The following is a 144,179-nucleotide window of genomic DNA, read 5'->3' as shown; positions in this document are numbered from 1 at the left end:
AGCTGAGCACACTCTTTGGCCAGCAACCAACAAGACACTGTGGAACTCAGCCTTACAACTGCAAGGGACGGTGTTCTGCCAACAACCGCAACGTGTCTGGTAGAAAAACATGAACTTCAGATGAGATTGCAGCCTTGGCCTGCACCTTCGATTGTGGCCTTCTGAAACACTAAACACAGGACCCAGTGAACTTGTGTTCAGATTTCTGAAACATGAAGAAAACTGTGAGATAATGAGCATATGCTGTTTTAAGTCATCTAAGTTAGTAGTGACTGTTACATGCAAAAGAAAACCAAAGCAGTTCTCTTTTTTGTTATCAAACTTATTTTTTAAGTCCATACATGGTGTACAATCAATGGCTCACGAGATCATCATATATCATTTTTAGAACATTTTTCTCCTAGAAAAAAGAAATAAAAAGAAAAAAAAAACTTACACATCACATATCCCTTAAACCGCCCTCTTTTTGACTACTAGGATTTCAATCTAGCCATTTTACTTTAACCTTTATAACACCTATTATTTCTTTATCCATATTTTTTTACTCATCTGTCCATACCCTGGATAAAAGGAGCATCAGACACATGGTTTGCACAATCACATAGTCACATTGAAAAAGCTATATGGTTATTCAATCATCTTCACCAGTCAAGGCTACTGGTATACAGTTCAGCAATTTCAGGTACTTCACTTCAGTCACTCCAATGTACCACAAACTAAAAATAGATATCTATAATGCATAAGAATAACCTCCAATATAACCTCTTGACTGAGTTTGAAATTTCTCAGCCATTGAAACCTTGTTTTGTCTCAGTTCTCTCTTGCCCTTTTTGGTCAAGAAGTCTTTCTCAATCCCATGATACTGGGTAATGGCTCATCCCCAGGAGTCATGTGCTCATGATGCCAGGGTTATTTACACCCCTGGGAATCATGCCCCATGTAGGAGGAAGGGCAGTGGGTTCACCTGATGAATTGGCTTAGAGAAAGAGGCCACGTCTCAACAAAACAGATTATCTGAGGGTGGGCCAGGCATAGTTATAAGTAGGCTTAGCCTATCCTTTGCAGAAATGTTTCATTGGGGTAAGCAACAAGATTCAGGTCTCAGCCTAATGAAGTCTTAATGATTTCAGCCTAACGATTGTGAGAATATCAGGATCTAATCGTTTTTTTTTTTTTTAATAAAATAAGAGACTCTCTTTTCTTATTGCCGCGTAGATGTGCATCAGATTTGTGTTTGTGGTTGTGTAGAGAGCACTGAGTCCATTTCATGGAAGATCCGTAGGGGAAAATACCTATGAAACACTATAGAGAAGGCCAAGCGCAGCCCTCATCATCTGTCTTTTGGAGAGAAAAACTCTGGTATTCACCTTAAACCAGGCTACACACCATTAGTGTATAGATTTTTTTTTTAACAGAACCAGCTCACTCTTTATTCCCAATAAGACTTTGCTAATGACAACATGCTGAGAGAGATAGAAAGTAATCAGATGAAGTTGCTGCACCTCAAGAAGTATTAAAAATGGGACACCTATATTTATCCCTCTCTTCCCACAAAATACCTTGAAGTAATGCTATGGAGAGCTCATTTTAGACTAACTGTAGAGTGACAGTTCTCCCCTTCTGCAGGAGTAGGATAATCAGGTTCATTAATCCGTTCAGACCGCCAGGGTATCATTTATTAAATTGCTCCCAATGTGCCTTATTCACTCCCAGGAAATAATTTACATACTAGGGAAATTTGATTCACTATCAAGCATATTCCATTTTAAACAATTCTAATTTTCATTCCTTGGTAGAAGGTAATAACTTATGCAAAATATGTGCAGGCATAGATTATGTCATGCTGGGGAAATTATTTAAATATTACTTTTGGGATGCCAATATTCCATGAAGAGATCTGTAATATACAATTCAATGAATTTAAAGATGATTTTTTTTCTGTGTTTCTCTTGCCTATCTCCTCTCCCAAACAATTAAAAGCAATCTTACATAAAATGCTAAAACCTCAAAGCACAAGTTCATTGAATATCATGAATGGAAGACAAAGAAGGAAGTGATTCTCTATTCCATTTGTCTGCATCAACCTTTGAAATGAATCATACCTGAAGTTGTTTTGTGTTTTTAAGCCACATTCTAAACAGTTAATGTTCCTTTGGCATGCTAGGCTTTCAAGCTGAAACAATACTGAGTGTCTTATTCAATTGGTTTTGTGTTTCAATAATAATCATTTTTCAAGTGTTTGTAATGAAATTTAAACTCTTTTCTGGAAACAGGAGGTTTTAATGGTTGCAAATACCTACCTGAAGCACTTAGTATGTGCCCATATTCTGATTTAAGTGCGTTACACATGTTCGTTCAAGTGTTCCTTAAAACAACCCTGTGAAGTCAACACTATTATCAAAATTGAATGATGAAAAAAATGAGTCAGAGTAACTAAATAAAACAAAACTGCTTATAAATTTTTAATGAGGAATAGCCTCTATTAGAGTGCTTGATTTTTAAAAAATGTAAATATTTCACACTTGCCGGGATAGCTACTAAACTTCAAGCTGTGTTAATGGTAAAATATTGAATAAAACAGCCCATAAAATGTTCTTTGGTTCTCTACTATTACCTGCTACGTACAATTGCTAATGAATGACTGCAAGGAAGAAAAATCGGATTTTGGTCCCAGCGCTTCCACTGACGAGCTACTAGTGATTCCCCATACTTGGTAACTACCAAATGAGTTGACAATTTTTATATAAACACTTTAAGCTATAACATTCTATTATTTTTTGCCAAGATGTATTTGTAAATGATGCATGGCTTAAGTAAAAACTGGAAAATAAAGTTATAACTACAAATATGCTAATAAGCAAATATACCACACTCCTCCCACCCTGTCCAAGCACACACACAACTGACCCTTAAAAAACATTACAAAAATATAGTAGGGGTAAATATTTTGTAAAGGACAAGGATGGAGTAAATTGTCTAATATATTGAATTTGATTCTCAACAAACCTGCCAAATACCCTGGTCTTACTGTGATTCCAAAATACTTCTTTATCCATATAGCAAATCATAACTCATGCGATCAATATGCCTGCTGACCAGTGATAAATTCAGTGTCTTGTGTCCTAAACACATTTTTCACTGGCATAGCAAAATTTTATAATCAAATGAATAGCGAATGAAAATTCTACCCCTTTCTAGTCTCAAAACAGCAGTTTGCAAAATGGTGTGAAGTTCACATCACTTTCCCTGCTGTGATCGGTCATGTATTTTAATCTTAAAAGATATAAATTGTGGGCTTATGAAAGTGAGAACACCGTGTCCATGCTGGCAGAAAATATTTTAAATTATTTTCTGACAGTGCAAAAATATAACTACTGAGATTTTAGCTGATGGACAGTTGGGAATTTGGAGTGCAAATTAGAAAGATAGCCAAAAAACCAGGGTTTTCCTTGCCATTGTGGTTACAATTTTTGCTATTATTTTTCCAACTAAGTATCATGTTTCTAATTTTTGCAATTGCAAGACATTATCAGGGAAGCCTATTTCACAAATTTAGAGCCTAGAGAGTTTCCAATGAAAGAACAAACAAATGGAATGGAAGTTACTGAAACTTATTCTTCCAAATGTAAATAAATTGCTGTTTGGTGTTTAACCATATTCATCAATTCATGCTGTTGGGAATTGATTTTGCCTTAGATCCTATTGAGCATAGATAAAATATCTTATTGCAGACACTTCAGATGGTGAGTATGAGCATCCGGGAAGCAGTAGTGGAATGCTGAGGAATATACAGAAGGCACCAGAGCTCATAAAAACGTCAGTTCAGAAAGTAATTGAACTGAGACTGATTCCAGGAGGGACACATGAAAAGAAGACCTTGATAATGCAGGAACTTGTTTTTCAATCAGAAAACCTATTTTTGGGAGTTTAAAAGCTGTTTGTAGCTGTTGGTTTTTGAGAATGTCAAGGGATGGAGGAAAGGAACAGAATAGCACACTTTTTAAGAATATAGGTTCTGAAATCAGGCAGAAATGGACTAAATTTTGGATTTTTCACTACCTTACTGTAGGACAACTAACAAGTAGCCTAATATTTCTGTCTCTGATCATCTTTATTTAAATCGGGAATTTATCTTGATTTTTTCTTACAGAGAAAGCAAAACAATTTGTAATAAGCTATTAACATAGTTCTTGAAATAGAGCAGTCAAAGAAAATGTTACTATTGCTGTGAACTTTTGATGAGAAGTCAAATAAGGGCTTTATAATGACCTTCAAAAGAGCAAAAACCATTAGGTTCTATCAGTTTGGGATCAAATATAGACAAGGGACCCTTCTTTCAAACACTCAGTAGAAGGCAAGGAAGGAAAAGCCTCCACCTAAAAAGGAATTGGACAGACTAAGAATTTGACCTTATTTCTCTTTATCTGGGAGAGAAGTTTAAAATATATATATTGTAGAACTAAATTTAGTTTTGGCTTACAAAAAATAACCAAGGACGCAAGCTTCAAAATGTTTGTTGATAAAAAACTGATTAAGCTCAGTCAGGTAATTACCAGCCATCCTCTCTGTGAAGTGTTATGTTTTTGAGCTGCATAATGGAATGGTAGCTTTTCTGGGAAGAAGACATAATTCCATATTTCTTCTGTGTTTTATCATACTGAACACATCGAAAACATCCTATAAAAATTTGTAGAATTTAAATGAAAATAATTGAATCAGAGCAAGCAAGGATTTTGAATATCCTACTTTAAGGAGTGGCATATTTATTGTTAGGCAATAAAGACAGTTTAGATACGATTCCAAATATCCAGAGGAAAGCACAAATATTTGTTCAATCATTTGAATAATCTCTAGCCTCAGTTAAGACTGTCTGAATATTTGCTAAGAAAAAAAAAAAAAGGTTTTAAAACATTACTGTTGGACAATAGGAATAGTAGCCGAGAGTTACTCTTTGTGAATTCTACTTTTTCTGATTATTACCAAGGCAAATAAAATATTGTTCTCATGAAAATAATTCTGAAGGTAAAGATTTAAAAAGGAAAATGGACTTAGTCACCCTTTAAAGGTGCAATAACGCTGTGAAGCATTAAACACTTTCAAGATTTTTTACTGCTGCTTTGGAAACTGTGGTTCATTCTTACATGTTTCAAAATTTAGTTATGGTCATCATTAGTTACTGCCTCCAATTGTCCTCCATTGCACTATCCTTTGCTGACTGAGAAGGCTCCAACACTCTAAGATGATTTCTGTTTTGGTTTGCTGATGCTGCTAGACTGTAATATACCAGAAATGGGTTGGCTTTTACAAAGAGGGTTCATTAAGGCCACAAAAATGTCCAAACTAAGGCATCCAGATCCTTGACTCTGAAGCAAGGCTGATGTCTGTCACATAGGAAGGCACACGGCTGGCATTTCCCGGTCCTTTGCTCCGAGGTTGCCTTGCTTCCAGTTAATAATTTCAGTGGCTTTCTGTGTCACCTCCCCAGGCATCTCCAAATGTCTCTGTCTGAGTTTCCTCTAAAATGTTTTCCTTTTTGGCTCTTTTAAGGACTCTGGTAAACTAATTAAGACACACCTTGAATGTGCCAACCCATGCTGCCATGGAGATAATCTAACCAAAAGTTCCACCCGCAGTTGGGAGTGTCACATTTCATGGAAACAACCTATTAAAGATTCCACCCTGAACGATAGGTTTACCCCCACAAAACCAGATTAAGATGAAATAATATGGCTTTTCCAGGGTATATAACAGTTTCAAACCATTATACCCTCTCATTCTGATTCTGAGCAGCCATATAGCTCTCTTTCAGCTGCACAAAACACTGCCAGGTTTTACTGGAACTTCAAACTAACAGACCACGGCTCTGAGTTCCCTTTTGTGTCACAAGCAAGTTATTCACAGTTCCTAAACCCAGTAAAATTTTCTTATGTTCCTGGAAGACTTCCACATAACAAAGGAAAGGCTGAACTCTTTGTGTTCAATAGTCAATTTGCAAAAGAGGAAATAATTGACAATCACACGAAAATCCTTTCATACGGCAGTATTATCCCCTTTTTGAAAAGAAAACACGCCCAAACCATGGAGTTTTAAATTTTAAATAACAGCTGTAGCATACACTAGACATTAGCAGTGTACACAAAATCTAAAATTAGGGAAACAATATCCAATTCTTTAAGTATACCTCTAAAAAAAAAGCCCAATGAACATTATTTGAGAAAACACTTATCTCAATTTGAAACCGTCACATTTAAATAGAGATTGACTTTATTTCCAAGAAAAATGAGAAGACATACACTTTTCTTCTATAAAACTTACAGGTCTAGTCCTGGCTATCCTAGGAAGTGGCATTTACCACTTAAAAAATTGTAAAAGAAAGGGAGGAGTAAGGGATATGGTGTGTATGGTTTTTTACAGTTTTCATTTTTTTGTTGTTGTTTTTTTATTTCTTTTTCTGAATTAATGCAAATGTTCTAAGAAATGATCATGATGATGAATATGGAACTATGTGATGATATTGTGAATTACTGATTATATATGTAGAATGGAATGATCACATATTAAGAATGTGCTTCCTGTAATTTTTTTTAATTAATAAAAAAAATTTTTAAAATTGTAAAATAACCACAAGTTTCAAATATTCAACTTATGGAAATTAAAATGAATGAATAAATAGATATTAAAATGTTTTTCAAATCATTCAAATCGGCAACCCATTATACTACAATCATAGCATAATTGATTACTCAGCAAATCCCAGAATGAAAATTATACGTATAGTAAAATGAACATGCCATACATTCACATATATAGCTATAAATACATAAGAAAGGAGTTAATAAGCAACATATTTCTAACATTTATTTTATTGGCACAAAATTAAGTGATTTTTATTAATTACCTATTCTATACTTTTTATTTTTTCCAGATCTTTTGTAAGCATACCTTGAATTTACTAATTAGAAAAGCAGCTGCTGAGGAAGAAAAAATGGAATACAGCCATTACTCACAATAATGATAATAGGATTTAGATTTTTTTTATTTATCAGAATTGATAGTACAAAAGGTATAATTTTGTCTAAGAGAGTTTTTCAAATATGATTAACTTCTCCTTCATCCATGATACAAAATGAAGTGAACTGTTTCTCAAGGAGATCATGGAACCTACTTTCTCTACAAGAATGAAATACAGCCTGTCTAATCTAGATGGTTCTGGAAGCAGAAGTGAATGTTATCAGAGTCTCTTTAGAAATTATGGTATTTTTACAGAACCTATAACCTTTTTATAGTCTAGAGATTACCTCTATTCTCAGTTTTCCTATATGCCCATTGTAAAGCCTATAGGAATTTTCTTTTTTTTTTTTTCTACATGGGCAGGCACCGGGAATCGAACCTGGGTCCTCAGGCATGGCGGGCCTATAGGAATTTTTATTGGATATATGCAATCCATCTTAGTAATGGTTTTGATGGTATTTTTTTTTTTAAAAAGAGTTATGAAAACAAAAGGGAAAACTTTATGTCTTCTCTTCAGAGATTATTTGCTGAATACAGAATTGATGTCTTGAACTAGACAGCTGTCACAGTTACTTAGGAAAATATACTCTCCTTGTAGATTCAATTGTTAGCAAAATTAACAAGACAAATACATTTTGTGCTTCACAAGTCTTTCTAAATGATCTGTTCAAATTAACAATGAGAATTCAATGAAAGAATGAATGATTACAAGCTAAAAATAAAATTAAAACAGCTAAAAAGCATGGAGTTCTTTAGCAAGAAGTTACACATTATACACTATTAGATAATTTTACATATATATTAATTTTTTAAATGAATGAAGGTTATTTTCTTTAAATAGTTTGCCATTAACTGTGGTAAATTTTATCTGTGTTTTTTTTTTAACCTGAATGTATGTGGATACCTACCAAATGGAACAAATTTTTGAGTATGGAAATTTTAGTTTTGCTAATACATTCAAAAGCAATCTACATTTTATTCATTAATAACATTTGTTTTAATGCCTCTTGGTAGTAATATGTAGCAACTTCATTATTTAAGAAATTAAATTAAAGCAGACTCTCAAGGAATTTAAAGCTGAAGTTATGTTAAAGATGAAATAAATCAATGGTTGATAAAATTGAGGACCAAAATGTCGTATATTATACCGAGTTTTATATATATATATATATATATATATATATATAGAGAGAGAGAGAGAGAGAGAGAGAGAGAGAGAGAGATAGAGAGAGAGAGAGAGAGAGAGAGAGTAGTGAGAGAGAGAGAGTTTCCAGACATAAGAAAAAAATGCACCAGGTTAAATTTTAATTACAGATAAACAGCAAATATTTCTATGATCAAATGGTTTACACTTACGCTAAAAAGTACTCATTGGTTATCTCAAATTCAAATTTACCTTGACTTCCTATATGTTATCAGGCCAAATCCAATGCTCTGTATCTTGGGCCATATTTAAGGTTTTGTTAACAAATTTATTATAGTTGTAATTTAGAGCAATTATAGTGGGTCCATCAACATACATATAAAGTAAACCATCCCTTATATACTTTTACTAAGCTTATTTTAATTTAAATGAAAAAAGTTGCTTTATACATTAAATTTCTCTTAAAAATGTTATTATTACAATCACAAAATAAAATGCTTAATCTGTATAGAGTAGATTTTATTCAGTAGAGTGTTAATACCACAAGGGATCAAATGCATTGCTAACAACTTTTTCTTTTAATGAAATAATGTATCTATCATTGTTCTATGCATAGAAAAATTAAAACATATTCAGATATGTGTTATATTAAAAACTCAAATATCTTTAAATTATTATGTATTCATTTGCCTATATGTGCCTAAACATCTGACAGAATCCATGAGTTCTTTATTTTCTATTCTGATGTTCTGTTATTAAGCAGATATTGCTTTCCCCTTGATTTTTACAGATGCAATTTGATACCATAGGTTTTATGCCTCTGGACATTTGCAAACTTCACCAAACTTTTTTTTGTTTTACTTTATATTATTTTCAAGGTGTAACTCTGTAACTATTCTACTGAAAAATGAAGAACAATTCACTTTGTTTTATTCACTTAAATTCAAATTTTTGAGAATTGATATTTCATATAAAGTAAATCAAGAAATTCAAGTGGAAAGATATCATGGTAATTTTATTATCTTGTGAGGCAGGAGAGTGATTTTGTTAGGAATATGGGTTCTAAAGCATGATTGCCTGGGTCCAGATCCTGTTGTGAAATTCAGGAGATAAGTGGTTTTAGGCAAATATGCAAATTTTCTATGCCTCAGTTTCTTAGTCTATAAAGTGGGAATAATATTAATATTTTCATGTAATAGGGATAAGTTGAGATTTAAAGGAATTTATTCATGAAAAACACTTAATATAGATAGCAAATCATCATAAGTTAACTGGCTATTAATTTCATATCTTAGTTCAATTACCATTTTCTAGGTTATTACAATATGTATAGTTATTCTAAATCTAATTGCAACTATCTAAATCTATTTCATATCAAATAATTAGCTACTGGAAACATTTTAATTGTTTGACTTAAAAATATCAGTCACGCTTATATCAGTCATAAAGCTACCATACTTGTCTGTGATTTTTGAATAGTAAACTCAACAGTATTCAAAATCTACATACTTATATAGAATATCTTAGAGTTGTCAAAGTGTCTGAGTTCAAAGATATGTTAAAATCGACATAGAATGCAAATACTGGTGCAATATAGCCAATTCTTGCTTAAGAGCATCTACTATTTTTCCTTGAATCTAAAAATTAAGTAGAAATGATGTTAAGACCATGGATTCAATGATATTAATTGTCTGGGTTAAATTCAAATTTTGTTAGTGAAACACATCTTGGATGTTTTTGGGTAATGGTCTCTCAGTAAAACTTCACATCATAATATAAAAAAAGATGTTAAATAGTTAACTTTTATGGGTTCATAAAAGTACCATATTTCCTAATCCACATCAAAAATATTATCAGCACGGGTTTCAAATTCTATGACATCCAATCATTTTAAAAGTTTTGATGTCTTTGTATCTGAGTGTGTTTGTGTATGTATGTGTTTGCGTTTGAAATAAAGGAGGGAACACAAGTAAAAAATGAGATTTGTTGATTTCAAGATTAATAAATTAATGTCTGTATTAAAATTTTACTTTATGTAGCATTGAATTACTGTTGTTCCTGTCATTATTATTCTAAACCCCTATAAGCAGATTTTAGGGGGGATATTTTAGATACCTGGCAAAGCCCTCCAGACCATAAAAGTGTCAAGAACATTATCTGTATCTGATATTTCCACAAATGACTGCAAAAAAAATAAGAGGATTCATTACCCAATTGACAGTTTTACAGTTTACAGGCCTTGCCTCAAATTACCTCATATTTCATCCGGACTTCAGAAAAAATCACTAGGTAGTATAAAGCCACTCCCCTATGAAAGCATAAACAAGCCTGAACCCTCTAAAAGATTCTAAGATTTATTCTGTCTTTTCTCACATCTGTCTTTCTGACCAGTTATCATAAATTCAGATCTTTAAAATCATCTTGCTCTACCCATGGTTTCTATATTTCCTAGTTTTATTAAATCCTCCCATACCACATTCCCTAGACCTCATAAAGGCATTTTATTTTACCTGATAACATTCTAAATCTCTGATAAGCAAAGTTTTCTATATGCTGAACACCTTCTTTAAGTGTTTCCTCCTCCTCTTGACAATAATTAAATGCTAGTAATCTCCTGAGGACATCACCTCCCTCTGGTCTGCTAAAATGGAGTAATTGTTATTGTTATTATTCTCCTTACATTTTTCTCCTCCAATTTGTAAAGGTCTATTGCATTCCTCCTTCAAAAGTTCCAACTCCATAGGAATAGCACCACCTACCCAGTTTCATTGCTCTCATTTACAGATCTTCTGCTGAGTTCCCAGCAGTCAATTGTTGAGCCCTACCTTCCTCTTCCCCTCCTACCTTGTAACTCTTATAAGTATGTCATCCATATACATGACCTTTCTAATAGCTAGTTAACTCAACACCTTGACATCTTGCCTCCAATTTCCCTTCAATCCATTTTCAAAGTCAAAATCTGGAACTTTGTTATGCTCCATAACTTTACTTCCAATTAAAGTTTGATTTTACAATTTCAAAATCGACTATCTCTTCTATTCTACCAGCTAACTTATTCTAGGTACCATATGGTAATAACTCATTTACTTCATTAAAACCTTCAAAATTCAAACAGTATCAGTTTTTCATAATCATCATTATTCTTTAATTTCACTTCAATACTTGCACAGGTTAGAGGACACACTTAAAATTGTATCTTTTTCTCATTACATTGCACTCCACACATCCCAACTTATGGTTGAACCCAAAATTCCCACCTTCCTAAAGTCGTTATAGAAAATTATACCTTTAACTCATTTGATTTGATCTTAAATTCAAGAACACAAATTTCAAATCAGCACCACTACCAGGCAACTCAATAGTGTTTCCATTAACTGTGTTTGCTCTTGCTCTCAGAAGATTATTTCATATCTTCAATTTTCTACACAAACTACCCATATCTTCTCCATCCTTTACTGATAGCTGGTGATCTTACCTCAAAATTCATTTATGAAATGGATCTCATTAGATAGGACCTCATCATCATTCCATCACCAACCTAGGCATATTTTCTACCTGAGACAGATATTCTTTGTTTTATTATTATTATTATTATTATTATTATTATTATTATTATACAGTTGTGAATTCACAGAACAATCATGCATGACATACGGGATTAGCTTATACAACCCTACTATTAACACCCTGCTTTGATGTGGTACATTTGTTACCGTCAATGGAAGCACAATTTTATAATTGTACATTGACAATAGTCCATGATTTAACTTAGAGCTCACTGCTTGTGTAGGGCAGATTCATGGATTTTTAGAAATGTTTATTCTATTAGTATATGTACAACTTAAAATTGCCCCTTTTAACCACATTCAGTGGTTATATATATTATATATATTTCAGTGCTGTCAGTTATGTTCACAGTGTTGTGCTGCCATCACCACTATTCATTACCAAAACATTTCCATCATTCCAAATAGGACCAGTCCTAAGTTTCTGAATCATTATTCAGGAACTTGGGTTAGGCAATGTTTTTTTTAGACTTAATATAGGTCTAGAATTACAGAAAAAAAAATAGATGAATGGGACCTCATCAGTATTAAGAATGTTTGTGCCTCAAAGGACTTCATCTTGAATGCCTGATGACAATAACAAAATGGGAGAAAATATTTGGAAATCACATAGCTGATAAATATTTAATATACAGACTCTAAATCCTTCGATTTAACAACAAAAAGATAACCCAATTTAAAAATGGAGAAAAGACATGAAGAAATATCTATCAAAAGAAGATACACAAATACATAGTCAAAAAAAAAGAACATGAAAATATGCTTAACATCATTAACTATCAGGGAAATGTATATAAAAACCACAATGAACAGCTATTTCACACCCATTAGAATGTCTACTATTAAAAAAATAGAAAATTACAAATATTAGAGAAAATGTAGAGAAATAAGAACTTTCATTCATTGCTGGTGGCAATGTAAAATGGTGCAGCTGCTGTGTAAAAGAATTGTGTTGTCTCTCAGAATGAGAAGCTTAGAATTACCCTATGACCTAGCAAGCCCACTACTAGGTAAATACCACAAAGAATTAAAAACAAGGACTGAAACAGATACTTGCACACTGATATACGTAGGGATATTATTCACAATTGCCAAATGGTGCAAGCAACCCAAGCAACCATCAATCAATGGATGGATAAATAAAATGTGGTATAGATGTAAAATGGAGTATTACTTAGCTGTTAAAAGGAATGAAGTTCTGAAACATCCTACAACATGGACGAACATCAAAAAAATGACGTTGAATTAAATAAGTCAGACACAAAAGGTCAAATATTGTATGATCTCATTGATAGAAAAGATTAATAAGCAAATTCATAGAATCAGAATCTAGAATGTAGATTCTAGGGCATGCAGGGAATGGAAAGTTAAGGCTTAAAATGCACAGAGTTCCTATGACATTTTTAATATTAAATTTTTCTTTATCAGTTATCAAAGGCCATTTCTTTCATATTTCTTTCATATCTCTTGCAATCTCAAAAACATTACTCCAGCAGTTCCTAGACTTTTTTCAGACAACTATATATGCTTAATCACACACCTCTCTTGATTCTATGTCCTATTTCTCTTCTTCTATTTACTAAAAAACACATTACAAATAACAAAGCACTAAGATTTCCTCACCTGAAAATGACATTTTAACTTACCTAATTCAATTTCCAACCTTCATTTAAGGGTTCTTTGCAAGGTCACAGAGAACATTTTTATTGCCAAAATCAATAGAAATTTTTTTGTCTTCATTTTAAGCAATTGCTCAACTGCACTTAATACAATTGATCTCCTTGAAACAATTCCGGTATTCCTCACTGGATGATACTTCATTGTATTCTTTAAGTTTCTATATCTGAATAGACTTTAAATTCTGGGCTTTGTCAGAAAACAGCACTGAATCTCTCTTCATATTTGTTTCATTCTTCTTTATATACATTTTTCCATAGGTCATCTTATCTATACATAAGGTCCTCATATATCTCTAGCTCTAATGTCTCCTCATGATCCAGCTATATATAAAAAACTTACTCTGCAATCATTACACTTGGATACCTAAGAATCATCACAAATCTTGGTTTCATCTGTCAATCTTATTCCTCCACTAATTTTTATTATTTTATGTAGATGTCCAAGTTAAATATTAGGATTTCTCCTTTTACTTCACTCTAACAAAGCAACCCTAATGCAAAGGACCTTGTTTGTCTTGTGGATGATTACATGTAGTGTCTGAAGTAATGTATGCCATGTGATAGTGATCAAGTACATCTTTTCAAATAAAGAAAGAAGTTCCACAGGTTTCTTTATCTGTGTTCTTTTCTTAAAACAAGAGGAATTGAGAAATAGAGACATTTCAATCCTCCAGTGATTAATTTTTAGAGAAGTATATAGTTGCAAGAAACCAACAAGAATAAAACTTTAAGAATATTTTTTTGTCGACACAGCATCAAGAGGTACAAAATTCCAGGTTTAGAATGTCAACCTAATTTACCATCAGGAATCTAGGTTTTTTCTATCACTTCTGTGATTTTCAGTGTGCTGGTTCCATCATTGTTACACGATGATGATCACAGATTATCATATTGCATCCTTATGTAACAATGACACGCATTGGAAGCAAAAAGAGCATGCAGTATGTTTTTACTTTGCACTACTGTGAAGAGAAGTATTAACCAGTTTCTGATATCTGAGTAACAATCACTTGACATAAGTACTCTGACCCCAGGGTGTTTTATCAAGGCCCTTGTGCTTGTTTCTCTTCAGTTTTCTCCTTGGTAAGTGGCCCTTATGATGTACTATGATAAATTTAATTAAACATTCTTTGTTGGCTTGCATTTGTTCTGTTTTGGGCAGCATCTGCAAGGCCAGTTAGATTCCAAATATAACCGATCACAAAAACTCCTAGGAAATGTAGGCCACTCCCTAATTGACATATGAATTCCCTTGCTTCTATAACCTGAAGCTTCTCCAATTACCTTGTCTCCACTAACCTTTGCCTGAGGAAGCCTCTCACCCCAACTGATGTGATTCCCAGTTGATGTGAGCAATAATAAACTTTGATTTCTCATTCTTGGTATTGCTCATGCATTAGCAAAGCCATCCAGTAAAGTCCTGAGTTGAAGTCTAGGTGGAGGCGGCAGTTGGAGAAGATTCATCGAGAGTCCACAGAAGCAACTATTTTCACTCATTCCTTCTATTCCCATTTACTCAAGAAGAAAATTTCTCATTGTGTTGTGTTGTGTTGGCTGGAGAGAGAGGCCACATCTGAGTAACAAAAAAGCAGTCTCACCACCCTACCCCTGTCTACCTGGGACATGACTCCCAGGGGTGTGGACCTTCCTGGCAATGTGGGACAGAGATCTTCGAATGAGCTGAGACTCAGCATCAAGAGATTGAGAAAAACCCTAGAATGAGCTGAGACTTAGAATCAACGGATTAAGAAAACCTTCTCCACCAAAAGGGGGAAGAGGGAAATGAGACAAAGTATCAATTTGCTGAGAGATTCCAAACAGAGTCAAGAGGTTTATCCTGGAGGTTATTCTTATGCATCAAGTAGATATCATCTTGTTATTCAAAACGTAATGGAGAGGCTGGAGGGAACTGCCTGAAAATGTAGAGCAGTGTTCCAGTAGCCATGTTTCTTGAGGATGATTGAATAATGATACAGCTGTCACAATGTGACTGTGTGATTGTGAAAACCTTGTGTCTGATGTTCCTTTTATCTCCCTTGTCAACAAAGGAGTAGAACATATGGAATAAAAATTAATTAAAAAAAAAAAAAGGAAGGACATTTTTACTCAGCATGTCCTTATTTACCTTTGGCTGGGTCATACAATCTACCTATGACAATAACCAGAGGCAGAAACAAGATTACTATGACATATTCCAAACAAAATAAATTTTTAGGAATAATCAAACAGCTGAAAGTAAAAAGGGAGCAGTGCTAGGAGTCAGAAAACCAACAACATCTGATAAAACTGCCATCTGACTAGGGCTGCCATACACAACAAATAAAATACAAGATGTCCACATGAGTTTTAATTTCAGTCAAACAACAAATAGTTTCATCTAAGTATGTAAGTGTAATTACTTAGTATGAATATATATGTATATAATTATGCTAAAATGTATTTTTTATTTATCTGAAATTCAAATATAACTGTACTTCCTGTCTTTTATTTGACAATCCTACATATAAAAAAACTGAAGAAGCAATTATCTGTTGTTCTTGAATCCCAAATAGTCTTTCAAGGATCTCTCATGGCATGAAGTATTTGAACTCAGGTAAACAGTGTCTGTAGACTGACTCAGAAGCCACTTCCTCAAGCATTCCCTATACTTTTATCATTTTTCATAAAACTATATTCTTTCTATGAAAAGAAGTATGGTATTGAGGTAAGAGCTTACGAGTAGAAGATCTTGAATTGATTTTAAACTCAGTTCAGTTGTTTTCCCTGTGACCAAGCTGTATTAGTTAGGATTCACTAGAGAAACAGAATCAACAGAAAACACTCATAAACATAAAATTTATAAAAGTGTCTCCTGCAACCCTGGGAACTAGGGTCCAAAATCTGTAGGGTAGGCTGTGAAGCTGATGATTCCAATGGAGGGTCTGGATGAACTACACAGGCTGAAGCACGAAGAGAGCCTGTCTCCTCTGAATTCACCTTAAAAGGCTTCCAGTGATTAGATTAAGCATCACTCATTAAAGAAGACACTCTCCTTGGCTGGTTATAAATGGAATCAGCTGTGGATATAGCCAGCATGATCATGATTTAATTCTATGAAATGTCCTCATAGCAAAAGACAGGCCAGCACTTGCCCAACAAGACAAACTGGTACTACCACCTGGCCAAGTTGACACATGAACCTGACCATGACAGTCCATCCCTTGTCACTTGGCAGCTATACTCATCACCTTAAATGATATCAAATTTCTAAATAGAAAACAATAAAAGATGTATTTTTCCCTCACCTAACAATACTCAACTGTCCTGTATATAACTGGAAACACATTGAATCTCTCCAGAATAGGGTGCAAGTCCTTGGGTAATATTCATTCTTAAACTTGACATCTTGAACTTAAATAGTATAACATGAACAAAATGGCATTACAGTCCTCATTTCTGTGACTGATCATGTGGCCATAGTTCATAATTATCATTACCTTCTTCAACTACATATTTCATGTTCCCTTTACCCTCAGCAAGCACTTCAGCTGGCCATGGTTTTTTGCCTGGGGGGTGACCCAAATCTTCATTCTTGAAGTTTCAGAGCCATTGGTAGCACTGCCTGGATTGGATTGTTGCAGTTTCCAATTGATTTTAATCACAGGGCATGGTAGTACTAAAAGACACCCTAGGGGATCTCCTATATTCCAGGAAAACTCTTCTTTTCCTCCATTGTGTAGTTGCAGTCCTCTTTACCCCTGATAGTCAGGGTCTATCGCCTCAGCCAGTAATGTAATCCCCTTCTTGGCTTGTTGATCCAGGGGCATGAGTAGCCCAAAGTAACCAGGTGGTAGTTTTAGATTCCAGTTCAATGGAATCATTGTTGTTTCTCCTGGTGGAAGCACTCACCCTTTGGAACTAAACTCTGTAAACCATCAGAGCCCAGGGTCACAGGGACAAGAAGCAGAAATTTTCCTAGTGGATCACTCGGGGTAATAGTGAGTAGTGCCACTCCCACTTCCACCCCTTGGTTCCTGGACCCATGGATCCTGGCTACTGGAGAAACAGTGCCATACAGTAGGTGCTGATTCATAGCACACACAGCTTCCTGGAGAACATCACCCCAGCCCTTCAAGGTATTGCCACCTGGTTGGCACCATAATTGAGTTTTCAAAAGGCCACCCCACCATTCTATCAATCCAGCTGCTTCTTGATGATGGAGAACATGGTAAGACCAGAGAATCACATGAGCATGTGCCCATTCCCACACTTCATTTGCTGTGAAGTGTATTCCCTGATCAGCAGCAATGCTGTGTGGAATACCATGACAATAGATAAGGCATTCTGTAAGCCCACGGATGGTAATTTTGACAGAAGCATTGCGTGCAGGTAAAGCAAACCCATACCCAGACTGTGTTTTCCAGTTAGAACAAATCTCTGACCCTTCCATGAAGGGAGTGCTCCAATGTAACCAACCTGCCAGCATGTAGCTGGCTGGTTACCTCGGGGAATGGTGCCATATTGGGGGTTGAGTGTGGGTCTCTGCTGCTGGCAGATTGGGCACTCAGCATTGGTTGTTGCCAAGTCAGCCTTAGTGAGTGGAAGTCCATGTTGCTGAGCCCATGCATAACCTCCATCCCTACCACCATGACCACTTTGTTCATGAGCCCATTGGGCAATGACAAGAGTTGCTGTGGAAAGAGGTTGACTGTTATCTACAGAACAGGTCATCTTATCCACTTGAGTATTTAAACTTTCCTCTGCTGAAGTCACCCTCTGGGGTGCATTCACATGGGACACAAATATGTTCATGTTTTTAGCCCACTCATAAAAGTCTATCCACATACTTCTTCCCCAGACCTCTTTGTCACCAATTGTCCAATTATGGTCTTTCCAAGTCCATGACCTTCCAGTCAAAGCATTGGCAACAGCCCGTAAGTCAGTATATAAAAACATCTCTGGTAAGTTTTCCTTCCAAGCAAAATGAGCAACCAGGTGCACTGCTCAAAGTTCTGCCCACTGGGAGGATTTTCCCTCATCACTGTCCTTCAAGGATACCCCAGAAAGGGGTTGTAGTGATGCAGCTGTCCACTTTCTGATAGTACCTGCATATCATCCTGAACCATCTGTAAACCAGGCCAAAGTTTTCTCTTTCTCAGTCAATTAACTGTAAGGAACATCCCAGGGGGCCATAGCTCTGGTCTGGGAAAGAGAAGGTAATATGGCAGGAGTGGAGACTACAGGCATTTGGTCCACTTCCTCATGTAACTTACATGTGCCTTCAGCACCTGCTCTGGCCCTATCTCGTAAATATCATTTCCATTTTATGATAGAGTGTTGCGGCACATGCCCAACTTTATGGTTTGGTGGGCCAGACAACACCCAGCTCATGATAGGCAATTCAGGTCTCATGGTAACTTGGTGGCCCATGTTTAAACGTTCAGTCTCTACTAAGGCCCAGTAGCAGGCCAAAAGCTGTTTCTCAAAAGGAGAGTAGTTATCTGCAGCAGGTGGTAAGGCTTTGCTCCAAAATCCTAAGGGTCTGTGTTGTCAGATTCTCTTATAGGAGCCTGCCAAAGGCTTCAAACAGCATCTCTATTTGACACTGACACTTCCAGCACCATTGGATCTTCTGGATCATATGGTCCAAGTGGGAGAGCAGCTTGTGCAGCAGACTGGACCTGTTGTAGAGTCTCCTCTTGTTCAGGTCCCCATTCAAAATTAGCAGCTTTTCTGGTCGCTTGATAAATGGACTGGAGTAGCACACCCAAACGGAGAATATGTTGTCGCCAAAATCCAAAGAGATCAAATAGGCATTGTGCCCCTTTTTTGGTCATAAGAAGGGCCAGATGCAGCAACTTATCCTTCACCTTAGAAGGGATATTTCAACATGCCCCACACCACTGGACACCTAGAAATTTTGCTGAGGTGGAAGACCCCACGTTTTTGTTGGATTCATCTCCCATTCACCGACACACAAATGCCTTACTGGTAAGTCTAAAGCAGTTGCTACTTTTTGCTTACTAGGTCCAATCAACATGATATCATCAATATAATGGAACAGTGTAATGTCTTGTGGGAGGGAGAAATGATCAAGGTCCCTGCGGACAAGATTATGACATAAGGCTGGAGAGTTGATATACCCCTGAGTTAGGACAGTGAAAGTATATTGCTGACCTTACCAGTTGAAGGCAAATTGTTTCTGGTGGTCCTTACTAATAGCTATTGAGAAAAAAGGATTTGCTAGATCAATAGCTGCATACCAGGTACCAGGAGATGTATTGATTTGCTCATGCAATGATACCACATCTGGCAGAGCAGCTGCAATTGGAGTCACCACCTGGTTGAGCTTATGATAATCCGCTGTCATCCTACAAGACCCATTTGCTTTCTGCACAGGCCAAATATGAGAGTTGAATGGGAATGTGGTGGGAATCACCACCCATGCATCCTTAAAATCCTTTTTATTGGCAGTAATCTCTGCAATCTCTCCAGGAATCCAGTATTGTTTCTGAAAGGGGAAGTTCTAGTGGCTTTCACTTGGCTTTTTCCATCATAATAGCCCTCACTGCATAAGTTAGAGAGCCAATGTGGGGATTCTGCCAGTTGCTCAGTATGTCTATTCCAATTATGCATTCTGGAACTGGGGAAATCACTACAGAATGGGCCAGGGTCCCACTGGACCCACTGTGAGATGGATCTGAGATCAAACTCCATCAATCATCTGACCACCAAAAGCCCCCACTCTGACTGGTGGACCAGAGTGACATTTTGGGTCCCCTGGAATTAATGTCACTTCTGAACCAGGGTCTAATAATCCCTGAAATATCTGATCATTTCCATTTCCCCAATGCATAGTTACCTTTGTAAAAGGCTGTCTGTCTCCCTGGGGAAAGCTTGCAGGAAATTAACAGTATAGATTTGTGGCAGTGTAACAGGTTCTCCCCCAAGGGGACCTGGTCTACCCTTCATTCAAGACCAGGTCTACCCTGGAGCTGTAAACTGTCTCAAGTCTGGAAATTGATTAAGGAGCTGTGACTCTTTCTTTTTGTAATTCAAGTTAGACTTCTGTTCACTCGACCTAGAAGTCTTGTTTGTACAGCTCAAACAAGAATTTAGTAGACTGCCCATTTATTGTATATTTAGGTACCCCATTATTTAATAGCCAGTGCTACAAATCTCTGTGAGTCAGAATATTTTGACTCCTGCTTTGAGTTTGCTGTCTATTATAATAGCCACATCCACCCTGTCTTTGGCTATTAAGTGCTGCCACCTGGCTTCTGCCAACTTGGGATCCAGTCATTCCCATTGTGCTTAAGGATTCCAGCTCAGTGACAGGAGTCCCTACAGTAATATCTGACCTAGAGAGAAGTGTAACTACAGAGCTCTTCAGGGATGATGGCGCTAGTCTCACAAATTTATTTCTCACTGTTCTGGTAACAGGTGCATCCTTCAGACATTCCTGGGTTGTAAGAGCAGGCTTTGCATGATGAATCCACTCTAATGTTCCAATCTCTCTAAGCTTCTGGATCTCCTCATCTACATTGTACCAGGGCAGTTCTGACATTTCAACCTCAGGTAATGTTGGCCGCCTTTTGATCCATGCTTCAGCCCACCATCCAAACAAACTGTTAATGCCTTTTCTAACTCTTTGAGCTTTAGCATTAAATGCAGAATCTCTGCTTATTGGACCCCTATCAATATATTCAGCCTGACCCAGCTTTATATTCCTCCCACCATTATCCCACACCCTTAAAATTCATTGCAATACATATTCCCCTGATTTCTGTCTATATAAATTGGAAAACTCACACAGTTCTTTTGGAGTATAACACACCTCCTCATGTGTGAACCTTTGTACCTCACCTTTAGGGGTCTATTGGGATTTAGTCTAATTATAGGTCTGGAAGAAATTAGGGGTGGTGGTGGGTGGGTTATGAAAAGAATTAGAAATATCTTCCAAGCCATTTTCCTCAGGGTATTCATTTTCAGTTTCATCTGATGAAACAGGATTAATCACTCTAGGGCTAGTCCCTTCAGGTGGAGGTTGAGTGACAACCTCCACAAGTCAGACTGCAGGTAGAGCAGCTACGTTCTCAGGGAAGACTATTACAGGGTTATCTAGAGAAGACTCAGCGTGACCTAGGGTTTCAATCTCTCCCCTGACATCATCAACAATCCATATGTTGCCATTCCATTTTTCAGGGTCCCACTCCTTTCCAATCAATGACCTCACTTTAACAGTAGACACCATGTAAGATTGAGATTTCAGTTTATGTTTTAAAATTGCTACTCTAACAATAAGATTCTGGGTCTTATTTTCAGAGATCTCAAGTCTATGGCAACAGGAAATAAGATTTTCCTTCAGCACACTCGCAGAAATGTCTACATCTGTCAGACAGTGCTTAGTTTCTTGTTTGAAGCCTTCAGCCTATCCCTTTCACTCATTATTGTATATAGTTTATCTAACAACAACCAGCCAACGTTTCTATACTTCCTATTAACACAAAACTCTGTAAAGGTGTCAAAAACACTTTCCCTAGAGCCTTGCTTCGTACAAGTGAAGCATAAGAAGAATCGAATAGTGATATTTTGACTATCTCACTCCATGGATTGGCAGTGTTATTCTGATTATGGGAGTCAGAGTCCTTAGTGCCTTTGAGTACAGTCAGAGTAGAAAATCATTCATAAAAACCCATTTTTAAGAATCTATTTCTTAAGAACCAATCCCGGTACCAAGTTGTATTAGTTAGGGTTCTCTGGTGAAACAGAATCAACAGGGAATATTCATAAATATAAAATTTATAAAAGTGTCTCCCATAACCCTGGGAACATAGAGTTGAAAATCTGTAGGGTAGGCTGTGAAGCTGTTGATTCTGACGGAGGGTCTGGAAGAACTCCACAGGAGAGGCTCACCAGCCGAAGCTGGAAGAGAGCTCGTCTCTTCTGAATCCTCCATAAAAGGCTTCCAGTAATTATATTAAGCATCACTCATTAAAGAAGACATTCCTTTCGGCTGGTTACAAATGGAATCAGCTGTGAATGTAGCCAACATGATTTAATTCTATGAAACATTTCATGTTTTAAACATTTCATGCTTTAATTCTATGAAATGTCCTCATAGCAAAATACAGGCCAGCACTTGCCCAACCAGACAAACAGGTACCACCACCTAGCCAAGTTGACACATGAACCTGACCATGACACATGCCTATGCCATAATTTAAAATGAATTTGAGTTGATATGAGATCGAAGCATTTTAAGATTTTTGTAGAAGATATTATATTACCATTATGCAATAAGCAAGTGCCAAGGAGTCCTTCATTCTGAAATTTGTCAATCAGAGAAGCTCATTTTGTTAAGGTGTTGTATTCCCCTCCACTCATTAGATTTATGTAGGATCAACTTGGAAAGCATTACTCTTACTATTGTCATAGAATAAGTTGCAGACAGCTGCTAGGATGAGAATGTTGTCAGCCAATTAAACAACAGTTAAAACACAGATTGCAGACAGTTGCCTGCATGCTTTTCCAAAAATATTCCACCACCTGCTTTCCAAGGAATAGTATAAGCATTTGATTGCTGCAAGGGATATCATCTGACCGAATCAAACTTACTGAGCAATTTCCAATGAAGGCACAAGAAAGAGTGACCCCAAAGTGTGCAGATGGTTCTCACTTCATCCTGGTAGAATTTTGGAACAGGGAAAGCATTTCAGGGCTGATTGTCTCTTCAACTAACATTAGCAAACTTATCTTCTTTGAAAATGTTATTATCCAAATTTATCTCTGACACAGGTGTGAATGAGTATTCTCATATTACAAGGCGCTTTCACAGATGGCTTGTCATAGACAGAGTATTTAGATGAGTTTCTATAACCACAGCAATGCAGTGGGAGAGAATGACAACCATCCAATTTCACCCTGTTTAGCAGCAGTGCTGCTCTAAGGTCTGCAATTTTGAAAGAAAAAAAGTGAGTATGTGTGTGTGTGAGAGAGAGAGAGTTCATTTCTCTTCTGAACAATGAAGACATTTGATATGAGTCAGAGGCTTTTAGGTGCAAAAATGAAAATTTGGAAAAACTGGGCATTTTACAGAGAAATATTTCTTAGATTGAATCTAGTCATTTGGAAAATACAACTTTACATTTTTAGCACTATATAACTTGAGATTCTCTGATTTCCTGATTTTTTAAAAATTTTTCTGTTTGAAATTCACATGAAGTGAGTTTACTTATAGTTTAATAAGATATCAAAACATAAATCAATGCTGCAACTTGGAAACGAACAGATCTTTTAAAAATAAATTAATGTTGAGCAGTGCAACATTAAATCTTCATAGAATATACACTATAAAATAAAATGAATTCATTTTTAGGAAATATTAAAAAAGTGGCAATTACAGATTGCTTCTGAAATATTATTTCCAAGGATATCTTTGAAAATTAAAATTTGTAATTCAGATAAATATCACAAGACCTATTTTTCATAAATGTAAGCAGCATTTAAATTTGTACCAATCTGTCATTACTTTTTCACTCAGACCCAATACAACAAATTGGAGTTATTCCCTCTCAAAAGTGTGAAAATACAAAGCATTAATTTTGTATCTTATTTTTCTTCTGATTCAAGATTGCTAAAACTGACCCTATGCCTTTATTAAAATTGGCTTTTTAAATAAGCATTACAATTAAATTCTAAACACTGAATGTCAATTACTTGCAGATTAGGGATGAATTTATTTAAAGCACTAGGGAAATCAATCGTGTATGTCTTCTCAAACACAGTAAGGTTTCAATATTTATCTCATTTGAAGCAGTTGATGGTCTGGCCAATCACATTCTCTTTACTGATTTCTTTCTTAGCCCTGAAAATCAGGTTATATTGTGTAGGCCAGATGCTTTATACAGTTTCATATGTATGTACTGCTTTAATAATCTAAGCATAAATTAAAACATAGTAACATTTCTTGATACTTCTTAATAACTCTCTGATGATTCTTTTCCTTAGAAAATGCAATGATAATAAAGAGTTGGTTCATGTGTGGTGTAATAGACTTATTTAGAAAATAGCTTTAAAATTTTCTTAAATGAGTTCATACATTCATGAGGCAGTAACAAATAGAATATTTCTTTAATGAAAAATTTAAAAGGATCAAAACATGGTTTCTTAAAGCTAATTATTCACAGAAAATACCTTAGTATATTTTATGAAAGGTGTATTAAATAGTGAACAAAATGGAATTTCTTTTCTGCTGTTAAAACTGCATGTTTTATAAAGGATTAATATTCAAAGAGTTCTACAGAATAAAAAAAAATCACAGCAGAAAATAACAAAAGGTGGGATGGAAAATTATATTAAAGAAAATAGAGAGACCAGACTATTTCACTTAAGGGGTGGTATTTCAGATTAGAAACTATTTTCTGAAAGTAGCCAGTGCTAATTTGTTATTATTTTTTTTAACTCTATAGACCAGTATCTACTAAATAAATGTTTAAATTGTCTTCATAGATATGATCTATATTATCTAAGGTGGTTTTCAGGCAACCAACTAAAAAACTCAAAGTCAAAATGGTTAAATAATAAAATGGTTCATTATCTCATATAATAAAAGTTCTGCTGGTGAATTCACATTACAATAATGCACCCAGGAACCCATGTGCTTTCCGCCTTTATATCCTGTCAGCCTTGGTAGGTTTGTTAATATATCTCTAGGCCCTTTGATTGCTGCAGCAGCTCCAAGATCACAGCTGTGTGTGCTAATGTCCAGAGGCAAAAAAGGAATACCCTTTCTTTATGTCATCGTTTTAATAACTAAAATATATTTACTAAAATCTCAGAAAAAATATCCAATCTCTTGGTGGCCAGGATTCTGCTACATTAGCTTCCTAATATAATCATTTTCAAGGGGAAATTTACATTATCATCATTGGCTTAGATTAATTAAGATTCATTTACTCTGGCTGGGGCTGGGAACAACCTGAGGCATTTGAAGAAGCAAAGATTCAAAAACAAATCAGTGGGTGGTACACAGGTGGTTCAGTGGTCGAATTCTTATCCACCATTTGGGAGACCCAGTTCAATTCCCCACACATGCATTTCCCCACCCAACCCCACCCCCCAAAATTCAACAAATGGTGCTGCAATAACAGAATTATTCACACAGAAAGGAATGAAATTTGACCCCCACCACACAGTTTAAAAAAAAATAACAAAAATACAACAACATCAACAAATCAGGGGTGATTCAGTTTGCTAAAGCTACCAGAATGTAATATACCAGAAATGGTTTGGCTTTTACAATCAGGGTTTATTAATTTACAGTTTAAAGTTCTCAGGCCATGAAAATATCCAACTCAAGGCATCACCAGGATGAAACCTGGACTGTGAAGACAGGCTGCTGCATCTAGTACCTCTGTCACAGGGGAAGGAACATGTCCCCTCTTAGCTTCTCTGGGGGTTTTCTCTACATATTTATCTTAAATTCATCTCTTTCATGAAGGACTCCAGTAAAAAATTAAAACCCATCTTAAGATACCGGGTCACATCTCAATTGAAATAACCTAACGATAAAGTCCCATTCATAATTGGTCTGCACCTACGAGAATGAATTTTTTTTTAATGTGGCTTTTTCTGGGGTACATAACAGCTGCAAACCACCACAGGTGGCTATTAGCAAAGAAGACAGGGGAAATTAGCCTTGAATATGTAACACCAGAGTCTAATGACATGCCTTTGTAATCATGCCATTGATCCAATACAAACAATAAAAAATAATTCAAATTCCAAAGCATAAATGAAGAAAATATGTTATATAATGTAATAATTTCTAATATCCCATACTCTGATGGTCAAATTACACTTTCAACTTTAGTTCATGTCATATGTTTGAAACATGATCATGTAAACTTCTATGTTCAAATAAAAACACTTTTTTTTCTAATCAGAGACTAATAAAATTAATTGTTTCATATGTTGGGCCCAAACTGCCTTTATTCTTAAGAGCAGTTAAATCTAAAGTATAACTAGATAAAAAGAAGCTACAAAATTTCTTTTTTGGGGGGCAAAGAACTTCTTACTTCCTTAGCCTATATTATATGTTGCATCATGTGGTGGTTTGAAGTTGCATGTACCCCTGAAAAGTACGTTCTTAAAGTTAATACATTCATGTGGATGTGAACCCATTGTAAGTAGGACCTTTTGATGACATTCCTCCAGGTAAGATGTAAACCACCTCAATAAGGATGAGTCTTAAATCCTATTACTGGGATCTTTTATGAAAAAATGAAATTTAGACAAAGAGAGAAAGCCACAGAAACAAGAAGCTGAAATTGACATGTCCAGAAGAGAAGGGAGAGACCAGCAGACCCCACCATATGCCTTGCCATGTGGCAGAGGAGTCAAGGGTCACAAGCAGCCAGTCTTCAGGAAGAAAGTGTCGACTTGATGATGCCTTCATCTGAACATTTTTTCAGCAATAAGCAAAGAAATCCCCATTGTTTAAACTGACCTATTTCATGGTATTTGCTTTGAGCACCATAGGAAACTAAAACACATGATGATTCCAAACACGTGATAACTCCAATTGTAAACTCTTCATTTATTTCCTTTACCTTTTATTCCATTCCACTCCTTCTGCTTTCATGCTTTCATTTACTCCCCTATTCTCTCTTCCCTTCTCTCCTTTCCAAATGTGTTTCTTTCCCATGACATGTACAAAGTGCTGTGCTAGATCTGTTAATTTGGCAAAGGAATGCTGCAGGGATATATTTCTCAGAGAATATGGTAGACTTCTGTCCCCAAGAATCAAATTTACTCTGGACAGAGATAAACGTGCATTTAACCACATAAAATGCATGGCAGAGATTAATGGAAGAGAGAAGAGAGAGCCTTTTCCTAGTAAAAGAAGATGGGTAAAGTGTATATTAATAAATACATTTTGTTTTGGACAATTATCTCAATATACTTTTATCTATAATGTGGGCAAAACACCTAACTGATAAAAATAATAATTATGGAAACATGAAGTAGAGATAATTATTTCAATTTTTGTGCCAATCATTGTACACACAATATGTCATTTAATCCCACAATCATTAGGAAAAAAACAGTATTTTCCATCTTTTGCATCAGAAGAAAGTTATACCCAAGGAAATATGAAATCTTGTCAAGAATTACAGGACTAACACATTGAGGAGGTTTTCCAAAGGTGATATTCTTCTTGTCTAATACACTTTTCTCACTCCCAGGGTAATTGTTCTATTAATAATTTGCTGTTTAAATTAACTTTGAAAATTTTGATAGAAAGAACTGATGGGATGGGAGAAAAACTGGAATAGGAATAGTTTACTTACTTCTGCTTCAATATAGGAACTACTTCGAAGTTATATGTAATGGAATCAATTATATAATTGGCATAAATAAATCTTGCTTCAAGTATTTGATGACTGTTTATTTTTTCAGCCCTCAGGAATGGAGTATTTCTCCTCCATAATTTGTTACAGCTTTAAGAATCACATTAATACAAGGTCATTGCCATAGAGAAAGCATGGATTTTATTTAAAAGAAGTCTAAAGCTATCTAAAGCCTACCAGCAGCTAAATGCAAAATGCTGTTTTTAGAATTATTTATAACAGTATAAGTGAACATCTTTTAAACTTGAAAGCATGGTTAACATGTTTTAACAAATTAATTTACTCCATAAGGTTTAAAATTACATATGGCCTGTTCACATTTGAGAGAGCTTGTGGCTATAGTACAAAATTCAAATGGAAACTAAAATGAACTAATATAGAAGGTAAGAGCAATAAAGCAGTTTTAATTAGTGACTGTCAAAAAACAAGACCCAATCTATCATTAAAGGTCAAAGTTTAAAGGAAAGGTTTTCTAGTGTGTTCTGAAAGTAAGTTTGTTGATTTCAGACCATAGACCTTTTGCAAGGTCAAGATTCTGTATGGAAATTATTCATGGGGAATAACAATCATTATAATAATTAATTGATTACTTAATATGTGCACCATGCCTGGTTAGGTATCATGCATAATTTTTTTCATTTACTTCTCATAATAATCCTTTAAGATAAGTAGGAATAGTATCCTTAATTTAGAGATTAAAATGAGTAAGATTCAAAAAGGAGAAATTTGTGCAAAATCATAGAAATTATAAATTGTGGAGTAGGAGTCAAAGTCCAAGACTGAAGGACCATATTACCTAATCTCTTATCCTTATTTAGTTTCTTGCTTTATAAAGTGGATTTCTCAAATTCTCATCAGATTTACCTAGGAGTTCTTGGTTTTGATGAGTGAAAGAAAGGGGGATATTGATACCATCAGCAAACTTAGTTTTGACTCTGTTAATCTACATGCTGAATGTAATTTCAATCTGAAAAGAAAGTCTCTTCTCTTGTCTCCAACAAATGTGGTTGATGGCAGTTTATTGCCACCTAACATCCTTTCAGCAAGAGTATTTATTTTCATATGTGGGAATAATAGTTCAAATGTAAACACAAATAACTCAATTTACTGAGTGCCAGCCTTTTAACAACCATTCTACATGTGCCAATTATAATTTCATTTTTAGAACAAGTATTAATATCACTTTTTTGATATAAGAAATAAAATAAGTCTTGTGTTGATCATTTTGCTTAAGGTTACATGGCCTAATTCAATATTAACTTAAAAATGTCTTTGGGTGTTTAACATAAGTTGAATTCTCAGCTACTTTAGTGATTTAATTAATGAGTAAAGACTCATGGTCCTTGCCATCTTGGAAAGTACAGGCTATCTGTCTAAAATGTTATCCTATCACTTTCTACTGTGTTACCTAGCTTCTCCTTAACTGACAGTCCTCAAAATGTTCACACACAGGCATAAAAATGATGCATATGAAATAGTTTTATTCATATATAACCTGGTTCAGAAAGAAAAGCAGTTGGCAAATTTGAGTATTACTCGACCAAATACAGGTGCATTTCTTCTTGGAAAGCAGCAGGAGAGTAGTTTTGTTTTGTTTTAATTTCAAAGGAACTGAGTCTTGGAAACAATAAATTTTAATGCATATGATAACAAGCAAGATCCTTTCATATCATTGAATTTTTCTAATTTTCTAATTGTTTCTTTTTTTATATACTTTTTTATTGTATAGTATAGCATATGTACAAAACAAAGAAAGAAAAAAGTAATAGTTTTCTAAGTACTCTTCAACATGTAGTTACAGGATAGAGCCCAGAGTTTGTCATGGGCTACCATACTATCAACTCAGATTTTTTCTTCTAGCTGCTCCAGAACATTGGAGGACAGAAGGAATATATATATATATATATATATATATATATATATATATATATATATAATCATTACAATTCACTTTTTTCTTTTTTGTGAAAAATGGCATATATACAAAAAAGTCATAAATTTCAAAGCACAGCACAGCAATCAGTTGTAGAACAGATTTCAGAGCATGGTATGGTTACAATTCCACAATTTTAGGTTTTTATTTCTAGCTGCTCTAAGATACTGGAGATTAAAAAAGAAATATCAATATTATGATTCAGCAATCGTACATGTTTGTGAAACCCTACCTTCTCTGTATAACCTCACTATTATCTTTGATCTTTCTCCCTTTCTTTAGGGGTATATGGGCTATTCCCATTATAACTTTGACATGTTGGAAGGGCTGTCACTAATATGGGGTAGGGAGATGGAACTATGTGATGTTCTGGAGAGACTGGCCCCTCTAGGTTTCAAGACTTATCTGGTCCAGGGACACAACTGAAGGTTGTGGGTTTCTGGAAAATTAACTTAATACATGGAACCTTTGTAGAATCTTATATGTTGCCCTAGGTGTTCTTTAGGATTGGCTGGAATGGGTGTGGCAAGTTACATACCATGGAATTTTATTGGTATTAAAATAAGTTTTGGCAAATATATAAGGATATATTGCCAAAATATAAGACAAAATATAAGGATAATTTTGACATAAAGGTACATTGATAATATGTTATCTATCAGTGAAGCCTATAATTTTTCTTTAATATATATGGTCACTTTAGAAAAATGAAGGTTGTTGATCAAATAAAATGTTCCCTAAAAGTATCTTTCTCTAACATTTCAAGTGCCAAGTTCATATTTCATATGCATAAATGATCCTGTAATTCCCAAGAGGAAGAATAAAAAATGCACATCATTTATTTGGATATTTGCTTTATATAATATTTATGCATTAGGCAATTGAATCTTACTTATCACTTGCAGTCTGAATAAGATTTCCAAAGTGTCATTTTTCTTTAAATGATGACCTCACCTATTCAATGTTTTTTGTTTGTTTGTTTTTTGTTTTTTTTGTTTTTTGCATCGGCAGATACCAGGAATCAAACCCGGGTCTCCAGCACGGCAGGCGAGAACTCTGCCTGCTGAGCCACCACGGCCTGCCCTATTTAATTTATCATTGTTTTCATTTTTGCATCTGGAAACTCTTCTACTGTCTAAGTTCTGTTCTATTAAATGAAATGTAAACATGGACTTTTTTTTTGGTCATTCTTTCTTTACATTATGTTTAAACACAAAAAGTGGTTTAAACAAACTTGTATTATTTGTTATTTGAAAGTCCTTTCTCTCCATCTTCATGGATGTGATGTGTTTTATAAATTGCAATGAATATAATAGTTTATAGTTCTATGATTTTCAACATAGTTGCCACTAGTTGCATGTGGCTTTCACCACTTGAAATGTGACTAGTGTTATTGATGAACCGCATTTTAAAAATTTTATTTTAATTAATTCAAATTTAAAATTAGTCATACGTGGCTATTAGTTACTCTCACACAGTACAGAAATAGATTATAATAAATATACCTTTCATACACATATCTACTTCCCTTAAGCCTGAATTGTGTTTAAGTATGTACGTATGTAATTTTTTTACCTGCCTCCTTTCTCTGCAGAAATTATGGTATGCCAATTTTGAGATTATGTTATGAAAGTCTATGGCTTCCTTCCTGAGGTATCTTTCTTTCACTCTCTTTTTCCTTCTCTATCTCTCTCCAGTAGCTCATGAGGAGCTGAAGCTTGTAAGTATTCACATTTGTGCATCACAAAGCAGATCCTTCCCACCCTAGTATGAATTGGCTGCAGAACAGGTTGACAGCTTGACTGCAACCTCCTGAGAGAACAAAAGCCAGAATCGTGTAAGTAAGCAGCTCCCATACTGTAGACACACAGAAACTAAGGCAATGAAGGTATATATTTATTTGTTTTAAACCAGTAAATTTGGAGTAGTCTATTAGGTAGCAATCAATAACAAATATGGTAGGCTGTCTATTAATCTATGGATATTTATTTTGTAATTGTGCTTAACGAATTACTTTATTAATCGTAACACTTCCATAGATTATTGTGTGTATTCTAGGTAGGAAAATTTGTGATCTGTTCTAAATAATATATTTCCTCCTCTAATGCTATTAACTTTATTTAATTTTCCTGTCATGTTACACAAATTAAAAGCAAGGAATAAAGGGCGTGCCACCGTGGTTCAGCAGGCAGCGTTTTTGCCTGCTGTGCTAGAGACCCAGGTTCAATTCCCAGTGCCTGCCCATGTAAAAAAAACAAAAACAATAACAAAAACAAAAAAAAACAGGGAATATAAAGAAATAATAATATTGATTCTTCTAATTTTTTACCTCGTCCTAATTTTATTTTGAATCGCTCTAATGTACCATTGCTATATGTAGCATTAACTATTGTTCTGATAAAATTACAGTCAATTATACTAAATTTTATACCTACTTTAATAAGATATATCAAGAATGAATTTAAATCTTAAATATTTTTTGGCATGAATTGAGATAATGGTTTTGGCTTTTATCCTTTCACTTCTTATAGTAAAGATCTTTAAGCTATTTTATTGTTAATTTTTGTTTTTTGTTTGGGTGCACGGTCCTGTAATGGAATGGGTCTGCAGCATGAAAAGTGAACATTCTACCACTGAACTACCCGCGCACCCCTCTAAGCTATTTTATACTCTGAGAAAAAGCATGTTAAGCATGTTTTTTGTTTGTTTGTGTTTTTTTTTCACATGGGCAGGTACCGGAAATCGAACCCGGGTCCTCGGACATGGCAGGCAAGCATTCTTGCCTGCTGAGCCACCGTGGCCCGCCCAAGCATGTTTCTTGAATAGAGAAATATGTGAGAGTTTTCAGTTTAAGTCAGCAAAATATTATTTTAATTTGGGAATTATAATCATTGGCATCAGATAATATTTTTATGGGAAAATTAAGAGTTTTTTAAAAATTCCAGCAACTTTTTTCATACTGTTTATAGCACAAAGTTTCTATTAGGCTGTATTTTTTCCTCATATACCACCCTTTTATAAATACCTTGCATTAGTTTGGTATATTTGTCATAATTCATGAAAAAACATTTTTATAATTGTACTATTTACTATAGTCCATCATTTACAATAGGATTCACTGTGCTGTGCAGTCTTAGATTTCATCTTTTACTTTATTCTGGTAATATATATATGACCTAAACTTTCCACTTTTAACTACATTCACATATCTAATTCAGTATTGTTAATCACACTCATTATGCATGCTACCATCACCACTATCCATTTCCAATACTTTACAATGAACCCAAATAAAAATTCTGTACTAATTAAGCATTGACTCCACATTCCTTAGTCATACCCAGCCCTTAATAAACTATATTCTACATTCTAACTCTATGAATTTATTTATTCTAAGTATTTCCTCGGTGATATTATACAATATTTGTCCTTTTGCGGTTGGCTTATTTCACTCAACATAAGGTCTTCAAGGTCCGTCCATTTTTTGCATGAACCAGAGCTTCATTCATTTTTCATGTGGAATAATATTTCATGGTATGCATTTATTCATAGCCATTGTGTCTAGTCATTCATCAGTTGATGGATACCTGGGTTGCTTCTATATTTTGACAATTGTGAATAATGCTTCTGTGATCATCAGGGTACAAATATCTGTTCAAGTCCCTGCTTTCAATTATTTTGGGTATATAGCTAGTGGAGGGATTGGTGGGTCATATGGCAATTCTATAGTTGGTTTTGTAAAGAAGTGTCAAATAATTGTCCATACAGGTTGCACCAATTTACCGTGCTATGAGTGTTTCTATTTCCCCTCGCCTTCTCCAACATTTGTAATTTTTTGGTTTTATACTAATAACAATTCTAGGAGCTGAAAAATGGTATTTCATTGTGGTTTTATTTGCATTTACCTTAGATCATGATGTGAGCATTGTTTCATGTGCTTTTTTAGCCATTTGTATATATTCTTTGGAGAAATATCTATTCAAGTCTTCCGTCTTCTCAAATAGAATTTTTTGCCTTTCTATTGTGAGTTGTAGGATTTCTTTATATATTCTGAATATTAAACCCATGTGGTTTCCAAATATTTTCTCCCATTGTGTGGGTTTTTTTTTCTTTTCTTTTTTTTTTATTAATTAAAGAAAAAAAATAAATTAACACAACATTTAGAAATCATTCCATTCTACATATGCAATCAGTAATTCTTAACAACATCACATAGATGCATGATCATCATTTCTTAGTACATTTGCATCGATTTAGGAAAAGAACTAGCAAAACAACAGAAAAAGATACAGAATGTTAATATAGAGAAAAAAATAAAAAAATAATAATAGTAAAAAAAAAGACACAAACAAACAAACAGACAAACAACAACAAAAGACCTATAGCTCAGATGCAGCTTCATTCAGTGTTTTAACGTGATTATTTTATAATTAGGTATTATTGTGCTGTCCATTTTTGAGTTTTTATATCTAGTCCTGTTGCACAGTCTGTAGCCCTTCAGCTCCAATTACCCATTATCTTACCCTGTTTCTAAGTCCTGTTGGTCTCTGTTACCAATGACATATTTCAAGTTATTCTCGAATGTCGGTTCACATCAGTGGGACCATACAGTATTTATCCTTTAGTTTTTGGCTAGACTCACACAGCATAATGTTCTCTAGGTCCATCCATGTTATTACATGCTTCATAAGTTTATTCTGTCTTAAAGTTGCATAATATTCCATCGTATGTATATACCACAGTTTGTTTAGCCACTCGTCTGTTGATGGACATCTTGGCTGTTTCCATCTCTTTGCAATTGTAAATAACGCTGCTATAAACATTGGTGTGCAAATGTCCGTTTGTGTCTTTGCCCTTAAGTCCTTTGAGTAGATACCTAGCAATGGGATTGCTGGGTCATATGGCAATTCTATATTCAGCTTTTTGAGGAACCGCCAAACTGCCTTCCACAGTGGTTGCACTATTTGACATTCCCACCAACAGTGCATAAGTGTGCCTCTTTCTCCGCATCCTCTCCAGCACTTGTCATTTTCCGTTTTGTTGATAATGGCCATTCTGGTGGGTGTGAGATGATATCTCATTGTGGTTTTGATTTGCATTTCTCTAATGGCCAGGGACATTGAGCATCTCTTCATGTGCCTTTTGGCCATTTGTATTTCCTCTTCTGAGAGGTGTCTGTTCAAGTCTTTTTCCCATTTTGTAATTGTGTTGGCTGTCTTTTTGTTGTTGAGTTGGACAATTTCTTTATAAATTCTGGATACTAGACCTTTATCTGATATGTCATTTCCAAATATTGTCTCCATTGTGTAGGCTGTCTTTCTACTTTCTTGATGAAGTTCTTTGATGCACACTGTTTAATTTTGAGGACTCCCATTTATTTATTTCTTTCTTCAGTGCTCTTGCTTTAGGTTTAAGGTCCATAAAACCACCTCCAAATCTAAGTTTCATAAGATATCTCCCTACATTTTCCTCTAACTGTTTTATGGTCATAGACCTAATGTTTAGATCTTTGATCCATTTTGAGTTAACTTTTGTATAGGGTGTGCGATGCGGGTCTTCTTTCATTCTTTTGCATATAGATATCCAGTTCTCTAGGTACCATTTATTGAAGAGACTGTTCTGTCCCAGGTGAGTTGGCTTGACTGCCTTATCAAAGATCAAATGTCCATAGATGAGAGGGTCTCTATCTGAGCACTGTATTCGATTCCATTGGTCGATATATCTATCTTTATGCCAATACCGTGCTGTTTTGACCACTGTGGCTTCATAATATGCCTTAAAGTCAGGCAGCGCGAGACCTTCAGCTTCGTTATTTTTCCTCAAGATACTTTTAGCAATTCGGGGCACCCTGCCCTTCCAGATAAATTTGCTTATTGTTTTTTTCAATTTTTGAAAAATAAGTTGTTGGGATTTTGATTGGTATTGCATTGAATCTGTAAATCAATTTAGGTAGGATTGACATCTTAACTATATTTAGTCTTCCAATCCATGAACACGGTATGCCTTTCCATCTATTTAGGTCTTCTGTGATTTCTTTTAACATTTTTTGTAGTTTTCTTTGTATAGGTTTTTTGTCTCTTTAGTTAAATTTATTCCTAGGTATTTTATTCTTTTAGTTGCAATTGTAAATGGGATTCGTTTCTTGATTTCCCCCTCAGCTTGTTCATTGCTAGTGTATAGAAATGCTACAGTTTTGAATGTTGATATTGTAACCTGCTACTTTGCTGTACTCATTTATTAGCTCTAGTAGTTTTGTTGTGGATTTTTCCGGGTTGTCGACGTATAGTATCATATCATCTGCAAACAGTGATAGTTTTACTTCTTCCTTTCCAATTTTGATGCCTTGTATTTCTTTTTCTTGTCTAATTGCTCTGGCTAGAACCTCCAACACGATGTTGAATAATAGTGGTGATAATGGACATCCTTATCTTGTTCCTGATCTTAGGGGGAAAGATTTCAATTTTTCCCCATTGAGGATGATATTAGCGGTGGGTTTTTCAAATATTCCCTCTATCATTTTAAGGAGATTCCCTTGTATTCCTATCTTTTGAAGTGTTTTCAACAGGAAAGGATGTTGAATCTTGTCAAATGCCTTCTCTGCATCAATTGAGATGATCATGTGATTTTTCTGCTTTGATTTGTTGATATGGTGTATTACATTAATTGATTTTCTTATGTTGAACCATCCTTGCATACCTGGGATGAATTGTACTTGGTCATGATGCATAAATCTTTTAATGTGTTGTTGGATTCGATTTGCTAGAATTTTGTTGAGGATTTTTGCATCTATATTCATTAGAGAGATTGGTCTGTAGTTTTCTCTTTTTTTTTGTAAAATCTTTGCTTGGTTCTGGTATGAGGGTGATGTTGGCTTCATAGAATGAATTTGGTAGTTTTCCCTCCACTTTGATTTTTTTGAAGAGTTTGAGGAGAGTTGGTACTAATTCTTTCTGGAATGTTTGATAAAATTCATATGTGAAGCCATCTGTTCCTGGACTTTTCTTTTTAGTAAGCTTTTGAATGACTGATTCAATTTCTTTACTTGTCATTGGTTTGTTGAGGTCATCTATTTCTTCTTGAGTCGAAGTTGGTTGTTCATGTCTTTCCAGGAACCCGTCCATTTCATCTAAATTGTTGTATTTATTAGCGTAAAGTTGTTCATAGTATCCTGTTATTACCTCCTTTATTTTTCTGAGGCCAGTGGTTATGTCTCCTCTTCCACTTCTGATCTTATTTATTTGCATCCTCTCTCTTCTTCTTTTTGTCAGTCTTGCTAAGGGCCCATCAATCTTATTGATTTTCTCATAGAACCAACTTCTGGTCTTATTGATTTTCTCTATTGTTTTCAATTTCATTTATTTCTGCTCTAATCTTTGTTATTTCTTTCCTTTTGCTTGCTTTGGGGTTATTTTGCTGTTCTTTCTCCAGTTCTTCCAAGTGGACAGTTAAGTCCTGCATTTTTGCCTTTTCTTCTTTTCTGATATAGGCATTTAGGGCAATAAATTTCCCTCTTAGCACTGCCTTTGCTGCGTCCCATAGGTTTTGATATGTTGTGTTTTCGTTTTCATTCACCTCAAGGTATTTACTAATTTCTCTTACAATTTCTTCTTTGACGACTCGTTGTTTAAGAGTGTGTTGTTGAGCCTCCACATATTTGTGAATTTTCTGGCACTCCGTCTATTATTGATTTCCAACTTCATTCTTTTATGATCTGAGAAAGTGTTGTGTATGATTTCAATCTTTTTAAATTTAAGACTTGCTTTGTGACCCAGCATATGGTCTATCTTTGAGAATGATCCATGAGCACTTGAGAAAAAGGTGTATCCTGCTGTTGTGGGATTAATTTCCTATAAATGTCTGTTAAGTCTAGCTCATTTATAGTAATATTCAGATTCTCTATTTCTTTATTGATCCTCTGTCTAGATGTTCTGTCCATTGATGAGAGTGGGGAATTGAAGTCTCCAACTATTATGGTATATGTATCTATTTCCCTTTTCAGTGTTTACAGTGTATTCCTCACATATTTTGGGGCATTCTGGTTCTGTGCATAAATATTTATGGTTATTATTTCTTCTTGTTTAATTGTTCCTTTTATTAGAAGATAGTGTCCTTCTTTGTCTCTTTTAACTGTTTTACATTTGAAGTCTGATTTGTTGGATATTAGTATAGCTACTCCTGCTCTTTTCTGGTTGTTATTTGCATGAAATATCTTTTCCCAACCTTTCACTTTTAACCTATGTTTATCTTTGGTTCTAAGATCTGTTTCCTGTAGACAGCATATAGAAGGATCCTGTTTTTTAATCCATTCTGCCAGTCTATGTCTTTTGATTGGGGAATTCAGTCCATTAACATTTAGTGTTATTACTGTTTGGAAAATATTTTCCTCTACCATTTTGCCTTTTGTATTATATATATCATATCTAATTTTCCTTCTTTCTACACTCTTCTCCATACCTCTCTCTTCTGTCTTTTCGTATCTGACTCTAGTGCTCCCTTTAGTATTTCTTGCAGAGCTGGTCTCTTGGTCACAAATTCTCTCAGTGACTTTTTGTCTGAGAATGTTTTAATTTCTCCCTGATTTTTCAAGGACATTTGGTTGGCAGTTTTTCTGTTTTAGCAATTTAAATATATCATCCCACTGTCTTCTTGCCTCCATGGTTTCTGCTGAGAAATCTACACATAGTCTTATTGGGTTTCCCTTGTATGTGATGGATTGTTTTTCTCTTGCTGCTTTCAAGATCCTCTCTTTCTCTTTGACCTCTGACATTCTAACTAGTAAGTGTCGTGGAGAACGCGTATTTGGGTCTATTCTTTGGGATGTGCTGCACTTCTTGGATCTGTAATTTTAGGTCTTTCATAAGAGTTGGGAAATTTTCAGTGATAATTTCTTCCATTAGTTTTTCTCCTCCTTTTACTTCTCTTCCCCTTGGGACACCCACAACACATATATTTGTGTGCTTCATATTGTCATTCAGTTCCCTGATCCCCTGTTCAAATTTTTCCATTCTTTTCCCTATAGTTTCTGTTTCTTTTTGGAATTCACAAGTTCCATCCTCCAATTCACGAATTCTAGCTTCTGTCTCTTTAAATCTACCATTGTTGGTATCCGTTGTTTTTTACAGCTTTTCTACTTTGTCCTTCACTCCCATAAGTTCTGTGATTTGTTTTTTCAGTTTTTCTATTTCTTCTTTTTGTTCAGCCCATGTCTTCTTCATGTCCTCCCTCAATTTATCGATTTGATTTTTGAAGAGGTTTTCCATTTCTGTTCATATATTCAGCATTAGTTGTCTCAGCTCCTGTATCTCATTTGAAGTATTGGTTTGTTCCTTTGACTGGGCCATATTTTCAATTTTCTGGGCATGATCTGTTATCTTCTGCTGGCATCTGGGCATTTAATCAGATTTTCCTGGGTGTAAGACCCTGCAGGTTGAAAGATTTTTCTGTGAAATCTCTGGGCTCTCTTTTTCTTATCCTGCCCAGTAGGTGGTGCTCGTGGTGCTCATCTGTCTGTGGGTCCCACCAGTAAAAGATGCTGTTGCTCCTTTAACTTTGGAAAACTCTCACTGTGGGGGGGGTCGCCAGCTGAAGCAGCTTGGGGAAGTGCCTATCCACCGTTCCCAGCCAGACCGGGAAGCCACATGTTTGGAACGGACCCCATCACCATTCTCTGCGGCTTGGGTATCTCCGATCCAATTCTCCCAGCTGGTCCAGGGGGCCGCGCATGGGGGGGTGCCAGCCGCTGCAGCTTGAGGGGACCGCCTGTCCAATTCTCTCAACCAGCCCGGAAAGGAGGGAGGGAGGGACTCCAGCCGCCTGCCTCCCCAGCCTGGGGAAGCCCGCGCCCCTCAACAATCTCACCGGAGCAGGTTATCCCAGCCAGTCAGCCATTCCAGAATGGGGTACGCTGTCTTCTTTGTCTCTGTTGTGGCTCCAGGAGCTGTTCTGTATCGTTTCTACTTCTCTAGTAGCTGTTCTGGAGGAGAAACTAAGACCTGCGTGTCTTACTAAGCCGCCATCTTCTCCGGAAGTCCATGGGTTGTCTTTTGACTTTCTTGATAAAGTCCCTTTATACTTGTAGCTTGTGCTTTGGCTCTAAATGCTAAGAAAACTCTTTACTCTAAAAATTTTCAGTAATCAATTTTTGCATTATTGCAAATAGGCTGTTGGGATTTCAATTGGATTGCATTAAGTCTGTAAATCATTTTGGGTAGAATTGACCACTTAATGATATTTAGTCATCCAATAAATAAGCATGGAATTTCCTTTCATTTATTGAGCTCTTCTTTGATTTATTTTAGCAATGATTTTTAGCTTTCTGTGTATAAGTCTTTGCATCCTTGACAAAATTTATTCCTAGATTTCATTCTATTAGTTGTTTTTGTAAATTAATTTTTCCTTGATTTCCTCCTCAAATTGCTCATTGTTAGTGTTTAAGAATACTACTAACTTTTGCATGTTGATTTTGCATCCCACCACTTTGCTGAATTCACTTATTAGTGCTAGAAGTTTTTTTTTTTTTTTTTTTGTCAATGGCATGGGGTGGGATGGGGTGTTTTCATTTCCAAACTGCTACAATGCAGTATACCAGAAACAGAATGGTTTTTTAAAAGTAGGATTTATTAAGTTGCAAGATTACAGTTCCAAGCCTGTGAAAATGTCCAAATTAAAGCAAGGCTATGAAAATATCCACATTAAGCGCCAACAAGAGGATACCTTCACTCAAGAAAAGGCTGATGAAGTTTGGGGTTTCCCTCTCAGCTGGTAGGGCACATGGTAAAGTCTGCTAGCTTTCTCCCCTGGCTTCCTGTTTCATGAAGCTCCCCTGGGGGTGTTTTCCTTCTTCATCTCCAAAGGTCTTTGGCTGAATGGGCTCTAAAGCTTTTTCCCAAAATGGTTCCCTTTAAAAGGGCTCCAGTAAGCTAACCCCACCTTGAAAGGGTGGAGACATATCTCCATAGAAATCATCTAATCAAAAGTTATCACCCACAACTGGGTGGGTCACATCATCATGAATAATCAAAAAGCCCCCACCCAGCAATACTGAATGAGGATTAAAGAACTTGGATTTTCTGGGGTACACAACAGATTCAAACTGGCACAAGGGTTTCTGTAAACAGATCATATAATCCACAAATAGTGAATATTTTATTTCTTCCTGTCGAATATGGATGCCTTTTATTTCTTTTTATTGCTTAACTTATCTGGGTAGAACTTCTGCCACAGTGTTTAATAGCATTTAATGCTTAATAATCTCTAATAACATTACTGAATGTCTCCATTTCTTCATATTATCAGAAATCCTTCATCACTCCTTTCTATTCTTTTGAACCTGCAAACTGTATAATTTGATTGTCCTATACTCTAGTTGATTGAGTCTTTCTTCTGCCTGTTCAAACCTGTTGTTGCATACTTCTAAGATATTTTTATCCCCATTATTTTCCCTTTCATCCATATAAATTTTGTTACATTTTTTTAAACTTTAAAATTCTTCTTTATGCTCATGCATTGTTTTCTTAAGAGCCTTTAGCTCTATGTCCATGTTTCCTTCATTTCCTTAAAATGATCTTACAGACTTGTTTGAATTTCTTTACTTAGTCATACAAATTCTGTGCCTCCTTTTGAAGCTTTTTTTTTTTTACTTTTACTGAGTCCTATCTTTCTATTTCTTAGTATGACTTGTAATTTTTTGCTGATTAATGGTTTTCGTATTATTCATCCTCTTTTGTAGAGTTTTATTGTCAATCGGCTCCTATTAAGACTCTTTGATGCTTGGTCCAATTTATCTGGATCTTTAGTGTAGCCTGGTTTACCTGTTTAGATTTTCTCAGCTCTTCTTCTTGATAATACCCTGGATATCCAGTACAATTTTTAGGATTGCACTTTTTGTACAATTGTTTCACCTCAAGGAAAAAGCTTCCTTTCCATAATTCCTCTCTGAATCATGATCTGTTCTGTTTGTTTTTTATACAGACTTTTCTCCTCAGATCCTATGATTTGCTTAAATTCTCTTCTTTACTGAGTGCCTCCTTTTCCTTACACTTTTCAGTTTTGGAACCCATTCTGTCTTACAGCACTTTAGTTTGCCCCCCTTTTTCTTTGTGAGGCTTTTCTGCCACTGTTTTTTTTTTTTTTTCCTCATTAGCATGCTCCACCAAGGAATCCAGATGTGGTTAGTCCAAAATAATGGGTCAATCCAGAAAGGTGTGTTTTGTGTTTTGGTGCTGTTCTAGTTTGCTAGCGGCTGGAATGCAATTTACCAAAAACAGAATGGCTTTTAAAAGGGAGAATTTAATGAGTTGCAAGTTTACAGTTCTAAGGCCTAGAAAACGTCCCAATTACAACAAGTCTATAGAAATGTCCAGCCACAGGCATCCAGGGAAAGATACCTTGATTCAAGAAGGCCGATGAAGTTCAGGGTCTCTCTCTGAAGTGAGAAGCATGTGGCGAAACAGTCAGGGCTTCTCTCTCAGCCGGAAGGGCACATGGTGAACATGGCATTGTCATCTGCTAGTTTTCTCTCCTGGCTTCTGGTTTCATGAAGCTCCCCGGGAGGCATTTTCCTTCTCCATCTCCAAAGATCGCTGGCTCGTGGACTCTCTGCATCTCATGGCTACATCCCTCTGCTCTCTCTGAATCTCTTTCTCCAAAGTGTTTCCTCTTTTATAGTACTCCGATAAACCAATCAAAACCCACCCAAATGGGTGGAGACATGTCGTCCCTTAATCCAGTTTAACAACCATTCTTGACTAAATCACATCTCATTACAGTTTCAAACATACAGCATTGAATAGGGATTATTCTACCTTTATGAAATGGGATTTATATTAAAACATGGCTTTTCTTAGAGGGCATACTTCCTTTCAAACCAGCACAGGTGCCCCCACACACAGAGATTAAATTGAATTTATGCACCTATTGCTAGCAATTCTGCAGTGGTCTTTCTTTTTCTTTTTACTTATCCCGGAGGAATATTTTGTATGTGGCAGTCATCAGTGGCTTGTGTGGCATCCTGAGTCTCTGTGAACTTGGTTCCCTGTGCTGGATATGTGTGAGGTTCTAACTTGCTGCTGAAACTGGCTTTATAATCTGCATCCATGGCAGGAGGGACCCCAGCCATGCTGCCTCAGTGAAACTCCTAGATTGTGTAAGAAAGAGAGAGGGAGAGCAGTATAGACTCAGATACTGAGTCTATACAGTATCTGTATCAGGTAGGAAAATACAGAAATTTCCTACCTGATCATGGAGACAATTTTTATTTTTCTTCAATTCAGCATTTGTGGAGTCCTTCTTCAGTCTCTCTCATCCTTGAAAATTGCAAGCAGGTGGGATTTGCTCTTTTATTAATGCTTCTAAGGGGACACTTTTCCAGGGGATGTTTTATATCACTATGTTGATGGCATCATTTTCCTATAAACATTTGTGTTTCAAAATGTCCTGGAAAAATCTAATTTTTATAAGGCCCTATGTGTTTATTGTCTACACAAATCAGTTACATGCTCTTAGAAATTAAAGGCAATGGTTTCTAATTATTTCACCCATGCTCTTCTATTAAAGCACCAAATAGAATATAATTTCTACAAAAGCTTTCAATAAGTGCTTTGGCAAGGGAGAACTTTGAGGAGATAGCTGATTAGAGGAGCTTATTTTTTGCTCTTTCAGTACCACTACAGATTGGAAAGTACTTTTCAAAATGAAAATTCAGCTACTATTGAAAATTTTACACTACATTGACATGTCCTTAACTTAAGACCTAGAAAATCCTAATTTATGCATCTAAGAAAATATTGTTATTCATAGATCACAGATTAAGAAAATGACTCAACATTTCAAAATGTTCTTAAATTCTGAAAACCAAGTTTAAAATGTAATGTCACATAAACTATAATATATATTAAACATGTCTATGCAGTTTCACAAGGAAGTTTAATATTGAGACCAATACAAGGAGTAAAATGACCATTTTATTGTAACAAAAGAGAAAAATAAAGTTCTTATAAACTATTAAATAAATGATTCTGTCTTTATCCACAGTACAACTTATTGAATTAATAATAATAATAGGGGTCGGTTTACAGAATAGGGAAAGAATTAAATCAGCTCATCAATTCATGCATTTTAAGGAAAAGGGTTTTCCATTTTCTCTGTTCATTAATTTTCTCATTAGATATTCTTTTTATACTTCCACTGGTGATTCACTTGTTCTCATCCTTTTGGCAGTGACTAGAATGCTTGTTTTTATTGTTCATGTATCACATTTATGCATTTCTGCTCTGGTATTTGACTTCATACGACAAATGTTCAGACATTATACATCAGATAACATTTTTTTTCCAAAATTCTGCCTATCCTCACTAGTCAGAATGCATTATGTAAGTGGTCAGCTCCCACAGAAACAGCCAGATAATAAAACTTATCCCCATCAACCAATTTGGTATTAGCAGACTTAGTCATTCTGACTGAATTTTTTCCTCAGGAGTATAACCATGAAAGATAAGTCATGACAGATATAATTTAGGTTGCAAAAGAAATAGAGTTTCCCCCAAATAAAAGCAGAACTATGGGAGGTATGAACCTCAGCAATTAATTTCTTAAGAATAAATTTTTAATGCAACATTTCAATATTCTATTTTATTCAAGAGAGGTATCCTTCTTAAGTAAAAGAGCTATTATTAAACTGTCAGGCATGGCATGAGCTCCAAATATGGCCACTGTTTCCTGGTGAGTTGTAAACTAACATTTTTGGTGCTACAATCTGTTCAAAATCTCGCATTCTGGACTGTGTGAAGATGAGAGAGTAGGGAGCACTATGTTTCTGTCCTTCCACCAGAACAACTACTAAATAGACTAGAGCTGTCTGAAACAAATATATGAGACTCTGGAGGCCAGAAACATACTGTACAGAATCCATAAAGAGTATGAGTAAGAGGCTGCTAAATTATGATAATGGACAGTAAATTGCCCTCTCCATGAAAAGGCTTCCAGTGCCCCTCACTGCAGTTAGCCACAGGGTTCTGTCCCTGGCAAACTCACTGGTGACAGAAAGGAATATAAAAATCCTCTTTACCTGGACCAGGGGTGGGCATGGCTGATCAATCATCACAGCTTTTGATAAGTAAATTCCTATCACTTGGGGCCTGGCTCTGAAGGCTGCCCTGGTTTCAACCTACCTGAAGAAAGAAAGCAGCCATTGTTTCAAACTACCTTGGACATAGGCAAGAGCACTGGGGACTTAAGGACACTGTACTTCTCCAAGCCTGGAAGGAGTGAAATTGTCTGATGGGCTGTAAGAGCTTGGCAGGCCAGGAAAACTCAACTTTGGGGGGTGGTCAGAGAAGTCTTAGCACACTCCATGATCCTTTTCCCAGGCGCTATGGAACCACTCTACATCCATCTGTGGGTGCCTGGCCTTATTTTGGCTGGGAAAAACTGAATTGGGATAGTCCTCTCCAGTGCACCACTCCACGTAGAATTTTCCCTCCAGGCAAAAGCAACTTGAGACAATGAAAGGAGTATAAGAAACTATAGAGTCAGACAGTTTGGAGCAAAGGCCTGCCTGCTTCAAACACATGAGTGAGGGAGGTCTGTCTCCTGGAAAAGAGAGAGGATGACCAAACCCTTGTAAACAGAGCAGCTACAAAACAACTAACCAGCCAAAGCCCAAGACAAGACAGAGGCTCCCAGAGAAAGAGAGAACCAATTGCATTACATTTGCCTTGAGCAGACCTTCCTGATAGGAGGACTGACACTCAAGAAAATCTCTGTCTCATCAGCAACTGGTACAAAATTAAGAAAGAGACATCTTAGGAAGTATATCCAAGAATTAACATCCTAAATATGAAAATATACCATGTGCAAGAAAAGAGTACAAGATGAACAGAGAAAGAGGAAATGATAGCTTATCGAAAGGAAGAAGATAAAAAGCCATAAAACGGTGGCGCCCAAGCCCCGCAGCAGCCGAGCCGCCCGCCCTCCCTCTCCCCCCTCTTTCTCCGCCGGCCCGCCGCGCGGCGCCCAAGCCTCGCAGCAGCCGAGCCGCCCGCCCTCCCTCTCCCCCCTCTTTCTCCGCCGGCCCGCCGCGCGGCGCCCAAGCCCCGCAGCAGCCGAGCCGCCCGCCCTCCCTCTCCCCCCTCTTTCTCCGCCGGCCCGCCGCGCGGCGCCCAAGCCCCGCAGCAGCCGAGCCGCCCGCCCTCCCTCTCCCCCCTCTTTCTCCGCCGGCCCACCGCGCGGCGCCCAAGCCCCGCAGCAGCCGAGCCGCCCACCCTCCCTCTCCCCCCTCTTTCTCCGCCGGCCCGCCGCGCGGCGCCCAAGCCCCGCAGTAGCCGAGCCGCCCGCCCTCCCTCTCCCCCCTCTTTCTCCGCCGGCCCGCCGCGCGGCGCCCAAGCCCCGCAGCAGCCGAGCCGCCCGCCCTCCCTCTCCCCTCTCCTCCCCCTCCTGCTCCGGCTGCTCTCCAACCACCACGGTGCCCTCTTCCCCCGCCTTCACCGTGCTCCTCCGCTACCAGCCTCGACAGCCTTGCCACCCTCACCTTTCCTCCTCCAGAACAGCTACTGGGGGAGTGGAGATAATACAGAGCAGCTCCCGGAACCACGAGGGAGATCAAAGGGACAGCGTACCCCATCCTGGAACGGCTGACTATCTGGGAGAACCAGCTCCGGTGAGATCACCAAGGGGCACGGGCTTTCCTGGGTGGGACGGCAAGCGACCGGAGTCCCTCCCTTCCACCTTCCTGGGCCAGCTGGTAGAATTGGACAGGCAGTCCCCTTAGGCCGCGGCGGCTGGTGCCCCCACCACACGAGGCCCCCCGGAACAACTGAGATAGTTGGGTCGGAAATCCCCAGACTGCAGAGAACAGTGACCGGGGGATCCCTTCCAAACACGTGACTCCCCCGTCGGCTGGGAACAGTGTACTCTCCCGGGCTGCGACAGCTGGCGCCCTCCCGCCACGCTTGGTGCCCCGGGCCGACTGGCTAATTTGGCCGGATGCTCTCCTGTGCTGCGACGGCCGGCGACCCTCCCCGCGTTTGGAACCCCGGGCCAGCTGGCATTCCTCCAAGACGCTTCGGTTGCCGAACCTCCCCTACGGCGAGAGTTTTCCAGAGTTGAGGGACCCACAGCAACTTTCGCTGGTGGAACCCACAGACAGGCGTGTGCCACGAGCGCCACCTACTGGGCAGGATAGGAAGAACAGAACCCAGAGATTGCACAGAAAAATCTTTCAACCTGTGGGGTCGAACACCCAGGGAAATCTGACTAAATGCCCAGACGCCAGCAGAAGATAACGGCTCACACTCAGAAAATTGAACATATGGCCCAGTCAAACGAAGAAACCAATAGTTCAAATGAGATACAGGAGCTGAAACAACTAATGCTGAATATACGAACAGAAATGGAAAACCTCTTCAAAAACGAAATCGATAAATTGAGGGAGGACATGAAGAAGACATGGGCTGAACATAAAGAAGAAATAGAAAAACTGAAAAAACAAATCACAGAACTTATGGAAGTGAAAGATAAAGTAGAAAAGATGGAAAAAACAATGGATACCTACAATGACAGACTTAAAGAAACAGAAGATAGAATTAGTGATTTGGAGGATGAAACATATGAATTCCAAACAGAAACAGAAACTATCCGGAAAAGAATGGAAAAATTTGAACAAGGTATCAGGGAACTCAAGGACAATGTGAACCGTACAAATATACGTGTAGTGGGTATCCCAGAAGGAGAAGAGAAGGGAAAAGGAGGAGAAAAACTAATGGAAGAAATTATCACTGAAAATTTCCCAACTCTTATGAAAGACCTAAAATTACAGATCCAAGAAGTGCAGCGCACCCCAAAGAGATTAGACACAAATAGGCGTTCCCCAAGACACTTACTAGTTAGAATGTCAGAGGTCAAAGAGAAAGAGAGGATCTTGAAGGCAGCGAGAGAAAAACAATCCGTCACATACAAGGGAAACCCAATAAGACTATGTGTAGATTTCTCAGCAGAAACCATGGAAGCTAGAAGACAGTGGCATGATATATTTAAGTTACTAAAAGAGAAAAACTGCCAGCCAAGACTCCTATATCCAGCAAAATTGTCCTTCAAAAATGAGGGAGAAATTAAAACATTCTCAGACAAAAAGTCACTAAGAGAATTTGTGACCAAGAGACCAGCTCTGCAAGAAATACTAAAGGAAGCACTAGAGTCAGATACAAAAAGACAGAAGAGAGAGACATGGAGAAAAGTGTAGAAAGAAGGAAAGTCAGATATGATATATATAATACAAAAGGCAAAATGGTAGAGGAAAATATTATCCAAACAGTAATAACTCTAAATGTCAATGGACTGAATTCCCCAATTAAAAGACATAGACTGGCAGAATGGATTAAAAAACAGGATCCTTCTATATGCTGTCTACAGGAAACACATCTTAGACCCAAAGATAAATATAGGTTGAAAGTGAAAGGTTGGGAAAAGATATTTCATGCAAACAACAACCAGAAAAGAGCAGGAGTGGCTATACTAATATCCAAAAAACTAGACTTCAAATGTAAAACAGTTAAAAGAGACAAAGAAGGACACTATATACTATTAAAAGGAACAATTAAGCAAGAAGACATAACAATCATAAATATTTATGCACCGAACCAGAATGCCCCAAAATACGTGAGGAATACACTGCAAACACTGAAGAGGGAAATAGACACATATACCATAATAGTTGGAGACTTCAATTCACCACTCTCATCAATGGACAGAACATCTACACAGAGGATCAATAAAGAAATAGAGAACCTGAATATTACTATAAATGAACTTGACTTAACAGACATTTATAGGACATTACATCCCACAACAGCAGGATACACCTTTTTTTCAAGTGCTCATGGATCATTCTCAAAGATAGACCATATGCTGGGTCACAAAGCAAGTCTTAACAAATTTAAAAATATTGAAATCATACACAACACTTTCTTGGACCATAAAGGAATGAAGTTGGAAATCAATAATAGGCGGAGGGCCAGAAAATTCATAAATACATGGAGGCTCAACAACACACTCTTAAACAACAAGTGGGTCAAAGAAGAAATTGCAAGAGAAATTAGTAAATACCTAGAGGCAAATGAAAATGAAGACACAACATATCAAAACTTATGGGACGCAGCAAAGGCTGTGCTAAGAGGGAAATTTATTGCCCTAAAAGCCTTTATCAGAAAAGAAGAAAAGGCAAAAATGCAGGAATTAACTGTCCACTTGGAAGAACTGGAGAAAGAACAGCAAACTAATCCCAAAGCAAGCAAAAGGAAAGAAATAACAAAGATTAGAGCAGAAATAAATGAAATTGAAAACATGAAAACAATAGAGAAAATCAATAAGGCCAGAAGTTGGTTCTATGAGAAAATCAACAAGATTGATGGGCCCTTAGCAAGATTGACAAAAAGAAGAAGAGAGAGGATGCAAATAAATAAGATTAGAAATGAAAGAGGAGACATAACTACTGACCTCACAGAAATAAAGGAGGTAATAACAGGATACTATGAACAACTTTACGCTAATAAATACAACAATTTAGAAGAAATGGACAGGTTCCTGGAAAGACATGAACAACCAACTTTGACTCAAGAAGAAATAGACGACCTCAACAAACCAATCACAAGTAAAGAGATTGAATTAGTTATTCAAAAGCTCCCAAAAAAGAAAACTCCAGGACCAGACGGCTTCACATGTGAATTCTATCAAACATTCCAGAAAGAATTAGTACCTACTCTCCTCAAACTCTTCAACATAATCGAAGTGGAGGGAAAACTACCAAATTCATTCTATGAAGCCAACATCACCCTCATACCAAAACCAGGCAAAGATATTACAAAAAAAGAAAACTACAGACCAATCTCTCTAATGAATACAGATGCAAAAATCCTCAATAAAATTCTAGCAAATCGTATCCAACAACACATTAAAAGAATTATACATCATGACCAAGTAGGATTCATCCCAGGTATGCAAGGATGGTTCAACATAAGAAAATCAATTAATGTAATACACCATATCAACAAATCAAAGCAGAAAAATCACATGATCATCTCAATTGATGCAGAGAAGGCATTTGACAAGATTCAACATCCTTTCCTGCTGAAAACACTTCAAAAGATAGGAATACAAGGGAACTTCCTTAAAATAATAGAGGGAATATATGAAAAACCCACAGCTAATATCATCCTCAATGGGGAAAAATTGAAAACTTTCCCCCTAAGATCAGGAACAAGACAAGGATGTCCACTATCACCACTATTATTCAACATTGTGTTGGAAGTTCTAGCCAGAGCAATTAGGCAAGAAAAAGAAATACAAGGCATCAAAATTGGAAAGGAAGAAGTAAAACTATCACTGTTTGCAGACGATATGATACTATATGTAGAAAACCCAGAAAAATCCACAACAAAATTACTAGAGCTAATAAATGAGTACAGCAAAGTAGCAGGCTACAAGATCAACATTCAAAAATCTGTAGCTTTTCAATACACTAGTAATGAACAAGCTGAGGCAGAAATCAAGAAACGAATCCCATTTACAATCGCAACTAAAAGAATAAAATACCTAGGAATAAATTTAACCAAAGGGACAAAAAACCTATATAAAGAAAACTACAAAAAACTGCTAAAAGAAATCACAGAAGACCTAAATAGATGGAAGGGCATACCGTGTTCATGGATTGGAAGACTAAATATAGTTAAGATGTCAATCCTACCTAAATTGATTTACAGATTCAATGCAATACCAATCAAAATCCCAACAACATATTTTTCAGAAATAGAAAAACCAATAAGCAAATTTATCTGGAAGGGCAGGGTGCCCCGAATTGCTAAAAACATCTTGAGGAAAAAAAACGAAGCTGGAGGTCTCGCGCTGCCTGACTTTAAGGCATATTATGAAGCCACAGTGGTCAAAACAGCATGGTATTGGCATAACGATAGTTATATCGACCAATGGAATCGAATAGAGTGCTCAGATATAGACCCTCTCATCTATGGACATTTGATCTTTGATAAGGCAGTCAAGCCAACTCACCTGGGACAGAGCAGTCTCTTCAATAAATGGTGCCTAGAGAACTGGATATCCATATGCAAAAGAATGAAAGAAGACCCGCATCTCACACCCTATACAAAAGTTAACTCAAAATGGATCAAAGATCTAAACATTAGGTCTAAGACCATAGAACAGATAGAGGAAAATGTTGGGAGATATCTTATGGATCTTACAACTGGAGGTGGTTTTATGGACCTTAAACCTAAAGCAAGAACACTGAAGAAGGAAATAAATAAATGGGAGCTCCTCAAAATTAAACACTTTTGTGCATCAGAGAACTTCATCAAGAAAGTAGAAAGACAGCCTACACAATGGGAGACAATATTTGGAAACGACATATCAGATAAAGGTCTAGTATCCAGAATTTATAAAGAGATTATTCAACTCAACAACAAAAAGACAGCCAACCCAATTACAAAATGGGAAAAAGACTTGAACAGACACCTACCAGAAGAAGAAATACGGATGGCCAAGAGGCACATGAAGAGATGCTCAATGTCCCTGGCCATTAGAGAAATGCAAATCAAAACCACAATGAGATATCATCTCACACCCACCAGAATGGCCATTATCAACAAAACAGAAAATGACAAATGCTGGAGAGGATGCGGAGAAAGAGGCACACTTATCCACTGTTGGTGGGAATGTCAAAGGGTGCAACCACTGTGGAAGGCAGTTTGGCGGTTCCTCAAAAAGCTGAATATAGAATTGCCATATGACCCAGCAATACCATTGCTAGGTATCTACTCAAAGGACTTAAGGGCAAAGACACAAACGGACATTTGCACACCAATGTTTATAGCAGCGTTATTTACAATTGCAAAGAGATGGAAACAGCCAAAATCTCCATCAACAGAAGAGTGGCTAAACAAACTGTGGTATATACATACGATGGAATATTATGCAGCTTTAAGACAAGATAAACTTATGAACCATGTAATAACATGGATGGACCTAGAGAATATTATGCTGAGTGAATCCAGCCAAAAACTAAGGGACAAATACTGTATGGTCCCACTGATGTGAACGGACATTCGAGAATAAACTTGAAATATGTCATTGGTAACAGAGTTCAGCAGGAGTTAGAAACAGGGTAAGACAATGGGTAATTGAAGCTGAAGGGATACAGACTGTGCAACAGGACTAGATACAAAAACTCAAAAATGGACAGCACAATAATACCTAATTGTAAAGTAATCATGTTAAAATACTGAATGAAGCTGCATCTGAGCTATAGGGTTTTTTTTGTTTTTGTTTGCTTGTTGGTTTGTTTGTTGTTGTTGTTTTTTACTATTACTACTACTTTTATTTCTTTTCTTTATATTAACATTTTATATCTTTTTCTGTTGTGTTGCTAGTTCCTCTAAACCGATGCAAATGTACTAAGAAACAATAATCATGCATCTATGTGATGATGTTAAGAATTACTGAGTGCATATGTAGAATGGTATGATTTCTAAATGTTGTGTTAATTTCTTTTTTTTTTTTCTTTCCGTTAATAAAAAAAAAAATCAAAAAAAAAATCAAAAAAAAAAATCAAAAAAAAAAAAGCCATAAAACACCAATAAAAAAAAAAAACCCAAAATTTGGACACACTGAACAAAGATTAAGAAATGTCCTTAAAAGTTCTCAAAGCGATGATGAAAAATACACAGAAAGAACTGAAGAATATAAGGAAAACAATGGATGAGAAGTGTGAGAATCTTAATAAACAGATAGAAATTTTAAAAAAGGAACCAAACAGAACTAATGGAGTTGAAAAACACAATAACAAATGAAAAATGCCCAGGAGAGTTTCAACTGCAGATTGGGATTGGCAAAATAAATAATCAGGGGTGGGCCACGGTGGCTCAGCAGGTAAGAATGCTTGCCTGCCATGCCCAAGGACCCGGGTTCGATTCCTGGTGCCTGCCCATGTAAAAAAAAAAAAAAAAAAGAAAAGAATCAGTATACTCAAAGAAAAGACACCTGAAAATAGTCAGCCAGGACAAAGAACAGAAAGAAAAAGAATTATTAAAAGCAAAAATAACGTAAAATACCTTTGGTGTTTTGGTATTATTGGTGTGCCATCCAGTGCACCAATATATGCATTGTGTGAGTAAAAAAATAGAAAAGGCAGAAGTTATATTCAAGGAAATAATAATGAGAGAGAACTTCTCAAATGTAGCAAAAGACCTGAAGATACACATCCAAGAAGCCCAAAAAGCATCAAACAGGATATACATGAAGAAAAATATATCTTGTCATATGATTATTACAGTGTCCAATGCCAAGAACAAGGGGAGAGCTCTGAAAGCTGCAAGAGAAAGACAATATATTACATACAATTGGATTGAGGGCTGATTTTTCATCAGAACCCATGGGACAAGAAAGCAGTGGGTTGAATTACTTAAATTGCTAAAAGCAAAAAATGTTAATCAAGAATTGTATATACAGTGAGACTTTCTCAAAAATTAGGGAGGAATTAAAAAGTTCTCATATAAACGAAAGCTGAGGGAGTTTATAACCACTAGACCTGTCTTACAAGCAATATTAAAAAGAATTCTTCAGATTGAAAGGAAAATTAGACTGTGGTTTTAAGTGGCATAAAGAAATGTAGGCCTGTGAAAAAGGTAATAATTTGGGTAATTATAAATACCAGTATTACTGTGATGTGTTGTTTGGAATGTAACAGCACTTATTTCCTACAAGTGCTAAAATGCCAATATATATAAAGAATAATGATTCCATGATTTGGGTCATACAATGTATAAGGTTACAAGTGGCAACAAGTACAACAATATAGGGAAACAGAGAACTATGGAAAAAACATATGTACATGCTATTGAAGTTAAGTTGGTACTAAACCAAATAGAATTATTATGTACTTAGGTTGTTGAATTTCAACATCCTGGTAACCACAAAGAAAATAGATGGAAAATATAATCAAATAAAAATGAGAGGACACTCATTTGTACAAAATGTACAAATATATTTGTATTTGAATACCAAAATGTGCAATATTTGTATTTGTACAACACAAAATAGCAAATAAATATAAAACAGCCATTAATGGAAATGAGGGACAATAAAAGTATGACTTACAAAAGCTAAGTAGCAAAATGGTAGAATACAGTCCTCTATTATCAGTGCAGACTTTAAATGTAAATGATTTAAACTTTCTGAGAAGTCAAGAGGCAGAGATGGGCAGAATGACTAAAAAAACATGACCCCACCACATGCTTTCTAAAAGGAACTCACTGTAATTAGAATATACAAGTAGGTTGAGGGTGAAAGAATGGACAAAAATATATCATATATCATGCATGTAGGAACAAAAGCAGAGTTGAGTATAATAACATTAGATAAAACAGACTTTAAGGGGCCGCGGTGGCTCAGCGGGCAAAGTGCTTGCCTGCTATGCCGGAGGACCTCGGTTCGATTCCCGGCCCCAGCCCATGTAACAAAAAACGGAAAAACAAAATACAATAAAACAAGAAAATGTTTCCCTTTCTTCCTTCCTTCCTTCCTTCTATCCTTCCTTCCTTCTCTCTGTCTTTCCTTTAAAAAAAAAAAAAAAAACAGACTTTAAGTTAAAAATAGTTACACTTTACAAAGATGTTCATTATATACTGATAAAAGGGATAACTCAAAAGGAAGATTCCACATTTTTAAATATATATGCACTGTTCTAGTTTGCTAGCTGCCAGAGTGCAATATACCAGAAACAGAATGACCTTTAAAAGGGGAATTAAATAAATTGCTAGTTTACAGTTCTAAGGCTGAGAAAATGTCCCAGTGAAAACAAGTCTATAGAAATGTCCAATCAAAGGCATCCATCCAGGGAAAGATACCTTTGTTCAAGAAGGCCAATGAAGTTCAGGATTTCTTTCTCAAATGAGAGGGCACATGGTGAACACAGCGTCATCTGCTAGCTTTCTCTCCTGGTTTCCAGTTTCAATGAAGCTCCCCAGGAGGCATTTTCCTTCTTCATCTCCAAAGGTCGCTAGCTTGTGGACTCTGCTTCTCATGGCTATGTTGTTCTGCTCTACTCTCTCTGAATCTCCTTCATTCTCCAAAATGTTTCCTCTTTTATAGGACCCCAGAAACATCAAGACCCACCCAAATGGGTGGAGACATGTCATCACCTAATCCAGTTTAACAACTGCTCTTGATTGAATCCCATCTCCAGGGAGATGATCCAATTAGTTTCAAACATACAGTATTGAATAGGGATTTTTCTGCCTTTATGAAATGGAATTTAGAAATTAAAACATGGCTTTTCTAGGGGACATGCATCCTTTCAAACCAGCACATGCACTTAAGTGCAAAACTCCAAAATACATAAAGCAAATAATGACAGATTTGAAGGGAGAAATTGACATTCTACATTACTTTTAGGAGACTAATAAACCACTATTAGCAATGCATAGAATTTGTAGTGAGAGGAGCAATGAGAAAATAGAAGACTCGAATGATACTATAAACCAACTAGACCCAACAGACATATCTAGAATACTTCACCTCAGTACTTAACATCATACTGGAAGTTCTAGCCTGAGCAATTAGGCAACAAAATGAAATAAAAGACATTTGAATTGGAAAGAAAGAAGTAAAGCTTTCACTATTTGCTGATGATATGATCCTATATGCAGAAAAATCTGGAAAATCCACAAAAAGCTTCTAAAACTAATAAATGAATTCAGCAAAAAAGGTGGTATAAAACATCAACACCTCAAGATCAGTAGTGTTTTTATAAGCTACCAATCAACAATCAAAAGAAGAAATCATGAAAACTTTTTTTCATGAAAACTTTGATTCACAATAACTAATAGAATAGAATAATGAGTAGTAAATCTAACCAAAGATGTAAAAACTTGTACACAGAAAACAGCACAATATTGCTAAAAGAAATCAAGTAAGACCTAAATAAATAGGTGGATATTCTGTGTTTATGGTTGGGGGCTAAATATCATTAATATGTTAATACTATTTAAACTTACAGATTCAAGGCAATCCCAATCAAAATTCCAGCAACCTTCTTTTCAGAAATGGAAAAAAAAAAATCTTTGAATTTATATGGAAGGACAAGGGGCCCCAAATAGCAAAAGTCATTTTTAAACAGAAGAATTTAGTTGGAGTACTCACACTTGACAATTTTAAAATATATTACAAAGTCACAGTAATCAAAAGAGCATGGTATTTGATACAGGAAGAGGCATATAGACAAGTGGAATCTAATGGAGAACTCAGACTTCAAAAGTCACATTTATAGCCAAATGATTTTTCAAAAGATATCAAAGACCACTTAAACTTTAGAAGTAAGCATAAGAAAGTATCTACAGGACCTTTTATTAGCCCATGGATTCTTAGGCTTTATATATAAAGCACAAGTAACAAAAGGAAAATAAATAATTGAAACATCATCAAAATTTAAAATTTCTGCACCTCAAAGGGCTTTATCATGAGAGTAAAATGACCTACACAATGGTAGAAAATATTTGGAAACCAAATATCTAATAAAGGTTTAATATCCAGTAAATATAAAGAAATTTTTCAACTTAACAACAAAAGAACCAACTACCCAGCTAGAAAATGGGTAAAAGACTTGAATAGACATCCTTCCAAATAAGATACACAAATAAACAAAAAGCATATGACGAGACTCAACACCATTAGCCACCAGGGGAACACAAACCAAAACCACAATAAGATGCCATTTTACCCCCATTAGAATGGCTGCTATTAAAAATAAAACAGCAAACAACAAGTTTTTGGATAGGATGCAGAAAACAAGAATACTGATTCATTGCTCATGGCAATGTAGAATGGGGCAGCCACAGTGGAAGACAGTTTAGTCATTCTGAGAAAGCTAAATAATGGACTACATTATGTCCTGGCAATCCTACTGCTCAATATACAAAATAATTGAAAGCAAGAATTTGATCAGAAATTCTCACACCAGTGTTTAGAGTGGCATGATTCACAAGTGCCAGAAGATGGAAGCAATCCAAGTGTCCATCAACCAATGAATAGATAAACAGAATGAAGTATATACATTCAGTGGAAGTTTATTTGGTTGTAAGAAGGAATGAAGTCTTATACATGTGACAACTCAAATGAAACTTGAAGACAACATGTTGAGTATAATAAGCCAGACACAAAGGACAAATATTTGAATTAATTAGATAAAGCAAACTCATAGAGTCAGAATCTAGAATATTCACTGCCGGGGATGACTTAGGAATCAGGAATGAAGTTAAATCATAAAATGTACAGGGTTCCTATTTGGAATCATGGAAATGTTTTAGTAATGGATGGTGGTGATGGTAATACCATATGTGCATGTAAATAACAGCTTTGAAATATATACTTGAGTGTGATTAAATGGGGAAATGTTAGCTTCTGTATATGGCTAAAGTAATTTAAAAAAGAAAACAAAACATGGAACTTCACTCACTACACAAATGGTGAACCTTAAGTAAAACTAAAGAATATAGTTAATAGTACAATTAAAACAATGTACTATCATCAATTGTAACAAATATTCCCACCAATGCAAATAGTTAATAATAGGATAGTATATGGGAATGTTATATTTTATGCATGACTATTCTATAAATGTACAACTTCTTGAATAAAGAAGAAAAGTTTTAAAAGAATCATGTTGTGGGATTGGCCACATTGGCTCAGCAGGCAGAGTTCTTGCCTGCCATGCCAGAGACCTGGGTTCGATTCCCAGTGCCTGCACATGTAAAAAAAAAAAAAAGAAAGGAAAAAAAATCACATTGTGTAACATTCTAGCCATTTTAAATGCAGTTGAATTTTTTTTTCTTTTGCTATTAATCTAAATTATTTTTGTTGATCATATAATTTTTTATCTGCTAATGATAATGCAAACAAAATAGTTAATTCTCTCACATCTACCCCCTCTGACAAAGCAAACTACTGGTGTTTGTTTCTTCACTATTCTCATGAAAACACCTATGCTAAAGGTAGTTAAAATTAATGATAAATATCTCTTATCTAAATAACAAACAAAACACTTTCACTTAAATGTCAACTCTCGGCATTTTTATAAAAACACAGAGGGTGATTTTGCATTCCTGCACAGAATGAAATAAACATTTTAACCTAATGAAATGGCACTTTATATATGAAATATGATATTTTGGTTTAGAATTTTCATCTAAAATTATTTGCAAAAAAAAAAACAGGGGTAAATAATTTAATTATCTACGGAACTAGTGTTAATTGCTGTCCAGATTTGCTTAGGGGGGTTTCTAGATTTTGATAACAATGGCTTATCTTTTTCTTTTTCTGTCCTTCCTGTTCCCCTGATGCCATAAATCTCCTGTTCAGAAAATGCTGCAGACATATTTTACTCATGGTATGAGTTACACCATGAAACTTAATGTATAAGAAATGCTATAGTTCTGTCTTTTCTAAATTAAAACAAATTTTCCCCAAGGATTCCATACTATCATAAGCAAGAGGTCTAAAATTAGTCATTTCCTTTGAATTCTTCACTTTGGTTTGTGACACAATAAGGTGATTTAAGTAATCTGGATATTTAGGGTGAAAAAAATTCTGTTTGTGAAACCCTGTGATTGCTTCCAAAGATGCTCCTTACCCAGCTCCGGGCCAGGTAACACACAGAAGGTGTGTAGTATCTCAGGTGGTACATTGTCTTTGAGCCAGGCCAATCATGGTAATTGTTTACCAACTTTCTTGACATCAACACACTCATGCATCCAAGGTGCTACCACCTCCAAAGGGTTGGTTGCACTGAGAGCAGTTATCTGACTTAACCCAATCTCAGTTGTTCTAAAACTTAGGAAAATACCCGATGATTAAATACTTTCAATATCCTTCCCCATTCACTCCAAACCCAAGATGTTAACCCTTCTCAATTTTCAATGTTGGTAGGGAACCTATCCTGGTACACTATTAAAGGGAATCTACCATTCTTAACCCTCCTCTGAAGATAACAGAAAATCAGAACTTCAGAACATCTAGTCTGGCTTATCTATTGAAAAGGGAATAAAAATATTTTTTATACATTCTTGAAATTGAAGTTGGATTCTTGAGAAGGCAATCTAGCAGGTGATTAGAAGAACTCTCCCATCTCCTACCTAACCAAGTTCAGTAGTTCTGTTTATGCCTCACATTTCCATTCCATTTTTCTTCTTTTTCTTGCATATTTAAGCTTTCCATTGCACATGGGTTCTTACCATAACCAAGCTTTTATCATTAAACAACATCAAAAATAAACAAAAAAAACTTAGAGGAAATAATTCCTGAAATTCAACATCATACTCAAGGTATCACTATTCTCTTTCCCTATTGACAGCATTCTTCTCTAAAGAGTTATCTATATATTACCTTTTTTAAAATGTGTATCCTTTGTATATTTTTAAAACTCTCTTTGTCTTTTTTCCTTATTTTCACTAATATTTCTTCTTATTCTTGGTAATCTCAGTCATTTACCTGTATCTTAAATGTTAGCATTCTACAAGTCATAGCTTCAGAGCTCTTCCCTGTCTTACCTCATTCTTACTCACAGTGTCAGTTGTTTCTTACATGCGTATGACTCAGAATTTTAAATGCCTATCCTCCTCTTCTTTAAGGAACTCTATAAATGCCATATAAATGTAGTTAATTATTTCTGTCTCTCCTTTCTCTGTTTTTCATCTTTCTGTGACCAAAGCCAATCTTATTACTCAACGGTTACTAGTTTCTTTGAGAAAATTTTAATAGCATCTGTGGATTGGATGAGGGCTCTATGTACCTTAGCATATAACAACCTTATTGCCAGGTTTTTATAGCAATAGTCTTGAGCCAAATTCTGACAATTTTTGGTTGCAGAAACAGCAAACATTACTCTCATGTTCATGGTGAAGAAGGAGGACACAGGACAAACAGAGCACAAGACCTTGAGCCCAACACCCAAGATAACGGTGGTTATTAGGGTTCACAGGCCATTGTATCTTGTTTATGGAAGAACTGTGGAAACTGTTCAATCTTTTTAACAAATCCTGAACATTTACTCACTTTGCCAACTGTGAAAATTATTAATAATAATTAGTCACAAAATTCGTCATACATCTCTATCATCAGGCATTTACATATGCATCTTGAACTCCAGGGCAGACAAAATTTATTCACTCTCCTCAGATGCACTTCAAAAATTCATGATGTACCCCCATAAACCTGTCCCTTTTCGTGGTTTCTAATCTCAATGAATGTCATGAAAACAGATTCAATTCCCTGGCTCATTCTCTTCATATCCAAATTATTACAAGAAACAATGCATCAACTTTGCATTATAAAAGTTTCTGAAATTTCTTAATCACTCGTAATCTCTACTACCAGCATCTTTGTCCAAATTATCATCACATCTCACCTGGCAACAACCTTTTAAATGGCATTTAGTACCTAGTGTTACCTTCTGGTTTATTCTCCTCAATAATGGATTTAAACAATGGCTTCTCTTTGTTCTTAGGATAAAGATCTAAGTCAACAGAGAAGCTATTTCCTCAGAAATGCCTTCTTTGAAACCCTTAGATTAGGTCAGATGCCACTAGTTATTAAGGTACTATATTGTTCTATTATAAAGAAATTACTTTTGTTGTCATTTTACCATTACCTGTGTGACAGTTACACATGGGACCAGAGCAAAATGGTTCATCTTTTTTTTCTCATTATCCTATCTTCAGTGACTAGTACAGTGTTTGCTGATGGAAAATAGGCCTCAAATATATTTACTAAGCAGATAAATAAAGTTCAAGCTGTTCTTTCTTTCTCTGCTTTGAACCTGATTAGCTTTCACCCATCTTCTATGTCCCATTAAATTTGAATTTCATTTTTACTTAGTCCAGTAATTTTCAATTCTAATATAGTTATTTGTCAAGCCACATACTCATGCACAAAAACGCACAGGCTCCATTCCTAAACTATAAAGCAAAATTTCTGGCTAGTGGGACTCAAGCACCAGATTTTGTGTGTTTTTTTTTTTTTTAATTTAATCCCCCCCAAATATATAGTATATAGTCAGGGTTGAGAACCAATTGAGTTTTTCTGAATTTCTGGTTTGAGAAATTCATGTGTCCAGTTTTTACATTTTCTTGGCACCGATGCTACTGAATCTTAGTTCACTGTATTAGCCAATTCCATGCACCCTTTCAGGGTTCCTAGAACACCTGTAATCCTTATGTTTGAATAATGATAGGGATTCAAATAATCTTAACCAAATGTCAAATCTCTATTATTGTAATTTCTAACGGGTTCACATCACAAATCTGAAAACTTCCAATAGTAAAATCTAGTAAAAAAGCTGCAAATTATACTTAATGTTTTTTACATCAGCATAGCATCACTGACTAAACATTGAAAACTAATTGATAATATGCCCCAAGTCTGTGTTACATACATTTTCTGAGCACTTTAAAAATATGAAATCATAGATTAAATTATTTAATCCCCTCATAACGCTATGAGTTAGGTACTATTATATCCTGACCTAACAGATTAACCAACCATGCCTCTTAACCATTACAATGTACCATCTTGCATATTTAACCAGTGTCCTACACAGCCTTCCTTAGTTACTGCCACAACTTGCATATGGCACTGACATGAAATCTTCATACCCTACTCTTTTTAAGCACATTATTTCCCTTTTTCTGGTTTAGCATAGTCTTGTTAAAAATGTGTTCATAAATGAGTTTATTCATATATATGTAATCTAATGAGTAGAGAATATTGTGCTACTATTATTGATACATCTATTATTATGCTTCTAATTTTCTCTAATTTTATTTTTGTAGCATGAATACCTGCTTTGATTTTACTTTATTTATCCAATGTGCTTCAAATATATTATAGATAATTTATTATAAAAGACCTAGCTATGATTCTTGCATTTAAGTTTACAATTAAAGATGATATCTAGAGTCTAAAGGAAGGTATGAAGGAGAGAGATAGGGAGGATAAAGCTTCCTCGGATTTGATTTTGATCACTACCAAAAATTTTATATTCACTCACTTTGGACTCTTCCTAAAAGGTGTACCTCAGTTTTAGCTTCTACTATTTTACCTTGATATCGGCCAACCATACCAGATCAGATTATGGTAAAACCCTGTCTAGGGTCAGAGACTATGATATTTCCATAAAAAGAAGATTTACACAATGTTTAGTAGGTTGTAAGAATGGTCAGTTTTATCTAAATCTAACCTAATTGAATTGCTGTAACTTAAAATAATAAGACCTCCTGGTAACGAAAACAAAATGAGAAACACAAAGGGTAATATAAGCTTTGGTTAGCATTCACACAGTGTTGCAAGGTTCTTTAATAAAATATAAATATCAATCACAGCTGACATTTATTGGTTTCATATTAAACTATGCTGGAGGTTTTTTACATATTTATCCTTTACGACAAATTTATGAAGTAAGTATTATTATTCACTCCACCTTTCAGATGATTAAACTGAGGTTTGAGAAATTAAGTTACAGACTAATGCCACAGAGTGTATTGGTTGCTTGAACTTGGATTCAGCACAGTATGAGGCTGTAAACTTATGTATCTGCATATACCAATGGGACATCTGAAAAAATCTTGTCTTTGGATAAATAAATAAAAGTATATAGATGCTGTTTAGTGAAACCAAGGGATCCTATGGAGAGCAAGTTTGTGTTGAGAGATTGAACTGGTTTGTATTTTAAGAGAATTATTTGTCATTGTTTTTCTTAATTTTTCTTTCGATGGAAGCCAGCACATGTATCTTTCAAACTTTTTACTAACTTGGATGAGGCGATTTTGGTGAGACAATTGCAATTAAGGTATTTGTTATGCTTTTACATGTATATTATGCATGTCATGTAGAGTTTTCTTAAAGCCTTAATATAGTTCTGTGACATGTTTATTACTCAACCAATCTCTAAGTGAAATATTTATGAGGTGCCTACTATTATGTCTCCTAGTAAATTTTCTTTAATTTTAAGATGTATTATAAAGTCACATTTTTACTTCAAAAATAAAGGAAATCTTAATCTTAAATAAAAATAATGTTTATATAATGTCTCTTAGCCATTAAATACTACTGTCATGGAAAATTAAAATCTCAATAAAATGAACATAAAGTAAATGAGGGTTGTGAATATTTGGGGTAAAGTATTTGGGGTATAGGAAAATAGTCTGTGCATTTAGAACAAATCCTCTTGTTCAGTGGTTTATATATATTAAAACTATTTCCTTTAACAAAATGGAATTCAAAAAGTTTCTGAACTTCCATCAGTGCCTTTGAGAAAACCATATAGACAAAAGGCATATTAGTTCCTAGCTCTCAGAGTACTTAATATAAGTGCAGTTTAAAACCCAGATTAATTGAATAATGTGTATTTGCATGACCTGGAATGGAATAGTATCGCAATAGCATCATATGCTGAACCTTTTATTACAGATGACTAAAGAAAAGGAAAAAAAAAAAAAAAGACTATTTAGAAGCTCTCTGAAATTTCATTTAAATTATTATACAATGATAAGATTAAAAAATAAAATCTAAAAATGAATAAGTGCAACCACAAAGTATGAACCCTAACTATTGTTCAACAAATAATAGTTGAAAGAATAATTCATGGACCTCAAGATTAAATTTGGTCTGAGCATATTTGGAATATAACAAGGCTGCTAATTGTTGAATGGATTAATTAATAAGAAATACTTTAATTAATAAGCCTTAATATGAGGCAATTTCAGATAATCAACTCTTGGTTAGAAGAAAATAATAGAGTTCTAAGATTTTTCCATATATCAAAAAATAACTTGAAACCAAAAACAGTGAAGTATTTTAAGTGTATGACTGGCAATGCAAAGAGTGGGATTAAGGCCAAATGAATTGCCCATCAGCAAAGATTAATTTAGATAACCTGTGAGTCAGGAAATTCAAATTGAAAGGTAATCAAATTGGATAATCAAAGCACTCCCTAGAGACATGTAATCCACCTTAATTATGTCTGTATATTTAAAGTGTATGTCTTTGTCAGTTCAATATCTATCTTCCTTAGGGTCCAGGGATGAAAACAGAGAAAGAAAAAAAAAAAAAAAAACGATTATGTATTGTTGGTTGTTGTGAAAGTACCCAAAATTCATCTGTTTTCTGAATCAGCTCATCTGTTCTGCAAAAGAAACATGAGCTATTGAAAAATTAATAGATAGAGAGATATCAAAAATACAATCCAACCTCTCATTAACATCCTCAACTGGTTTAGGAAATATATCAGATATTGAAAATGTAATTGTTGAGGATCATCATCATATAAACAATATGTTTATTCTTCTACAGCATGGATAAGTTTAACAAGAATTGAAGGAATCATCAATTCATTATTAACAGTAATGCAAAGAATTGATATACAATGTGACAGAGTTTTAAAAATATTTATCACAATCTTGTGTTAGTAATCGTAGATTTTAGTGTACTAAGTATATAAATATATAAGTGCATAAATGATAGTTTAAATTATGTTTTTAAGGTAATACTGGACTTTTAGGTGTTTTAGTATTCGTTAATTCATTTACACATTAATTCAATTATGTAATCATTTATGTATATTTTGGAGCATTTTAAAAACAGAAGGCCAGATATGCACTGGCTGTGAGAGGGAAAGATGAATTCAAACATACTCAAATTATGGGTCTCAAGCAGAATGCATTTTTATGTTACAGGGGAGAAAAGACATACACTAGAACCTGATTAAAAATGCCATAAGAGTAAATACAACAAAGAATGCAAATGGACTTCAACAAAATTTATTTTCAAATATTGTTAATACCTCAACTAAATGCAGCTATTAACTATAGCTCATCACAGTTACCATGATATGGTGAGGAGTGTGATTGGTTTGCCAGACAGAGGAGTGGAGAACATTTGTCTAGATAGGGGAAGGAAAGGAGATGGATGCAAAACATAATGAGGGGTCCTGAACGAGGATAGATTTGCCATCAGAACTATTAACCAGGGAAGTCACCTCAGCTAAAGGAGCAGGTTTAAATTTTGAGAAAAAGCCAAGTTGATCAATCCAGTGTGATTCAACTAATAGAGGTCCAACAATGCCAGATTCAAGACTGTAGACATAGATCTAAATTTCCTGGAGAATGGTTTAAAAATCTTGACTGTGTATTATACAGAAGATAAGTGCTAGAATAAGAAAGCATTCCGTTCATCATGTATGTTGACCATGGTCTGGATCATTGAGAGAAGTTGTAAAATCTTCTTAAAACAGATTTAAAACCATTATTGCATACAAGTTAAGAGATGTTACATATAAGTATTATTTTTATTTAATATATTTTTAAAATTCCCTTTATGTTTGAAGCAAAAAAAAAAAAGACTTTTTTTTTCTGAAATGGTTAAATACATATCTATTTAGGAAAATAATTCTCAGGTTAATTCTAGATATCACATATGCCCCTTAAATTCTAATATTCTGGTAAAATTTCCAATAATTACCTCAGTAAAAACAGTTTTTTTTAAAAAAAAGAATCAAGGGATTTCTCCATTAAATTCATGAGCTACGTGGATGATGTATAGGATGCTGAAAGGTATGATTATGCAAACACAAAGCATTTGAGAGAATATAAACGAACAATTCTGAGATCATCCTGCAAATTATAATGAAAAGACAAAAACATTGTTCAATATGACCTTTTCCTTTTATATAATTAAAGAAAATTGTAGAAGAGACTCATAAAGAGCCTTGATACTTATTTCCTATTTTTTTTACTTATTTCCTCTCTCCAAAAATTTAAATAACTACAGACCAGTCATTATAGACAAATGTATTGGGGAAATCAAAAGGACAATTCTTGCTGTTTAAATGGGTTTAAAGAGAACAAATCTAGACATCTGCAGCAGAACTCTTGGATGAACTGAATCTTTAGGGTCCAGTTGGAAATATTTGGGAGACAAGACAGTTTTCTTATTGACACTAGTAATTCATGTTAACTTAGGTCAGATTGCTGCCTTCCCAGGGCAACAAATTGTGATACCAGCTCTTGTCAAAAACAACCCACATGTTACATATTTGATTAGTGACACATACTAGGGCTTTATTTTATCCTTTGTGTTTAAGTTGTTTTTTTTATTTTGTTTTGTTTTGTTTTGTTTTATTTTGTTTTGCCGGAGGGTGGCATTCAAGGAAGAATTCATTAAATGATATTATTCCATCAAAATTGTATGCATAAGGAGCAAAAAAAAACTATTTTTGTAACTGAGCAGACTTGATAATTTGTTGGGAAAGCTTACTTTCTTAGAATAAGAAATGGGACATTTTCTTTAAGTATGAATTAATTTGATTTTTCTCACATAGCTTTTGGGGTAAAATCAAGATGGTGAAGGTAATCTGAGTTCTCCTTTTGACCACATTGTGAAACTTTTGAAAGTCAATGAGGATTAACTATACAGTTTTTCTTGCTGTATCTTTCAACTCTGATTATATTTATTGCATTATATTTTTAAAAATTTCCATTAATCCACAGAAATTCTGTGGATTATTTTAAAATACAGAACATGCATAAGTATATTTCTTATCACAGTAAGAAAATGATTTTGACATTTTGTTTTTCAGGAAACCATATGTTGCTCTTATTACCTCAACTCTTACCAAGTTTAACAAGAGTTAATGGGGTTAAAACTAGATCAAACTCTTAAATACTATAAAGATCAAGGCACTGTCTTTCCTCTATTCTCACTCTTTCTCTCTCCTCTATCCTCACAGATATCTATGACATATAGATTATTTGAAATTACCTAATTCCCCTCAAAATGTAGTTACTTATTGCATAAGATTGACTACAATGTTTTACATTCCAGATGATGCACCATTTCAATTATAATTGTTGCCTGTTTTGCAAAATGGAAATGCATAAATTTGCAGATGAAATACATCCAAGACTTATAAACTTTCATTTGTAAAGCTAATGCCTTTGGTAAGGACATTATTGCTGTATTTAGAAGATGTGTTGATTTGTAATCCAATATAATAATGAAAATATTAGCATATTAGCACCTTCTTTTTTAGTTACTAAAATAATTCAGTCTGTAAAAATACATTTCTCAATTTTGCATATTCAGAACTTAATGTTTCAAAGCAATTTCCAGAAGCTATTATCTTGTTATTTAATTATTTATTCTCTATCATGCCCAAATAGAAAATACTGTGAGGTTTTGAATCTTGGCTGAACTGTTTCTGCATGTCCCATATGCCTAGAATAGTGCCTAGAAGAAACTGGGAATCCTTTTAATATGTACTAAAGAAAAAAAGTGAATGAATGAATGATTGACAAGCTCGTCAAAATTTTGCTCTTCAAAAATTATATTCCACTATATTCACATCTATTTTTTCTGAAACATATCTTTAAGTCATTAAACATTCATATTAATTCCAACATTCCATGCATTATTATAAATATATTTATAATAATTCTATGCATTATTTCAACAAAACTGGGATTGTTCTAGAATATCATTAATGAAGTTTCAATTTTATATTCAAATCTGCATGAAGACCTGCTTTTACTTCAAATCCTGTTTCTGTTCATCCTTAGTAAATTATTGTGTATGTCCTATTTTTTCCAAGCCTTAAGGAAAAATAATAATCACTCTGATTCTTCAAATCATATCTTGAAATTACGGTTCTATTTTTACATCTCTGAATATTGACTTAGTGTACACTAATTCTGAAAATGTGACTCTTGAAATGAATTTCAATTCTTTGTTGTTTGAATAGCCAAATAAGTTATCATACCCACAATTTTAGATTTTCAAAAATTGATAAAACACTTGTAGAAGTATTTTGGTTATGTGGGTTTGCTGCATTACAATAAGAAATTGCATATGAATTAATGAAAAATACTAAGCATAACTTTACCAACAGCAAAGGTCATAACTAAATGGCAAGTAGTCCAGTAAAGTTTGAACCCAGATTTCCAGCTGCTTGATTCTAAGCCTATCTGGAGACTCATGAGTGAGAATAAATTACTGGTGTCTTAATCAATGGAGAATCAAAAATAATGCCAGAAGAAGGACCTTCTTTTTGTTCCCTTTGAGACCAAATCCAAAAAAAAAATGGTCACGATTAAGAAAAACATTAATGATCCAAGATAAACATTCTTCCCTTCAGGTGGGAAGAAAGATTGAATTCCTGCCAACAACAATCTCTTCAACTGTACTTTGTTACTTCACGAGTACAGATGGTTATTTCAAATGAATTTTTGTATTTTAAGAGTCCTTTATGAATTAGGGTAAACTTTGTTTAAGAGGAGGCAAAGAAGAGCAGAAGTAGGGGAGTACAGTAGAAACTAAGTGTGAAGTAAATTATGGAATACTCTAAAATATAATTAAAAGTGTTGTTTCTCTATATACAGAATACATGGTACGTTATATATTGCTTTGGTCCAGGAAAGCTGTCAAAACGCAATATACCACAAATAGTCTAGCTTTTAAAATGGAGACTTATTATCATCTTACAATCTTACAGTTCTGAGTCAATGAAAATGTCCAAATCAAGGCATTATCAGATGATATCTGTACTCTTCTGTCAGATGGCAAAGTGCATGGTATCTGCTCATCTCTCTCTTCTTTTACGGTTTTCATTGCTTCCATCTTCTGGCTTCATTGGTTCCTCCCTGTTTTCTTTGGTTTTCTCTCTCAGTTTTTGTGCATGTCCTTCTTGCTCAGCTATGTCTTTCTCTTTTTTTCATTATCATATAAAAGACTCCAGTATGAGTCTTTTATGATACAACCCCCCTAGGGCATGTCTCAACTGACATAGCATAATTTAATGGTCCCATCCACATGAATGGACTAGCTTTAAGAATATGATCTTTTCTCCCCCTCTACTTGCAACATGACTCCTAGAGGTGTGGACCTTCCTTTCAATGTGGGACAGAAATCCTAGAATGAGCTGGAACTGAGCATCGAGGGATTGAGAAAATCTTCTCGACCAAAAAGGGGAAAAGCAAAATGAGACAAAATAAAGTGTCAATGGCTGAGAGATTCCAACAGAGTTCAGAGGTTATCCTGGAGGTTATTCTTCCACATTAAATAGACGTCACCTGTTTAGTTAAGGTATAATGGAGTGGCTGGAGGGAACTGCCTGAAAATGTGGAGCTGTGCTCCAGTGGCCATGTTTCTCAAAGATAATTGTATGATGATATGGCTGTTGCAGTGTAACTGTGTGATTGTGAGAGCCTTGTGTCTGATGCTCCTTTTGTCTACCTTATCGACAGAGAAGTAAAACATATGGATTAAAAATAAATAAATAATAGGGGGGGAAATGTTGAAATAAATTTAGTAGACTGAAATACTGGTGATCGGTGAAGGGAAGGGGTAAGGGGTATGGTATGTATGATTTTTTTTTCTGTTTTCTTTTTATTGCTTTTTCTGAATTAATGCAAATGTTCTAAGAAATGATCTAGATGATAAATATACAACTATGTGATGATAGTGTGAGTTATTGATTATATAACAAGAATGGAATGATCATATGATAAGAATGTTTGTGTTTTGTATGTGGTTATGTATCATAAATAAAAATAAATTAATTTAAAAAAAAAGAATATGATCTTTTCTGTGGCCCATAAGACCTCCAAACCATTTTGGTAATGTATGTTATCATGACTGAATATTTTATACAAGCTCACAGTGATAACATAATAAGTGATATCTTTTCTCATCTGTCCAGCCAGTGATGGCTGAAATTACCTTAAAAGAAACACTTACCATTAATATGGTTTTGAAAAAATAATTTATATAGCAAATAATTAAAATAATGGAAACTAACTACAATTCATCTTGAAATATCAATGGCTACAGAAAACTAGTCACAAAGACTAGCTGATATTGGGGCTGGGCCATAATATTTTCTTTAGGCCATATACTTGAAAAGTGTCCAAGTGTTTCAGGAGGCATCCAAGAGAAGGGTTGGTGGAAATCAAAACAGAATTACCCATGTTTTACTGTTCAGCTTTTTGTCCCTATTACAGGGAGAGAAAGACAGAAGGATAGAAAAAGAGGAGGGTATTCAGAATTAGGCATTTTCATGGAAGGCTCCCAACTGAGAGGCTAAAATCTTAGGCCCTGTGCCTTTTGAAAGTATTACATACACCAGAAAAGCCATGTTTTAATCCTTATTCAATCTTTTGGAGGCAGTTATTTCTCTCAATCCTAATTTAATACTATAGGCTGAAAATTTTTGATTAGATTATCTCCACAGAGATGTGACACACACGTTTGTGGGTATAATCTTCTGATTAGATGGAGATGTGAGTCCACCCACTCCAGTTGGGCATTGATTAGTTTACTTGTATCCTTTAAAAAAAGGAAATAATTTGGAGAAAGTCAGAAATGACAGAGCCTACAGAAATGACAGAATTCTCAGAGCTGACAGAGAGAGCAGATGTAGATGCTTGGAGAATAGTTGCTTCAGAGAACAGAGACACGAATGTTTAGAGATATTTGGAGCCCAGCAGAGATGTGAAGCAAGTCAGAACCTGGAGAGAGCCAAGGGAAGCTATGAGATGAAAGCCAGCCCCAGAGAAGCAAAGTGAAGAATCCCCACATGGACAGAGACTAAAAGCTATGGAGCTCAGGATCAAGGGACCAGCAAATGCCAGTCACTTGACTTTACAACTGACAGAAGTGTTCCAGACCCATCGGCCTTTCTGGAGTGAAGGTAACCTCTTATCACCTTAATTTGGACGCTTTCACTAGTTTAAAACTGTAAATTTTTAACTTATTAGAGTCCCTTTTTAAAAGCTGTTCCATTCTAGTATATTGCATTCCAGCCGCTTACAAACGAACACAGAGCCCATCCTAGACCCAGTAACCACCCTTGCCTGAGGGTCCCTGGGGCTTGTAAGTAAGATCACAGGATAGGAAACTCCTCAATATACGGAGAATGCATCCCTTCACAGGAGTTTTTAAAGGCATTTGGGTAGTTCTCCAGGCATTTTAAAAAGTCATGGAGGGACGGTGCCTCGTGAGATGTGGAAGTCAGATGCCACATAAATATTAATTATTCATAATTATAAATTATGTCTCTGACCAGACTGGGGATCCCAAAGGCAAAATAAGAGGTGTCTAAAGAAACATCCAACTATTTTAAAGGTTACTTAAACTTTATAAATGTAATGTCCACAGTCTAGGGTAAAAATGTTCTCTCTTGTAATCTCCCCAGGCAGTAGAACTCCTCTCAGAGTTATGAGCAGGCCAATAAGGGCCTCTAGTTGACTGAATTCCCTGGTACTTTTAACTTGAAACTTTAAACCATTCCCACACCCCCATCTTTTTGTACCAAACCCTTCAGCCCCCTTTAGCTGGTTCATTCATATTCAACAAAAGTCTTAAGAGGCTCTGAGTGCAAGGATCAGTGAGACTGCAAGAATGCGATCTGGTCTGTGATCTTTCTGTTAAATGCCTCCACTTACTAGATCTCTTTCACTTAAAGCTGTGACTGAGATAATTAGAAAAGGTCCTAGCCCTTTTTCCCAAGAAAGCCCTTCTGGTGCCCCAGGAAAATTCCAGGAGTAATTTCTTTCCAATGTCTAGGATTATTTACAGTAATTACAAAATCAAGGCTTTAAGCAAGATTCAGATAGTACCAATTTATTGTAGAGTATGAAGGTGGTAAAGACAGCTCAGTCATGTATTCCACATAAACTGTCCAGAGAATTCCTGCATGACTTGGAGTGTTCCTCCTGTCAAGCCTCAAAGAACAGTTTCAACCATTATCGTTCAACCCTTGAACCTACAGGAGGAACCTCAGTCAAGTGAACAGCTGAGATTATGTTCTGTGGACAGATAAAAGAGAAGAGCAAAGATGGGGTACAGTATTTTAGCTCAAGACAGACAGTCCCTGCAGTTCTCAGAGAAATCAAGACCTCAATCAAGGGCTGGTCCCATTAGGGTTCTTGGCTCAGTCACAGGAAAGAATTCAAAGACTAGTCAGTGTGTCCAACGAAATAGTTTAATATGCTGGATACTGGAGAGTCCCTGGAGTTCTCAGCTGGATGCTGGTGAGTCTTGGGAATTCTTAACTGATGCCATGAAAGTTCTTGACTCAGATGCAGGAATAACTTGAGGACTCATCAGTATGTGCAGCCAAAGAATTCAAAGACTATCCAGTGTTTATAACTCAAAGCTTTAATGCATGGTGAAGGTACATGCTTGAAGATGAGCATGGGCATTCTCCAAAGGAGGGAAAGCAATCTGAGGCTGGGATCATTGCATTATAAGGACTTGGAGGGCCCCCCCCCCAGATATGCTAATAATAGATTGATATGCTGCACTTTTCATTGATTCTTTTCAGGTGCCTATCTGAGTGCTGGGTATGTGTGTTGGAGGAAGGTGTGTGGGAACTGGGTGTGTACATCAAAAGGAACATTTTGCTATGGGGGTTAAGGTCACTTCCCCTTCTCTCCTTCCCTATCTAACCTGCCTCAGTAGCACAATATTGTAAGTGTGCTTAAGGAAGCTGAATGTGAGTGTGGTTGAGGGAGGAAGGTTGGGGGCCTGTATGACAACAGAAGGAAAGTTAAAGGATAAAAACAGGGATAGTATAACTTACTGATATATATAACGAATAATTGTGGTGATTAATGAACAAACCAAACATAAGAATATTTTTGCATGAGTGAGAACAAATTAATGCCAACATTGTAAGGTTTTTAAAGTGGAATGGTATACTGAAAAAAATATATAATCAATGCATACTAAAGTCTGTAATTAGCAGAAACATTGTTATGCGCTTCCATTGAATGCAACACAGGCAATATACTAAAGTTAAAATGCAAATAAGTGGGGGATATGGGGGAGAGACATGGGATTCTTTGTTGAAGAAATGGAAATGTCATCATATAGATTGTGATGGTAAAAGCATGGCTATGTGATTATACCAAGAAACAGCGAGTTTTTTTATTTAGGTTGAATTGCATGATGTGTGAATAAAACTGTTTAAAAATGAACAGAGAGACAAGTGCTGGAAAAAAGGTGGAGAGAGAGATGCACCTATTCACTGGTAAGGAAGTGCTGGTAGGGAAGTAGAGAGGTATAACCCCTCTGGACAACAGAGTGATTGCTCCATAGGAGGTTATGGATGGGGCTGCCATATGACCCTGCACCCTGTTATTAGGTGTATACTTGGAGAAACTGAGAGTGGGGACAGGAATGAACATTTGCACAATTGTGATTACGGTGGCAACGTTGGCAATTTGGAATTGATGGAGGTGATCTAAGGGTACATCAACTGAAAAATGTAATGGTAACTGTGGCATATACAAACAATGAGCCATTGAGTGGCTACAAGAAGGAATGAATCTTGATGCATGCAACTAGGTGAAGGTATCTTGGGGACAATATGTTGAATGAAATAAACTAGAAATGAAAAGAGAGATATTATGTCTCACTAATATGGACAAACTATAATGTAGAAACTCTGAGAATTGAATTTGAGATCATAGATTTTCAGGTGAAGGACTATTGTAAAGTTTCCCAGATTGTAAATGCTTAGAGCAGTCACATTTATTCTGGAGTTCTTGTTATTTCTAAATTCTGAGATGCTGGGTTTTTTGTGTATAACCTAGTCATTCCCTACAACTTTACTTATTTGTGTGACACTTGAGACACAGAGTTAGATTTCTGCAGTTATGAAAGTCAACAATACTCCATACAGCAACTGTTAACAATGAAAAAGTGATCAGCCTTCAATAAGAGATCCAAATGAGGCTGATCTGGATAGGACTAAAGTAAAACAGTCTAAAGGGTAAAGGATGACATTGACTGTATTTTAAAACTTCAACTTCTGTGAGATCAAAGGAAGAGACATTTATTTGGTTCAAAATTTATATTTTTGGAAGCACGCTATCTAATCTTACTTGTATGATCTGCTTATTTGAACACCATAGTTACATGGAATTTTGAATAGTGAGTGAGATCTTGTTTGTTTTTATAGGTTGGTGGGATGCTCTGATACATCCCAAAGTAATCTGGGCAGAGGATTAAAAAGCATTTGCAAAGACCCCTTGAGGCACTGGGAGAAAAGGTAAAAATATTAAACTTCTGCATCTAGGGAAAACCTATATTCTTACAATCATTGGGGACTCCCAATTTGATGGACCACGCCCTCAACCTTGGGGCTTGCCCTTATGAAACTCATTCCTGCAAATGAAAAGCTAAGCTTACTTATGATAATGCCTAAGTCACCCCCTTGTGTTGCTTAGATGTGACATCTCTATCTAAGCCAATTCTGCAGGTGAACTCACTGAGCTCCCCACCTACGTAGTACATGACTCTAAAGGGTATAAATCTTCCTGGCAATGTGGGACATAACTCCTGGGGATGAGCCCAGCCTTGGTATTGTGAGACTGAGAAAGACCTCTTGACAAAAACAGGGAAGAGAAATGAAACAAAATAAAATTTCAGTGTCTGAGACATTGCAGATAGATTTGAAAGGTCATTCTGGAGGTTATACTTAGGCAATATATAGGATTTCCCCTTTCAGTTTTTACAGTATTAGAGTAGCTAGAGGGAAATACCTGAAACTTTTGAACTGTAATTCAATAGGCTTGATTCTTGCAGACAATTGAATGACCATTGAGCTTTTAAAGTGTGACCATGTGGTTGTGAAAACTTTATGACTGAAACTCCCTTTATTCAATGTATGGACAGATGAGAAAAAAAAAGATAAAAAATAAATACATAATGGGGAGAGGGGTTGGGGATGATTTGAGTGTTCTTTTTCACTTTTATTTTTACTACTAATTATTATTTTAGGGGAATAATAAAAATATTCAAAAATAGACTGTGATGATGAATGCACAGTATATGATGATACTGTGAACTACTGATTGTATAATTTGGATGATTGTATTGTATGTGAATATATTATGTATCTCAATAAAAAGTATATGATGATACTGTGAACCACAGATTGTATAATTTAGATGATTGTATTGTATGTGAATATATAATGTATCTCAATAAAATTGCATTTTAAGAAGCCAAGATTCAAAATAAGAAGTTGAAAAGGAATGAGTGAAATTTACAGGGAAATACTGAAGTTATTTATACCCAGCTGCCAAAGAAGGCAGTTAGAGTAAAAATAAGTGGAAGGCTGTTAACTTGATTTTTGGTGACTTCTTTGTGTTTGCAACAACATATCTGGATGTGGGCTCAGGGTTGCCGAGGGTTAGCATGGTCAGCAATCAGGAAGGAAACCTGCATGCAGAGAAGGGAAAGGTAAGAAGAAATTGGAAAACATCTGCACCCATCTATCTGTCTCTCCAAGGCCATATACATATACATTTCTCAAACATAATGCCTAAGCTTTTAATTTTTTCTTCTGTCTTTCAAGTCTTCATCAGTTCTAACTTGGAACCCCACAGTGAAGAGTCTCTGGGGATCCAGTTTCCAGTATAATCAAATTGTCCATAAGACAATACATCATACATGTGATAATTCTGATAAAGGTTCACAAACACGTCCACAAGTACCAAATATTTAAAAAAATCTTACCTAGTCAGGAAAAATTATTGAACAATATTTTGTTTCTGTTAAATAAACAACCATAAGGTAGTAACATATAGCAATAACCAGATAGGTGCATTAAATCTAATTGGCTATTTGGTTAAGCTCAACAATAAATTTTTATCATGTGACTTTATATTGCTTTTGTATTTGTCATTTACAGCCTCTTCATTCAATGAACTCATTTTTTCATTCAACACACAATTACACAATTTCATTCAACACACAATGCCAGGCATTGTGCACCTCTGATAGCTTTATTATCAAAGTTGAAATATTTTCCTCCCTTACCTAATGCAGATTTCACACTGTTGAAAGCATTTTTTAATCAATAATTTATATATTTGCATTGAATCATTGCTTTATGAAAGACTGTGAAAGGTTATTCAGGCAAAACTACTCCTAAATCAGTGTTTCTTTCCATATTTCCCTGGTGTGACTGGTACAATCAGCATCATTGCAATGAACTGACATAAATGATGACATGCCAACTCCCATTAGTAGCTGAATTGATATACAAAGGTTCTGCAGAGTGTCTACATTAGTCCTGGAAGTGGATTCAAATATGTTAAAAAATTGTTTCCCATTTCAGTCTGATTTTTTTAAGTATGTGATTTAATGTCTAGTGAGTGCATTAGTGCTGCTGTGAAGACTTCTGAGAAAAATAGCACATTTGTGAAGATTTCCTTGCCTTTTACAGTCTTGATGTGTACCTTGAAATTGTTTCAGCTTTTAGTAACATAAATGGTTTGACATTTTTTTGCATTTTTTCACCTTTAATTTCCCACCAGCAAGATGAGAAATAGCTTAGGAGTCAAAGTAAACACTGCTTCCTTCTCCATATGACTGATTGTCTGTAACATCTTCATTCAGAGAGCAACCTATATTAACTTCACCAGAAGGAATTAAATTGAGTTAGAGGATGAGAGAAAGAGAGAGAATGCAAAGAAAGACAGAGAGAGACAGAGATAGAGACAGAGAAAAGAGAAAGAGAGGAGAGACAGAGGAGAAAGAGAGAGGCAAAAAAAGAGAAAAGGGCTTTATTTTTTACAATTATTTATCATTTATGAGATAATTGAAATTTCGGTTGATTCAATATTTGATGATCTAAAAAATTATTAATCTTTAGGTATATAATAATGTGGTTTTCTTTTTTATTTAAGAAATCTTATCTTTTAAAAAACCATTCAGAAATATTTAATGAATTAATGTAATTATAAATTGGCAGGAAGGATGTGAGTAGTTTGTTAATGAAGAAACCTTCCAATTGATAATTACTGAGGATGAGTAATTGTGGATGGCACTTTGTGATACTAATCTATCTATTTTCACATATGTTTTGACTTTTCACAATAAAAAGTAAAAATAATTAAATAAATAGTAGTTAGCATTTAGTGAGCAATTATATTATGCTTATATAACTATGTGTTGTGGATTGAATCTTATATCAAACAAAAGAAATGTCCAAGTCTTAATGAACATCCTGTGGGTGTGCACACACGTGTTAATAGGACATCTGAGGCTGTCAGTTTAGGTATGATGTAGATTCATTTGTGATTAGGATCTTCACAGATAGTTATTGTCATGGGACTTAACTGAATTAGGGTGGTCCTTAATCCATATGACTGGAGGTCCTATAAAGGGAGGAAATTCAGACACAGTCAAAGAAGTCAGACATTAGCAGAAATGAGAAGTACACACATGAAAGAGAGCAATTGTTATGTGATAACAGACAGCCATCAGCAGAATGCTCCTGTCTCCAAGAGAAAGCAAGACTTTGGCAACACCTTGAATTTGAAATTCTAGCCTTCAAAGTAATTTAAAAACAAGTGGTTGTTGTTTAAGACAACCCATTGTGTGGTATTTGTCATAATTGTTCTGGCAAGTTAAGCACTCCAAATACAGTGCAGGCATACCTCGTTTCATTGTGCTTCATTTTATTGCACTTCACAGAGAAGACATTTTGTACAAATTGAAGGTTTGGGGCAACATCATTAAAGCAAGTCTATTGGTGCTATTTTTCCAACAGCACAGGCTCACTTCATCTGTGTGTCATATTTTGGTAATCCTTGCAATATTTCAAACTTTTTAAACATTATTATATCTTCTAAGGTGACCAGTGATCAGTGATCTTTCATGCTGCTGTTGTAATTGCAATGATTTGGGGACATTCAAACAGGCTTGTTGCTGATATGTATAAAATTTGAATGGTCTGTATAGAAGATCAAACCAGCTACAACATTCCCTTAAGTCAAAGCATAATCCAGAACAAGGACCTAACACTCTTTAATTCTATTAAGGCTGAGAGAGGCAAGGAAGCTAATGAACAAAGATTAAAACTTGCAGAGGTTGGTTCATGAGGTTTAATGAAAGAAACTGAAACCACCTCCATAACATAAAAGTATAAGGGGAAGCAGCAAGTGCTGATGTAGAAGCTAAAGTAAGTTATCCAGAATATATAGCTAAGATAATTGATGAGAGTGGCTACACTAAACAAAACATTTTCAGTGTAAGCAGAACAGCCTTATACTGGAAGAAGGTACCATCTAGGATTTTCTTAGCTAGAAAGGAGAAGCCAATGCTTGGCTTCAAATCTTAAAAAAGCAGCCTAGTTCACTCATTAGGACCTAATGTAGCTGGTGAGTTTAAGTTGAAACCAATGCTCATTTTCTATTCCAAAAATCCTGGAGCCTTTATGAATTATGCTACATCTACTCTGCTTATCCTCTATAAATAGAATGAAGCCTAGAGGATAGTACATCTTTTTTCAACATGGTTTAATTATAATTTAAAACCACTGTTGAAAACTACTGCCCAGGAAAAAAAATCATTTAAAATATTACTGACAATGCACCTGATAACTCAAGAGCTCTGATGAACGTGTACAATGAGATGAATATTGTTTTCATACCTGCTAACACAACATCCATTCTGCAGCCCATGGATCCTTAAGAATATCTGTGATTCATGGAAGGAGGACAAATATCAACATAGCAGGCATTTGGGAAAAGTTGATTCCAGCCTTCATGAATGCCTGTGAAGTGTTCAAAATTCAGTGAAGTTAGTAAGTGCAGATATAGTGGAAATAGCAACATAACTAGAATTAGAAATGGAGCCTGGAGATGTGACTGAATTGTTGAAATCCTATGATAAATTTAAATGAATGAGGAATTGCTTCCTACGGATGAGCAAAGAATCTGGTTTCCTGAGAGGCAATCTCTTCCTGATGAAGATGCTGTGAACATTGTTGAAACGCCAACAAAGGATTTAGAATATTCCATACACTTAGTTGATAAAGCAATGCTGGTGTTTGAAAGGATAGATTCCAATTTTGAAAGAATGTTTACTGTGGGTAAAATGCTATCAAGCAACATAGCATGGTACAGATAAATCTTCCATGAAAGGAAGAATCAAATGATATGGCAAACTTCATTGCTGCTTATTTTAAGTAGTTGCCACAGTGACCCAAACCTTCATTAACCATCACTCTGGCAAGTCAGCAGTTATCAACACTGAGGCAAGACCCTCCACCAGCAAAATATTTTGACTCACTGAAGGCTCAGATGATGGTTAGCATGTTTAGCAATAAAGCATTTTAAAATTAAGATATGTATTGTTTATTTTAGAGATAATGCTATTGAACATTTAATAGACTACAGTATAGTATAAACATAACTTTTATATGCACTGGGAAACCAGGAAATTTGTGTGACTTGCTTTTTTAAGATATTGACCTTATCTTGGTGTGGTAGAACTGAAGCTGCAATATCACTGAGGTATGTCTGTATTTCTTTTAACACTGTCACACATATACTCTGTCACACACCAACATACACAAATACTCATTTCAGATCATTGAGCAAACATGTAGTAAAAGTTGGCCTTGAATCTAGGTATTTTTGATTTAATAGTTTATCTCCTTATGCAGAAGAATTTATTTTATTCTTTTCATCTTCCTACAAGACCATAAACTCTATAAGGACAATATCCACATCATATTCCCCTGTGGATATTCAGGGCTTAACCTAGATCCTGGATTATAGTTGTAGCTCAATACATATTTAATAAATGAATTAATTTAAATAGGAGAACTATATATTTTTTCAGACAGATTGTGTCTAATAAAATATTATACAAACCTACCCAGAGTATATTAGGTAAATATATATACTTCGTGAATTACTGGTTCATTTTGTATTACAAGGTGAGGATAATGAATAATGAATGCAACTACATGTAGAATACCTGAGCAAATATGGGAAATAGTCTAAAGGTCAGAATTGCTCATGATAGCAACAAATTCTTCACCAATAGAGCTATTCAGGGAAAACGCAGAATAATCAATGGACCTAGAGTTAGAGAACAAAGTTATAAATGGGAAGGATTATTAGACTATATGCTACTTTCTATATACGATGAAATTGCCATTTCATAGCCACTTTTTTATAAAATTTTATTTTATAATTGATCCATAAAATAATTCATTCTCTACCATCATTTTGGCAAAGAAGTGGCCACACAAAGCATACATTTCAGACTGCACAAAATTGATTTTTTCCCCCTTCAAGCATGGTTTGATGTTATTTTAAATTGATTTTATCAGAATAAAAATAGTTTAAATATTCAAGATGTAAATTACAAAATAGCAAACTTCTGGGGATGATATATTTGTGCTGCAGCTGCTAATGTTAAAGCATCCAGAAACATGGTCCAGTAACATAACAAATCAAAAGTGACACAGTTAATCCATGGAAAAGGGCCAACATACACTATGTAATCCCATTTTTTGCTGACTCGCACAGGAGCGAACATCAGTATGTAATGATGCATTATGACACAAACTAGCAGGGGTAAGGGGCAAGCACAGACTGAAATCTTTTCTGCAGAATTTATGAAAGATTCAGAGCCACTTACTGCCCTTTTTTTGCTGATCTAAGCATGAATCAGTTTAACAGCTCAATTTACAATGTTATTGCTCATGGAAGAAAAAAAACATCAAATGTTCTAAGGAATCTGTGTAAGTGAGAAATTAGCAATTTTCAGTTTTGCACAGTGAGAATATTTGTTTTCTCAAATGCAATTTAGTATCTATGGAGAAAATGAACAAAAATTTGTTCTCCAATAAATGACAAAAGTGTGGGAAAACTTTGAATGTATTTGGATATAAAAGTGAAAATAATTTCTCATAGTCTTAAATTGGTTTCTGCAGAGACAGAGAATTTTAGGTCTGTTTTCCTTTTGTTAACTGAAAATCCTTTATTTTCATCCCACCAGTTCAGTGATTTTTACATATATTTGTGAATTTTAGGAAATATAATTGATAAGCAAAGTGGCAATAATTAAAAATCAATTGGCCAAAGGAAACAATGCTCACATGGAAAACCTTCAAATCAACTCAAGCCCATTTTCAGTGTGGTAAAAGCCCTAAGACTTCTATAACAATTATGTTACTTTGAGACACATATAAAAACCCAAAGCCCAATTCAGCACTCCCATTTAAATTCCCTAGTAGAAAGTTATATTTGGCTCATTATTTTAGGAGGAGTTGTAACTTAATTAAATCGAGCAGCTATCTTCAAACTTATACTCTAGTATAAAAATAAGGCTAACATAACTCTTCAGTTGTAGGATTACTCACAATTCAGTAGAGAAAAATACCAAGCTAAATGCTAAGTGACATGGGTTTTAATTCTGCTTCTCATTCTAATTATCTCTGCTACTAGACTGAGACACTGTGAGCAAATTATTTCCCTTCAGTGAGGTTGGGGTTCCAATTTCCTTATGTGTAAATTCTGAGTTTCAGATCATATGATCTCCAAGGTCTCTTTCAACTCCAACTTTCTGCAATTTTGTGATACTACCTCTAGATGTGGTATTATTCCAAAGATAGCAAAAAACATCCATCCATTTTAGTCAGTTTCAAAATAAGTGGTAGAGGAGACCAAAAGAGAAGTTTTGCATTCCGAGTTTGTGAATTTATTAAGATTTAAAGCATTAATCAGAAAGAGAATTTTAAAACCTGGTTTTCTTGGGTGAATTTTTTAAATGAAATTATGAGGAAAATATCTTGGAAATGCAGAGAGGTGGCGCAGGAGACCATTGACCAATGTTACCAGCAAGTTGCCACAGAATTGCCTGCTGATAGGTTTCTGTGGTGGGAAAGCTAGAAACTTGGGTTCTGACATGGTTACAGGCTAGCTGGATGACCTTCACAGACTGGCTAGATGACCTTGGGCAAGCTATTTACTTTTAGGGTGATTGTTTTCCCTATTTGAAACTGGGGATATTTGCACTAAACTTAACATCATAATTATCAGACTTACATTTAACAGAAACTGCAAAGCCCCTAGCACTAAAAGACTTTTTTTTTCAAATGTTAATTCATTATCATTTGCTTGGTCTCTTTATGTAGGTCACTGAAGTGTTTTCTGACATGTATTTGATGCTGCTTGATGGGAATACTTCAATGTCCTAGAAAGTGTAAACAGTTCTTTCCACTTCAACTCCCCAAGCTATTTAGTTCAAACTAGATTCAGCCAACTTGTATTTAAAACCTCAAAAGCAAGTCTGCAGAATATAGTACAATATTTTGGAAGAGAGAAAGTATGTTCTCCTCAAAGATTTCCTAAAGCAATGCTGTGGTACCTGCAGTTCAATTCAGCTAACACTTAGTTAAACAAAGTAAATGTTAAACCATACTTGGGATATTTCTACATTGAAAAACCATGGCATCATTGTGAAAGCTAGAGCCAGTTAATTAGGCTGCTTCTGTTAGGTGGCATTACTGGAAAAACTGTAGCACCACTTCTTCCCAAGCACAATGGAAAATAATGGCTATAATTAAGGACAGTGGCCACTTGTGTATAATTTTTAAAGGATACTCTCACATTCATATCTTTATGCACTGATAAATGTCTCTGCCAAAAGTTTGAGCTTTGTTCATCTCTTCCTCCATTTCTATATTGCCTTTGCAATGTTTGTTTAGGAAAAGAAATCTAATGCACATCAAAGATAGATTAGAAAAAAATAATAGGTATATATTTACACTATATATTTAAAGAATTTATTACTGTGCAAGTAATAGCAAATTGTATTTTTTCTTTATTTTTCATCTAACTTTCATTTGAGGAAATGATTCATGTTTTTAGATAAGTATTGTACTGAAGCGAGCATAACTCAACATAAAGGACTGAAATGACCAAAGATGGTAATGAACAAAGGTGAAGATCTGGTCACATTAATTTGTGTCATGTTGGAATCTTTTATTTATTTGAGATACATGTGTCAACACTGTATAAAAAATTAACTCTTAACAAAAAAGAATAAATTAAACAAAGATCTTGTAAGCTCTCTAATTGATTCTGCACCAGCCGGCTCAATTAGACCAAGAGCAATCTGAAATCACCATCTCTCCTTCAAGAAACTTGCCATTTAGACATATATGAAGAACATTTGAGGAAGTAAAAAATAGTTACTAGAAAATAAATTAAAGTCAAGTGCTGAGGGGATGATAAATCATAATATATTACACACTGTAATGAAAAATCTTTGGACTGAGTTACAAACTCTGAACAATGAACCAATACAGTAACCAAAATCAGGCAGGAAAACTCAAGTCTGCATAATTCATACTTTACTTTACTCAGGCCACCAAGTCCAAAGTTACATATAACTAAGTAGTCAAGAATGGTGGGGAAGAGAGGGTCAATGCAGGCAAATGACACTCTACAGTTTCCTGTGTAGAAACTTCTATAGTGAATGTAGTGATTTTACTTTGAAATTCTTCTGCATTGCACAATATGGTTTCTATTTTAAAGAGTAGCATTACATCAATATCACTATAGTCAACATTTCTAAATTTTGGCAGAAAGCAGAGAAACTTCATCACATATCAAATCAGTGGGTTGCTGTATGGTTGAAGGAAAAGAACTGTTACATGCTAAAGTATCTGGATGGGAACTGGAGATAAAACTCTTCCCATGGATTTGTTCTGTGGAAGAGGCTTCATGATAATGGGAGTGTCTGCAGTAAGTAATTGTGCTAATAGTTAACTTACTACATACCTCAGGGTATGGCAAGTGCTTCAAGACACCATCTTACTTCACTCTCTCATAACATCTCCAAGATTTAGGTTTTATTATTATCACTCCATTTTTCAGAAATGAAGAAACTGAGGTATTGAGTGACTTAGTCAATTGTTCTACATTGGGGAAACATTAGAAACACCTTGGAGATATTTTAAAATACCATCCAGTCTTAGAGTTCATACATTTGAAGGGGTGGGACCAGGCATTGCTAGTTTTTAATACCCTCAACATAGTTCTTACATGAGACCAAAATTAAGAAATCTAAATTAAGTGATTTCTTCATGGAAATACAATGTGGTAACACAGTGTGTCATCAGACTTGAACCCAGGCAGGTGGTCTTTTATTGTTGCAAGACACATTAACTGTCCTGACACACGTTTCTGGAAGTAACAAAAGGCCAGAATCAAAGGCTATATTTTATACCTGCTCCAAAATGATGACAGCATGGCCTTGGCAGGTTCTCAGCACCCTGCTCTGGGAACATGCCCTGTCCTTCCTTAAAATCCCTCTAGTGGCTTCTCACTGCTGTTATTGAAGATAAAACTCTTTTGCTGGATTTACAAAGGCCCTCAGAACTTGGCCTCTCCTTACCTCTCCAGTGGCATCTCCCTCAGAGATGCTCCTCAGGCAAGCTGCATTTCAAAGCTCCTCTGCCTTTAGTTTTTCCAAAAGTCCATTGCCTTTGCCTGGATGATTGATTCTTTCTATCCTTGTTTTCAAAATTAACCCCTACTCTAACTTGTAACTTTTTTTACGAGTCAATTCTTGGGAGGACAGGACCTTCATCATTAGATCTCATCCACACCACTCCTCACTTTACACAGAGCTTTAAAGTTTTAGTAAAATTTAAGGTTTTAACATTTTAGTAAAGATTTACATTTTCTTTTGTGTTTTAAAGTTTTAGTAAAGATGTGTTATCTCCTTTTAAGCATTTGTGTGCCTGTGCTGGTTCCACATTTGGTTAAATCCTCACGTGAGGCATTATTCTCTGGGGTCTCCCTTCCTAAAAGCCCAGAATTTTCCAGGACATCAATTTCTGGTTTCTTTGTACTCAAGAGTTCAGTTTTCAGCTTATCTCTCTCCTGTCGCATTTCACTATAAGCTGTGAAGATAAACCAGACTGCACTTTCGACATTTAATTTGAAGCTCTCATCTGCTAAATATCCAAGTTCATGGATTTAAAATCTGCCTTCCAGCCAAAGACATTGGTCAATTTTGCCAGATTATCTGCCATTTTTAAAAAAGGATCACCTTCCTTGCAGTTTGCAATAACACATACCTCATTTCTGTCTAAAGCCTTGTCAGAGGTATCTTTAGAAGCCACATTTCTACCAACAGTTTCTTCAAAGCATTCTAGGCCTTCTCTATCAAGGTTCTCACAACTCTTCCAGATTCTTCCCCTTATCCATTTAAAAAGCTGTTCCAACATGTTTGGCATTTGCAAACTGCAGGAACAGCACCCCACTCTTTGGTACCAAAATCTGTTCTAGTTTGCCAACTGCCAGGATGCAATGTACCAGAAATGGAATGGCTTTTAAAAAGGGGGATTCAATGAGTTGCTAGTTTATAGTTCTAAGGCCAAGAAAATGTCCCAATTAAAATAAGTCTATAGAAATGTCCAATCAAAGGCATCCAGTGAAAGATATCTTTCGGTATCGGTTCAAGAAGGCCAATGAAGTTCAGGGTTTCTCTCTCAAGTGAGAGGGCACGTGGAGAACACAGTCAGAGTTTCTCTCTCATCTGGAAAGGCACATGGTGAACATGGTCAGGTTCCTCTCTTATCTGGAAGGGCACATGACGAACACAGCATCATCTGTTAGCTTCTTCTCTTGGCTTCCTGTTTCATGAAGCTCCCCAGGAGGTGTTTTCCTTCTTCATCTGTAAAGGTTGCTGGCTCGTGGACTCTCTGCTTCATGGTACCGCAGCATTCTTTGCTCTCTCCGAATCTCCTTCATTCTCCAAATTGTTCCCTCTTTTATAGAACTCCAGAAACTAATCAAGGCCCACCTAAATGGGTGGACACATGTTGTCACCTAATCCAGTTTAAGAACCACACTTGATTTGGTTACATCTCAGGGAGGTGATCTAATTGCATACAGTATTGAATAGAGATTATTCTGCTTTTATGAAATGAGATTTAGATTAAAACATGGCTTTTCCAGGGGACACACATCCTTTCAAACAAGCACAGTGCTATAATGGAAAAACCCTGCTTCTTCTCTGCGAGAGACAGCTATACCACTGGTGTGTGAGCCAGATGTCATAAAATATGCTCACCTTAATTAGATAGATGCCAGAAACTATTCTTCTGTCAGGAGATTACGTACTATCTTGCCAGGCTGACACATCTTTTTCCTGAGCAGAGATATATTTGTAGGTCCCCAGGAGAGATGGCAGACTATGCCAGGCCTTCTTTTTCAAAGTTATTATTTATAAACCAGAAAAATAACAAGTCTTGGAGAGGATGAGTGAAAATGGAACTCCAGTTGTTGGTGGCAATGTAAAATAGTGCAACCATTATGGAAAGGAATATGGTGGATCAACAAAAAGGTAAATTTAGAATTACCTTATGATTTGGCAAATCCACTTCTAGGTATACACCTAAAGAAAAATGAAAATCTCAAGCAGACACTTGTACACTGTTGTTTATAGAAACATTATTCACATGCCCATTGGCAAATGGTTGGATAAAAAAAATGTGGCACATAGATACAGTGTAATATTATTCAGCCATAAAAAAGAATGAAGTCCTGAGACATTTTACCACATAGAAGAAATTTGACAACATTATGTTCAGTGAAACAAGAAAGACATGTAAGGACAAATTATGATGTTACTTATAAAAGTTGTCCTGAATTAGAAATCTGCAGACAGATAGTAGATTTGGAAGTTAACAAGGGATAGGTCAGGTGGGAGTGGAAGGAGGACCATTTGCTTGTTGGATATAGAGTGCGCGTAAATAAAATTACCTTTAAAATAAATTACAAACTTATGTGCTTATCTCAAATGACACTTTCTTAATTGCTCTTTGGTCATCTCTTGTATGGAAATCTCCAAGAATTTTATTAGGCATCCAGAATAGTAGAAACAATTACTTCATAGCTTGTGCTAACACAGTTCCATCACACTTTTCAGAATATGGTAGGGATCCCTGAAGTGCCATTCATCTCACCTTTTCCTCATATACCCTTCTAGACCAGTTCTACAGAGGACTAGCATGATGTGTCTGGATACTTAGTGCAACTGCTGCTGTCAGTTAGTCCACATGCTACCTAAGCTGTTGTGAAAATGTAGATGCTTCTGCTTTGAGGATCCAGTGCAAATATGTGTCCACAGAGCTCAGATCTTCTAATCAAGGAGTTGGAAATATTGCCTTTGTCTGGAGAATTTGGGCAATTACCAAATTGTCAGAGGAAAAGCACTTCTTTCTTGTTTCTTCACATGACACCTTCTGACAGTTTTGATCATTCATGTAGTTTTCATTCTATACAGGTGTATATGGTTAATGGATAACTCTCAGTGGTAGATTGAAACTTATGGACCCCGGGGGGGTGAATCATGTTCTTAAATTTTATCCACTTTTGTGGGTATACACCTGTTGAAAGTAGGACTTTTTGATGATATTACTTCAGTTAAGATGAGAACCATCTCAATCAAAATGAAGTTCAATACTATATATTATTGGAGTTCTTTGTAAGAGAATGAAATTCAGACAAAAGAGAATAAAGCTTTAGATGGAACAGCCAGAAGCTGAACATCAGTGGAACATGGAAGGGAAGAGAGAGAACATAAGATGCCACCATGTGCCTTGCCATATGATAAAATAAGGGTCAAGGATTACCGCTTGCCAGCCATTGCCTTTGGAACCATTGTCTTTGTCATGATTTGATTTAGACTTTCTTTTATATGCAAAATGTAAGCTTATGCATTCCCACTGTTTAAGTTGATTCATTTCATGGTATTTGCTTGAGTAGCCTAGGAAACTAAAACAGATTTGTTACCAGGAGAATGGGGTGCTGCTATGGCAAATAATAAAGGTGTTGGGAGATAGCTTTAGAAATGGGTAATAGGTAAAGGTTGGAAGAATTGTGAGGTGCTTGAGAGAAAAGGCTGAGATTGCTCTGCAGAGACTGTAGAGATATGGACGCTAAATATACTTCTGATGAGGCCTTACAGAAATTATTAATGTGTTATTGGAAATTGGAGGAAAGGTGATCTTTGTTTTAAAGTGTAGAGAACTTGGCAAAATTGAGTTCTGATGTGGATAGGAGGCAGAATTTGAGAGTGATGAATTTGGATATTTTGCTGAGGAATTTCCAATCTAAATATGGAAATTTCAGTGTAGTTCTCTTTGCAACTCATAGTAAAATGAGAGAGGAAAGGGATAAGATGAAAACTGTACTCTTGAGCAAAATAAATCAAAAATCGATAGGACCCCATGTAGGTTTTAACTGAACATTGAACCAATCAGAAATCTCCATGTAAGTCAGGATTTTGGGGGCCGTTACTCTGGAAGGATCAGTGGAAAGTCACAATGTCTGTACCAAATGCACAATCAAAACATTTTTGTGCAATTAGTATGATGGAACCACTGCCAGCCTGAATTTAAAAGGCACAGGAAGGAACAAATTGAAAAGAAAATGTCTTCAAGGGAAGAAACATGGAAGCTCAGGTCTGGACCAAAGACCTCCTCAGGCCAAGAAAGCAGACCTACTTAGGTATGTAGAAAGGGTGAGTCTGCACCAGCACTTTCAGAGGGCAGACCTTCACCCTTGTTGTTCAGGAAGAGTGCTACCACTGCAATGCTTGGCAGGGTGGAATTTATGTCCCAGGGATTGCAGAGAGTCCAGAATATGGTGGCTTCCATCCAATGTTCTGAGAGAATCGGGCCTGTACTGCAACATTTGCAGAGAGCAGCCATCCTGATATTTGGAGAGGTTGGAGCTTTCACCCCCATGTTTGGGTAGATCATGGCTGATGAGCAAGGAAATGGAAGGGGTGGGGGGTTGTTGCTTCATCACACCTGGAAAATAAAACATCATTCCATAGATGATGCTCAGACCTTGAAATCTAATGGAGTAAGCCTTGCTGGGTTTTCAGAATTATTTGGGACTTGCGACTTCTACTTTCCTTCCAATTTCTCACTCTAAGAATGGAAATGTTTATCCTATGCCTATACCTCCATTGTATATTGGAAGCAGATAAATTGCTCTCTAGTCTCACAGACAGAGGTGAATTATGCCCCATTCTAGACAACATCCATAACCAAATTTGATGTGTCTTTATACAAAGCAATGCTTCTGAGATGACTTAAGGCTTTTGGGATATTGTGATGCAATGAATGTATTTTGCATGTAGGAAGAACATGTCTTTTGGGGGTCTAGCAGGTAGAATGTGGTGGTTTGAAGCTATACATACCCCAGAAAAAAAAATTCTTAAATTTAATCCATTCCTGTAGCTATAGACTCATTGTAATTAGAAAATTTTGATAAGGTTATTTCAGCTAAGGTGTCCAACTTCAGACAAGATGGGGCTTAATTCTATTACTGGCATCCTTTTCAAGAGAATGAAATTCAGACAAAAGAGATTAAAGTCAGAGGGAACAGTCAGAAGCTAAACTTCAACTGAATCTTGAAGAGAAGGGATATACCAGGAGAGACCACCATGTGCCTTGCCATATGGCAAATTAAAGACCAAGGATCACCAGTAGCTGGCTCTAGAACTGCACTTAGTCTTCAGGGAGAAAGCATACCCCTGATAACACCATAATTTGGACTTGCGTTTAGCCTCAAATCTCTATGCTAATAAATTCCCATTGTTTAAATCAACTTTTGAACAGCCTAAGAAACTTAAAACACAACCCTCTCTGTGATTATTAGGTTCATGTATCCACTTGCTTAGGTGATGGTGCCTAGTTGTCTGGTCAAGCAAGCAGTGATTTTCTGTTGATGAGAGGACAGTTCATGAACTTAAATCAACAGTGCATTGATTGCATCTATGGCTGATTACATCTGCAATTGGCTAAGGGAAGTGTCTTCCACAACAAGAACATTTAATCTAATCAATTGAAGGTTTTTTTCAGTACTCAGAAGAGAGAACTTTCTTCTCTACTTCAGCCAGCCAGCCAGCTTTTCCTGGTGAAATCATCAAAGACTTTCATTGGAGTGCCAGCTTGCAGCCTCCCCTAAAGAATTTGGACTCATGCATCCCCACAGTTGCATGAGACATTTTTATACAATCTCAGCTATTTACAGATACCTCCGATTGGCTCTGTTTCACTAGAGAACCCTGACTGATACACTCTCCTAATTTATAAGCTTCTGAAAGATGAAGGTCAGGTTACTGTAGCTCGAACTGCTCTTATTAATTAATCACTGAACTGGAAATGGGGCTTAGATACATGACCAAATGGCCTTCTACTGCTTACCTGAATTAGGAAAACTAACTCACTCTGTCTTCAGGATAAGTGCTGGACTTCCCAACAAGGGTAGCCTTCTTATTTTGTGGCAAAAAGGCAGACAAAATTGGACTTGTTGAAGAGGAAAATTTCTTCTTCACTAGAGATCATTCATTCTGTAAAGCAAGAGCTCCCCACAAAACCCTCCTGCTGCTATGCACACCTCATTCACTTTTTTCCCCAAGAAAGAAAGCAGAACTTAATCTGATTAGAGAGTTTGGAAAAAAAAAAAAAAAAAAAAAACTGAACATACATCCTCATCCCACCCATCTCCCTTTTGTCTTTTATTGATTTTTAAATTTGATCGTCTAAGAGCCTACTTTCCCAGAGAAAATACAGATCTTACCTGCTTTTCGATGGCATTGGCTTATGGGGCAATGTCCCCTTTAGAAAGAACTGTAGTAATCTGGTTTTTACAGTGGCAAACTAGCTAAGTCTTTAGATAAAAGTCACACTATCCGTTTATCAATTTTAGTGGGAATGACAATATCATTAATGAAATTTTTATCCATAAAGTTGTGCCAGATACTGTCACTTGTTTTCTTGAAAGCCTCAAATCCCCATTTCACTAGTAATAAAGGTCAAAGTTCCTACTGTAGCCTCATAGCCCTAAGTAAGATTGTTCCCCAAGCTCTGTTCTATTGTTCTTTTGCCACACCACCCCCATTCACTTTCCTAGGGCCATTGTGGCCTTCTTATTTGTCTACAAACATACAAGATTCCAGCGTTTCATGATCCTTTTTCAACCTGTTCCTCTAATTGGAATTCTCTTCCCCAAAAACTCCTTCAAATTTTTATTCACCTTCCCAACAAGGCCTTCCCTGAAATCCTGTTGCTCTATTTACTACTGCACCATACTCCTTCTGTCCTTGTGAACTTCCAAATATACTATACACAGTTTTCTTAGGTATTAACTTCATTACTTATTGTCTCTTTCTCACAGTGGAAGTTCCACTTCGGTGCTATTCTATGTACCTTTGATTCCCTTATGTGACTCAAGCACATAACACAACACCTGGCACTTCATAGGCACTCAATCAATACGGGAGGACTTGATCTTGGAGTAGTGTAGATGTTAGCTCCCATATTGCTAAAGTCCCTGGAGAATAATGAAGGCAAAATGAGTTGTAGTTAGTTTTTAAATTATTTACTTCCCATTTTGTCCTAATAGAATACTTTGCTCCTAAAAACATCAATAACCTCTAGCAAAATGCATTGTCATTTACTTTTCTAAAATTTGAATCAAATAGTTTTAAAAATGGTTAGGTACTACCAGTCATTTAATATCTGACAGTTTTGCATATGTGAAATTGCAAATATATCTTCTATAATTAAGTCTATGTATTTATGTGCCACAAAATGAATAATTTAAGCTCATAAACTCTAAGTCTCTGCTGACTATTGTTATTTTAAAATTTCCAATCAGAATACAATAGACACAGGTTCCTGAGTGTGCACAAATCTGGAATAAATTTTTAAATCCAAATTCATGCCCAGGAGAGTAATTATGGGATTACTTGCTTTTCATTTAAAATAAATTACTTTGCATTCATACTGTGTTTATAAAATATTTAATAAATATTTGAGTGTTCTTTCACAAAACTCACAAATAGATTTGTTTTGAGTCTTAGAACTGTGTGCTTATTTAACAACCATGTCTTCCTTAATACCTAAGAATTGCCCATTATAATGACTCATTATTTTGGGTTAAGGTGAAAAAAAAAATGATTTAAAAAATTAGGTCATTGCTCCAGGTAATTACAAAACATTCACTGTCATTAATTTTGATATCCTTGTCAGAATATTCTGTTCTTAATTTCTTCAATCATTCAACATGATGTTCAAAAGTTCAATATGGATTTCCTACCTTTGTCATAACCCTTAATATTTAGATTGAATTTAGCTTATTAGATTGAACATTCTTTAAAGTTTGGAGCTATACTTTTTCAATTTTTATTGTAACTAGAACCTAGTATTATTTCATAAAAAATATGCTAATGTCAACTGAAATAGGTGAAGAAGATAGAAATATGCTAATGTTCTCTGTCTTTTATATGGTTTAGCATCTGTGGGGCAGGCATCCCATGTAACCTCACAATGACAAGACGGTGTGAAAATCTAACCACAAAGCTATGCAGATGATGTGTTGGAAGCCAAAGAAGGATACTTAGGCTGCGTCCAGAGGAATAGGTTGATTAGGAAATGTTTACAAAGTAATGGCACACTGGGAGATGAAATAGTGATTCTCAGGTGGATGTGAGTCATAAAAATATTCCATACAGACATTTCTCTGTATCCATTTTTTCTTTCTTTAACTCCTATGATTTCCAACCTCTACAAAAAGAACTTTCTCATTCTTTTTTTTTGTGTGTGGATATTTAGTTTTTCATTGTAGTCTACATATGGTTTATCCATTTATTGGTTGCTAGACACTTGGGTTCCTTCCATCCTTTGGCAATTGTGAATAATACTACTGGGAACACTGTGTGCAAATATCTGTTCAAATCCCTGCTTTCAAATCTTTTGCATATATACCTAGAGGGGAGATTGGCAACTCACAATTCTACTTTTTTACTTTCTGAGGAACTGCCAAAACCATTTCCAAAATGACTGCACCATTTTACAATTCCACCAAGTATGTGCCAGGGTTCCCATTTCTTCATCCTCTCCCAAACATGTTATATTCTGTTTCATCAATAGTAGCCAGTCTAGTGGATTTGAAATGGTTTTTCAAGGTGGTTTTGATTTACACTTCTATAATCACTAATGATTTGAGCAAATTTACCTGTGCTAATTGGCCATTTGCATATATTCTTTGGAGAAATATCTATTCAAGTCTTTTTGCAATGCCCTCAAAATGGAATGTGAAATCACACCTGATGCATGACATATCATCTATAAAGTAAATCCTACGAAGTTCCTAAACATTTTTCAAGGTTTTGATAAATTTTAAACAGTCAATATGAATTTACCAAGTCAACAAACAAATCTGAAGACTTTTGAATTTGAACTATTTCTTTCTAAAGAGGATTTAGATGTTTTACGTTGTTAATTGTAAATTAATCCTAGAACTATTTTTATTAATCACTCAGAAGTAATGAAAGGATGGAAAGAAGGAAAGAAAAGAGGAAAGGAGGGAGATAGGGAAACAAAGTGAAAAGGAAGGGAGGGAGGGAAAAAAAGAAGGAATGGAAAAAGAAGCTAGGAAAAAGGTACATAGAGATATATAACATATCTAGAGGTAGATAACATCTTTGAATATTAGAATCAAAGTCACAGACTTTTGGAGGCATTTGAGCACTCAAGAATATTTATTGTAAAATTAAAAAAAAAATCTTTCTGCCTTATTATTTGTAGACACTGAGCATTTGTTTTATGTCCTAAAAAGACACATGATTTAATATTTTTGAGGAATTGAAGGGTATTTTCAGTGACTTTAAACTTGGGATTACTCTTAGTGATATTATACGGGTGGTCATTACAGCTTCACAACATCACCTGCAGGACTTCATAAAAACAGCATATTTCTATAAGCCCTCAGCCTTTAACTAGATACTTTCCATCATCTCTTTGAGAGAACCAAGAGGTTCTTTGCTGCTGTTTCTGCCTTATCTTCTCATCAGTTGACCTAACATCTAGAACTAGTTTTTGTTAAGAAATTATTTTATAATTGCATTTTTGAGGTCATGGACAGTGAAACAAGGAAGAAAGAAAAGCCAATAGCCACAACATCATTGTGGGCAACTAGGACTCAATCCCTCAATAGACTTGCTAAGGAAACAAGAATACTGTATTTCAGAAAAATAGACCATTTATTCTTTCTTCACATTTCTGGTTATTTTGGGAGATTGGACCAAGTAGACTTCCATGACATCAGAGACTGCTCAGAGGGCTTTAATTAGGAACCATCAACATGCTTTGGAACTGTCCAGCAAAGTATACTCATATTTGAGTTGGAGTGAAGCCGTGTGATGCAGGATATACAACACATAAGTTATAGGAACAGTGAAGAAGGCAAGTTCTATAAATTCAGGCCACTCAGTCTTTTCTGTCCATTGATTTTCATGCCTAAATGACTGCATGAAATCTTTTCATGAAAGTTTGACTCAGTTGAAGATCATGTAATCAGGAAACATTTATCAGATACCTACTCTGTGCCAAAAATTATGCTCAATGCTATAGACACTAAGGTTTTTTTTTAAAAAAAGGGTCCTGACTGTAGTGAAATAGGTTACTTTATAAACAGTAACAAAATTGTCAAACTTGTTATTTATGAATATCCAGGAAGCCTGAATATTTCCAGGGAAAGGAATGTCACCATTTGTTTCCTCTGGTCTCTCTGTTTCATTGTCGTGCTTGACATTTTCAGTATCCTGGGAAATGGAAGAAGTATACAAACATTGCCACATTATAAAGAAAGGAAAAACCTAACCCTAGTCTTACGTGAGAAACTGAATGTAAGTAAAGGACTGAGCAAACTATAATGGAGAACAGTCTGCAGATTATTCAAATTAGGACGTTGTATTAGTAGAGTGCCTATCATGTGTTAGTCTAAGCATTCTAAGCTCTTTATGTGGATTGCCTCATTGAAATATACGTGTATAAACTAAACTATGAAGAACTATTTACAAATGAGGGTACTGAGACACTAAGAAGTTAAATAATCTTCCCCTGTTACAGCAAGGAAGTGACAGGACTTTGACCTGAACCCTGCACTGTTTGCAGAGAAAGTGCTCTTAGAGCTCAGGTTATATGAGTACTTCACCCAAGGTGTGTTATTCTGTAAGGATTTCTGGGATTCTAAGACATCTATTTATGTAATTCAATTATATGTAACATATATGCATGTCCATATAACTATTCATGCACACATGGTAATATTTGTATAGTACTTAGTTCACAAAATACTTAAGTGTATGTTCTCATAAATCACAGCCACCACTCTTGTTAAATATTATCTCTAATATAGAAAGAAACTAAGGCTTCTGTGTGTGATGAGGATTGCCTAAATTCCCATGGATTATAAAAGGTGTGTCTCAGTCTCTTGATTATATCACATGCACTTTTCCCATCAACACATTAATATTCTTATGAAAAAGAAATATAAAACCCAATTCACAAGATATGAATAGAAACAGCTAGGATCGATCTATTTTGTGGTGTTTTTCATGTACTATGATTGAAGGAACTTGTCAGTTTTTCTGATTTCATTTAAGCAGTGGAAATGATTTATATTAACTTATCTAAATTGAAACCAATTAGGTTTTCAAAGGTACTGCAGTTGAAATTATAACCATACTGTGATCCACAAATTGAAAAACTGAGTTCTCTTGTATCTATCATAACACAGAATTAGATAGCTTATAATATATAAAGAGTTGATTGATCCAGTTTCTTTCCAAAGAATTCATATTGAAGAGAGTTTGATTTTTTTCTTTTTTATAAAGTTTCTATTTAAAGGATGTTTCAGTAAGCAGTATTTCTTAACTATACAGACCTTTCTTTGTGGTGATTGAAAAACAGAATAAAACTGCAAATATGCATGTTTGTTCCTAGGAGAAACTGGAGTTCCAGCTTCAGGAATTACAGGTTCCAGAGGATAAGATTTATCTTTGGGACGTGTATTTTCTCAGTTCCTAATCCTATTTTTCCTTATGTTGGCTTCCCTCTCAAGAAGACAGACAGGATTACTCTGTCTGTTGGCAAAATAACCATTTTATTTCCAAATTTTCATCCTATTATCTCAGCAACCTCAAAGAGAAACAAAGTTTCTTTTCCCCACAAGTTTCAAAAAAATATTTTGAAATTGAACCTTACAAGCCAAAGATGGACTACTTGCTTTCCTTGAAGCAGATAGACTGAAATAGGGATATATTTGTTCTGGAAAACCAAAAGGGAGTGTTCCCAATTAAAAAGTCATGAATGGATGCTTAGCAGGCAAAACACAACAGATGTTTATTATTTTGGTTAGTAAAATGTAACAGACATCTATTACAATGGTGATTCAACATATATTAAATCATGGATGTGGTTATTAATAAATGAACTCATCTGTTCCAAGATAAGAAATTCAACGGAAGGTAGGAAGGCTTACTTTGTAGATGGTTATTTAATAGTACAATATATGAATGACAAGGATTTTTATCTGATTGTTTAATCTGAAGATGTACATAGTCCATTTTTTATACAGAGTATATATATATATAGATAGATACATATAGATAGCAATGATAGTGATATATCTGAGCTAAGTTGATACTTAGCAAATGTTTTGAGAAGAGGGGTTTATGAATACTTTTAAAGGCTTCTCCAAAACTGGAATGGAATAACATACAGGTCATAATTTAAAGTAATTCTCCTTTTGATAAGTAAAAAACAGATACCAGTGATTATAACTTGTTTTCTACTGCCTAACCTAAAAAAATTACTCATACTGTGCTAAATTTAATTTTGTATATTACAACACAATTATTAAGCCAAGTATAAAATACACATAGTCCAGCTAGTGTAACTTACATTTTAAAAATTAATCACACATTTTATTTTGTCTAATATTGTTAATAAAATGAAAAATATACCAACATAAAGCTCTATTCTATCATTTACATGATTGAGAATATAATTATAATTGACTATAATATCTGCCCTGAATATAAAGGAATATATCTGATATTTAATATAAAATCTATATATAACATCTGATTAAATAGTCCTATAGCATATTATATACAGAGCATCACAACTACTTAATATACTATAATATTTATATACTTGTAAGAGTAACTACTTTCTTTTATATAACTTGGAATTTTTGAAATCGTAGTTTGTAGCACTATATTTCCAAATACAACCAAATTTAAACTTTAAAAAGAATAAAATCTATTTGGCTGCCAATTTCCATATAAGCTTAAATTCCTAGTCCTCTCTCTATATGAAAAGTTGTCCCCATATTTAAAAAAAAGTGATAATTGTGGGGTGAAATAAACCTAGAGCAGTCTGACGAACTAAAACAGCACTTAAAATGTGGATGTGTGTGTGTGTGTGTGTGTGTGTGCAGTTACTCAATTATTCCCTGTAGTAATGTACTATTCCTTCTTCTATTAGGACATTTGGCTTTTCTACCACAAGAAAAGAAGACAGATAATAAAATAGTTTCAAAACTAAACATTAAGATTGATGATGGCATTTTTTCCCAAAATATATAGTTCCCCTTCGCTTAGTTTCTTGGGTACTAAAACAAATACCTAAGATGAGCTGGCTTAATTACAATAATTTCTTGGTTCATGATTTCAGAAGCTAGAAGGCTTATTTCCTCTAAAGGTTAGTATCTTCTGGCCAGCCATCTTTGGGGTCATGTAGCTTTTTTGTCACGCCTCGGTGCACATGGTTGTGCCTTCTCCTTTCTCTTTCTATTTCTGTTGATGTTCAGCTTCTCACTACTTCCTGTGGTCTCTCTCTCGGTGGTCTTCTTTATAAAGGACTTCAATAATGGGATTAAGAACTATCCTGGTTCACTTCGACCACATCTTAGCTGATGTAACTTCTTCAAAAGGTCCTTTTTACAACGGGTTCATACCATAGGAATGGGTTAAGATTAAGAACATATTTTTCCTAAGGTACAAAGCCCTAGTACACCACATGCTTGATATAAATTTATGCTATGAAATGACATAAATTTTCAAATTTGTGCATCAAGTTAAATATGAACATTCTTCATAAGGTCAATAAGAAAAAAAAAGCTCAACTGCAATGAAATATCAAACAGTTAAATTTTTAGCTCCTCTGATGAATTGGAGTTAACTCTCTGACATAAGACAAGTATATAGTGGAATTTTAGCTTCTGTTGTGGTTATAGTTATAATTTTTCCACTAAAACCCTAGGTAATGATGATCAAATTAGACTGTCCAGCACCCCTTATCTTCATTGCTGTACAAGGACTGCTGGTTTGAATCTGTTTTGTATCCCAGAAAAGCCAAGTTCTTTAATCCTTCCTCAATGTTGCTGAGTGGGAACTTTTTATTGTTTCCATGGAGATGTGACCACTCAATTGCAGGTGGTAACTTTTTAGTTGATTTCCATAGAAATGTGTCTCCACCCATGTAAGATGTGGTTGCTTACTGGAGCCCTTTAAAACGGAACTGTTTTGGAGGGAGCCACCAATACTGAGAGAGCCACACAGCGAGAGATTTTTAGATGCAGGAGAACACCCCTGGGGAATCCTTATGAAATGAGAAGCAGGGAGAGAAAGCTAGCAGACATTGCATGTGCCTTTTCAACTGACAAAGGTGTTCTGGACCCTACAGTATGTTTTGAATCAAGGTATCTTTCCCTGGATGCGTTTATTTGGACATTTTCATGGCCTTATAACTGTAAGCTTGTAATGTAATAAAAATAAATAAATAAAAATAAAAATAATTCCCCTTTTTAAAAACCATTCCATTTCTGATACATTACTTTCTTGTAGCTTTAACAAACTAAAACACAAGAGATAGTATTTCACTAGCTTTCTGAGGTCTTAAATGAGACAGTGAACAAGGGATGCATTATATAATTAAAACGATATATAAATGCTTCTATTTTTTTCTAACTTGTTGAATTCACTCAACTGTTTACATAAAGATTAGGTTATTTATTAATTTAAGAAGAACTTGGTATTTAAGATGAAAACAAAATCCAAAGTTATCCCTATGTATTAGAAGTCTTGTCATCTTACACTGGATATTTACATAAGGTATTTTATTAAAACTTCTGAAATACACTAAGGAGCCTCTTACTTTAAGGCTTTTGCATTAGCAATTCCTTAAATATGAAAGACTCTGCCTTGTTATCCACATGGCTGGTTTCTCACTTCTTTTAAATCTTTGTTCAAATGTTTCTTCTTTCAGAAGCTTTTTCTGATCACCCTGTTAAAATTGCAGCATTCCCTCCCATTCTGCTACCATGAGTTCCTTCTCTCTTACCTTGCTTCCTATCACTTAGTGTTTTTCACCTGGTATGCTACATAAATAATAATGTATTGTTAATCTGTCTTCTCCCACTTCAATATACTCAATGTTCATGGAATTACAAAAATAGGGATTTTGGTTGTTTTGTACACTGCTCTATCAAGTCTAGTGTCAAAAGTATAGTAGCCATCCTCTATCTGTATATTGAATGAAAGAATCTATATATATATATATAGCTTACTTTAAATTAGCTATATGACAAATAATATATGGATTAGAATGCACACTACTTTGCTGTTATCTTAATTTCACAGTCAACATATTTGAATGCATTATTTGTATCACAACACATTTTATTTTCTTATCAGAATTATTACAATGATAATAATAATGAAACACATAGCACTTAACGTATAAGCATTTTATATATAGTACTTCATTTAGTCCTCATAACAACTCTATGAGACATGTATATTATAGATACTGTTTCCCCCACTTAATACATGTAGAAATAGATTCAGAGTACCCAAGGGCAAACTGCATAGTTGATCATTTCTTCTAATAACACTTTGACCTGCCTTGGGGAAAATAGGTTATGGTTCACATAACATTGTAGTTTTGCAATATCTAACATAAGCAAGATTTTACTAAATGATTAATTATCTTTAAACACTTCACAATGCTTCCTTGGACACTAAACCTTATTTAGAATATTTGTATATAATATTACCACTGATTAAGAAAATTTTGTCATTTTGATTAGTAAAGAAAACATGTTCTTATGCTTGAAAATATTTGTATTATAGTTATGAAAATGGCTTTCAATAAATTTTGGACAAAAGAGCTCTATTAAACAAGCAAGAAAGAGCAAATTAGGCAGCATTCATTTAAAAGAATTAACACAAATTTCTATTAAGTATTTTCAGTGAGATTGCAAATGCTTCTTATGAGAAAATTAATCTTATTCAGAGCATACATTAAAAAATGTAAGCGTAAGAACTTCAAATACATCAAGAATTATTTATGTGCTGCACACTTCATAAGGTCTGTTCCTCATATCTGTTCTTCTATTAATATAAAATAATCGTACATTAAAAACAAAGAGAGGGTTTTTAGATCATTTAAAATCCATTAAAAACTGAGATTTTCTTATAATAAATATTCCTCTGAGATAAGAACTCAGAACTTTGAAATAACTTGCAGATGGCCATTGTCATAGTGAAGAGAACCTTTGTGCCATCTTCCCACAATCATTTTACTCCTTCATACAATTTAAAGGTGAATTTGGACCTTGATATCATGACTCTCAGACTGATTCTTGGAAGGAAGGATGGGTGACTCCAAAAGTTATTTAATTTCAGTGAACTTTGCAGAGCTTAAAACGTCTTTCCCTCTAGCTTCCTTTGAAATGGAAATATCCCTTAGAAAGAATGTATTTGTCAACTCAGTTTTTATATTAGTTTTCTTACTGATCCTTGAAATGATGAAAAAAGAGCAAGGCAATTTACTAGGTGGTGAAAATGACAGAGAAAAGTTTTATCATTGGACCTCATGATGAACATTGTCAATCACATAAGTTTTTTAGTAGAACAGTGTGTTAGTTGTCTATCACTGTGGCATAAATGACCCATGAGTTCACAGCTTAAAACACACACATTTATTACCTCACAGTTTTTATAAGTGAAGAATCTCTGTGCAGCTTAGCTGTGGTCATTTCAGGCTAGATTGGATACACTTCCTTAGCTTGCTTGCATGATTGATGGCAGGACTGTGGTTTTTGGACTGAACTTTCAGTTTGTCATGAGTTGGTGACCAGAAGCCTTCCTAAGTTTGTTGATACATGGTCTCTCTAGGGATCAATTTACAACCTGACAACTTGTTTAATCAGAGCAAGCAAGCAAGAGGGCCGGGTAGTGTCAACAAGACAGCACCACAAGCAGAAGTCCCAATCTTTGTAACCTAATCACACAAGGGGCATCATGTCACATTTGCCATATTCCAATGATTAGAAAGCAAGTCCACATTCACAAAGCTATGACTATCAGGAGGTGGGGATTATTCAGTGCCATGCCAGAAGATGCCTACCATGGACAGTCTTAAATATTTTCCATCCCAAAATAGAGTTCATGAGAATTTATTCAACTACCAAAGTGAAAGCAAGAAATGTATTGCTTTTAACAAAAATGATAAAACATGCTGCCAGAAATGACTTCATCACCAGTGCTGCTTTAAGTGTAACTGCCAAGCACGCTGGTTGTAAAATTACATCCTACCAAATGCTATTTTGGGACCATGTTATTTGAAACAGATGATTACTAAAGGTGTTGTGATTTTTCTAGCATATTATTTACTCAATATTTGATAAGTGTTACTGGTACCTATTTGGAACAGAAACATTGAAGACAGGTATGAGATATTTGGCCAAGATTTTATGATTATAGGTGAAATATTTTGACAGAAGCTATGTATGGGCAGAAAACTATAGAAGCAAAAGTATATAAAAAATGTTAGAGTAGAAAGATAAAATGATACTTTAAGTGATTTATTTCTTTAAACAACTAGATTACCTGAATATATATTCAAGTCCCAGAGAGAATCTTATTTTCTATTAACCCTCAGAACATCACTTTGGATACTGAAGTGGTAATTTCAAAATAATACAGAAATGACCATTGAATTATTTCACATGAAATAATTTTTATACACACAAAACATTTTATGAGTATTTTGTGATGGTACATAATTCACTATTCCCTGAATTACAGTTTTGCTTTTTAATGTGAACATTATATTTTGTACTAGATCACAGGACCAGGAATTCAAGAGCCTGGCATATATTAAAAAAAAAAAAAAATCAAGCAAATCACATATCTCTCTGGGAAACAGTTCTCCTGGTCTCTAAATGGGGGTGTTGGACTCAATGGGGGTGTATATGAACCCCTTCCTCCAGGGGAATCCATTTTGGGATATTGTATTAGTTTCTTCAAAGAAAGATCTGCACCATTCTTTTGTTCATTCTGTACTGGTATTTATCATGGTTAGATGTTTAATAAATATTTGGTAAAAAAAAAGTTAAAAATAACTTATTTTTCAGGCATTGCATCCCATAGTTCTAGAAATTTAATTAATTTTCCTTCACATAGAAAGGATTCTTGAGTCTTAAAAAATTGACCTCTGATCATTTTGGCAAGCTAAGGATTAATTTGACTTAAAATATGTTTTTTTTTATTGTTTTAACTTTTATTCACTTTATCGTAGATCATTTTAATCCAGGCAATACATTTCTATTTTTAATGATTCCTTTTATTCTAAAATTTAGAGCTCTTGATACGTTAAACAAACAAACAAAACAAGCAAACATATTTTCACATGGTTTTATTCTGCACTTTGGTAAGTTTATGTTTGTTTTTCCAAAACTGAGTTTTTACAGTTTGAAGCTAATACCCATTGTTTTAGGAGTAAAGTGTGGCAAACAATAACAAACAGGTTTCAAATTCACACATCTCAATGCATACTCCTAATAAATCAGTAAAATAACAGATACATAGGATATGTTCCTAATCAAGCAAATGGTAAGCATCACAGCTGTCTTACTTTAATGCTGAAACAGATCTAAAAAAAAATACTTAAACTTAAAACAAATTCATCTGTTGTTCAATGCTTTGAAGAACCATGGGAAATGTATTCATCAAACATTTAAGTTAAAAATTACTTATTGTTAAGGCAGGGTAACAAACTTATTTATTTTGTTCTCAGTAATACAAAAGACATTAAAGACAGTAGGCAGTGAAAAGCTGAAAATATTATTTAGATTTCCAGTTTAAGTTTTAAAAGTGTAGAGATCTTGGCAATTGTCATGCCCTTCCATACAACAAGCAAAAAGCTGAATACATTGAAAACCAGTGCCTTTTCTTGGACCCACCAAGGACTTGAAGTAACAAGGCAAACTACTGCACTGAAATCTGGAGAGACAGGGAAATTCAGATAATCACAGTCACAACTAGCTTACCTGAAACAGAAACTACTAGAGCCACAAATTACTAAGCGCACTTAAGGTATAATATTGAGAAAAGTTGCTGGAAGCTAAACGTAGACAAGTGTGAGAGCAAGAATTTCCTGTGGGCAGCAATCTTGGAACATGCCCATCTTTCAAGGGTACTGTCAACAGTAACCTCCCAATCTGCTCATAGTAAAGAGACCAGAAAATTTCCTTTCTCTGGCAGCGGGAGGGGTAATAGAATCAGTGTTCTCCATAATAAAGGTCTATTCTGCAGGGAAAAAGACTTCACCAAAGCCTTAGATAAAGGTAAGCTCCCTTGCTTTCAGACCAAGGGCACAGGCTCAACTAAAGATTGATATTTAATGATAAGATCACATAACACTTCCTCTTACCCATTGTATTAGTTAGGGTTCTCTAGAGAAACAGAATCAACAGGGAACACTTGCAAATATAAAATTTATGAAAGTGTCTCACGTGACGGTAGGAATGCAGAGTCCAAAATCCACAGGGCAGGCTGCGAAGTCGATGACTCCAATGAATGGCCTGGATGAACTCCACAGGAGAGGCTCACCAGCCAAAGCAGGAATGCAACCTGTCTCCTCTGAGTCCTCCTTAAAAGGTTTCCCATGATTGGATTTAGCATCACTAATTGCAGAAGACACTCCCCTTTGGCTGATTACAAATAGAATCAGCTGTGGATGTAGCTGACGTGATCATGACCTAATCCTATGAAATGTCCTCATTGCAACAGACAGGCCAGGGCTTGCCCAATCAGATGAACAGGTACCACAACTTGGCCAAGTTGACACCTGTCCCTAACCATGACAGTCCACCCCTTGTCAACTTGGCACATATATATATATATCACCTTAGACCATACTTAATTTCCAAATGAAAACAAATAAGCACACATTTTTTCTTTTACCTGACAATACTCAACTGTCCTGCATATAACTGGAAACACATTAAATCTCTCCAGAATAGCGTGCAAATCCTTGGGCAACATTCATTCTTAAACTTGATATCTTACAACTTAAATAGTATAACACAAACAAAACAGCATTACAGTCCTCATTTCTGTAACTGATCACGTGGTCGAAGTTCATATTTATCACTACCTTCTTCCACTACCCATTCCATGTTCCTTTTCCCCTCAGCAAGCACTTCAGCTGGCCGTGGTTCTTTGCCTGGTGGGGTGACCCAAACCTTCATTCCTGAAGTCTCAGAGCCATTAGTGTTCCTGCCTGGATTGTGTTGTTGCAGTCCTACTTCCTTCTGATAGTCAGGGTCAATTACCCCAGACAATAATGTAATCCCCTTCTCGGTGTGTTGATCCAGAGGCATAAGTAGCCCAAAGTGGCCAGGTGGCAATCTTAACTTCCAGTTGAGTGGTATCACTGTTGTTTCTCCTGGAGAAAGCACACCCTGTTTTGGAACTAAAACCTGTAGACCAGCAGAACTCAGGGTAGCAGGGACAGGAAGCAAAAATTTTCCTAGTGGATCACTTGGAGTAATAGTGAGTGGCACCACACCCATTTCCACCCCTTGGATCCTGGACCCATGGATCCTGGCTATGGGAGAAACAGCACCATACAGTGGACACTGATTCAGAGCATACACAGCTTCCTGGAGAACATTACCCCAGGCTTTCAAGTTTTTGCCACCTAGTTGGCACCGTAATTGAGTTTTCAAAAGGCCATCCCACCGTTCTATCAATCCAGCTGCTTCTGGATGATGGGGAACATGGTAAGACCAGAGAATTCCATGAGCATGTGCCCATTCCCGCACTTCATTTGCTGTGAAGTGTGTTCCTTGATCTGAAGCAATGCTATGTGGAATACCATGACGATGGATAAGGCATTCTGTAAGCCCACGGATAGTAGTTTTGGCAGAAGCATTGCGTGCAGGGAAAGCAAACCCATATCCAGAGTATGTGTCTATTCCAGTTAGAAGAAATCACTGCCCCTTCCATGAAGGGAGTGGTCCAATGTAATCAACCTGCCACCATGTAGCTGGCTGGTCACCTCGGGGAATGGTGCCATATCAGGGGCTGAGTGTGGGTCTCTGCTGCTGGCAGATTGGGCACTCAGCAGTGGCTGTAGCCAGGTCAGCCTTGGTGAGTGGAAGTCCATGTTGCTGAGCCCATGCATAACCTCCATCCCTACCACCATGACCACTTTGTTCATGAGCCCATTGGGCAATAACAGGAGTTGCTGGGGAAAGAGGCTGACTGGTATCCATAGAATGGGTCATCTTATCCACTTGATTATTAAAATCTTCCTCTGCTGAAGTCACCTTCTGGTGTGCATTCACATGGGACACAAATATCTTCATGTTTTTAGCCCACTCAGAAAGGTCTATCCACATACTTCTTCCCCAGACCTCTTTGTCACCAATTTTCCAATTATGGTCTTTCCAAGTCCCTGACCATCCAGCCAAACCATTAGCAACAGCCCATGAGTCAGTATACAAACGCACCTCTGGCCAGTTTTCCTTCCAAGCAAAATGAACAACCAGGTGCACTGCTCGAAGTTCTGCCCACTGGGAGGATTTCCCCTCACCACTGTCCTTCAAGGACACCCCAGAAAGGGGTTGTAATGCTGCAGCTGTCCACTTTCGGGTGGTACCTGCATATCGTGCTGAACCATCTGTAAACCAGGCCTGAGTTTTCTCTTCCTCAGTCAATTCACTGTAAGGAACTCCCCAAGAGACCATAGCTCTGGTCTGGGAAAGAGAAGGTAATGTGGCAGCAGGAGCGGAAACCATGGGCATTTGTGCCACTTCTTCATGTAACTTACTTGTGCCTTCAGGACCTGCTCTGGCTCTATCTCGTATATACCATTTCCACTTTACAATAGAGTGCTGCTGTGCACGCCCAACTTTATGGCTTGGTGGGTCAGACAACACCCAACTCATGATAGGCAACTCAGGTCTCTGGTAACTTGGTGGCCCATGGTTAAGCGTTCAGTCTCTACTAAGGCCCAGTAGCAAGCCAAAAGCTGTTTCTGAAAAGGAGAGTAGTTATCTGCAGCAGATGGTAAGGCTTTGCTCCAAAATCCTAAGGGTCTGCGTTGTGATTCTCCTATAGGGGCCTACCAAAGGCTCCAGACAGCATCTCTATTTGCCACTGACACTTCCAGCACCATTGGACCTGCTGGATCATATGGCCCAAGTGGCAGAGCAGCTTGCACAGCAGCCTGGACCTGTCGCAGAGCCTCCTCTTGTTCAGGTCCCCACTCAAAATTACCAGCTTTTCTGGTCACTCGATAAATGGGCCAGAGTAGCACACCCAAATGAGGAATATGTTGCCGCCAAAATCCAAAAAGACCCACTAGGTGTTGCGCCTCTTTTTTGGTTGTGGGAGGGGCCAGATGCAGCAATTTATCCTTCACCTTAGAAGGGATATCTCGACATGCCCCACACCACTGGACACCTAGAAATTTTACTGAGGTGGAAGGTCCTGTATTTTTGTTGGATTTATCTCCCATCCTCTGACACCCAAATGCCTTACCAGTAAATCTAGAGTAGTTGCTACTTCTTGCTCACTAGGTCCAATCAACATGATATCATCAATATAATGGACCAGTGTGATGTCTTGTGGGAGGGAGAAACGATCAAGGTCTCTGCGAACAAGATTATGACATAAGGCTGGAGAGTTGATATCCCCCTGAGGTAGGACAGTGAAAGTATATTGCTGACCTTGCCAGCTGAAAGCAAACTGTTTCTGGTGGTCCTTACTAATAGCTATTGAGAAAAAAGCATTTGCCAGATCAATAGCTGCATACCAGGTACCAGAGGATGTATTGATTTGCTCAAGCAATGATACTACATCTGGAACAACAGCTGCAATTGGAGTTACCACCTGGTTGAGTTTACGATAATCCACTGTCATTCTCCAAGACCCATCTGTTTTCTGCACAGGCCAAATAGGAGAATTGAATGGGGATGTGGTGGGAATCACCACCCCTGCATCTTTCAAATCCTTAAGAGTGGCAGTAATCTCTGCAATCCCTCCAGGAATACGGTATTGCTTTTGATTTACTATTTTGCTTGGTAGGGGCAGTTCTAGTGGCTTCCACTTGGCCTTTCCCACCATAATAGCCCTCACTGCACGAGTTAGAGAACCAACGTGGGGATTCTGCCAGTTGCTCAGTATGTCTATGCCAATTATACATTCCGGAACTGGGGAAATAACTACAGGATGGGTTTGGGGGCCCACTGGACCCACTGTGAGACGGACCTGAGCTAAAACTATATTGATCACCTGGCCTCCATAAGCCCCCACCCTGACTGGTGGTCCAGAGTGACGTTTTGGGTCCCCTGGAATTAATGTCACTTCTGAAGAAGTGTCTAATAGTCCCTGAAATATCTGATCATTTCCTTTTCCCCAATGCACAGTTACCCTGGTAAAAGGCCGTCGGTCTCCTTGGGGAAGACTTAGAGGAAGGTTAACAGTATAAATTTGTGGCAGTGTAACAGGTTTCTTCCCCATAGGGACCTGGCCTCCCCTTCATTCAAGGGGCTCAGGGTCTGTAAACTGTTTCAAGTGTGGAAATTGGTTAAGGGGCCGTGACTCTGTGTTTTTGTAATTCAGGTTAGACTTCTGTTCCCTTGACCTAGAACTCTTTTGTTTATACAGCTCCAACAAGAATTTAGTAGGCTGCCCTTCTATTGTATTTCTAGGCACCCCATGATTTACTAGCCAATGCCACAAACCTCTGCGTGTCATATAATTTTGATGCCTCCTTTGAGTTTGTTGTCTATTATAATACCCACGTCTACCCTGTCTTTGGTGATTAAGTGCTGCCACCTGGCTTCTGCCAACTCGGGATCCTGTCATCCCCATTGTGTTTAAGGATTCCAGCTCAGTGACAGCAGTTCCTACAGTAATATCTGACCTACAGAGAAGTGCAACCACAGAGCTCTTGAGGGATGATGGTGCTAGTCTCACAAATTTATTTCTCACTGTTCTGGTAAAAGGTGCATCCTCTGGACATTCCTGGGGTGTAAGAGCAGGCTTTTCATGATAAATCCACTCTAACATCCCAATCTCTCTAAGCCTCTGGATCCCCTCATCTACATTATACCAGGGCAGTTCTGGCATTTCAACCTCAGGTAATGTTGGCCGCCTTTTGATCCATGTTTCAACCAACCACCCAAACAAGCTGTTAACACCTTTTCTAACTGCTCTAGCTATAACATTGAATGCAGAATCTCTGCTTAGTGGGCCCATATCAATAAATTCAGCCTGATACAGCCTTATATTCCTCCCACCATTATCCCACACTCTTAAAATCCATTGCCACACACATTCCCCTGAGTTCTGTCTATATAAATTGGAAAACTCACACAGTTCTTTTGGAGTATAACGTACCTCCTCATGTGTGATACTTTGTACCTCACCTTTAGGGGCCTGTTGGGACTTTAGTCTAGTTATAGGTCTAGAAGAAATGAGGGGTGGTGGCGGTGGGTCATGAAAAGAATTAGAAATATCTTCCAAGCCATTTGCTTCAGGGCTTTCATTTGCAGTTTCATCTGGTGGAACAGGATTAATAACTCTAGGGCTAATCCCTTCAGGAGGAGGTTGGGTGGCCAATTCCTCAAGGCAGGCTGGAGGTGGGGCAGCTATGTCTTCAGGGCAGACTATTACAGGGTTATCTAAAGAAGGCTCAGCATGGTCTATGGTTTCAACCTCACCCCCAACATCATTATCAATCCATATGTCACCATCCCATTTTTCAGGGTCCCACTCCTTTCCAATCAATGCCCTCACTTTAACGGCAGACACCATACAAGACTGAGATTTCAGTTTACAACGTAAAGTTGCTACTCTAACAATAAGATTCTGAGTCTGATTTTCAGAGATTTCAAGTCTACGGCTACAGGAAATAAAATTTTCCTTCAGGATACTCATAGAAACCTCTACATCTTTCAGACGGCACTTAAGCTTCTTGTTTGAAGCCTTAAGCCTATCCCTTTCACCCTTTAATGTAGACAGTGTATCTAACAACAACCAACCAACATCTCTATAACTCTTATTCCTACAAAACTCTGTAAAGGTGTCAAAAACTATCCCCCAGCGTCTGGTTTCGTACAAGCGAAGCATTAGGAGAATCGAATGATGATATTTTGACTATCTCCTTTGCCAACTCAGTCCATGGATTGGGAGTGTCATTCTAATTATGGGAATCAGAGTCCTTAGTGTCTCTGAGCCCAATCAGAGTAGAAAACCATTCATAAAAACCCATTTTTAAGATTCTGTTCCTTAAGAACCACTCCCGGTATCAAGATGTATTAGTTAGGGTTCTCTAGAGAAACAGAATCAACAGGGAACACTTGCAAATATAAAATTTATGAAAGTGTCTCACGTGACCGTAGGAACGCAGAGTCCAAAATCCACAGGGCAGGCTGCGAAGTCGATGACTCCAATGGATGGCCTGGATGAACTCCACAGGAGAGGCTCACCAGCCAAAGCAGGAATGCAACCTGTCTCCTCTGAGTCCTCCTTAAAAGGCTTCCCATGATTGGATTTAGCATCACTAATTGCAGAAGAGACTCCCCTTTGGCTGATTATAAATGGAATCAGCTGTGGATAAAGCTGACGTGATCATGACCTAATCCTATGAAATGTCCTCATTGCAACAGACAGGCCACTGCTTGCCCAATCAGATGAACAGGTACCACAACTTGGCCAAGTTGACACCTGTCCCTAACCATGACACCCATATCCTACCACCAAATTAAAATGGCTTCAAAATAATAACACCAGATGAAAATTAAAAGTAGGTATTTAGCCTTTGATATGTAAAGGTACAACAAACATTGAGCATAGCCCAATTCCTGGCCAAATTAACATAAAATCATATGCTAAAAATTATAATCTCACTTCTTATTATGTAATGCATCATGTCCAACTTTCAACAACAAAAAATATATAAGGCATAATAAAAGGCAAGAAAAAAATTCTGAAAAGATAAAGTAAGCACCAGAAACAGATTTAGATTTTGGAATGACTAGATAAAGAATTTAAAATAATTGTGATTAATATGTTGAGGGCTCTTAAAGTAAAAAGTAGACAATTTATAAGAACAGATGGATAACATAAGCAGAAAGACAGACACTTTAAAAAAGAACTAAAAGGATATGCTAGAAATCAAAAGCATGACACAATGAAGAATGCCTTCAATGGGTTCATCCGTATACACAACAGCCATGAAAAAAAATACAATGAACATGAAAACATGTTAACAGAAATCTTTAAAACTGAAATATGAAGGAAAGAAAATGGAAAACAAAACAAAACATAATATCCAAAAATAAGGAACAACTTTTAAAGATGTAGAATATATAAAATTTGAATATGAGGAAGAGAAGATAATACAGAAGAAATATTTGAGGTGATAATGGCTGAGAATTTTCCAAAATTAATGGCAAACATCAAACCATAGATACAGGAAGCTTAGAAAATACCAAGCAAGGTAAATACCAAAAAAATTCATTCGCAGGGCAGACAATAAAAGATGAAGGGAAATTTCTGAAAGAATTAAAAAATGAAGCTATTTTCCTATAGAGGAATAAAGATCAAAATTACAGTGGACATCTTGTCAGAAACCATCCTGCAGAAGACAGTGGAGTGAAATATTTAAAGCATTGGAAAAAGAAACAAAAACAAACAGCAAGCTGGTATTCTATATCCTGTGAAATTATCTTTCAAAACTGAAGGAACAATAAAAACTTTCTCAGGCACACATACACAGAGGAAATTTATTCCTAGCAGTATCTGTCCTGCCAGAATATTAGAAAGAACTTCTTCGGGGAAAGGGAAATGACATAGGTCAGAAGCTCGAGCTAAATAAAGAAATGAAGAATCTTTGGAGTCTTTGAAGAAAAAATAAACGAAAGTAGATTAAAATATTTTTTCCTTATTCTTAAAAAGTCTGACGTATAAGATGTTATTCAAAGTAATTAGAGTTAATAATGTATTAGGTGATTACAGACTATGGAAAGGAATGCTAAAAGGAATGGGATGGAAGAATTGGGAATACTATTTTGAGTAGACCACTTCCCTTGAATCACTATAGTTTTTCGAAAGTGGACATAGATTAGTGGTAAATGTATGATATAAACTCTTAGTCAACTGCAAAAGAGATTTCTAAAAGGAAGTATTATTTATATGCCAAGAGATACAAATAAATAGAATCATATAAAATGTGCAAATACAACCAAAAAAAGCAGAAAAAATGAAGAAAAAAGGATCAAAGAAGGACAACAAATAGAAAATAGCTACAAACATGATAGATATTAGTTCAACGATATCAGTAGTCACTTAATAAACCAATTAAAATTAAAATATATAGATGGGGGCCAAGCTGGTGGCTTGGTAAGGTGTGCGCATGTTAGTTTGTCCTCCAGAGCAACTACTAAGTGACCATAAACAGTACAGAACAGCTCCCAGATCCACGGCAGAGACCAGACACACAGCGTACCCCAGTCTGGACCAGCTGGACCGGCTGCAAGTCTCCGCAGGGGTGAGTTTCCCGAGCAGTGCGTGCTTCCCCAAGCCACAGCGGCTGGCGGCCAGCGCCCCTCCCTCACAGGCGGCTTCCCAGACCAGCTGCGAGTCTCAGAAAAGTGAGTTCACCAAACTACGGTGGCAGGTGACCAGCGCCCCTCCCCCACAGGCGGCTTCCTGGACTGGCTGCGAGTCTCTGGACCGGCTGCGAGTCTTGGAGCGGCGAGTTCCCCAAGCCGCGATGGCTGGTGACCGGCACACCTCCCCCACAGGCGGCTTCCTGGAGGGAAAGGAAAGAGTCTCCAACAGTAGCAGGGACTGAGTCCAACCAAACACCGGTGGTGGACTTGATGGACAAATTCTGACTACTAGGGGTGGGCCCCCAGCTCAGGTGAAACTGATCAGGGCAGAGGTCGCCTGTTGGGCTGACTGAAAGAGAGGAAAGGGGATGAAACGGAGCCTTCTGCGGCTGTTTCTGTGGAGGCTTGGTTGCCTCTGGACTCAGCGCCGGGGTTGCACAAGCTGCAACTGCCCCAAACGCAGAAGCAGGCTGCTTTCAGGGCTGTCTGCCACCTGGGCATTCCCCATGGGAGGGGTGAGGCGCTACTCAGGTGGAATCCCTCTCTCAAGGAATTCAGATTCCAGGGCTTCGCAATTTGAAGCCATTAAAACCAGCCTACAAACTTCCCTCTGTCTCCTCCATGCCCCCAACAGGGAGAGCCTTCCAAAGTTAAAGGAGTCACAGCATCTTTTGCTGGTGGGACCTACAGACAGACAAGCTCCACAAACTGGGCAGGATAAGAAAAACAGAGCCCAGAGACTTCACAGGACAGTCTTTCGACCTGCTGGGTCTCACACTCAGGGAAAACTGATGCAGGTGATTCCTTCCCCCCGAAAGGAGGCCAGCTTAGTCCAGGAAAACCCGACTGGAGTCTGTAATACCTATGTAGACCCTCCTAACGGTAGGGAGGGAAAAAGCACCTTACAAGCAGAACAAGAAACAAGAAAATAAGAACTGAAAATTTACCCTCTGTTAAACAAAACTTAAGCTAGAGGCCCAGAAAAAAGCTGAACTGAAGGTCAATGAACAGATAGACAACAAACTCATCTAGCAAGAAAACCCTAGGTAAGATAAGTGAAAGCAATCTCCAGAATAAACTAATTAAGGTAATTAAATGTACAGATGCCAGCAAAAAATAACAAATCACACCAGAAAAATTGAAGATATGGCCCAGTCAAAGGAACAAACCAATAGTTCAAATGAGATACAGGAGCTGAGACAACTAATTCTGAATATATGAACAGAAATGGAAAACCTCTTCAAAAACCAAACCAATATATTGAGGGAGGACATGAAGAAGGCAAGTAATGAACAAAAAGAAGAAATGGAAAGTCTGAAAAAACAAATCACAGAACTTATGGGAATGAAAGATGCAGTAGAAGAGATGAAAATAGCAATGGAAACCTACGATGGTGGATTTCAAGAGACAGAGGTTAGAATTAGTGACCTGGAGGATGAATCATCTGAAATCCAAAAACAAACAGAAACTATAGGGAAAAGAATGGAAAATTTGAACAGGGGCTCAGGGAATTGAATGGTAATATGAAGCACACAAATATACGTGTTGTGGGTGTCCCAGAAGGAGAAAAGAAGGGTAAAGGAGGAGAAAAACTAATGAAAGAAATTATCACTGAAAATTTCCCAACTCTTATGAAAGAACTAAAATTACAGATCCAAGAAGTGCAGCACACCTCAAAGAAAATAGATCCAAACAGGCGTTCTCCAAGACACTTACTAGTTAGAATGTCAGAGGTCAAAGAAAAAGAGAGGATCTTGAAAGCAGCAAGAGAAAAACAATCCATCACATAAAAGGGAAGGCCAATAAGACTATGTGTAGATTTCTCAGCAGAAACCATGGAGGCAAGAAGAGAGTGGGATGATATATTTAAATTACTAAAAGAGAAAAACTGCCAACCAAGAATTCTATATCCAGCAAAATTGTCCTTCAAAAATGAGGGAGAAATTAAAACATTTTCAGACAAAAACTCACTGAGAGAATTTGTGACCAAGAGACCAGCTCTGCAAGAAATACTAAAGGGAGCACTAGAGACAGATATGAAAAGACAGAAGAGAGAGCTGTGGAGAAGAGTGTAGAAAGAAGGAAAATGATATATGATATATATAATACAAAAGGCAAAATGGTAGAGGAAAATATTACCCAAACAGTAATAACACTAAATGTAAATGGACTGAATTCCCCAATCAAAAGACATAGACTGGCAGAATGGATTAAAAAACAGGATCCATCTATATGCTGTCTACAGGAAACACATCTTAGACCCAAAGATAAAGATAGGTTGAAAGTGAAAGGTTGGGAAAAGATATTTCATGCAAATAACAAACAGAAAACAGCAGGAATAGCTATACTAATATCCAAAAAATTACACTTCAAATGTAAAACAGTTAAAAGAGACAAAGGATACTATCTACTAATAAAAGGAACAATTCAACTAGAAAACATAACAATCATAAATATTTATGCACAGAATCAGAATGCCCCAAAATATGTGAGGAATACACTGCACACACTGAAAAGGGAAATAGACACATATACCATAATAGTTGGAGACTTCAATTCCCCACTCTCATCAATGGCAGAACATCTACACAGAGGATCGATAAAGAAATAGAGAATTTGAATATTACAATAAATGAGCTAAATTTAACAGACATTTATAGGACATTACACCCCACAACAGCAGGATACACCTTTTTCTCAAGTGCTCATGGATCATTCTCAAAGATAGACCATATGCTGGGTCACAAAGCAAGTCTCAACAAATTTAAAATGACTGAAATCATACACAACACTTTCTCAGATCATAAAGGAATGAAGTTGGAAATCAATAATAGGAAGAGTGCCAGAAAATTCACAAATACGTGGAGGCCCAACAACACATTTTTAAACAACCAGTGGGTCAAAGATGAAATTAAAAGAGGAATTAGTAAATATCTCGAGGCAAATGAAAATGAAAACACAACATATCAAAACCTATGGGATGCAGCAAAGACAATGCTAAGAGGGAAATTTATTGGCCTCAATGCCTATATCAAAAAACAAGAAAGGGCAAAAATTCGGGAATTAACTGTCCACTTGGAAGAACTGGAGAAAGAACCGCAAACTAATCCCAAAGCAAGCAAAAGGAAAGAAATAACAAAGATTAGAGCAGAAGTAAATTAAATTGAGAACATGAAAACAATAGAGAAAATCAATAAGACCAGAAGTTGGTTCCATGAGAAAATCAACAAGATTGATGGGCCCTTAGCAAGATTGACAAAAAGAAGAGAGAGAACGCAAATAAATAGGATCAGAAGTGGAAGAGGAGACATAACCACTGACCTCACAGAAATAAAGGAGGTAATAACAGGATACTATGAACAACTTTATGCTAATAAATACAACAATGTAGATGAAACGGACAAGTTCCTAGAAAGGCAAGAACAACCTACTTTGACTCAAGAAGAAATAGATGACCTCAACAAACCAATCACAAGTAAAGAAATTGAATCAGTCATTCAAAAGCTTCCCAAAAAGAAAGTCCAGGACCAGACGGCTTCACATGTGAATTCTACCAAATATTCCAGAAAGAATTAGTACCAACCCTGCTCAAACTCTTCAAAAAAATTGAAGTGGTGGGAAAGCTACCTAATTCATTCTATGAAGCCAACATCACCCTCATACCAAAACCAGGCAAAGATATTACAAAAAAAGAAAACTACAGACCAATCTCTCTGACGAATATAGATGCAAAAATCCTCAACAAAATTCTAGCAAATCGAATCCAGCAACACATTAAAAGAATCATACATTATGACCAAGTAGGATTCATCCCAGGTATGCAAGGATGGTTCAACATAAGAAAATCATTTAACGTAATACACCATATCAACAAATCAAAGCAGAACAATCACATGATCATCTCAATTGATGCAGAGAAGACATTTGACAAGATTCAACATCCTTTCCTGTTGAAAACACTTCAAAGGATAGGAATACAAGGGAACTTCCTTAAAATGATAGAGGGAATATATGAAAAACCCACAGCCAATATCATCCTCAATGGGGAAAAATTGAAAACTTTCCCCCTAAGATCAGGAACAAGACAAGGGTGTCCACTATCACCACTGTTATTCAACATCATGTTGGAAGTTCTTGCCAGAGCAATTAGACAAGAAAAAGAAATACAAGGCATCAAAATTGGAAAGGAAGAAGTAAAACTATCACTGTTTGCAGATGATATGATACTATATGTCGACAACCCTGAAAAATCCACAGCAAAACTACTAGAGCTAATAAACGAGTACAACAAAGTAGCAGGTTACAATATCAACATTCAAAAATCTGTAGTGTTTCTATACACTAGCAATGAACAAGCTGAGGGGAAAATCAAGAAACAAATTCCATTTACAATTGCAACTAAAAGAATAAAATACTTAGGAATAAATTTAACTAAAGAAACAAAAAACCTATACAAAGAAAACTACAAAAAACTGTTAAAGGAAATCAAAGAAGACCTAAATAGATGGAAGGGCATACCATGTTCATGGATTGGAGACTAAACATGGTTAAGATGTCAATTCTACCTAAATTGATTTACAGATTGAACGCAATACCAACCAAAATCCCAACAACTTATTTTTCAGAAATAGAAAAACCAATAAGCAAATTTATCTGGAAGGGCAGGGTGCCCTGAATTGCTAAAAGTATCTTGAGAAAAAAAAACGAACCTGGAGGTCTCACGCTGCCTGACTTTAAGGCATATTTTGAAGCCACAGTGGTCAAAACAGCATGGTACTGGCATAAAGATAGATATATCGACCAATGGAATTGAATAGAGTGCTCAGATATAGACCCTCTCATCTATGGACCTTGGATCTTTGATAACGCAGTCAAGCCAACTCACCTCGGACAGAACAGCCTCTTCAATAAATGGTGTCTAGAGAACTGGATATCCATATGCAAAAGAATGAAAGAGGACCTTGATATGAAGCGACATTAGTGAATAAACTTGGAATATGTCATTGGTAACAGAGACCATCAGGAGATAGAAATAAGGTAAGATAATGGGTAATTGGAGCTGAAGGGATACAGACTGTGCAACAGAACTGGATACAAAAACTCAGAAATGGACAGCACAATACTACCTAATTGTAATGTAATTATGTTAAAACATTGAATGAAGCCTCATGTGAGGTATAGTTTTTTTTTCTCTCTATTATCGTTTTATTTCTTTTTCTTTTGTCTTTTTATTTCTTTTTATAAACCGATGCAAATGTACTAAGAAATGATGAATATGCAACTATGTGATGATGTTAAGAATTACTGATTGTATATGTAGAATGGAATGATTTCTAAATGTTTTGTTAGTTAATCTTTTTTAATTAATAAAATAAAATATATTGACAAAGTGTATTAAAAATGCAGCTATGTCATTTATGAGAAACCCACTTTAAATAAAAAATTGAAAAAAACAGGCAAGTTAAAAGCAAAGTGTTGCAGAGTGATATACCATGCTAACATTAATCAAGAAAAAGCCAAAGGAAGTATATTATTTTCAGACAGATAAGATGTCAGTCCAAGGAAATTGCCAGTGATGAAATGGGCATTACATAATGACAAAGGGATCATAACTATCCTTAATGAGTATGCACCTTACAACACCATGCCAAAATACATGAGGGAAAACCGCTAGAACTGAAAGAAGAAATAGAAAAATGTTCTCAATTTTACAAGTTTCAACATCACTCTTTTGGTAGTTGATAGATTAAGCAGGCAGGAACTGATTAAGTGTAGAGTTATGTGAAAAGAATTCAAAACTTGATCTGTATTTAAGAATATCTCATTCAGCAATAACAGAATAAATATTCTTCTCAAGTTCACATGGAATATTCACTAAGACCACATACTCAGTTGTAAAACATATCTTACCAATTTTGAAAAAATAGAAGTCATATAAAATACAAAGTCTCATAACACAATGGAAAACTCAAAATTAATAATAAAGATAGCTGGAAAATAATCAAATATTTTAAGACTAAGCTGCACATTTCTAATAGGTCAACGAAGATGTCTCAAGAGCAGTAAAAGTATATTTTGAAGTAAATGAAAATGAAAATACAACTTAAAATCTGTGGAATGCAGCAAAGTGTTTAGAGGAAAATTCATAGTATTAAATACATATATTAGAAAAAAGAAATATCAAAAATCAATAATCTAAAATTCTATGTAATGTAATTACATTACACTTTCATGAAATGTAAGTGAAAGCCAAGTAGAACTAAAGAAATTATAAAATCTACACAGAAAGTAATGAAATTGAATACAGAAAAATGGCAAATTTCAACAAAATCAAAAGCTGGATTTTTGAACAGATCAATGAAATCCATAAACTCTAGTGAGTATAAGCAAGGAACAAAATGAAAGAATCAAATTATTAATGTCAGAAGTGAAAAAAGTCATCATCTCTAATGATACTGTGGACAATGAAAGCATAGTGAGGGAATACTATGAACAACTCTATACCCACACATTTGATAACTTAGATAAAATGAACGAATTCTTCAAAAGAGTCAAATTAGCACAACTCACATATGGAGAAATAGTCTGAATAAGTCCAGGACTATAACCATTAAAGAAATTGCATCAATAATTCATCACATTCCAAAAAGAAAGTGTCAGGCCTGTAAGTTTTAGCTACAGAATTCTGTAAAACATTTTAGGAAGAAATTACACCAGTTTTTCACAATTTCTTTTTTCAGAAAAATAGAGCAGGTGGAATACTCCCTAACTAATTCTGAGGTCAGCATTATTTTTTTTAACTTTTTTTTATTGTGAAAAATAACATATATACAAAAAAGCAATACATTTCCAAGTATATTTTAACAAGTACTTGTACACAGATTTTAAAGTTTGGTTTGGGTTAACGTTCCATATTTTTAAAATTTTTCTTCTAGCTGCTCCAAGATACTGGAGATGAAAAGAAATATCATATATTAATGCAGCAGGCATATGATTTGTTAGATCCTATCTTCTCTACAAAACGCTTCTTCTCTCTTTTTCTTTTTTGTGAAAAATAGCATATATACAAAAAAGCAATAAATTTCAAAGTGCGTTGCAATGATTAGCTGTAGAACAGATTTCAGAGTTTGGTATGGTTGCTATACCACAATTTGGGGTTTTTATTTCTAGCTGCTCTAAAGTACTAGAGATTAAAAGAAATATCAATATACTGATTAACAATTAGGTATGCGTTAAACTTATTTTTTAAACCCAACTATTTGTTAAACCCAATTTTCTTTGCATACCTCCACTACCAGCTTTGATCTTTCCCTACTCTTTAAGGGTATTTGGGCTATGCCCATTCTAACGTTTTTCATGTTGGAAGGGGCTCTTGATAATAAGGGATAGGAGGATGGAACTAGTTGATGTTCTGGAAAGGCTAGCCCCTCTGCATTTCAGGACTTTTCTGGTCCAGGGACCAATCTGGAGATTGCAGATTTCTGGAATGTTACCCTAGTGCATAGAATCTTTGTAGAATATTATATAATGCCCTAGGTATTCTTTGGGATTGGCAGGAATGGTTTAAGTTGGGGTTTGGCAAGTTATGATAGTATGTTTCTTCTTTTTTTTCAATATTTCCTGCTTTTTTTTTAAACTTATTTTATTGCATAAAATAACATATATACAAAGGAAAGAAAGTAAAAAAGCAAAAGTTTTCAAAGCAGTCTTCCACAAGTAGTTACAGGACTGATTCCAGAGTTTGTCATGGGCTACCATACAATCCTAGGTACTCCACAATATAGGAGGCTAGAAGGCATAAATACTTTTCTATCATCATGACTTCTTTTTTCTCCTTTGTGAAATATACAAAAAAGCAATAAATTTCAAAGCACTGCACCACAATTGGTTGTAAACAAATTTCAGAGTTTGGTATGGGTTACAATTCCACAATTTTAGGTTACTTCTATCTGTCTAAGATACTGGAGACTAAAAGAGATATCAATTTAATGATTTAGTAGTAGTATTCATTTATTAAATCCTATCTTCTTTGTATAACTACACCATCACCTTTGAACATTCTATCCTTCCATCTAGGGGTATTTGGGCTATAGCCATTCTCAATTTTTCATTTTGGAAGGGGCTTTCAATAATGTGGGGTAGACAGATGGAACTATCTGATTTTCTAGAAAGGCAGGGCCCTCTAGGTTTCAGGACTTATCTGGTCCAGGGACCCATCTGGAGGTTATAGGTTTCTGGAAAGTTAATTTAGTGCATGGAACTTTTGTAAAATCTTATGTATCATCCTAGATGTTCCTTAGAATTGGTTGGAATGGTCCTGGTTGGGGGTTGGCAGGTTATAAGTAGCAATGTTTAACTGAAGTTTGCAAACCAGCAACTTCTAGAGTAGTCTCTCGACTCTATTTGAAATCTCTCTGCCACTGATACTTTATTTGTTACACTTCTTTTCCCCCTTTTGGTCAGGATGGAATTGTTAATCCCATGGTGCCTGGGCCAACCTCATCCGTGGGAGTCATCTCCCATGCTGCCAGGGAAATTTTCACCCCTTGCATGTCATGACTAACATGGGTGGGAGGGCAATGATTTCACTTGCAGAGTTGGGCTTAGAAAGAGTGAGGCCACATCTGAGCAACAAAAGAGGTCCTCTAGAAGTACCTTTTAGGCATACCTACAGGTAGGCTAAGCTTCTCTGCTACCTACATAAGCTTAACAAGAGTAAGCATCAAGATTAAGGGCTTGGCCTATTGATTTGAGTGTTACTAAAGTATGACACAGTATGAAGGGATTCCCTGATGGTAAAGTTAAATAGTTCCATATTCTTTATTCCATCCCTCAAGGGACTTTGCCAATACTTTTTGATTGCCTGCTTAATATATTCTAGGATGTATCCAGGCATTACATTAAGCTATACAGGTTTAAAGGCTCTGTTTCTTATTCTGGGCTCCCTGTGTTTCAATTGTTCAAATGACCTATCCAGCAGGTTGAGTTAGATTATGTACAACAGAAAATTTAGGTTCTAGACAAAATAAACCTTTCTTCTTAGGTTTCAAAGAATATGCATGGTTCTAAAATAAAGACTGTGTCTTTCTTACCCCTGTGTTCTGAATTACTATAACCCCAATCCCTTGACTTCATTCTTATCCCTAAATGCCAAGTTATATATATGTGTGTGTGTGTGTGTGTGTGTGTGTGTGTGTGTGATATGTGTGATCACACATATATACATATATACACATATATTCATATATATCACACATATATACATATATAAACACATATATATATATATACGTATATGAAGCAACCTTTCAAAATCCAGAAATAATATTTACCATTCTGGACTAAATGTGCCTGCTATAAGAGTTTATAATCTAAGACCCTGTTTTCTTATAAACATTTTTTGAAGGAGACCATACAATAATTTTACTTTCATTTCTGGTTTATTTTGCCTCACCAAATGTCCCACATGTTCATTCACATCACTGCATACCTCACAACTTTTTTCCTTTTTGTAGCAGCACGATATTCCATCACACATATCCACCATCATTCAGCAATCTACTTCTCAATTAATGCAGCCTTTGGCCACCTGTATTAATTAGGTATCATGTATAATGCCTAAAGTCTATAGTCCAGAAACACTCTCAGTTTTAGATAATATCATTGTTCCCAAGAGAAAGATAACCAACAAATGCACTCTCACCAAATGTGAGATCTGAACCTTCTCTTAATTCTTGTCCCTCCCCTCATTACTTACCTCTTCTGTTGCAGTGGTGGTGCTGATGCTTTCCTTGTAAACATAGCTCATAGCACGTGTTCTAGTTTGCTAGCTGCTGGAATGCAACACACCAGAGATGGATTTGCTTTTAATAAAAGGGGATTTATTTCATTAGTTCTTCAGAGGAAAGGCAGCTAACTTTCAACTGAGGTTCTTTCCTACATGGGAAGGCACAGGGTGATCTCTGCCAGCCTTTTCTCCAGGCCTCTGGGTTCCAATAAACTTTCCCTGGGGTGATTCCTTTCTGCATCTCCAAAGGCCTGGGCTGAGCTGCGAGTGCTGAGATAAAGAATGCTGCTTGGGCTGTGCTATTTTGTGCTCTCTCATTTATGCACCAGCCAATTAAGTCAAACATCATTCATTACAGCAGGCACACCTCCTAGCCGACTGCAGATGTAATCAACAACAAATGAGGTTCACATACCATTGGTTCATGTCCACAGCAACAGAACTAGATGCCTTCACTTGACCAAGCTGACAACTGAATCTAACTACCACAGAATGCAGTAGCAGTTTTCACATTGTATCCTGGACTTAAACATTCTCTGCACACAAATCACACCTTTGAAGTTGTTCTTGCAAGAACAAATTTATATTTCTGATGTTAATCAGTGAAACACATAGGTCTTTGCAATCCCTTTCAATCTTGCTCACCTTCAATATGTTAATATTACTTCTAGATCCACTAGAGAATCACTTGCACTTCTATTTCCTTACATTTGAGTTCAACTTCATTAGCTAACCGTTCACCCATCTCTAGCTTCTAAGTCGCCTATATTCTGTATTACACACCTCTAATTTCACTTTACCATGGACATAAGAGTGGAATCATACAGTATCTATCCTTTTGTGTCTGGCTTATTTCACTCAGCATTATGTCCTCAAGTCTCATCCATCTTGTCATATGCTTCAAGACATAATTTTGTCATACCACTGCATAATATTCCATCATACGTATATATCACATTTTGTTAAGCCACTCGTCCATTGTTGGGCATTTGGTTTGTTTTCATTTTTGGCTATTGTGAACAATGCCGCTATGAACATTGGTGTGTAAATGTCTGTGTCATTGCTTTCAGTTCTTCTGGGTATAAGCAAGTAATGCTACTTCTGGGTCATAGGGCAACTTGATATTTAGTTTTCTAAGATGCTGCCAAACTGCCTTCCATAGTGGCTGCATCATTACACATTCCCACTAGCAGGGCATAACTGCCCCAATTTCTCCACATCCTCTCCAACATTTATAGTTTCTTGTTTGTTTAATAGCATCCATTCTTATAGGTGTGAGGTGGTATCTCTTTGTAGTCTTGATCTGCATTTCCCTTGTAGCGAATGAAAATGAACATCTCTTCATGAGCTTTTGAGCCATCTGTATTCACTCTTCAGAAAAATGCCTATTCATATCTTTTGCCTATTCTATAATTCAGTTGTTTGTTCTTTTGCCATTGAGCTGTATGATTTCTTTATGTATATGGGATATCAAACCTTTATCCAATGTGTGATTTTCAAATATTTTCTCCCATTGAGTTGGCTGCCTCTTCATCTTTTTTGACAAAGTCTTTTGAGGTGCAGAAGCATTTGATTTTGAGGAATTCCTATTATCTGTTTTTTTTTTTTTTTCTTTTGTTGCTTGTGCTTTAGTTACAAAGTTTAGGAAGCTACATCTTATTATTAGGTCTTGAAGATATGTCCCTACATTTTCTCCTAGAAGCTTTATGATGCTAGTTCTTATATTTACCTGTTTGATTCACTTTTAACTAATTTTTGTGTAGGGTGTAAGGTAAGGGTCCTCTTTCATTCCTTTTGCTATTGATATCCAGTTCTCCCATGACCATTTATTGAAAGGACCATTTTGTCCCAGTGTAAGGGAAAGATGCATTTGTAGAGTCTGTTCTGTTCAACCGATGTTGCCACTGTGTGCAACTGATGCTGCTCTTATGTGACCTTGGTGAGAATTAGTTGAAATGTGCACTGTAGCTGGGAGGTCTGGCTACCCTCCCAAAAGAAATTATACTTCAATAAAGAAATCTAGGTCCCAGGAAGCTACTCTTGGTCCCTAGCCGGTTCCCCGAGGACCAAACTGGGTCTGGTTATATAAACTAATTGGGATTCAGCCACCCTAGTGTAAAGATATAAAAACTGCATGTGAGCAGTTAGAGGAAGGGAGAAGGAGGAAAGAGAATCTTATGAGAGAATCTCATCAAAATCTCATTGAGTAAAAGAATGCTCTGCTGTCAATTTTTACTAATGAGACTCTGAATGCTATCTCCAAGATTGCTGTTGATTTTTACTGAGACTTTGAGTGCTGCTTCCAAGATATCCCAGCACTTCTCTTCAGGTGTTGGTGCCATCTTATCTGGTGATGTAACTATACCTTATTTTTGAAAGCTCTTTTACTTACTTTCTGTTAAGTATTTTCTTTTAATTACTTTCCCAATAAAATCTGTTTTTGCATCACTGAAGTCTACATTGTCTGCAAATCCGAACCTATAAATTTAATGGCCACCAATATCACATCTCCTTTCACATGACACCCAGTTCAGTGGATTTGGGGGCCTTGTCAAAAATCAGCTGACCAGCAGCTGAGAGGAAGAGAGGATGGAGCTCATGCGCGGCTGTGCGGGACTCGCCCAAAGCCGCGAAGCGGGGGGAGGCTGTGCTCACCTCGGTCCATCGACGCCGGTGCGGCCGCAGCATAAACGAGCCAGTTCAAGGAAGAAATCCCTAAGCATTTCAAATCACATACTGACCAACTTGTGTTAATATTTGCTGGAAAAAGTGGAAAAGATCAAGATACTTTGAGTCAGCATGAAATTCATGATGGACTTACTGTTCACCTTGTCATCAAAACACAAAACAGGATTCCAGTAAGAGGATTAAGACCTATTCTAAATGAAGTGGGTCCCACCTTAACTGAAGTAGCCTCATCACAAGATCCTACCTACAGTGGATTCACACCCACAGAAATGGATTAATTTTAAGCACATGCTTTTCTGGGGTACATATAGTTTCAAACTACCACACCAAGCTGTGTGGGTGTGACTGGATCATTGATTCTCTTTGAGGCCTCAGGTTCATTCAGCTCAGCAAACAAACACCACTGGAAGCAATGTTACCACATCATCTGCTCCTAATAGTAGCTCCACATCTGGTTCTGCCCCTAGTAACCCTTTTGGTTTAGGTGGCCTTGGAGGGCTTGCAGGTCTGAGTAGTTTGGGTTTGAATACATCTAACTTCTCTGAACTACAAAGCCAGATGCAGTGGAAGCTTATGTCCAACCCTGAAATGATGGTTCAAATCATGGAAAATCCCTTTGTCCAGTGCATACTGTCAAATCCTGACCTGATGAGGCAGTTAATTATGGCCAATCCACAAATGCAGCAGTTGATACAGAGAAAGCCAAAAATTAGTCATATGCTAAATAATCCAGATATAATGCGACAAACCCTGGAACTTGCCAGCAATCCAGCAATGATGCAGGAAATGATGAGAAACCAGGACCGAGCTTTGAGTAACCTGGAAAGCATTCCAGGAGGATATAGTGCTTTATGGTGCATGTGCACTGATAATCAAGAACCAGTGCTGAGTGCTGCACAAGAGCAGTTTGGTGGTGATCCATTTGCTTCCTTAGTGAGCAATACATCTTCAGGTGAAGGTAGTCAGCCTTCTCGTACAGAAAATAGAGATCCATTACCCAATCCATGGGCTCCCCCTGCTTCCCAGAGCTCATCAGCTTCCAGTGGCACTACCAGCACTGTGGGTGGCACTGGTGGCAGTATTTCCAGTAGCACTGGTGGTCAGAGTACTACTGCGCCAAATTTGGGGCCTGGAGTAGGAGTCAGTATGTTCAACATGCCAGGAAGGCAGAGCTTGTTGCAGCAAATAACTGAAAATCCACAACTTATGCAGAACACGTTATCTGTCCCATACATGAGAAGCATGATGCAGTCACTAAGCCAGAGCCCTGACCTTGCTGCACAGATGATGCTGAATAATCCTCTATTTTCTGGAAATCCTCAGCTTCAAGAACAAATGAGACAACAGCTCCTAACTTTCCTCCAATGAATGCAGAATCCTGACACACTATCAGCAATGTCAAACCCTAGAGCAATGCAGGCCCTGTTACAGATTCAACAGAGCTTACAGACACTAGCAACTGAAGCTCCTGGCCTCATCCCAGGGTTGACTCCTGGCTTGGGTGCATTAGGCAGCACTGGAGGCCCTTCAGGAACCAGTGGTTCTAGCTCTGCCCCTGGTGAAAACACAAGTCCCACAGCAGGAGCCTCCAATCCTGGAAACCAGCAGTTTATTCAGCAAATGCTGCAGGCTCATGCTGGCATAAATCCTCAGCTACAGAATCCAGAAGTCAGATTTCAGCAACAACTGGAGCAGCTCAGTGCAATGGGATTTTTGAACCGTGAAGAAAACTTGCAAGCCCTAATAGCAACAGGAGGGCCAAATTAGACTGGAGATCCAGTGGATGGAGTGCACCATCAGAAACAAAATTTATGTACCAGTATCTTCCAGCTCCTGCTGAGGACCATGAGTGAAAAGTGGTTTATTCTGGATCTGGAGATCTAGTGTGTGTTCTGCTGAAGATCTTTACTTCTGCTTCCACTCCAGCTGTATAGATTTGATCTACCATGGCTTTTTATGTTAGAGACCCAGGTGGGCAGGTGTTCTCAAATCTAAATCAGTATGCCTGTGCCAAGATGGGGCTGCCAGTCACATTAATGTGGTGTGAGGAAAGCAAACTATGTTTTAATCAAAAGTGTATTCTAATTTCATATATCCCAGATTGGTTTCATAAAATGTGAGTTCCTGCTAGAAAGCAAGATTTATTAAAAAAAAATCTGTTGACCATAGATTTGGTAGTAAATTTCTGCACTCTCTATTCAATTTCATTGGTCAATACTTCCATTTTTGTGCCAGTACCATGCTGTTTTGATCACTGTGGCTTTATAATAAGTTTTAAAGTCAGGGATTGGTAATCCTCCCTCTTTGTTCTTTTTTTTTTTTTTAGGATACTTTCAGTTATTCAGGGTCTCTTTCCCTTCCAGAAGAATTTGGTAACTAGTTTTTCTGAATCTTCAAAGTAGGTTTTTGGAATTCTGATTGGTACTGCAATGAATCTGTAGATCAATGTGGGGAGAATTGACATCTTAACTATATTTAGCCTTCCAATCCATGAGCAGGGAATGTCTTTCCATTTATTTAAATCTTCTTTGATTTCTTTTAGCAATGCTATGTAGTCTCCTGTGTACAAATCCTTTATGTCCCTATGGAAGTTCCTTCCTAAGTACTTGATTCTTTAAGTTGCTATTTTGAATGGAATTTTTTCCATAACTGACCCCTCAGTTAAGTCATTGCTTGTGTTTAGAAACATTAATGACTTTTGCACATTAATTTTATATCCCACTACCTTGCTGAATTTATTTATTAGCTCAAGTGACTTTACTGTAGATTTCTCAGAATTTTCCAATTATAGTATCATGTCATCTGCAAATAATGAAAGTTTTATTTCTTCCTTTCCAATTTGGATATCTTTTATTTCTTTATTCTGTCTGATTGCTCTAGCTAGAGGTTCTAGCACAATGCTGAATAATAATGGTGACAATGGAAATCCTTTTCTCATTTCTGATCTTAGGGGCAGAGTTTTCACTTTCTCTCCATTGAGTACAATGTTGGCTATTGGGTCCTCATTTATGCCCTTTATCTTATTGAGGAAGTTACCTTTGATTCCTAGTGTTTTTATCAGAAAAATGATGTTGAATTTTGTCAAATGCTTTTCAACATCAATTGAGATGATCATGTGATTTTCCCTTTTCGATTTGTTGATGTATTGTATTAACTGGTTTTCTTTTGTTGAACCATCTTTGCATCCCTGGTATAAACCCCATTTGGTCATGGTATATGATTCTTTTAATGTGTTGTTGGATTCTATTTGTAGTATTTTTTGAGAATTTTGACATATATTTTCATTAGGGAGATTGGCCTGTAGTTTTCCTTTCTTACAGCAACTTTACCCAGTTTTGGTATTAAAATGGTATTAGCTTCATAAAATGAGTTAGGTAGTATTCCTTTTTCTTTGATTTTTTGGAAAAGTCTGAGTAGGATTGGTGTTAGTTCTTTTTGGAATGTTTGATAAAATTCCCCTGTGAATCTGGCACTGGGCTTTTCTTTGTAGGAAGACTTTTAATGAATGATTAAATCTATTTATTTGTGATTGTTTTGTTGAGATCTTATATTTCTTCCTGAGTCAGTGTAGCTTGTTTGTGTATTTCCAGGAATTTGTCCATTTCCTCTAAGTCATCTAGTTTGTTGGCATATAGTTATTTATAGCGTCCTCTTATGATTTCTTTTATTTCTTCAGGGTCTGTGGTAATGTATCCCTTCTCATTTCTGATTTTGTTTATTTGCATCCTCTCTTTCTCTCTCACTCTCTCTCTTTCTTTTTTTTTTTTTGTCATTCTTGCTAGTGGCTCATCAATTTTATTGATTTTCTCAAAGAATCAACTTTTAGTTTTATTGATTCTTTCTAATGTTCTTTTGTTCTGTTCCTTTAACTCTGATTTAATCTTTGTTGTTTCTTTTCTTACATTTACTTTGGGGTTAGTTTGCTGCTCTTTCTCAAGTTCCTCCAGGTGAGCAATTAAATCCTCAATTTTTGCTCTTTCTTGTTTTTTAACATAGGTGTTTAAGGCAATAAATTTGCCTCTCAGCACAGCCTTTGCCACATCCCATAAGTTCTGTTATGTTGTATTCTCATTTTCATTCATCTCCAGATAGCTACTGGTTTCTCTAACAATTTCTTCTTTGATCCATTGGTTGTTTGTCATGGTCAGGTTCATGTGTCAACTTGGCCAAGTGGTGGTGCCTAGTTGTGCTGTTGGGCAAGTGTTGGCCTGTCTGTTGCTGTGAGGACATTTCATGGGCTTAAATCATGATTGTGCTGGCTGCATCCACAGCTGATTGTGTTAGTAATCAGCTAAGGGAGCGTCTTCTGCAATGAGTGATGCTTAATTTAATCACCAGAAGGCTGCTAAGGAGAATTCAGAAGAGCCAGTTATTCATCCTGTTTCAGCCAGCAAGCCTGTATTGTGGAGTTTATACAGACCCTTCATTGCAGTTGCCAGCTACACAGCATACCCAATGGATTTTAGACTCTTTCATTTGCATGGTTGTTGAACCAGCCTTTCCTGAGAGTTTGTTGAGGAACTTCATCAGAGTTACCAGCTTGCAGCCTGCCCTACAGGCCTTGGACTCTACATTCCCATGGCCATGTGAGGCACTTTGATAAATTCCAAATCTATGGATATCTCCTGATGGTTCCATTTCTCTAGAGAACCCTAGCTAATACACAGCTTAAGAGTGTGTTATTTAATCTACATATTTTTGTGAATGTTCTCATTCTTTTGTGGTTATTGAGATCCAGCTTCATTCCTTTGTGATCAGAGAAAGTGCTTTGAATAATTTCAAGGTTTTTAAATTTGTAAAGACCTGTTTTGTGCCCTGAGCATATGATCTATCATGGAAACTGTTCCATAAGTACTAGAGAAGAATGTATATTCTGGTGTTTTGGGGTGCAATGACCTATAAGTCTGTTAGGTCTAATTCATTTGCCAAGTTGTTTAAATTATCTATTTCCTTATTGGTCTTCTGTCTGGTTGTTCTACCTATAGAGTAGAGTGGTGTACTGATGTTTTTTCCTATTATTGTTAAAACATCTATTACTCTCTTCAGCTTTGGGTGCATGGGTCTGGTGAGGCGGCCCTGGTGTGCACTGGTCTAGGGCATGGGGCCCTTTGTGTGCATGTGCTGAGCCATGGCAGCGGGTCAGCGTTACACCTGCATGGGTTGGGGATGGATGTGACCCGGCTATGCAGGTCAACACTTTCTCGGACCTGGGGGCATGACTGAGGGCCTTGTGCATGCATGGGTCTAGGAGTGCAGTAAAGTGATATACCTATGTGCAGATCTCAGGGCCGGGGGCGGGGGGGCAGTGGTTGGGCTATGCGATTGAATGGGGTAGGGGTAGGTATAGCCTGGGTATGGAGATAAGAGCCAGCAGCCTTTATGCACTGGCAACAGCCTTCAGGGAGGAGGGAGGGGAAGGTAGTGCTTGGAGGAGAGGTGGTTTGGGCTGCACTTAGGTTGGGGCGTGGAGCAGGTATATGTGTGAGTGTTTGCTGGAGTGGGGGGCGCTTGGAATGTGGTGAATGGGGACAGGTGAAAGGTTCAGTGCTTGGGATGTGGAGTTATTCATGGGTCATGGGTCTGTGCTGGTGAGGGTTATACGTTCAAGGAATACAGCTTGGCTTACTTCCTAGTACCCATCTCCCTGACTGTGCACTTCTGCAAGCCCCAGGCTTCTGTTTGCACCAGCCAGATGGTCTCTGGTTCTGTGTTTCTCATTTCCTCAGTTTCTACAGCCAGGGCTGCCCTATGTGGTACAGAAGACTCTCCCAGGTCAGGTACACTCTGGAATCACTGGCTCAGTCACCCTCCCGTCCCTTCCTACCTTTCCCTTAGAACAGGCTGCACTTGATCTATCCTATTCTGCCATCTTCGCAGAACTCTGAGGTCAGCATGATTTAACAATAAAATGAGAAGCAAACATTACAAGAAAGGAAACTAAAGACCACAGTTCATGCGAATATAGTTGCAAAAATCCTCAATAAAATATGCAAATTGAATCAAACAATTACAACATTAATTATGCATCACAACTATTTTGGACTTAATCTAAGTAACCAAGGTTAATTCAACATTCAAAAATCAATGATAAAGACATGAACTACTGAACCACAAAAACATAGTAAATGAAATAATCCAGACACAAAAGATAACTTATTTCATGATCCCACTTATTAAATGTTCAAAATGGGAAAATCCATAGAGATAAAAATGTCATTGGTGGCTCCCAGGGTTGGAAGAAGGGAGAATGCAGATTGGCTGCTTAAAGAATATGGGGCATCCACTTTTGGTGATGAAAATATTTTGAAATTAAATAGAGGTGATTGCTGTGCAGTACTGTAAATTTATTAAATTTCACTAAATTGTACACTTTAAAAATGGCTATTTTTTTGTTCTGTGAATTTTACCTCAATAATACAGAAAACAATAAATTAATGTAATTCACCAGATCAATAAGCTAAGGAAAACTCAGAATATTATATTAATTTCTACAGAAAAGCCATTTGACAAAATCTAATACCTATTCATGATAAAAGCTCTCAGCAAACTGAGAATGTAAGGGAATTTTTATAACTAAAGAGTATTTACAAAGACATTCTGTCATAGTTAACTTCATAGTTAATAGTGAGAAACTGGACATTTTCCCCAAACATCAGTGATAAGACAAGGATGTCATCTCTTGTCACTCCTATTCAACATCATACTGGAAATTACAGCTAGTGAAATAAGAAAGGAAAAGGAAATAATATGCACAAAGTTTAGGAAAGAAGACATAAAACATTGTTTGGAGATGACGTGAATGCTTATATCGAAAATCACCCCCACCCCCAAAATGACAAAACTCCACAGCTATTAAGAATTCACAATAAGATCACATGATTCAAAGTTTATATACAAAAGTCAGTTGTTTTTCCATACACCAGTAAGCACAATTAGAATTTCAAATAACAAACACTATGACATTTGCACTAGCCCCCTAAAAATGGAATACATATATCTAACAAAATACATGCAGACATCTTATGCAGAAAACCACAAAATTCTGGTGAAATAAATGAAACAATATCTAAATAAGTGAAGAAATATGCTACATTCATGAATTTGAAGTCTGAAATTGTGAAGATGTCAATTCTCCCCAATCTGACCTATTGATCCATCATAATCTAACTCAAATTTCAGTAAGCTATTTTGTAGATATACTGATTGTAAAGTTTATATGGAAAGGATAGAGACCCACAATAGCCAAAATAATACTGAAGGGAAAGAAAGCTTCAGTAATCAAGATATCATGGTACTGGCAAAAGAATAAACACATGGAAAAATGGAACAGTGTATACAGAAAAAAACCTAGACCTATGTAAAATAGTCAATTGATCTGTGACAAAGGAGTGATTCAATCGTGAAATGCTATTCTTTTCAACAACTGGTGCTGCAACAACTTATTATCCATATGTAGAAAAAAGTAATTTAAAGCTAAAGCATGAAACAGATTCTAGATGCAGAATTTACAATTTCAACAAAGCTTTACTCAAAATGCATCATAGACCTAAATGTAGAATACATAGGGTATATATATCTATTTAAAATAATCCCTCAAACTGCACTACACAAACAGTGAACTCTAAGTTAGCCTATGGACAATAGTTAATAGTACAATATAAAAATGTGCTTTCAAAATTGAAAAAAATGTACCACTTCAAAGCAAGGTGTTAATAATAGTGTTATCTATAGGAATTCTATAGTTTATGCATGATAGTTCTGTAAATCCATAGCTTCTCTGTTAAAAAAAAAAACTACAAAATGGAAGAGAAAATCTATGTGAACTTGGATTTGTTGGTGATCTTTTAGACACAGCACAAAAAGCTCAATTTGTGAAATAAAAAAAAATGATGAGTTAAGGTTCATTAAAATTAAAAACTTCTATTAAAGACATATTTAAGAGGATCAAGAAAAGCCATAGACTGGGAAAAAAATCTTTGCATCCAAAGAACACTTAAAACTCAACAATAAAATAATAAACAACTCAATCATAATATGGCAAAAGATCTGAACAGAGACCTCATCAAAGAAGATATACAGATAGCAAATAAACATATGAAAAGATGCTCAGCATCATTTGTCATTAAGGAACAGCCAATTAAAATAATAATGAGGTGCACTGCACAGCTATCATAATGACTTTAGTCAGAAAGAAAGAAAAGTGGAAATGCCAAATGCTCGCAAAGATACAGAGCAACAGGAACTCTAATTCATTGCATGGGAGTGATACAAATGGTGCAACCACTTTAGGAGACACTTTGACAGTTTCTTATAATGCTAAACTTATTCTTACCATATTATTCAGTCATTGTGCTTGTGGGCATTTACCTGTTTTGAAAGCTCATAGCCACACAAAATCTCATAAAATCTTCATAATCACCCAAATATGGAATCAATTTAGGCATCTTTCACTAGTTAAATGGATAAACAGTGGCAAATCAATTCACTAATATTAATCAGTGATAAAATAAATGATCAGACCATGAATTGACATGGATGAGTCTCAAGCACACATTGGTAAGTGAAAGAAATGAGTCTGAAAAGACTACTGTATGATTCCAGTTATAAAAATCTAGAACAAAGCAATGCTATAGAACTAGCTACAAAGATCAGTGATTGGTTCTGGAGGAGGGAGAAACATCAAAGTGGTGAACCACGCAGGATTTTGAGTGATGAAACTATTCTGGATGATATTATAATGGTGGATACATGACATTGTTAAGTTTTCAAATCCACACAACTTTACACCATGAAAAATAATCATTGGTATATTCAAATAAAATAAAAAATCATTCAAAGGGTCAAGAGATATAAAAAATTAATGTGGGGTCTGGCATGAAAATTTAGTTGTATTATAAATGCATGTAGTCATATCACTTGGGGATACTGAGGGTAGGGGTGGGGAAGGTGTTGGCTTAAGTAGCTGTTAAAGAACTATATAAGCACCCTATTCTAGCTGATAAAGTTGTTTTTCATGGGGATGCAGATTAGGAATCCTTATACTGCTATACATGTGTAATGGAATTGAACGGTTGAGTAAACGGTTAGCAGATAGTGGGAGCCAGCTTTTTCATGTTCAAGCCTCAAGAGGAGGCTAGAATGATCCATATATTAAAGTTGGAGCTATCAGAAAGAATTTATATCTAGCTTAATATAAACAGATGTTTACATATGAAAATTTGGTAGTTATATTTATATACAAGATCAGTACATATACTTATATTTATTTGGTCTGTCAGCAGAGAGGTCCTAAAAGAAATGAAACCCACATAGCAATAAACTAGTGCCCTTATCTTAGTTTCTAATACTATTTTCCAGTAAAAGGAAAGATAACTCTGGAGAAATGGCTGATTCTAGGAATGAGGCAGGAAATAGTTAAGATGAGTCTGGAGCATTTATAGTGCCAGAAATAAGGAGGTGCTCAAAAAAAAAAAAAAAAAAACAGCATTGATGGGACTATGTTAATGGAATACAGGAAACGATGGAGAGCACTCTCAATGGCCAAAGTGGCAGCAAATTGAGTAAACAATAAAAAGCCATTGGATTATAACCCATAATATGAAATAAATATTCAGGAGTCCACACTGGAATAAGCAAATTATTCAAATAAATAAATTATTGATGGAAAAGGGCCAGAGAAATTCCAAGTATTTGAATTTGATACTCAGCCTTCAAGAATGGGGAGCATGAAATCCTGTGCCTTAAATGTGGGTGGTGCAGTGACCTCCTCCAAAGGGAACCACATGTAAGGAGCAGCTTTACAGTGCAGAAGCCTAACAAATACCCCCTCAGCAACTGATCAAGATCAAATCAACAGTCATAAACCATGCTGATAGTATGTGTCCTCATATGTGATGCAAATAGCACTTTATCTCTGTGGTTTTCCTCCAGAACGTCCAAATTCCAGTCTAAACATGAGAAAAGTATCAGAAAATTTTCAGTAGAGGAGAAGCCTGCAAAATACCTAACCAGAACTCTACAAACAGTCAAGGTCATCAAAAATAAAGAAAGTCTGAAATCGTCACAGCCAAGAGTAACCTAAGGAGACATCACTACTAAATGTAATGCGATATCCTGCATGGGATCCTGGAAGAAAAGAAGACATTAACAAAAATCAAATTAAGCTGAAGGGCGGGCCGCGGTGGCTCAGCGGGCAAAGTGCTTGCCTGCTATGCCGGAGGACCTCGGTTCGATTCCCGGCCCCACCCCATGTAACAAAAACGGAGAAACAGAATACAATAAAACAAGAAAATGTTTGAAAATGTTTCCCTTTCCTCCTTCCTTCCTTCCTTCTGTCCTTCCTTCCTTCTCTCTGTCTTTCCTTTAAAAAAAAAAAAAAAAAAAAAAAAAAAAAAAAAAAAAAAAAAAAAAAAAAATTAAGCTGAAAAAACTGTGGACTTTAGTTTATAATAATGCATCAATATCAGTTCATTAATTATAATAAATGTATCATATGAATTTAAGATAGTAGTAGTAGAGGAAACTGATGTGGCATATATGGGAACAATGAGACTATGGGACAATATTCTCCATTTTTCTATAAATCTAAAATTGTTCTAAAAAGAAAATTTATAATTTTTATAAAGGAAGTTTATATTAGTTCCTCTTGGGAATAGAAATTGTATTTACTTAAATTCTATTTTTCCAGTTAATTTTTATAACTTAATTAATTTTGTTAGAGAAAGTTTTCTTAGAAAATATTTAAACAATAGAAAATTAACCACTTTTCTATTTTAATTTGTTCTATAATAAGCATATCTGGGGATATAAGTTTATCCTATAAAATTTCGGTTTCTTTTTCAGCTTATCTTAAATATTATACAAAAGCTGAAAAACTGATCCTGTTCTTGCATATTTCTCCACCTCAGCACATTCATTTAGTCTGAATTTGCAGATATGTCAAGATTCTAAACATCAAATAGTACAAAAGGCAAATCAGCAATCAAGATAAATTCCTTCCTCTCAACAAAAACAAGTGGAAATGTCATTTTATAGAAATACTTTAAGAATTTGATATTAATATATGGTGTCTTTAATTGTTAAACACTGTCAAATATAATAAAATTAAAATCATGTCAAAAATTATGAAACCATACTTCAAATACAAGCAAGATTAACCTCTCCAGAGAATGGTGAACTATTTCCCATGTCACCTCAGCTTTCACAAAGAGAACAAAGCAGAGGTTTACTATTTTCACATTTCTCCAATTATCCGTGATATCACACATTGAATTATCTGAACAAATTTATTCCCTCCCCTTCACCAAGATCTTAAGTTGTAAAAACTCCACTTTAATCTCAGAATCAGAGGAACTTTCCCACTCCTGCAACACATAGCCATCATATTGGCAAAATAGAGGTGAAATAAAGAAGTAGTCAATAAATTGTAAATAATTGGAGCATGAATGCCACAAGCATGTGAGTCCTAATTCAGAGAGCATATTCTAGGCAATAGCAAGCAGAATCCAGATCAGCTTTCTGCTCTTATTTGTTTTGTTTTGTTTTGTTTATTGGCAGAGGTTAAATTCTGTATTTAAAATTTTCTTTTTCTGTAACTTAGAAAAATTGATTATAGTTAAGTCTCTAAGTTAGGCCTATGTACTTTGTCTTTTTGTCTATCAATCTACAAAATGTTGTGTTCAAAAATATGACTTTTTAGAAAGGCACAGACAGTCTAAAGAACAAGTCAGCTAAATTCTTCTTTAATAATCAGTTTTACTTGAAACTTTTATGAAATGAACTTACTGTCAATTTAAATGGTTCCATTTTCTGAGTAAGCACTAAAATGCCTGAATAAGCAAGCTTAAAATCCCAACAAGCAAAATCTTCCCAAACACTTAAATGTTTCTTATAAATCCAATGAATTAAAATATATAATTCTGTAAACCTACATTCTTTACAATTTTCTCACATTGTCTTATACATATATAATTTTCATTTTGAATCCTCACATATGAATGCAATGTTTGTCTATCTTATAATCTATAAGGTATAGAAAAATTGTGAGTATACTACAGGGGACTCTTGCATTTTCTTTACCCAGAGTTACCAGCTATTTACATGTTATACCATTACCTTTATGTTCTCCTTCTCTTTCTCACTATCTAGCTCTCTAGATAATTTCTTTCTAAACTATTTGAAAGTAAGTTGAAGATATAATATCCCTTTACATATATATATTTCACTTTGCATTCATAATAACAAGGACATCCTTTTGCATAATCATAGTACAATGATCAAAATAAGAAAATTGAATATATTAATACAACATAATATAATCCTCAGTCGGTATTAAAATTTCATTAATTATTTTAGTAATTCCCTTTTCTTTTCTATTCTGGTATAGTACCCAGTTCAGGGCCAGACATTGCATTTATTTGTCATATCTCTTTATTGAATTTTAATATAGGATTATGAAGTCTTTCTTGTATTTGCTGATGTTGACATTTTCAAAATGGGCAAGCCAGTTATTTTTAAAATTGTCTCTGAAATTGGTGTTTACTGATGTGTCATCATGATTACTTTCAGTTTATGCCTTGAGGGGTAGGAAAACCACAAAATTGACTTTGTCTTCTTTTCAACATATCAGTAGACACACATGGCATAATTTTATTCCAATATCAGTGGTGCTAATTTTGGTCATTTTCTTAAGGTTTTGTTTGCCAGATTTCTCTACTGTAAAGGTATTACTGTTCCCATTGTTATTAACAAGTACATTTGAGGAGATACTTTGAGACTGTGTTACTAAATTCTTCTTCAAACTTCCAATTATTTTAGCATCTCTGATATATTTTTTAGTACTATCATTCCTTCTATATTATTATCTGCCATTCTCTATAGGGAAGAGCTTTTCCTTCAGCTGTTTATCCTTCCTTCCTATCTTCCTACCTTCCTACCTTCCTTCCTTCCTTCCTATCTTCGTTCCTTCCTTTTATTTATTCATTTGTCAATATCAGCATGAACTTGTGCTGCTTATTTTGTTCATTGAATTATAATACATTATTATTAATATTTATTTTTTGTACAAATTTTTCCAGATTAGATCCATGGTAGTTCCTTAGAATTTTTTTGCTATAATATGTATGATGTTTATCTTGCAGTTTATCTGACCCACACCCAATCAGCCTTTACTCCAAAGAAGGTTGGTTCTTTTTTATTGAGAAATGATATTTAGAAAAGAAGATATAGATATACAAAAAGCTATGAGTTCCTACTGATAGCTGCAATCCAGGTCCAGTACTATGAGACATCCTTGTTTTTCCCATTTCGATATTTGATAATTCCCTTTTCCAACAATGAGAAACTGACATCCCGTATTCTTAGTATATTTATTAACTTAGTTAGGCAGAAATAGTTTCTCAATAGCAAATCCATAGTACTGCAAAAAAGAAACATTTTTTTCACTGTTTTATCTAATAAGGTAAATTTTACATACAGTGAAATGAATAAAAAATGTACAGTCCCTTGAGTTTAAAAAACATATACACCTTTCAAGACATAAAACATTTCCATCACTGCCTAAAGTTCTCATGTCATTCCCAGTCAAGTCACAGTTCCCTCACAAGCACAAGCATCTTCTGAATTTTTTAAAAAGGGGTTAGTTTTCCTGTTAGAAAACATGCTGGTTTGAAGCTATTATGTACCCCAGAAAAGCCATATCCTTTTTTCTGATTCAATCTTGAAGGAGCAACCATGTTTCTTTTAATCTTATATTGTGTGGTAGAAACTTTGATTGGACTGTTTCCATGGAGATGTGATACACCCAGTCGTGGGTGGGACCTTCTGATTGGATTGTTACCATGGAGATGTGACACACCTAACTGTGGGTGTGAACCTTTGATTAGATGAAGATGTGACTCTGCCCGTTCAACCGTAGTCTTGTTTAGAGTCCTTTAAAAGGCAGAAGATTTTGGAGAAAGTTCAGTGCCAACACAGACTCAGACTCTGGAGTTACATGGAATGCCAACAGAGATGCTTGGATAGCCAATACAGAGAAGGCTTAGACACAGATGTTCGGAGATGCAGAAAGAAAACACCTCCAAGGAAGCTGTTTGAAACCGGAAGGACCAGCAGATGCCAACTGCATGCCTCCACACATCACATTCTCTTGAGTCAAGGTAACTCTCTCAGGAAGCCTTAGTTTGGACATTTATGTACTTACAACTGTAAATGTGTAACTTAATAACTTCTCTTCATAAAAGCCAACTCATTTCTGATATATTGCATTTCCAGCAGAATTAACAAATTAAAATAGAGAACCTCACATGTTGAAACATATAGACTATTATGGCTATGTTCATACAGAAATTTTTACTTGCCAGCATACCTTGAAGATTCATTTATGCTTCATGTATCAGTAGTTCTTCTTAATTGCTGAATACCCCATAGTATGGATTCCCCACAATTTTTGTTTGTTTGTTTGTTTTTACTCATTCATCTGTAGATAGACATCTGAATTGTGGTCAGTTTGGGTCTTTTAAAAATTAAGGTGATATGGAGGGGGGTACAAGGGTAGTTCAGTGGTAGAATTCTTGCTTGCCATTGCTTGCCATGCGGAAGACCTGGGTTCGATTTCCAGCCCATGCAGCTCCCCACCAAAAAATAAATAAATAAATAAAAATGAAGATGACATGAACATTAAAAAAGTGATTTTTATTTGTCCTGAATACATGTCTAGAAATGGAACTGATCACCTCTAGGGTAGGTTTATATATCTTATATTCTGTTAAAATATTTTCTAATTTCTTCTGTGATTTTGGATTTCACCTATGGGACATTTAGAAATATGTCGGTTAACTTGCAAATGTGTGAGGATTTCAAGTATATTGTTATTATTATTAATTTCTAACTTGATATGGTCATCATGAATTATTCTCTGTACGACTTCAATTTTTTTTAATTTACTGAGACTTATTTTCTGGCCCATCAGATGAGCTATTTTGGTGTGTATGTGAAAAGGTGTGTATACAGATGTTGCTGTAATTTCTGCTGTAATGTCAATTTGGTCTGCTTAATTGAGGTGCAATCCAGACATTTATATGGTACTGATTTTCTTCTAATTGTTGTATAACAATTATAAATGTTATAATAATTGCAAATAACTGAGGGAGGGATGCATACAACTCCAAATGTGATGGCAATTTAGTTCATTTCTATCTTTAGTTCTTTCAGTTGTGACCTAAGTATTTTTAACCTGTTTTGATGCCTATTTTTCATATTTTCTTTTTCTTAATATTTAAGTCTGTCATTAATAAATGTCTCAATGTCTCTATCTGTGAAAGTATTCCTTGTCTTGAAGTATCTTTATATTGATATTATTTTAACCATCTCAGCTTTTAATGGCTACTCCTTTCACAGTTACAAATTCATGTCTTATGGGCAGCATAGAATTAGCTACTAATTTTTATTCAATATGACAATCCCTTCTTTTTATTTGGAATTTTTACTCTATTATATTTAATACACTGTTTTCTATGGTTTAGCAATATGTCTACCATTTTGTCATTTCTTCCTGTGGTTTTTGTTCCTTTAACATTAATTTATTTCTTTCATCTGCTTTTCATTAATCAAAAATATTTTTAATATTTTATTTTTATTAGTTTTTTGCTATTAACTTGCGTTACTTTTCAGTGATTACCATAGTATTATACTATGTATACTTTTCCTATTTCACCTATTTAGAATTGATATTAGTATAATAGTTGCTACTGTAATAATACTATTATGATTTTTCTTTAGATAAACATTTCTTTTCAAATAATACATATATGTATACTAATAAAAGCATATAAATATATTATATTGTATAATAGTTATATATGTGAGTGCATATATGCGTTTGTGTATAAATTCCAAAATATTTCTCATTCCTAGTGCTCCTCATTTCATCCTGTAAGTTCAAGTTTACATCATCTTGGCTCATTTTCAGTCATTGGGAAAAAAATGTCATAAATCACCCTATCATTTCTTATAATGTAGTCTGCTAGTAATTAATTCTCTCAGATTATATTTATCCAGAAGTATTTTTACTTCCATATCTGAAATAAAATTTCCTAGAATATGCAATTCTGGGATGACAGTTCTATTTTTTTTTTTCTCTTTCAGTATACAAAAGACGTTATTTCAATGTGTTTTTGCTTTCATTGGTTCTGAAAAATATTCAGACATCATTAATATCATGGTTCCTTTGTCAATTTTCTCTGACTGCTTAAGAAAGGGCTTTCTTTATTTTTGTCTTTCATCAGGTTAATTATCAGGTACCTATGCATGATTTCCTTTATATATATCTTACTTGGGGTTTGTGCTAGTTTGAAACTGTTATGTACCTCATCTTCTAATCTAATCTTGTTAGTGTGGATGTATAGTGGGTGGAATTTTTAACTAGGATGTTTCTATGAAGATGTGACCTACCCCATTGTTGGTGAGAACTTTTTATTAGATTGTTTCCATGAAAATGTGACCCACCTAATTTTGGGTGGAAACTTTTGATTAGATTGTTTCCATGGAGATTGGCTCCTGTCCACTCAACGTGGGTCTTAATCTGCTTACTGGAGTCCTATAAGAGAGAAACACTTTGGAAAAGCACAGATGCTCGGAGAGCTGATACAGAGAGCTAAGAGTGGTCAGATGCCCCTAGACAGGCAGAAGCTCAGAGAGGAGGCCACTGGAACAAGGAGCCAAAAGCAGTGAAGCGCAAGAACAAATGACTAACAGACTTTGCCATGTATCTTCCCTAGTGAAAAAGAAATCCCACACACAATGGGCCTTTCTTGAGGAAAGTTTTCCTCTTGTTAATACCTTAATTTTGACATTTTCATGGCCTTAAAACTGTAAGTTTGTAGTCTAATAAATCCTCTTTGTAAAAACCAACCTATTTCTTATATATTGCATTCTGGTGGCTTTACCCAAAAAAGGATTTATCAGTCTTGGAAATATAATTTATTTTTCCCAAAACTTGAATTTATTTTTGTACAGTTTTTAATAACTATATTTTACACTATCTGAATTATCTTTCTTGGATCCCTATTTCATGTATATTAGACTTTCAATACTATTTCAAAACACTTTGATGCTCCACTATTTATTTCAGTATGCTCTTCCATATTGTTTTTTTATTGCTTTATCTTTTAAGTTGCCCAAACCTCACAACTCTTGTTTTCTATCTGCTTTTAAGTCTATCTAGCATATTTTTCACTTCATTTTAACTCTAGAATTTCCTTTATTTATTTGTATGCGATAGATTTCTGAAATGAGAATTCTGGGTCAAAGGGATTGGGTTATTTAATTTTAATAAATATTGTCAGATAGTTTCCAAAAAAGATTGTAACAATTCTCATTTCCACCACCAATAATGAGAATATCACTTCTTCTCTGCATCCCTGTTAAAGTTGATATTAAGGCTCTTTTTTATTTTTGCTGGACCGATGGGTTTAAACCTCATTGTTACCTTAATTTCCATTTACCTACATTTAAGTTTAAGAGCATTTAAATGCTTTTTAATAAATTTGTAAGCCATCTTGTTTTGCGCGTCTGTGAGTTGACTTATTTTTTGTCTGCTTTTATATTGGGTTGTATGTTGGAAGAGTTTATTGCACATTAATTCTGTATTTCTCAACTGTGTTAAAATATTTTTTTAATTTCTCACTTGTTTACTTTTTATTATAAGATATATATGTGTATTAATGTAGTTAACTATATACATCTTATTTTGTAAGGTTTCTAAGTTTACTGTCTCAGTTATGGAGATTTACCCATACATGTAAATGTAGTCTCTCAGATTTTCTTCAAGGATTTTTATTCTTATATTTGTATTTTTAAGGTTTCAAACCATCTGAAATTACTTTTTACATAAATTCAACTGAAGTTTTTCTAGTATCATTTAAAAATAATTGTACTTCATTTTCAGTTAATTTGACTATCATATTTGTCATATATATGATATATGAGAATGTAACATATATCTATATAGAAAGGAATTTCCATTTTTTTAATGTAATCTATGTCTTGGTTAGGATTCCCCACCACCAGTTTATTCATAATGGCCATGGTTTCTTTTAAGCATTAAGCATATTCACAAATGTTGCTTAAAAGTACTATTCTACTAATTCCATCATCTAGGTCATTGAACATCTGTTTCTCTCTATTGCTTTTTCTTTGTGTTATGGGCCACATTTGCTTATTTTTTTCACATATCTAGTAATCTTTTGTTAAATACTGGAACTTGAAACTGACATATTTTAAATATTCTGAATCCATTACACGCCTCTAAAGACTGTTCATTTTTTCTTGTTTTTCTATAAGGTAATTAATTTAGCTGGACAAACTCTGAACTCAATAACATTCGCAAATGTTAACAGGCAAAACAATTCCATTCATTCAGCCTTCCAACTCTTCCTTCGGCTGAGAAACTTGCAGTCTCCTCCATGCATGCAAAGCTAAGGGGTTAGGGGTTTGGATATTGTTCTTATCCAGTTTTGGAGATTCACATTTCCTTGAGTTCCTATTCTCCAGATATTCCCACTCATTTTCCAGATATTCCATTAGTCTCAAATTCTTTTCTCAGATTCCTCGAGCCATGTAGACTATATATGTCTATTTGCTTGAGTTCCAGCCTGTTCTAGTTTGCTAGCTGCTGGAATGCAACACATCAGGGATGGATTGGCTTTTAATAAAAGGAGATTTATTTTGTTAGTTCTTCAGAGGAAAGGCAGCTAACTTTCCACTGAGGCTCTTTCTTACGTGGAAGACACAGGATGGTCTCTGCTGGTCTTCTCTCCAGGCCCCTGGGTTCCAATAACTTTCCCCAGGGTGACTTCTTTCTGCATCTCCTAAGGCCTGGGCTGAGCTGCAAATGCTGAGATGAGAAATGCGGAGCTGCTTAGGCTGGGTTACATTGTGTTCTCTCATTTAAGCACCAGCCAATTAAGTCAAAGGTCACTCATTGCAGCAGACACGCCTCCTAGCCGACTGCAGATGTAATTAGCAACAGATGAGGTTCAGGTACCATTGGCTTATGTCCGCAGCAACAAGACTAGGTAAGCTCACCTGGCCAAGTTGACAACTGAATCTAACTAACACACAGCCATTCTACACAATGTGGATTGGGGACTTGCCAATCAAGTGAGGAGCCATTTATATGTATATGTCGCCAGTGCAGTTCTCTAAAGAACCAAATTTCATCAAGTTTTTTTTTTCCTGCTTTTATTTTCCTTCAGTGATTTCAATTTTATTTTTTCTCTAAAGTTTATATTTGCCACCTGCAGGAGGTTTACTCCAGTAGAAGCTAATCCAACATTGCCACAAATATAAATTCGATGGCATTTTAAATTAGATTCACATCTTAATCTACTTTATTATCTAATATGACAGATTCTCTTAAACATTAAAACCATTCTCATTAATAATCATGTACACATTATTCTAAACTAGAACGAAAGAAATAATATGGGTTTTATTTATGTCTTAATTTGTTTATTTGTTTTTAAATCTTTGAGTGCTTTAAAGATACTGTCTGGAGAAAATTCATTTATCATCTCAGGCAAGTGAAGATTCCTATTCCAGATTGAGATTTCTATGTAATTTTGTTGTTTGTGGGTGGACAAAAGTTAAAGCTATTGTATGGTTTTGTATACATCAGAGGAGATTTTGAATATATATATATATATATATATCCATCACGATTGTTTCCAACTATAAACACACTAGGGCTTTTTATAGACGCTATTAATATACGGGACTGCAATTCCATTCTCTTCATGTACATAAAGCTTCACCTGCTCAGTTCCTTTCTCATCTCTTGATTTGATATATTCTTAGCATATTTCATAAAGGGAAGCTTGTCTCTACATTCTTTATACATCTATACTCACTTCCTTAAATTAGTTATCCTGGTGCCTGCTTGAGCTTATTATTTTTTAAATTTTTCTCCAGCTAGAAACCTTAAGGCTAGATTTTAAGTGATTTCCTTTCTTTATAACGATATTTCAAATGCATTTAATTAGATCCTGAATACTCTTATGCCTGCATCAATGGCTACTACTCTAATGCAATGCTAATGATATCATGGATATTCTATGTGAGATAACATAGAAATGCATAATATTTACAATAATTATTGGTAACATGTATGAGCATTTACAAGACACAAGTTTATTTCCAAAAGATTTAGGAATAACCGTTCCAAAAATCAGAAAGCACTGCTAGTATCCTTGTTTAATA

The 144,179-nt window shown here is 35.9% G+C and overlaps 1 protein-coding gene across 1 annotated transcript; it reads left to right on the top strand.

Annotated features, from left to right (window-relative positions):
- The first annotated feature begins 75,032 nt into the window (after window positions 1-75,032).
- Window positions 75,033-125,690, top strand: LOC143663364 (ubiquilin-1-like). Its single transcript, XM_077137088.1, is given in 4 exon segments — window positions 75,033-75,077; window positions 75,193-75,327; window positions 123,935-124,093; window positions 124,299-125,690. Coding segments are annotated over 4 exon segments (1,731 nt in total).
- The last annotated feature ends 18,489 nt before the right edge of the window (window positions 125,691-144,179 follow it).

This window comes from Tamandua tetradactyla, chromosome 19 (assembly GCF_023851605.1).
Source record: "Tamandua tetradactyla isolate mTamTet1 chromosome 19, mTamTet1.pri, whole genome shotgun sequence".
Taxonomy (NCBI): domain Eukaryota; kingdom Metazoa; phylum Chordata; class Mammalia; order Pilosa; family Myrmecophagidae; genus Tamandua; species Tamandua tetradactyla.
The sequence above is the reverse complement of the archived record's forward strand: the minus strand, read 5'-3'. Positions and strand labels throughout refer to the sequence as shown.